Source organism: Scylla paramamosain, chromosome 3 (assembly GCF_035594125.1).
Source record: "Scylla paramamosain isolate STU-SP2022 chromosome 3, ASM3559412v1, whole genome shotgun sequence".
Classification (NCBI taxonomy): Eukaryota; Metazoa; Arthropoda; class Malacostraca; order Decapoda; family Portunidae; genus Scylla; species Scylla paramamosain.
In genome coordinates, this window is record NC_087153.1 from 37,529,514 (window position 1) to 37,670,521 (window position 141,008).

The window sequence follows — 141,008 nt, forward strand, 5'->3', positions numbered from 1 at the left end:
TTCCTTACTTTGAATGCTACTTTAATTTTGCCTATGGATTTATTATTACATATAGGTAGTTTTTCACATTTCTACAAAAAAAAATAAAAAGAAAAAAGTTTTTAATATATGATTGAATAACTTGGTATTATTTTGGGAATTCTGCTACTAGTTTAACATGATATAAACAAGTTATCTATGTCAACAGACTTTAATGAGAAGAGTGATATCAATTTGAGTAATTAAGTTTATACAGAATCCCCCCCACAAAAAAAAAAAAAAAGAGGAAAGCAGTACTTTTAGGGAAATAAGGAGGGGGTTATTTTGCATCACTGGTGTGGAATGCAGACTGTTATCAGAACTGTATAGTTTTTACTGTATTGGCTCTGTTGTGTTGTATGTGTGAGAGTTTGTAGTTGCATAGTTAGGAAGGTTAGTGTTAAGAACTTACTTCATTCCCACAGCTCTGCTCAGGTGAACACATTGGGGCATTGGCCATGTCAGAGCCAGGGTCTGGTAGTGATGTGGTCAGTATGAAGCTCAAGGCTGAAAAGAAAGGTGACTACTATATCCTGAATGGCAACAAGTTCTGGATCACCAATGGACCAGATGCTGATGTCCTGGTGGTAAGCAAGGATGCTAATCTAATGCTGTTGTGACTAGTGGTATTTTTTCACTCCCACCTAGAGTGAAATATATAAGTTTTTTAGATGGGAAATGTATACTTATATATGCATATGAATAATTTTTGTTGGTGGTGTAGATTCTTTGAGCCTCTAAATGTGTTTTATATTAATAGAAATTAATCTGTTGGATGACTATATATGATTTGCCTATTTTGGCATCTTTTCACAGACTATGTATTGATGTACATGCACCTCTTTGGCACTTTAGAGACCTTTCTTAGGGGGTATGAGCAAAGGAGAATTATCTCCATCATCCTTCTGGCAGTTCATTACTGCGTGGTCAAAATATCTTGTGTCATCTCTCTTTTCTTCCAGTACTTGCCACTCTATCCATTTTCTTAGTGCCTTTTACATATGCCATTCAGTTTTATTCATGTACTATATTCTCTTTGCATGTTTACTCATTCTCATGCAGTTCTTAATTTAACTCTATGGCCTGTTTAGCTTCCTTAGCTAACTAGCAGTGCATGGTACTTGCAGGTGTATGCCAAAACAGATATGACAACAGCTAAGCCCCAGCATGGAGTGTCAGCTTTCTTGATAGAGAAGACCTTCGATGGGTTCAGCACTGGCCAGAAGCTGGACAAGTTGGGCATCAGAGGCTCCAACACAGGAGAACTCATCTTTGAAGACTGCAAAGTCCCAGGTATATACATTGTCACTTTGGTTCTTTGAGAGTTGTGTTATTTTGTGAGCTATTTTAATAGATATACAGTATTTTTAGCTTTAAATCTAGATGTATTACCCTGTAGACTTCTTAAGTGAATGTCATGTCTATCATTTTAAATCTTATAGGAATACAAAGAAATTATGATGTCTGTTATATATAGGGAATCTTAGCAGCTACTTTTGTAATTATTATATAGTGGGCCTGCTGTTTAAGTACTTAGTTTTCAGGGATGAGACAGTATAGACAAGCAGTATAAGTTAAATAGTGAAGTAAATGAAAGGGGGGAAGATCTTGATAATTTTTTGGAGCCCTATTGTGATCCAACAAAGCTGCCCAGTGTCAACTGTGTGTACTTTACAGAAGCAAGCTTACCAACATCCTTTGTACATGATTAATTTGCTTGCATTAAGAGACAGGTTCAGGAATTCATTATCATGAAAATTATCCAATTAGAAATGTTGGTATAGAATGGTAAATCCATCATCACCCTTGCTTGTGTGAGATTGGTTGTGTTGCCCATGCACACAAACCCCATCATTGATGTGTGTCCTGAATTAATTCCCATAAATTTCTTTGATCAGCCAAGAATATGCTTGGGAAGGAGAATGGAGGGATCTACGTGCTCTTCTCTGGCCTGGACCTGGAGAGGCTGGTGCTCGCCTCACAGCCTGTTGGGTGAGTGGGATGTCACCTATGTGCTTTTTTTCATTCAAACTTATGTTTTACTTCTGCTTCTATTCTTCCTTGCTCCAACACTTACCACATCATTGCCACACTTTCACTTTTCTGCTTTGTCTATCATGAGCTTGACTTGAAGGGCTCATCAATTGTTAATCTGATCAGTAAATAGGTATTCCAGCATGTTGTTGGTCAAGCAAAGGAACAATTATTCCTTTTCTCATAAGGTCACTTCTTCAATTTTTGCAGATTTATGTTTTGTGCACTTTTTTTTCTACAGAATATATCAAAGATTAAATTAGTGCATCATTAACAAGGCCAGTTTTCTTGTAAGATGTAAAAATTTCTTTCTTCAGAAAGTTTTCTCCTTTGTAATTTGTCATATGTCTCTCCTCAGACTGATGCAAGCTGCTTGTGATGTTGCATTTGAATATGTTCACTTGAGGAAGCAGTTTAATACAAGAATTGGGGAGTTTCAGTTGATGCAGGTCTGTTTACTATTTTATGTATTTTAGCTTTTCTGGATAAGGATTGAGGAAAGAACATGTTACCTATATATAATGTCAAGTGAAGTTGATCAATCAATCAGTCACATGACAATTTCAGTTTTCTGGTTCACAAGCTGTATATTAATTCATTGTGCAGCATCTGTCTTTCTCTGAATTATGCAGCCTCTTCAGATTTTTATTTGTCTTGTAACTTTCATCCTTCTAAATTTAATTTTATCCCATTTATATTGATTGTTAACTACATATAAAAAAGTGGGAGAGTTTCAAAATTGGTTGGTGCTGATCCACAAGGGTTGTATGTTTTGTAGCCTTGGTATGTTTTTTTCATAACTCTTCCCTAAATAAATAAGGTATCTTTGTATTGCTGTTTAGGCACTATATGATGCATGCCAATTTGTATGCTATGGTCACTGACATGTTTTTCTTATTCAATTTTAAAATTTAGTAATTGAATACACTGGCCATGTCCTTTTGATTACTCACTTGCTGAGAGGATGTTTTCAGCATTTTCACTTGTAAATGTATAAACTTCTCATTCTTGTTTCCTTTACTGACAAAGATTGTGACATCCTCAGGGAAAGATTGCGGACATGTACACCACTCTGAGTGCGTGCCGATCATACTTGTACTGTGTGTCACGTGCCTGTGATCAGGGACATGTCAACAGGAAGGACTGTGCTGGTGTCATTCTGTATTGTGCTGAGAAAGCAACTCAAGTTTGTTTGGAAGCCATCCAGTGTCTAGGTAAAGTATATGTCTTCCAGCCACCATTACTATTGTTACCTTGACATTTGTTGCATGGCATGACATCAGCACTACTTTCTTCAATGTCATCATTACTTGTCTGTTAATTATTCATTATTGATAGTCTTGGGATGGTCACTGCTGCTGGATCTTGACCTTGGCTTGGCTTTGAAGAAGGTATCAGTATCATTTAATTTTGTTTTTTCTTGTTAATTGCTTTTAAGAAATCCTTGTCAGCATCAATTCAACTTAATTTTGACAAAAGTTTACATGCTTTATGATTAGAAAAGTTTGTAAAGTATATACATTTGCACTGGAAACAATTACTTATGCTCTCTACACAAAGAGATGGATCTCTAAAATGGAGCCAATAGTTAGTACAGTAAAATCCCTCTTATCCGGCATCAACGGGACCGCCAACATGCCTGATACTTGAATATTGCTGGATACTTGAATAGAAGTGAAATTATGTCCACAATCACCACCCTACACTCATGCATCTTACCATAACAAAGATCAGCTGATCGCCGTGCCACGCGTCGCCATCCGCGCTGCCACCTCACACTCACCAACACACAGTTGTAGCATTGGGCCTGTAATTGTGACTCCTGATCTTTTCAAGCTGAACCACTCGTATAACACTTTGTCCATCATTTCATCACGATGATACTGCAGTGTGTGACAATTTTCCGCTGCCTTTGGGGTGTCGGTGGCTTTCATGTAATCCCGCAACTTTTTCGTTTGGGATTTAATGTCATAAATAGTTGATGAGCCCACACCATATTCCGCCATTAGTTGCTGTCTGCTTTCACCTCTCCTTAATCGTCGACAAATGTCTACCTTCTGCTTAAGTGTAAGCACAACACGCTTCCTCTTTTCTACAACTTTAGGCATGATGAAGGTGTCAGGCGATAAACAGTGCACACGTGGGACTGAGTCACTGAGTAAACACAGTGCAGTGGGCCGCGGGTGGCGTGAAGCAGTGCGCTCTGGTGGTGAGGGGACAAAGTATGCCTCGCACGGAAATTTTAATTGATTTTATGAGTACACATTGATTTTTTATTGATTTTAAGGCTTGGGGAAAAATGTGCTGGATACTTGAAGCTGCCGGATACTCGAATGCTGGATGAGAGGGATTTTACTGTACATGGAAGGTCACCATATTTCTTCCTTAGGTCTTTCTACTTTGCAGAAGTGTAATACCAGAAGCAGCTCTTCTTTGGTCAGTGCAGAGGGCTTACTAAAAAGAATAGACAGGATGCAGAAATATGATGGATTTGGGGATAGAGGAATTAAACATAATAAGCTACAGGGTTAGAGGTTACAAAATGGTCAAGAATGTTGGGTATATTAGTTAGAGAATGGCAATACGTCTTAGGCAGATAATAAAAAATTGTGCCTGCAGGCACAATAGGAAGTTGTATTTTATGAGTGGTATTGTTGAAACTTGTATGACTGCAAGTTTGAATAATCATTAAACATTTAAACATAAACCCTTCATGGGCTCCCCTTCCAGGAGGGAATGGCTATATCAACGACTACCCAACTGGTCGCTTCCTCAGAGATGCCAAGCTTTATGAAATTGGGGCCGGTACCAGTGAAATCCGTCGCCTGGTTATTGGCCGAGCCCTGAATGCAGAGTACAGGTAACTGGTCAGCCTGCACACTTAAGACAGGTATGGGAGGATGACTTGTTTGTCCACTGAACAGGTGTTGCTGTTCTGTAGCTTGTGATATTCTTTTTAGTCCTTATTTCCAGTGATTCTGTGAATAGGTGTTATGGTAGCTTTTACATTTAGTCATGAGAGCATTGATATCTCACAATTGTTATTGGGCTTGTACTCACTGGGTAGCACTACAGCTACTAGGCTCTTTGATGGCCACTTCCTAGTCTGTTGTGTGTTGAAATTTAAATTATAAAAATTGAATCATATTGTTATACTGCATTTTAACAAACTGCGTTGAGGATCAGCATTATACTTACTATAATTGTTTAGTTTAATATTGACAGGTATTGTCAACAGGATATGCACAGCATGTGCTTCCTTGCCTCAGGACATGCAGTATGTAATATATTACAGTTAGCCCATCTGTGAAACTGTTCACTGTTCTATTAAGCAAGCAAGTCATAATGGTAGGCTTAAGGCTTATTTGGTGGAACAAAGAAGGGAAATAAATTTCTTATTAAATTCTGATCTTGTTCTGAAGAATTAGGTATGTAAACACAAGAATTCAAGTCTAAGGATATTGTAGACCCATATTGTTGCACAAAATATTTCTGGTCATCTTCCTCTCCTAGTGAGCAGAATACAGTGGATGAGGTAACAGATGGATATAGTATGTACTTTGAGCTGCATCTGTTTGACCCAGCAGCTACAGAACTTCCAGTTACTAGATGTTGTATCTCAGCTGATGAACAAAAATGTAATCTGAGATGGTGGACATTGATCACCTAAAGACTGGGCACTATTGTTCCAGATGCTACAACAGTGGTAATGCCTGAAAAAAGTGACAGAGTAATTGACACTATCAATGTCATTACAGAAAGCCATTCAGAATTGAAAGGACACTTTCAGGTGAAGGTTGTGCATGGCCATCATTACAGGTCAGGATTGAAAAATTAATGAAAGTGGCTATCCTCTTTAGTGATCAAGAATTTCAGCCATCTATTAATTGAAGAAGAGATGTGTTATGTGAAACCAAGTAAATGTAATGTTATTTTGAGGACTAGTGTTCAGAATCACTGATGTAATGGTAAGGTTTATAGATCATGCAAGTGAATCAGTATTATGAGGAATTAGGATAGATTATGACAGTAAAATTTCATAAAATGCAGCTATATTTCATAGACACTAGGTGTAAAAACCTGTCTTTGATCCGAAGTTTTGAACAATTCTACTTAATACTTTAATTTAGGCAGCTAAACTTTGAAAATTTCACATGCATCCAGACATATTTTATTAAAAAAAAAATATGTCTGGATGCATGTGAAAGTGTTAGTATTAGCAAACTGTTTCATATTCTATCAAAAACATATGAAACAGTTTGCTAGTACTAACACTTTAGATTTGTGATTTCTCTATTTCAAAAGTATTAATAATAGGAAAGGTTACCAGCAAAATAGCTAGACAAATTGACAAATAATATTAGAAATATTTTGTGTCATTCATCCACATTAAACAGGGACAGATGTGGCATAATTTTTATTAATTGTATTAGCTTTATAATTTCAAGCAAGAATTGGGGTCTTCACTCATTAGATAGAAGTTTTCTCCAGAAACCATGGTTTGAGCTGTGTTTGATGATCTGGTTTGTTGGTTTGCTTTAGCATAATTTGTTTATTTCATTATGATGAGTCACCATCAAGAGGGATGTGGATCTTTGAAATTTCCTCTTTACACACACACACACACACACACACTCCTTGGCTGTTACAGAAGTAAGGCTCCCAGACATGTTGTTGCAAATGTTTTAAGTTGTGAGAGTTGCAAGTTAACAGGTATTCAGCCAGGATTTTATCATTATTGTCTGAATTTGGGTATTGTTCCTTACTTAATATTCTACATTGGTGAGAATTATTAGTTTTAAGATATTCATATTTATATTGTGATCTTAAGAAATGGTGACTGTGTTTACATATGTGGAACCTCTATAATATACTTGTCTCAACACTACTTTAACAAGAAATGCAACAACAGAATTTCCCATTAATGCTCAAAAAAAAAAAAATCATAATTATTTACTTGTGTTGATGTGCAATATTACTTTGCTATTCAGGCAAAATCAGTGTTGGGTGTCTGAAGTGGTTAGAGTTGGTTTGTGTACCTTATCATAGAGGTGAATTACTCAGGATTACAGCTTCAAAATTATTTAAGCCTTGCCTGAAGTATCTTCACTCTGGAAAGGAGATGATCACAGCAAGACAACAGAAAATTTTGTAATGGAGCAGAATTTGATTTCACATGCTCCAGGCAAACTTGACAGCCTCAGTCTTTACATTAACTTGAATGCCTCTACATTGGACCACATATTTAAAGGATAGAATTCTTTATGTATAATACTGACGGATATGTGTACAATTATTTTATAGTATATATTATTTTTGTAGTAGTACAAATAATGTACATAACACTATAGTTGGAACAATTTTTGTGAGTTGTTCTTGTACCATTTGAAAGGTGAAATAAACATAAATTCTGTATATATCTATCTATGCATATTTTTGTGCCATTCCTAAGAACTTCCTCAATGGTATGGTCATGGTGGAGTTCCTTAGAATAGAAGCTGACCTTAATTAGCCCAGGATATAGGAACAAGTTTTATTGTGATTATGTTAGCAGCAACTGATGCTCAGTGGCTGGTTGGGGCGAGACATCTCACTGTCCCAAGACCAAAGCCAGCAGTTTTCACATTTTATTGCCGCCTCACACCGCAGTTACCCACATCCAGGTTAATGGGTTTTTCCATTGTCCATGAATATTCATTCCAAAAAAAATCAAAACAAATATAAGTGAGTCACATAATTTAATCTATAAAAAATTACTATTAAAGCATTAAACAGTTGTTGTAGCTTACACCGCAGTTATTTATTAGCTTTATTAACATCCAAAGGCATTAATAGTACAATACAAGCACCTGGTGCATCTACTTTCTAAAGTCATTAATAGTACAGTGCAAACATCTGGTGCATCTATTTGCTTTACTTTTGGAGGCAGTTAGTTATTTTGCAGCAGTGTAGGAGATAGTTAAGAAAGAAAGGAAATTAGAAAATAATTGGTAATAATGTACCATAGCAATATTATATGAATTTCAGTTGCAAACTTACATATGTAATTCAGTCATGCCTACTTATTAGGGGAGGCGTACTGATATTTTAAGGTGATCTTGAAATTCTGTATCAATTTACATGAAACTTTAATGGCTTATAGCTAAGATACCTATTTACGTGTGTAGAAAGTTTGAAGATAACGTGAAAAAAAAAAAAAATCAAAAGAAAAATTAAAAACTATGACATTCTTAAATTTTTTTTTAGTGAACTTTGACTAAGGCTCTAAAACTACTTAACATAATTAGCCTTTACAGTTATCAGTGATGAAATTGATCATTTGTAAATAGAACTGAAGTTTTTTTTTCCCAATATGTTTTTCATGATTCATGAAAAATATAAAAGCAGCAATATTTTTTTATAACTAGAAAAATTTCCATTTGTGTCTGAAAAATCTATCTTACTTAAAAAAAAAAGCATCAGCCTTATAGAAAATTTAATTACAAACAAAATTTAAAAAATGAAGTGAATATGAAAAGTGATGATACAGTAACAAATTTAACAAGAAAAACTTATACATGAGAAATGAGTGGGTTTGTTGACAGTACTGATTACATGGTCAGAATTTCCCAGCAGCATACTCTAGGTCCCTTGTGATCTTCTTATTTCTCATCTTCCTTTGGTATGGAGAGTTGATAGGCACGTCCTTTGTCTGTAGATACTTTTCCAATGACAAAGTGGACTCGATGCCAAGAATACCAGTTAAATTGCTTTCAAAGTAAACTACATTGTAGTTGCACACTGCAGTCACAGATGCAAAGTCTATCATCATCTTTGAGGCTCTTCTGTTTTGGGCATATTCTCCATATTCTTGAATGGGAATGTTCATTTCAATTTTGTGTCATTCCCTGCTGACACCGAGTCATCAATTCGTTTGATGTTAGTTGCTCGTACACAACTTTCACTTGCTGCAGCTCTGCTTGTCCCAACTGGAAATAGACTCCCATCTTTGTGTGGGAGGGTGGTGTTTCCCCATGAGCTATACTCTTATTATAGAAACACAATGAGTTTTTATCCTTGGGACATTTGTCATGCTGTGGGTTTTCATCTGTACACATACAGTGAAAGAAAGTTGACAGGATTTCTTCTCAAATTTGTTCTGCACTTGTGTGTACCTTTCTATTCAGGGTCATCTGGAAGTAATGCTGCAGGAGATCAATGACAGTGTCAGTCAACTTGTGCCTTCCTCCCATTGCTGCTGCTTCCCTTTTGTGTGCGCCACCTCGGGTCTTTTTCAAAGCATGAAGGCCAGTGCCAAGTTTTTATGTGACGTGATTGATGCACTCTGCTTTCACTACCTTACAATCTTTGCCATAGGGACCTGCACCTCCATTCATGTCACAAACTGCATGGTAAGCAGAGCTATCACCATCTGACACAAAAGTTTTGTATATCATCTGATGTTCTTCAGATCTACCCCATATTTCCTTAGCTTATGCTGCCTCCATTCCCCCAGAGGAGCCTTCATAATTAACGTCACAGTCATCATGTTCATCTTGCAACCAAAACATACTTGCTCTCACTAATTTCCTTGTTCACAAAAGCCTTTTCCTTACTTATGCACTTATAACATATTTTAGAGCACACTTCATAATCCAGAATAAGTCCAGTTTCTACATCAACAGCAGTACCAACACCAAAATTAAACTTGAAGCCACGTTTGTGCAATGAGCCGTCAAAAGTTGCGTTGACTTGCAACATATTGTCAACTAGCTCAACATCCTCTTTCTTTGCATAATGCTCATGTACAGCACATCTACTTCTTTCCAGAACATTTTTTGTGTGATTGATAGCATGCTCTGTGATGTACTTGGCATATCGAATATATGTAGTTTTAGTGAAATGTTTCAGACTGAAGAATGAAACAAGTTTGTTGGCACCCACATACTCCACCCCAAGCATCATCATGCAGTACACCAGCAACAAGATCATCGGATGATAGTTTTTTTTCTTTCACTTGTGTAGTTTTCAAAGTATCCACTACTATGTGACCACAGGCACACTTCACACAAATGTACATGTCTATTTGGTGGTGTGTAAACTTCACAGTAACTTTGTCACCAGCACATGAAGGGCACAACATATTTTGCACTATTTCCTCAACTGTCTTTTCACCATTTACAGCTCGTACTTTACCACTTGCTTCAGGCCTTCCGTTCTCTTCAGCTGCAAAGATTTCCTTATTTGAGCAATAGTTGCCTCATGTGAAGTTGAGGTTTCAGCAACAGGTGGATCCAAGGATAATGAGTCGCTGCATCTCATCTCTGTGGCAGTCTCCACCAACACTTTTGTCACAATTTCTGTGCATTTGCAACATAAAGCAACGTTCTTCTTTGGTCTCGGCATATTGCACAATATCCACAAGGCAATATGTAAGTGAATAAAAGCAGGGAGCAAGACACAAAAGCAGAGTGAGAACACATGGGTTATAAACACAGCCACGTGCACCCATCCTCGCAGTCCGCATACCTGGAGGCAAGTTTATCGATTGCCTCAGGCAGGCCAGCCGTCTTTCCCTCAGTGAGAGAATGCCAGATGTCTCATTTTCATGAACTTCAAAATAATGTAAAAAGTCGGGGGGGGAAAAACTATAAAGCAGTAAAACATGAGCTGCCAAGGACAGCACATTTAAAGGGCTCAGTGTAAACAAACTACGCCTCCCAGCCTTTTAAACACATGTAGAATAGACGTATCGCACTATAACTTTCTGAGGATGGTGCCACAAGCTATTGTGATTTTTCAGTGTATTTAACTCCATTTCATATTTTCAGGGATTTTTCGCTCAGAAAACCAGTACTCCTCCCTTAACAGCTATGCATGTCAGCAGAAAATGTGAACTGAGATCAAAAAGAACCAATTACTATTCTCTCTCTCTCTCTCTCTCTCTCTCTCTCTCCCTCTCTCCTCTGTCTCGGTACCAGTAATGTGGAGGCAGGCTAATGTAGTACCCATCTTTAAGAAAGGAGATAAAACTTTAGCGTCTAACTATAGACCAGTCGGCTTAACTTCAGTTGTAGGTAAAATATTAGAGTCAATAATAGCAAGGAACATTAGGGAACATTTAGACAAACATAACTTGATAAATCAGTCACAGCATGGCTTCACGAAGGGGAAGTCTTGCCTGACAAACTCGTTAAGTTTTTACAGTAAAGTGTATGAGGCAGTAGATAATGGTAATAGTTATGATATCTTATATCTGGACTCTAGTAAAGCATTTGACAAGGTACCCCATCAAAGGCTCCTGAGAAAGGTTAGGGCACACAGGATAGATGGGAAGGTGTTAGTCTGGATAAGGTCATGGCTTAGCGACAGGCGATAAAGAGTTGTAATAAACGGCTCAAAATCAAAGTTGGGTCATGTAATTAGTGGGGTGCCACAGGGATCAGTATTAAGGCCATTGTTATTTATAATATATATCAATGACTTGGATAGTGGAATTAGTAGTGATATTAGTAAATTCGCAGATGACACAAAGATAGGTAGATTAATTAAGTCAGAATTGGATGCCATTGCCTTGCAGGCAGATTTAGATAGGATGAATGAATGGACAGACAGATGGCAAATGCAATTTAATATCAATAAATGCAAAGTACTTAGCGTAGGTAGAGGAAACTCACACAGTAGGTACACATTAAACAACCAAACTCTGGTAGGTACAGGGTACAAGAAAGATTTAGGAGTTTTAATTAGCTCTGAACTCCGTCTAGGAAAACAATGCATAGAGGCCACAAACAGGGCAAATAGGGTACTAGGATTCATTTTTAGGAGTGTTAAAAGTAGAGGGCCGGAAGTAATATTGAAGTTATACTTGGCGCTAGTCAGACCTCATCCAGACTATGCTGTGCAGTTCTGGTCCCCACATTACAGGAAAGATATAGGTCTATTAGAATCAGTACAGAGGAGAATGACTAAAAGGATACAGGGGATGAGGAGTATTCCTTACGAGGCGAGATTGAAGTTTTTAAATTTACGTTCTTTAGAGAGATGTAGGTTAAGAGGGGACCTGATAGAAGTCTTTAAGTGGTATAAGGGTTATAACAAGGGGGATGTAAGCAAAATTCTTAGGATCAGCAATCAGGATAGAACAAGAAATAACAGGTTCAAGCTTGAAAAATTTAGGTTTAGGAAGGAGATAAGAAAAAAATTGGTTCTCAAATAGAGTGGTAGATGAGTGGAATGGACTCAGTAATCATGTTGTTAGTGCTAGAACATTAGAGAGCTTTAAGAGAAGATTAGACAGGTTTATGGATGGGGATAATAGATGGAAATAGGTATGTTTCACACAGGGACTGCCATGTGTAAGCCTGGTCACTTCTTGCAGCTTCCCTTATTTCTTATGTTCTTATGTTTTTATGTTCTGTTCACTATTACTTTTTCCTCTTGGTGCTTATGCTCATGTATCTAGCTTGGCCAGGTGCCTGTAAAGAAAGAGGAACTTGCGTCATTAGCTGTGTTACTAAATTGGATGGATACTAATTATCAAGCTGTGCAGTAGTGATTCTCCCAAAGGTTATGTATTTAGTATTGCTCTCTCTCTCTCTCTCTCTCTCTCTCTCTCTCTCTCTCTCTCTCTCTCTCTCTCTCTCTCTCTCTCTCTCTCTCTCTCTCTCCAAATCCCATTGGTGAATTCCATTTTTCATCTAACAAATTTTCATCATGTGTAAGTCACTAATTCACCTTGTATTTTATATCAACAACTGTTCTTACACTCAATTATTCTGTCATACACCAACACTAACACCCTGCTTTATCATTTTTCCCTAGACTGTTCTACCTCCCTACCCCACTTAATGTACGAGTGATCAAAAAGCTCTGAGACTGTTTCCATTGCAAATGAAGGAAACTGGTAACAGTCAAGCCTACAGTCAGGAGAAAGCAGAAATTTTTATGAGTCAACGTGCCATGTGGTATTACATTGGCATTTGTTTCACTTGTTATCAAGACCAAGTTCACATGCACATTCTTACTTACGTGAGGGCTGAACCCCAGTAGGCGAGATTAAAGATGAGGAAAATTATAGGAACGAGGATGCGGCTAAATATCATTATGGTCATGTTATTTTTCTTCTCTGGAGTGGTTGGAGCAAAGGTGGGGATCTCTTGTGCCTCTGCATCCTTGCTGATTACCTAAAACAGATATTCAATAACGTACATGTAAATAGATTTTAGGAAAAGTGTTTTACAGGAACCTAGTATATTACAAAGGAGTGAAATGTTTGTGTCATCATCAGCATTGTAACTTTCCAGACACAGTTAAGTGAAGATTCTGGACTTCAGATAGCCAGAATTGTCTTTATGACAGACTACATTGTGTTATCCATGAATTATTGATGTAAGCTGATAAAAATACATAGCCAAATGTACAAGCTTTGATGGCAAGCTAATAATGTGTTAACAAAATGGTTAGTGAAATGCACACGCCTTGACAGAAACCAGTGCTAACTTGTACTATTGAGGAAGATGAGGATAAGATGGAGGAGGAAGAGATGAAAGGACAGCGAGGGAACTGCATGCCTCCAGCAAAGTCAATGAGAGTTTGCAACATCACCACCACGAAGATGATAACAATGGAGAAGAAGAGCCAAATATCAACCAGCTTGAAATATGATGTCTTGGGCAGTGAATTGGATGTCTGTTGACCAAGAGGAGCAGCAGAAGCAGTAACAGGAAGAAAAGGAAAAAAATACATTACCAATTATATGCTATCTGATTTGCTAAGATTGAATACTTTCATAATAACAACAGTGATCTATAGGCAATTGATTTGATTTATCAGGTGTGTCTGCTGTTGGGTAGTGGCAAAGAAGACAGGACTTGGCAGGACCTGGGTGAAGAGTGAGGCAAGGACAAGCAGGGCTGTCAGTGCCACCACAATGCGGGAGTTGAAATCATCGATCTTGAAGAAGAAAGTTGCATAGGCAATGACCATTAGGAGGGTGGTGGGGATGTAGAGGGTGAGGAGGTAGAAGCCATATCGCCTAATAAATCTCACGTTCACTTGCACTGTTGAAAACTCCCCATCAGAGACTCTTTCCATGTCCAGTCGACCTGAATTAAGAAGAAAATACCATAATGTACAGGATTTAAGAAATGCAGAATGATAGGAAGAAATAGTGCATATATATAATGAATTTACATTATAGGTAGTAACTCCCTTTGTAATCCTTTGTGAAAACATAAGCAACAGTAATGAGAAGATTGTATTGCTTGATTACATTACATATACATGCATCATGTACACCAACAGGAATAAGCTAAAGTATATGTGTAGAGCTTTTCAGCTTCATAATTCAGCTACCAGATTTGGTCCACATTTCACAGTCCTTGCTTTCAGTATCTTGCACTCTTACTTTAGACAGTGTAGCTTATCAGTCTCACAAGAGCCAGTAGGTCTATTTCTGTGTGTTCTTTTGTTGATTGAAGCCCTCTTTATTCTGTACTGACATATGAGTAAGTGTGCCTAAAGCAGGAACTTACCAATGGTGTACTCAATAAGTGCTGGTGGCCCTGAGTAATTGGCAGCAGCAGGCACCAGCTGCATGTAGGTTGCTGCTGCTGACACCAGTGTGAAGCGTAGGAAACACACCTGCAATACCCAGATAGCAACCATAATATCTCATCTGAGGAAATTTGGCTCGGTCAAGTGTTGCAGAGATTGAACTTGTACTGTATTGTTGCTTAATTAGTCAGTTAGAAATATACAAAGACTGCATTAGTGTATATCAGGAAGGTGTAACTGACCTGAGCATCGAAGGGGAACATGATGAGGTTAAAGTCACAGGTGTAGGTGAGGGTGTAGAGCTGACTTGTTTCCAAACTGTTTTCAAGGCCAGAGAAGATATTCACTGCAACACAAGAACATATATGGTCTTGGAAATGTGGAAATAATGGGAAGTTATATTAATCTATGTATAAGGTAGAGATGGATTTATTCTGTGACCACTGTTATGTGCATCTGTTTTCCTAAGATGTGGATGCAGAGTTATCAGAGAGAGAGAGAGAGAGAGAGAGAGAGAAAGTGGATTACTGGGATACACAATAATAGAGCCTCGTGAAGAAATACCCACCCCTCCGTAACAGTTCTGGGCATGTCCAACTTACTTTCATGGGTGAGGTGAGGAGGAGCTGGCTGAGAGCTGCCTTGACGCACTACTTCCACTCGTGCCCCCTGGTCAAGATTGGTGAAGATATTACCCTGAGCATTACTGAAGAACACCCTTGGCGTCCAGATGCTCTCTACGGCCTCTCCAAAGAGTAGGTTGAGGGTGCGGTCATCTTTCAGGTTGAGATAACTGAGACGGACATCTTTCCATCGCAGACTGAGGGACATTGTTGAGACATATGTTAAGTCTTGTGTCACAATGGATGGGAAAGCGATGATGTTAATATAGAACAGGATCTGAAGTGGGCTGCCTTCTTTGGTGGGTGGGGGAGGAATGGTGTTGCGATAACCTTTTGGCAGCTGAACGACAGAGCACTGCGCTTCATCACTCTGGTCTCCACAGTCGATGCGCAGATCACACCGGTTCCCAAGAGGAATACAGGTGCCATCAGAACAAGTGAATTGGTCACTGCGACAGATAGAAAGCGTAAGGTTGACCAATGTGCCGGGCAGCATGTTGCACACTTCTCCAGCCAGCTTCCATGTCTTGGTCCCAAAAGGATAATTGCCCTCCCGCAGGGGCTGCCATAGTGCAGTTGCTCCTTCCACCTTCAACAGTGGAGCAAGGATGACAACAACTTGACAGTTTATATTTATTTCATGCAGAATGCACATTATAAAGAAGGCCTTTTCAAGTAATATTATAAGATAGAAGCTGTACCAATTCTTGATCAAGAAGAAAAACATTTATTTGCATCTCGACAAAACATGCATTTACCTTGCGGGAGCGTATGGCCCAAGACTTGTTGGCTGTGTCCCAATATATGTCGGAGTGGAAGAAGCCATGAAGTGCAGGACGGCCTCCCTCTTCATTCCCCAGCACATACTCCTGATTGAAGGGGGAGTTGGGGCAGACAGCTGGTCCCTTTAAATAGAGGGTAGACAGCTGTGGGAACTCACAAGGGACACAAAACTCATAGGAGTCAAGACAAGCAATATCAGACCACTGTGAGGGGAAAGTGCCACTTAGCATAACCAAGCAGTTCTCTGCTGTGCCACCATTAGGTCCTGAGCCTCGCCATGGCCCCTCCCATGAGACAGGTTCACTTGTCTCCCAGTATTCCCAGAGCCTCTCCTGCTGAGAGTCTGTGGCACCCATCCACAGGTATGAGGACCCCTGCCCCTTGGAACAGTAAATGGCTCTTCCTTGAGACCTTTCGTAAAGTCTCATGTTTTCTTGGTTATCCAGTGGCACCATCACTCTGCCTCCCACTACCTGCAAAAGAAAGATAATGTTGGTTAAGAGTGTATCGTATCATCATGCATAAGGGGCCATATTTGTTAACCCACTGTTACTCATTTCTCTCCCTTCCCTTCAAGCCATGCAGATTCCTTATGAGTGTTTCCCCATCACAAGCATCTACCTTACACAAATGGAGAGAGGCTTTGAGGGAAAATCTGTCAGGGAAGAATGTGACTCTACGACGCTGGCGGCTGCATATGTCTTCCTTCTGCCACACCTTCCATGCCACCTCCCCAGATATGTTCCAGCGCTGTGAGGACCAACTGAGGATATTTCCTTCTTGTTCTTCTTCACACTGTGCTATCTGTGAAACTTCGTACATCACAAGTCTTCCTTTTGTGTCTCTCAAGACCTGCTTAGGCTTAAGTGACTAAGGATGTGGTCTCTCCCTAAGGTCTATGTAGACATTTTCAAGGCCACAAGGATGATCATTACGCACAAACTAATCAGAAGTTTGCTAAACTAATAACAAAATACAATAATAAAACCTTTTGTGTTGGGGTACATACATAAATTCTCTCTCTCTCTCTCTCTCTCTCTCTCTCTCTCTCTCTCTCTCTCTCTCTCTCTCTCTCTCTCTTTCTGTCCTGCTGAAATGTAGAAATCCTCAGCCTGCACCTAATCTAGCCCCAATGATTGCTATGTTAGAAGCTGATTGAGGAAGTTAAATTTCAACAGTTATACTGTGTGTGTGTGTGTGTGTGTGTGTGTGTATGTATGAGAGAGAGAGAGAGAGAGAGAGAGAGAGAGAGAGAGAGAGAGAGAGAGAGAGAGAGAGAGAGAGAGAGAGAGAGAGAGAGAGAGAGAGAGAGAGAGAGAGAGAGAGAGAGGTAAATATGTAGTTGAGATTTTGGGAGCCTTGTACATCACTCATGCATTCATTCACATCCCCATAAAGCAGAAGGGGGTGGATACCTTGCTGATTGTTAATGGGCTAAGCACTGAAGACCAGAAGTTGAGCTGGGTGATCTCTCCACTGAAGCTCTGGTCTCTTTGAAATCCACCCCCAAACTGATCCTGCTCCTGCCCTGTGTTGGGACACACACAAACACACATACATATTTAACTAAATGAGAAGCTTGTATCAGTAAAGACTGTATAAATAAAGATACAGAAATGAGATTATGAGAGTATAGCTCAGACCTTATTAAACGCAACTAAGTAAATACATTCATAAGTGTACTATGTACACAAATACACAATAATAATTTACCAATGACGTAGGCACCTTCAGGGTCGATGTTGCCTGATAGACGCCCTATGTTGCCCTCAGAACGTGACTCTCCATTTACAAAGATGACCCAGTCACCAGATCGATGCTGGAAGGTGAAGCAAAAATGTGTCCACATTCGGAAGGGTGTCTCTAGTGATGTCTCGACCCAAATACTCTTTAGAGACACTTTGTACTCCCCAACGCGATGGTCTGAGACAGTGCAGACATGGCAGGCAGCAGGGAGAAGAGTGCTGTTAGTGCTTTGGATGTCCAGCAGTGGCATGAGACCAGTATTTAACAGTTTCCCAGGACTTTTCTCAGTAAACGCTGTCATATACCTGCCTTAGAAATTATGTTTCTTATATAACTTTTAGAGATAATGAGCATTGAACATTAAATTAGGAGAATCTATTACCTTTAGATAGTCTACTGTCTTATCTGTTCTAATAAGAAGTTAACATTTAGTGAACTCAAAGACAATTATGAGCAGTGTGTGCCTCGCTTGGTCTCACCCATTCTGAGTTCATTGTCACGGTCGTCAGACACAGCATAGGACATTAGCGTGGACTCCTCACGAAACCTGGTGAGCCGCAGCCAGTAGCAGGTGGTGAAAGAGGCCAGCACAGGGAAGGGTGGTGCGGCAAGGCGGGCGTAGCTGAAGGCTGAGGGTGTCCCAGATTCTTGTAAGATAAGCACACGCTCCTCTCCAGGTGACAAAGGTGACAGAGATGAGGGGGCTGCTGGCTCATCTTCCCCTGTAATATGCAGTATCTCTCTCTCTCTCTCTCTCTCTCTCTCTCTCTCTCTCTCTCTCTCTCTCTCCACTGGTTGCAATGAGCCCTGGACTCAGATACATGCGAAAAATTAGAAAATGTGCTGTTTTGAATGTTTAATTCACACCTGTGCTTTCAATTTATTTCTTACTGGTGACTCAATTTGACTTCAAGAAAGATTAATTTGCCACCCTCACATCCTCCATAACACGTGATGCCACATGTACCAATCCTCTTTATGATTCTCAAAGAATGGGAAGGATAAAATCCACATTTCTCGCAACTTTAACTTGAAGATAATGACTCAGAACTAGGCGTACACAACTCATCCCGACTTAAAGGTCTTTTGCTTTACACTTGAAGATATTTTACTTTAATGAAGACTCATGACGGGCAGACTGGTAAATGATTGAAAACACACACACACACACACACACACACACACTGAATAATTATCTGCTAATCATTTGTAGAATTGGATGGAAAACTAAAGATTTCTTAAGATAAATAAAAGACCACGGTAGATTCAGTAACAAAGATTCGAGAGATTCGAGACTCGGTGAACAAAGTAATTGATCTAACCCACATGAGTACCTCCATGACCACAGGAGGTAATTTCGAACTCGTGCTGGAGATAAGCTTTTTGAAACTCACCTGGCTGAGGATCCTGCGCAAAGATGATCCTCACCATCATCACCACCGCCACCTTCAACGCCGGCCTGCACATGCTTCTCCTCCGCTAGGATGAACCTTTGTGGTCTCTCTACATTCAGCAGTGGCTGATGCAGCACGTGACGAGCGTGTATCTCTCATAATAGCCTCCACTCAACAAAGGATGCTCTTACATTTTTAATACCTTCATGCCTGCTGGTCCAAACGTGAAGTAATCGCCTCCACCGTGACGCGATGCCGTCAATGCCTCGTGTCTGCACCAGCCATTGCTACCACCACCACCAGGCCGCGGCACCGAGTCTGTTTCAAGACTTCCATGTGGGTAAGTAGGATTGTAGAAGAGGAAGTGCGTGGAGGAACAGAGAAATGGAACATAAGGGAAGGGATACTGTGAATTAGAATAGGAGGGGAATTTGTACGTAGGTTATTACTGGAAAGGGAAGAGGTTAGTCTTGGGGGTAAAGGATTGATCGATTGAAGAAAAAAAATAGGGAAGGGGAAAGGAAGAGTGTGTGTTAGTATGGGCGGGAAAGGAAGGGATGTTGGTTAGAGAGGAATAAATGTGAGTTATTGGAGGGGAAGGACTGCGGATTAGTAATGGAGGGAATTAAAAGTGTGGGTTAGTATGAGATAGAAAGGAGGGGTGTGGATTAGAGTGGGTCAGAGAAGAAGAAATGTACTTACGTTATGGCAAGGTAAAGAGAAGTGCAGATTAGTATAGAAAAGAAGAAATGTGGGTTTGTTTAGGAGGAGAGGAGTGTATATTGGCATTGGAGGAGAAGAGGGAATTCGGGAGATAGATTATGAGGTCAGTATGGTTGATGGATAGAAATGTCTCCCAGCGGGCAACTGAAGAGCCTCTCAAATAGATTAATGAAGATACTACGAGCAGTAAACGATGTATGTTTCGTTGCGTTAGTATGAACAGTGAATGACATGCACCGCCGTTTCATTTACTGTTGCTTGTGGCATTTTCTGTTTAATCTTGTGAAGACGAGAAGTGATTTTAATCAGTAACAGTATTCTTTTTTGGTGGCGGAAGTGCATGGTGGTGGAGGGGGAGTGATGTCAGTTATTATTATTATTATTATTAGTAGTAGTAGTAGTAGTAGTAGTAGCCGCGTATATTGGCTATTGTACCATCATGTAAATTTATACAAGAATCATCACGATCAACATCTTGAAAAAAAAATAAATAAATAGATAGATAAATAATAACAATATGGATTATAATAACGTCGATACAACAGTGGTAGCACTGATGACAATGACACCATGAAATACTTAATAGTAAGTATCATTTTGTCCGAAGGAGTGCTCAGTCTGGGCCGCCACCAACCATGGACCTCCATCAATCGCACCCGTGTCATCTCGAGGTCACATGGAGGAATATGCTTTCACTCCCTCCTGTTGTCAAATTATTGTATATTCGACCCATCGTACCTCAGTTCAAAATAAGAATCAAGACCGGCCAAAAGAGGTATAATATCGGCTTGGCCTCAGACACACATTGACTGTCTTTCTCTTTAAGATCTTCATTTCCATGGGCCTTGCGTGCAAGAAGTGGATGGTGCACACTCAATCCGTCTTGGCGAGGACAATCTCTCTCTCTCTCTCTCTCTCTCTCTCTCTCTCTCTCTCTCTCTCTCTCTCTCTCTCTCAAAATAATGTTTGTGGTATTTCCGTAGAAATCAGAGAGAAAAAGTGTATTTTAGAATTCGTCTGTCAGTCAGAGATACTATTATCAGCATTTCTTCTGTCCTCGTGTGGGGGTGTAGCTCAGTGGTAGAGCATTCGACTGCAGATCGAGAGGTCCCCGGTTCAAACCCGGGCGCCCCCTACAAATTATTTTGTCTTAATTCTTAATTTCATGTAAAAAGAAGAAAAAAAAAATATACATATCAAGTATGCAATAGATTAATCTGTATGTGGGGGTGTAGCTCAGTGGTAGAGCATTCGACTGCAGATCGAGAGGTCCCCGGTTCAAACCCGGGCGCCCCCTAATTTTTTTCGCTGATGCTGGCATTACTATTACCCCTGTTAGTCACAAGTATATATATTTGTAACTACCACAGAAGTCAAGTTCCTCGGCAATGCAGTGTTCTTGCCACCAGTATAAACAGACCGCACTACTTCATTCAGTAATCCTCCAGAGATATATTTCCAGGGATATGGCCACTGGATTTCAAACATTCTGTCAGAGGACACATCATCCAAGTAAATACGCATCTTAAAGATTGAACTCATGTTGCATGTTGCACAGCATTCCTTTCCATAAGATTAAGGATATCCAACATTTGTGAAGCTGCCAGTTCACTTAGCATTATCACAGAGAGAAATAGACATGTCTTTTTATTTATTTCGCAGCAGTGTTTCGTGACATTTGACAGACAATTGCTTGTACTGCCTGAATCTGACAGGTAAACAGTAAACACACAGAAACAGCTGCCGGGGGTCGTCGGAGGCGCGTTTGGAATCTTGACACCAATTTTATCCTTTATTTCTTGATTTTTATATCAAAATTATGTATCATGACTAGAAATTATGAACTTAGAATTGTAAGACATTAATGAAGTCAGGTTATACCATAATACTTCCTTTGTAGTCACGTTTATGTAGTGTGTGTGTGTGTGTGTGTGTGTCAGCTGAGGGAGGAAAGGAAGGCGGCGGAGACACAGCTGATGGAGGTGGAGTATGTACACTAAGAAGTGTAAGTAGCGTGATTTATGACACGACACTAGTTATGGAAACACCGGTAGTTAAGGGAGCATACTTGAATTATAGAGTGATGGCCTGTTCGTCTCTAATAGGGGATGATTGCCTTTGAATAGATTAAGGGGGGTTTAGGATGTGGTGTTCCTGAAGTGTCCATTACCTCTTAGATTAGTCAATCAGCGTAAATATGGGTAAATCTTAACAATCTCGGGTCCTTATGTATTCTACTGTCTCCCCTATTCAGGACAAGCAAGCTTGGGGATCTTGTGGGAAAACGGGGTTTTAGGGTGGGGAGGCCAAATTTGGGAAATCTCAATTATAAGGAGAAAATACCCTTTTTGAGGGGATGGGAGGAAATCCCTAACAAAATAGTCAACAAACAGGGAATATCCTCCACCCCAGCCTGTCACTACACTATCCTAACTTTTGAAGTCATTAATCTTGCTAATTTGGTGTCTCTGCTGCCCTTATTCCCCGTATGCTATCCTAACCGGTAAAATTGCATTTTAACTTAATACATCCCATCTTCTTTATCTTCTCTATCCCCAACAAGCTTGGTGACATGGTGGGAAAGTGGGGTTTTAGGATGGGGGAAGCCAAATTATGCCAAATTTGGACATATCTTGAAAACTTGGCTTAATTTGGTTGCAGTTATTTAACCTGTCACAGTAGAATATATTTGCAATACTAGTCAAAAGTATGCGACCCTTGATTTCTCACACAGCTTATCAGTGAATACATTGAGGAATTTATGTGAAAGAATGTGTTTAATTTACATTTTAATACTTGGTAGATTGCTTTTCTTCATCTTTATGCTCTCAAGACATCTAGGAAGTGACAGAGCAAGGTTCTTTAGTGTATCAAGTGAGATATTGTACCAGGACTCATGAATGGCTGCCTCAAGCTTGGTTACTGAACTGAAATCCTTCCCCTCTAAATCTGTCTTGATAATGTACCACAGGATTTAAATCTGGATTATTGCCTGGTCAGTCATTCATAAAGGGTACCATGCAGTCCTCGAGCTACAGGGCCATAGATTTTGCTGTGTGGGCAGGGGCACCATCTTGCTGGAAGACGCAGGCCTTGGTGAGCTCAAAATAATTGGGCAGATGGTCACACAGCAGCTCCAGGTAGACATGCTGGTTAACTTTGACATTCTTTAGAAGAATAACAGGTTTCCCCAGACCCATTCCAGTAAAGCAACCCAACACCATGAGTGAGTCTGGGTGTTTTACTGTGTGCTGCACATAGTAGGGGTTGAGGGGATCACTGCCTTTTTGCTGGTACACTTGTCCTCCACGGTTACATGTAACATTAAATGTAGCCTTATCTAACCATAACACTGAGAGCCAGTCCTCACCCCAGGCAAGATATTTCATCCAAAAGGCAACCTTGCAATGTCTCTGTGCTTTTCACAGAAGAGGTCTCTTCCTTGGTGTGTGGCTGTTGTAATTTAACTCCTGCACAATATGTGACATGGTACACATGGAAGTCTCCCCAAACACTTCAGGGTTGCTCTCCTTCAGAGATCTTGTTGGTGTTTGTGAATTTGACTCTAAGGTGCACTTTGTGATGTTCAAAGCCCTTCAAGAAGTTTCCTTAGGATACCCTGTCCTAGGCTTCTGGGATGGTGTCTCCAGCCCTCCTCCCTCCTGAAATCACACCATGTATTTCTTGACTTTGGACTTGGCCACATTCAACAATTTATTGGTTTCTTTAGTTCCATGGCCTGCTTTCTTTAGTCCAGTGATATGGGTAATGACTTCTTTAGTCACTTCCTTTGTAGGCACACAGGTAATGATACAGCCCTTAGGGAAATTAAGAAAACCAGTGTAAAAAAGGCAAGGTCACAAAGAAGGGAATACCTAAGCATCCTCTTCCCACAGTGGCATGGGTGCTTTAGGCTAGGCTATCCCTCCCACTCCACTCTGCTGGCTGATGGTGTAATGGGAGGGGGTTGCCTGTTACTTTGTATGTACACAATTTTACCTCAGAAAACACTATCCCTTTTTTGCCATAAGAATGCCACTCCAAGTGGTAGGGGCCGCATACTTTTGTATATTCAGATAACTTTTCATTTATGTGCGTATATTTTGGGTAGCACTAATAATTGTATCTTTCATAGGTAATTTATATATGGTGAGGACACAAAAAGTTTGAATGAGCCAGACAGTGACCACTCTACTGCATCATGGAAACCAAAGCCAGTGAAGACAAAGCAATAGGATCCAAGCAGCAGGTGAAGGACCTACTGGCACACATGGACCCCATGATATACCTTGCAGGCACTGCTGACAATACCTCAGAAATGCTGATGTACTTAGCAGACATGGATCCATCCTTTCACAAGTTGCACCTGGTCAAAAGCTTAAGGATGGGGATGCGGGAAAGTCTGACCAGTACCATTGAAGAACATGTAGCTCATTATCTCCAGGAGCAAAAAGGAAAGATGCATTCTGAAAATCCAGTTGATTTCTTAGTGGAAAAAATTCTTGATGATTCTAAGTATGGAGACTTTGTCAGAAATACCAAGTTGAGCCTTGAGAACTCCATCCACAACATTTCTGAAAATTTTGATGATGAAATTGTTACTGGAATGTTTGGTAATGATGATGATGATCCCACATATAGTGTTAGTCCAAATGAGTCAAATGAATCCTCCCTAAATTCCTCCCTCAATCAGTCTGGGCTGATGTTCCTGCACCCAGCTCAGTATGACAATATAGCAGAAAGCCTGACAGGCAAGAGAGATTATGAGTCGCGAAATGATTCATTAAATATCCTTATCTCAGTAAGCCCTGGGGAACCAGTGATGCAAGATGGCTGGCCTGACATTCGGAAGGGATTAAGAGACTGCCTTTTTGAAGAATGTGATGAAATATTTGACAAGTCCTTGAAGGTTCATTGCCGGCTGCTTACCTCCCAGGTCCACAATGCTGTCAAGGAAGCATATTTGAACCTTCTAGATGCTGTGGCAGGATTTTATTTCTTCAAGCAACATGTTGCTAAAATTCCTGTTCGAGGAGAAAAGATTCATTTGAAGACCTGTGAAAATTTGATAAGAATCCTAAAAATATTAATTGAATTTCAAAATGAGTTACCTCTCATTTGGATTAGATATCCTGAGAGATATGTTGATGACATGGTAGAGGCCACAATAAGACTCTTGGGATTGCAACCTCCAAGCCGGGATCTGCAGCTGATGACAGTGCTGGACATGTACAGTGTGGTGGACCCTGATGCCTCCTGGCTGAAAAGGTGGCTGCACGGCCAATGGGGCAGGACTAAAACATTTGCTGCCATGAAGAGCAACTCAGTGGTGCTCCTGAACTCTGTGTCTCATTGCATCAAGTACTTGGAGAGTTGCATTCCTATCCCATATTCAGAAGCAAGTGAAGATTTTCTAAGTGCAGGCTTTGTTGCATACTTGCAGTTTATCCACAGTATCAATCTTATTTTGACTGTCTTGAGTTTTCTAGATGGGAGGAAACTTTTCCCAGTTAATGTTCCTTCTAAAGATGAACTGGTGACTGTTCAGGGAATACTCCAGACACTGGTTAAAGCAGTAAACAACAATATATCTAAACTATTAACTTCAAAAATCTGTGATATGCTATGCAGGTTTTGCTCTCAGGATGAAGCAAGGTGTTCTGTTGTTTGTGATGCTGGTATTGTAGAAGCACTACTACAGGGAGTGAGCAGATTTGAAGAAGGGCAAGCCAAACAGGAAGACTCAGAGATAAGAGGTTCTTGCTCTTACATCAGAGCTGTTTTGCTCCTGCTTGATGCTATTACTTCAACCCATTTGGGTCAGAGGTACATACTTTTAGGGAGGAAGAGAAAAGCAAGCTCAAAATCTGGGTTGTCAGGAATTTCAAGCAGTCTAGCCTGTGAGGTGCTGGACTTGATCCTGCTCTTGATGAAGAGCAAGCGTGCTGGCTCAGATCTAAAGCAACTCAGCATAAGTGTCTGCAGTAGCCTGCTTGCCTCCCCAATTGGGATTCATGTGTGCATTGATCACCCTTTCATAGAAGGTTTCCTTGGACACTTGAAGGCAAGAAGTCGAGCAGGATCACAAGCAAGGTTTCCACAAGGTGATGGCTGCAGAACCTATGAGCCACTTGTCCTCAGTGTGCCCCAGTCACTCCCTCTGCTCACTACACTGCTACTGTCCTTTAGGGGAGTATTCCTGCTGGAGGGAGAAGGGGTGCTGCCCCTTGCCCTAAGTCGGGTAATGCCAGAGCTAGTGAGGAAGGGTGGCCTTACCCCAAGGATCCTTGCACACATCTGTTCATCTCAGCAAGGTAACCTCCAAGACATTTATGTTTTTCATACTTCGATTTTACTCAGAAGAGTCAAAGGTGACCAAAGTTCACCTGGGCCTTGATGTTTATCTTGGTTAGACTCATTTTACCTTTAGCAATCTGCCAGCCATTCTCTTTCATGGGCATCTTTTAGACCAATGTCTTTGTTTCTGTAATGCTGCATAATAGTAGAGCTTTCTTCTTCACAACATCAGTATTTATAAACAAAGCTATCTACTAAAAAGAATTGCACCTTAATAACATAGACATTGCTTCAGCAAACATGGTGATGCTACACACCAATTGAGTCTTTTACCCTCATAGTGCACATATAAACAGATGATATGCTGCATACTAACACAACATTCTCCTTCAGGTTGCTCTCTGCTGGGTAGCCTGAATATTGTTCGCCCACTGTGGGACATCTTGAGCCAGGTGGTGAGGGGTGAGGAGCAGGCACAGGGCCGGCCACTCCTGCAAGATGAGAGGGAGGAAGCCATGGCGGAGGCATTAGGCCCACTCCTGACACTCCTGGCCACATTCCAAGGTAATAATTCCCCTGCACTTTTTGTTATATTCACTCATATTTCCTTCTTCCTCCTCTATTACTACCAAAGCATTCCATTTTTCTGCAGATCTCTCCTTTTTTTCTCCTTTTTCCTCTATTAATTGGTTGTAGTTATGGAATATTCTTAGGTATGAGCTGTCCCACATTTTCTCTCATGTTTTATCTCTTTTCTTCTCCCTCCCATATTATTTAACAATGATATATGCTACTGGAATGGTACTAGACCTGTCCATTACGGAGTTCCTTGTACTTATCAGTGCAGTTTTATATTTGTTGGTTTTATTTTGTGGAATCATTATTTTTTAATTTAAGTTGTGTAAATCACTTAAGAATACATGGAAAAAAAGAATCAGTATGAGTGCTTTGACTGTTGGTCACTGAGCACAGTATGTATTGGAAGGATGAAGTTTTCTCTGTCATATCCATAGATATGGGGATGCTTGAAAACAGTGGATTATATCACATTGCCAGTTATTCATATCATGAGCTCCTCAGAAGTATCTTAAGAAATTGACCTGAAGGCAGGATAAATTGACCTTGAGAGGTCATCACTAGTAGCTGAACCCTGGCAAGACACTCAAGGCAAACATGTGAGCCCAACATGTTACCAGTTAGGCCATATGGGTAAGTAATCACTGAGACCTGAAAGGATTTTGATTTGGACTGTCTGTCACTATTCTTATAAGCACATACAGTTGTAACATCCTGTAACCATCTGTGCCCTGCTGCACCACAGGCACTCGTCTGGTCTTCAGCCGAGAGGGTCTGCAGGAGCCGCTCTATGAGGCACTCTTCTCTCCTGGTGAGCTTCAATCTGAACTTCACACCATCACCCAGCAACTTCTGGTCTCTGCCACAGCTGTCCCAGATGCTGTGGCATTCCTCCAAGCTTCCCTGGGATATCAGGTAGTGTGTTTGAATGGTATTGCTGAGTCTTATCTATATTAAGTGTTTGCATAATTACTTCCTGCCAAATATCTGACCTTGATACTGAGGATAAGGCCATGTAAAAAATATAACCAGTTTTGTATTTTCATGTTTGATGAAATCCAATGTAGATTGTTTCATTTGAAGATTTTATGTGAGTGCCAGGGTACTGTGGTTTTGGTGTACATAACAGTACAAGCTACTTCTGAGTTACTTTATTATGCATAATACCATAGCATTTACACCATGTGTCTTGCATGAAATTTCAGGATTTTTACTAAAGACTTTTCTTACTCTTTCAAGATAGTAAAATTTTGTCTCGAACTCATAAGTTTACATTTGTAGGAACAGCTTCTTGCACAACAAATGCAAATGAGGATTGGAGAAGGGGAAGCTATAGCTGTAGATGAGAACTCCATCCTCCGCAACCACATTCTGGTGAAGTCATACTTGCTTGGTGGCAGTGGGGAGAGGTTGCTGCCACCACACACCTTGGACAGCATCACTCCCTTCTGCACAGTGAGTGTTTGAGGCATTGAGGGGCCAGATCTTAAACTTCATCAACACCATGGCTCTCTGGATTATGATGACCACTGTATTCTCAAATGTTTTGGAGCTTTATCTCAACTAATTTTAACATTCAGTAGTGGAAATTATTGAGATCTTTTCATGATTTTGGTTATAGTTAAAGTTTCTGTATTATCAATGGAAAAAATAAATTATGAAGACTTAACATTATAAATGCTCTTGGTTTTGAAAATAATCCTTATGGGAGTCCTAAACTTTTCAAAACACAGACTAAGATTGTTGAATGTTAAAAGATGGAAGATGAAAAGGTGAGATTTAGATGCATACTGTATCCTCTATAATTTTACATATTGGGTTCATGCAGTAAGGATACTTAGCTAGTGTTTGCATTATTTTAGGAATTTCCATGCCATCAGGAAACCAGTTGTGATCTGTATACAGAATCAGTGTAAGATAACTTTTGTTGTGAAATATGTCCTGAACTGGGCAGCAGTGGCCCACTGCCTTGCAAAGAGACTAAGTCACTCATATTCACTTGTAATAGTGGCATTAATGAGTAATACCATTAGGGTTGTGATTCTCTCAACCCCCTTTGTATGGAAAGATTAGTCAAGCATCCAGATTTGAAAATGGAAGCTAAATGAAGTTGATGGCTTTGATTTATTTATTTGTTTATTATTATTTTTTTCATATGTGCATTAGGCCTACTACATTCTTTCTACAGCCTGCACTCTTCAGTCAGTATCCTCCCCCAAGAGATTACATTCCTGAGAAGCCCATCCGCTCCATGCACAAGAAGCAAAATGAAGTGTGGCGCTTCCTGTCAGACACACGCCACGGCCTGCATGATGTGGGCTGGCTGAGTCACTGTCGCAAAGCTGTCTGTTCTGTCTTGAAATCTGGAGAAGAAATTAAGGTAGCATGCATTACAGCACAAACTACATCTTTTATGAGAATTACATTTAGTTTCATTACTTTTGTGGTATATTATTATAAGAAAATCTTTTAAGGGCGACATAAATTAACCATTTCATACCTGTTTAAGGCAATTTTTTTTTTATAGAAACAGAAATTAAAGGCAGGATAAATTAATTGGCCATGATAGGCCATCACTAGAGATCGAATGACTGACAGGATACTCACAATACCACAAGTCTAACACATTACTGATCTAAGTTAATTACCAAGGCTTAAGTGAAGTCTGGCCAGCCCTTACTGATCTGTCACTGCATTTGTATTGATTATCAGCTAATGAGTTTTGTTTTGATTTTCATTTGAAAATGTGTGCATGTAGCAAAAAGACACATGCACCTTATATGCCTTCAAGTTAAGACTATTTATCTCCAGTTTTGTTTATTTTCACCATTTTTACATTGCTGACAATAAATGATCAGGAATGTGCTGAGGAAAAAATATTAAGGAAGCTTTTTATGCACAGATTTAACTTATGAGGCATGAACTCTCACCCTCACTTGACAGAGTTGGCTTGTCATGGACCTCATAGACCGGACAGTTCGTGCTCTCCTCTCATGCCCTGAGGAACTTCTGCCTGGCTTCCAAGTCCCTCAGCCTCCCTCTCCAGGAGCTGCTCTTGGCCTTGCCTCTCCTACTGTTCCCTCTAAGGGATGGAGCTTTTCCTCAGGGTCATCTTCTTCACCTGTTGGGAATGAAAGTCTTCAGAGCCTCTACAGGAGTAAAAGTTCTGACCTGCAAGAACTCCCAGAATATCAATGTCTTGCTTCTGAGCTTGTCCTAAGGTGAATTGTGTATCTTGTGACCACTTCACATAAAAGTGTAGAAACTCAATATAGATTTTTAATGATAAAATATTGTATTGGAATTAGGAAATTATGCATGAATATGATGGAAAGAAAATGGAAATGTATAAAAGAAAAAATAGATAAATAAAAATGGTAGACATTTGTCTGGACGAAAATGTGTTTGGAATTTATGAAGTGACTCTGCTATGAAAACATGTTCAAAGCTGTTATTGACTCCTTGTGCTTATTTTACATGGCCTTTTCTTTCTGAAAATATGTTGGTAGTGTAAGAATCTTCATCTGTGTTTTTATGGAAAGGTGTTAATGCGTATGTTTTTATAGGTATGGAAGTGAACTGCAGCTCCTTATTGCCAGTGGAAGTATCAGAGAGAATCTGATGGATGTACTCAAGTACACACAAACCAGTGTTCTTCGTGGCTTGTGTGACAAGTGTGACTGGTTCACGCTGGCACTCTTCCTGGTGTATGGGGGCAGCTTTGACAGGTGAGCCATTGAGCCAAGTCACTTTTGTGGCATTGACACTGCATAGAGGGTGTGTTTAAGACTGCTTTTTAAGGTATTGCTTTAAGGTATGCTTTAGAACGTCACGGAAACAACATTAATTGTATAGATGAATTAGGTTGAATATTTTAATGGTATTGTTTTATAGCAAGAACATTTATTGTATATTTATGGAAGGATGGGTATAAGCAAGAAACAGTGTTCACCAACTCTTAATAAAGGTATGTATTTCAAATTTACCAAATAAGTCATGCATATGTAATGGCCTTTGTCATATTTTGAATGGGAAAGAATACATACATACATATACATACCATGGTTGTCTCCTCAAAAAAAAAAGGAGGTTAGCTGAGGCAAGGCATGCAACAGAAAGAATACTTTTTGACATAAAAAAGAAAGTTAGGGCATTTTCTGTCAGAGTTTATTCCCAATTAATCCATCATGCACATTTTGAAGTCCTAGGATTCCAACCACTGGTGGTACTCACCTTTGTAGCACAGTCTTACTGATGCTGGTTCCCAGTCTTAGTTTTTTATGGTAAAACTGATCACTTATGCTGTATGTATATATATATATATATATATATATATATATATATATATATATATATATATATATATATATATATATATATATATATATATATATATATATATATATATATATATATATATATATATATATATATATATATATATATATATATATATATATATATATATATATATATATATATATACATCCAATATTGAGGTCACCACACTCATATATCATAATTATGCCACAGTTAGACATCACATGTGTGCTCTGCAGGCAGGATATGAGCACAGAAGCACAGTTCTGATGACAGTGTTGTATGTGGTATATTGCAAATTTGTGTCTGATTGCAAAATATTGTGTGTGGTGTTTTGCAGGTGTGTTGCTGCCCTCACCAGCCTGGGAGGGTTGGTGGCTGGGGCTGTGCTGTGGCCAGCCCTTGCAGACTCCCTCTCACACACCTACAAGATACTGCCTGGAGAGATGGTCCTTGCTGGCATCATTCATAATGTTCAGCTTATTGTCAGCATAGAAATTCCAACAGTGTACATGGCTTTAGAGGTAAGTACTTCTTGTGGGAGGTTCTTAGGAACAGGCATCAGGTAATGTTAGATAATATGCATTAATGAGGTAGCTGTTGGGAAATAGAGAAATGGTCAACTTCACCACAAGAATCAGAACAAACAAGTATCTTTGTAATATCATCTATCAAGTTAAGGCAAACATAAAGTTCATTCTTATCCTGCACACTCAATCTTTCCTTGTCCCTTTGTCATCAGACCACAAACAAGCACTTTTACAGAATCATCAATATCACATGTTCCATGCAGGAGACTCTTAGAATAAAGCAAACAAAAATATACAAAATGGCCTTTTGCCATACACTCAACCTTTCATTGTCTCCTTGTCACCAGGCCAATGACATGTGTCTGTGGAGTGTCCTTGGAGAGTGGGTGCGGTGTGTGTTCCTGGGTGTGCTGCCGTGGGCTGAGGTGTGCCACTACCTGGTATTGGTGCTGCTGCTTGGCCCAGACTATACCATTTATTTCCTGGTGGCACTGGTCAAGCACTTACAGGACACTATTATCAAGCAGGCCAGCAGCAACAAGGCACTGGTTCTTTTGCAGGTAGGTCATGGACTCCTGATAGTACCATTACTACATCAACATTGTTATTATTAATCTATAAGAATTCCACTGCACAGCAAAGGTCTCCTCAAATCCCAGTGGTTGGCAGGCAACAGAGGGTTGAGGAGATACCATGTCATGATAGTCTGAGCATCTAGGTAGGGAACACTCTGGATCTGTGAATACCTTGAAGTATAAATGGCATAGTGACTTTTCAGTTTTTAGGAACATACTTGTAGATGATAGAGGAATGGATGTCCAATGCATGTTGATACCAAGGATTCACTCTGAGACTCTCCATGCAATACTTAATTCTACCATCTTAATTCTTATCTTAAGTTATCATGTTCAATTTTTAAATAAAGATATTTGTAAATCAGTCCTCAGTTAGTTATTTATGGTACTTTTTTAGGGTATTGTTTAGGTAGAGTTAGGTTGCAAGACTCTTTCATGCAATTCGGGTTTTATAAAAAGAAAATAGATGTGTACTGTACTGTGTGTGTTCCGTGCTGCAGACATGTGTGATCAGTGGATGGCGTGCAGGTGAGCAACTGGGCTTCATGGAGGCACTGTGCCGCCGCCACCGCCGCACTGTGCTGCCTGCCCTTATCAAGCCCCTGAACCCCTAGCAGCACCACCACCCTGGGGCACCTCTAGTCCTATTGTGGCACCACATTACATTATACCAAAGCACAAAACATTACTGAAACAAGACAGTCGTTAAGGTAATACATGGTGAGACCTCCTGAGATGCTTGTGCACAATCTGCAAATGTCAAGCTCAAGTAGTTTCATATTCCTAAATATTTTGTTTCATCAGTTGTCGTTTCAGAGGCCACAGAGATGATTAGTTATATTCTCATGGTGTTTTTTCTCATTGCTTTATTAGAATCTTTGTTAAATTATCATTGCAGTTATAAAAACACTCTGAAAAACCTCAATAACTGCTTGTTAAAAGTAAGAGATGAGATTATAAAACATCTCTCCTTAATCTTATGTGAGTCATAATGAAGATTATGAAACTTTCCTGATCAGAGACAAATATTTCCTCCTCTGTATTTGTGTAGGAAGTACCTGTTCCTTATTCCATTCCATCCAATCCGTCCACTTGTACCTTATTCTGTTCTGTCCATTCCGTCCAGTCATGGACGTCTGTCCATTCCGTCCAGGTGTACAAGGAAGATACACAAATAGGTTTACATTCTGTATACCAAGTGTAGACAAGGTGCCACACATTCACGCACATACACATCATTCCCACTCTTAGCCCCATCGACTGCCTAGTGGTAGAGGGTAGTCCTCTGGCCCACCATACTACACCCACATCGTACACCCCATTGTACTATGTGATAAAAAAGAAATAGACCAAATGTTGGGGAATTCTGAGTGCCAGGATTTGAAGATTTCAGTAGATCTGTTTTGCTGGTAAGGAGTGTGTTGTGGTAAAGTAGATATCAGATCATTCCAGTAATTATAAAGAAAAATTGTTGTTCAAGGATTCATGGCCAGCAATTCATTACTTTGCCTGTGGTTTTATTAGTCACTGTTAATATGGTCTAGTCATCACAACTCTAGTCACGCCACAGAAATAAAGTTGCTTTTATACCTGCAGGCGTGTCATTACCCCATGTGTTATGTTATCAAAGTTTTACCAGGGACTGAAATTATAGTTATGCTTTATTTGTAAGGAACAGGTTCATGCATGGAGAAAATGGTACACTTATCCACCACCTCTTGGAATAATGCCTCCATGACTTTTTCTAACACTCAAATTCACTTCCCTTCCTTCTTTTTTCCCCCTTCCTTCTTCCCCTCTCACCATCTTAACTGTTTGTATTAAATTCATTCCATTCAGTCATCTCTTACTGTTGACAGGGCTGAGAGCACAGAAGGAGGTAGAGGAAGTAAAAAAAAAAAAAAAATGAAAGCTAGAGGAGGACATTCAGGAAAAAAAAATCGAAGAAAACAGAGAAGAAAGAGACCTTTAAGAAAATTAAAGAAAAATAATAGAAGTGGAAATGAAAATGCGAGAGGGCATTAAGAAAAATGAAATGCAAAAGGAATCAAGAAAATAAAAGAAAAGAACTTAAAAGTAAAGTGAAGGAAAAAAAGGAAATCAAAGACTAGAAATGGATTGTTAATAAGAAAATGAAGAGGTTAGTCGGGAAAAGAGGATCAGAGCGAAGCAAAAAAGATAAAGAGGGAACTGGCAGACTAAGATAATTAAAACCATTACAGATAAAAGCTAAATCTTGATGCTAATTAAGATCCACAATATTGAGCTGTTCAGATATTATTACCACCAGTGTTTATAATACCTAACTTATACACGTCAAATGTAAGTAAGGAAAGTCTTGTAAGGATGAACTTCCTATAAGAATATTAAAGAAGGAACAACGAAATATATACGAAATTAATATTTAGATTCTTTGTTTTATGCTTCATACTTTCATTACCGGAGAGCTCTTTGGTCATCTGGTTTTAATTAATTAATTATTTATTTATTTTTAATAGTTGTTTAGGCAGAAGGTCAAATTAACTAATATTCTGTCTTTGTCTTAATATTAATTTTCTTCTAAGGATGTCCATGCAAAGAAAAATGTTGCAGCACTATTGACGTTTCCACCCTAGGCCTAAGTAAGGTTGGGTTTAGATTCATCCGGTTCATTATTAATTTTATTGCAAATCCCTTCATTGTGTATAGCACGATAAAGAAAAAAAAGAATATCTTTTTTACCCAGAAATTATTATTATTATTTTTTCACTATTATTAATATTAACAAAAGATAACTATATATAGGAGAGTAAAATGGATTAGGATATACATTAAAAGTGGCCACATATGGGAGTCGGAGCATCGATGAGGTTGACCGAAGCTTTTGAGTGAAGCTAGCAGCAATAAGAGCAATCACTCACAGTCCTCCACCAGCCGTTCAGGAGTGTAGACGTGCGAGTCCCAGTCATTCAACCATATGGCTGTTATTCTCACTAAGATTTGGGAATTACATGGAAGATTGTGTGTATAGTGTTGATTAGTTGGTATATGACATCCTTGGCTCAAAATGTCGAAAATTATACCTCAACCAGCTGCATCCAATTTTAGCTAAGTACCATGTGTGTGTGTGTGTGTGTGTGTGTGGTGGGTCTCTCTCTCTCTCTCTCTCTCTCTCTCTCTCTCTCTCTCTCTCTCTCTCTCTCTCTCTCTCTCTCTCTCTCTCTCTCAATCAGTTCGTTATCTATTAGGAAAGACGTGGTTTGATTGATGGCCTAATTTACGAAGTTGTTTATAGCTGGACAAGGCTAAATTCATCACTAGTTCTCTAAAAGGGTAATTAACACTTTATTTATTTATTTATTTATATGTCTAATGTATTTATTGTTATTTATTAATTTGTGCATGTGAACTTGTGATGAATAGAACTGGCAGGCAGGTGTAAGGGCAGCACGAATGAAAACGAGGGAACTATCAATTAATCATTTATCAGCAAAAAAAAAAAAGATAATAAATAAATTAAATAGAAAGATAAGTAAAATATAAATAAATAATTAAATATAAATAAAAAATAAAAGTAAAAAATAGAGAAAATAAAAGGAAAAAAAAAAAAACATTGTATTCTGCATCTGTAACGAAGAACGAAGAGCTATAATCCGTACCGTAGTTTGCTCAGCTGAGTTTTGTTTACCATCGCCGCAAGACCTTAGCGGCGGGCCCCCAAGAATATTATCCATCAACATCCATGACATCGTGTGACTTCAGGAGGTGTGTTGCCTGTGAAATACTTACAGTAACTCCTTGGCTTTGCATGTAGTTGTGATGGACGGCTTTATAATGATAAGGGAAGGAGAAAAATAGGTGTTAGCGACGGTGTGTCTAGGGCAGCGGGATACGAGCAGGTGGGAAGGTTTGGATGGGATTTGTGGTGTTGAAGAGGATCTAAGGTAGTTTATATTTTATTTCTGAGTGTATAGTGCTTGGTGGATTAGTTGTGTCAACAGGGAAGACACTACAAGACAGTGAGTGTTGTAAAGGAACACAAGATGGGGAAGGATTTCAGGGATACTTAAATTATTTATTGTTTTGGAGAAACTTAAAGTTTGATGTTTATATTAGCTGGGATACTACGACTTCATCATGCACCGCGATCTACATGGCAGACTTTGCTTACAGATTATTTATTTATTTATTTATTTATTTATTTATTTATTTATTTATTTATTTATTTATTTATTTATTGACTCGATCTCAAATCCATTACTATAGAGGTGGTCTTCTGCTATTATTCCAGGAGGGTCTTGGTAGAAAGGACAGGAAAACAAAAGCAACATTGGGGGGGATGAGAATCTGCATTGGCTCCATTATATTACAATACAATGACTTAATTACAGCATGATAGTTTCTCTCTCTCTCTCTCTCTCTCTCTCTCTCTCTCTCTCTCTCTCTCTCTAACCATAATGGTAAACACAGACTGATATGACTAACCTGTTATAAGCCTCCTGTGCTTCAGTCCGTGGGTGCAAGGTGTCAGCAAGTACTGCTGACAGAGATAACCACTGTCTGCTAGGAAGTGACAGCCAGCAGATACTATTCTCCTGTCAAACTACTTTCACTTCACTTTCATTCTAGATATGGGCATCATGGGTAGCCCTGGGCCACTTAGCAACCACATCTAATATTCTGTAGTTAGCATCAAATGCGAATTGTGCATTGATGCTATAACAGTTTTTTTTTCTATTCACATACTCCAGTTCAAATTCCCTCGGAGCAGCAATTCTAATATGTGTACCATCTGTGGCACCCACCACTTCAGGGAAGCTGCCACTTGCCATGAAGGCAGCTTGTTTTTGCTGAATGTCACCTTGACTGGTTGGGAATTTTATAAATCTTCCCACAAAGGCTGGTGTTACAAGGGCATCCAAAGGCTGCCCAATCACTTGACTAATGGCTTGTTGCTGGGATAAGCCAAAGTCATCACCACTGTAGAGCTGCATTTTCCAGATACTGCAGTGTTGTGGCCACCTTCATTCCAACACTTATTGCCTTGCTCCTGTTGGGTCTTGGGTGTGATGCCCTCTCTCACCATATCACACACCAGCAATATTCCCTCACGATCCAGTCTGTACCTTTTCACAAGTTCAGCATCTTCATACACATTTAAATTTTCTTTTCTAGGCTTATAATTTCTTGACCTCCATCTCGTCTCTCCTTGTTGTGGTGCATCTACCTTGATTGTGAATACTCAGATGTTGGATAAGCGAGTTGAGACACCTCATACATAACACTAAACTTTATTGTCTGCTAAGTATACTTAAGCACAGTAAGTGTTTTGGAAGGTAGGACTTAAGCATTCCACCAATACTTGAGTGTAAGATTTGAAAATTTCATCTGTTAAGTGTACTTAACAGTACTAAGTATTCTTCATAGGTATGGCCCCTGATTCCTCTCCTCTGCTTCCTTGCCTTATTCACAAAATCTTCAGGTTGCAGGTGTATTTGTATGCAAACTCTGTACATCTCATACAACTGTTTTACAACCAATCACTCATTGATGACACTGTTTTGGAAGGAGTCCAATAAGATAAACTTGCCAACCTACACAACTCCTTAGGCTTTTATCTAACGAAAGTACAATCAAAGTAAATAAGGATGAATTGAATTATTGATACCTAACTTCCATTTTCTTCAACTGGTGGTTTTCTTTAATGAAGGCTCGGGTGGTCTCTGCTATGCCACATCTGTAACACTGGGGCTCTCCCCTATGAGCCTCTCAAGTCACACACACACAGCTGTGCATCAGTCTCTTGGCTGTGCAAGTCATTTTAACTGTTCCATCATGGGACAATGAAGGGCTTTTCAAAACTAAGTTTAGCCTAATGTTATTGACTCTCTAACTCCTAACCTGGGCTGTGCTTGTTGTCAGACTGAGGCCCTCTCCAACAGTCAATCTTCAGACTTGACATGTCATTATTATTCATTTCTAATAGGAATGTATTCATTGAAGCTTTTCAGTATGTATGAGGTAATTATATCCTGAATTTTATTTCATCTTGTATATCATATACTAAGACTTTATTGTATATGTATTTTACAGATCAACAGAATGAGTTTTGGTTTCAAGAATAAGAGGAGGCACTTTGATAATGATGAAGAATACGGGTGCAGGAGGAACTACCATGATGACAGAGAGAAGAGATCAGGGCCTGGGGGATGGAAGGCCCCTCGGAGAGAAGCTCAGGGGAAGAAGAAGAAGTGGGAGGGAGAATTGATTGAACAGTTTGAAGTTGTGGAGAGCCCAGACAAGCCTCGCAAGTACACGGTGAGCATAGCTGTGCCAGCATCCATCCTTGTGGAGACGTGCATCAAGGACAGCCTCCGCACCTACGTTGTGGGCCAGATAGCACGTGCCGCCAACATATACTCTGTCGATGAAATTGTTGTGTATGATGATAAGTGTTGGAAGAAGGACATCACCAGTAAAGCTGAAATTGAAGACTTTATTGGTAAGTTCAAGTGTACATTATTTTGTTTACCATAATCATTATAGTTAGGGAATCCAATTTCCTGGTCACATGGGTTTTCTTCCTCAGGAGCTCATCACAGGCTTTGTGAGTAGAGCAAGGCAGACATGGTATGCAGTCTTCAAGCAGGTTCCAGTATTGTTGGTTTCAGTCTGTAATATCATGATTTGATTTACATAGCTGTTGGAATTATTATTGTTATTATTATTTATTTATTTATTTATTTATTTATTTTTGTCAGATTGCTCTAGAAAAGTTGACCTGTCATAATTTCACACTTCCATACACTCCCTGCATTACAAAAGATCCCGCATATGGCTGTGGTATTCGTTTGCATTAGTACATGTTATGTTCTCTCAAAGTGATATTGTACCACAGAGATGATGCAGGTGTTGCTGGAGTATCAGGAGTGCCCACAGTATCTGAGGAAGCACATGTTCCAGTTTCATCACCACCTTAAGAATGTTGGAGTCCTCAATGCCCTCAACTCCCCACATCACCTGCGGGTCAACCAGTGGTGTGAATACAGGTGAGGAACAGCAACACCGTGCAATACATATTTTATTGTCAATGATCCAGACTGACAGATGGGTTGTGTTGATACTTGTTCATTTCTAGGGAAGGTGTGGTGCTGGAAAAGAGTAACAAGTCTGTATCGTACGTGGACATTGGTCTTAGTACAGATGTTTCCATCAACCAAGCCCTGCAACCTGGCCTGAGGGTTACAGTCCAGCTGCCACCTGAGGCGCAGGAGATGAAGCGGCCATACGGGAGTGTGGTGTCTCCCAATGAGCCAAGGGAGAAGGCTGGCTATTACTGGGGCTACACAGTCCGGGTAGCAAACTCTCTCTCTGAGGTAGGACATTGGCAGTATTTTATCCCTTCACATTGCTGTTGATTGGACATACTGTGTTAGTGTAATTGAGATGTGAGGTGAAGGAGCCTGAAGATGGCATGAATTAACCTTGTGTCCACCTGCAGAGAAAAGAAGTCATTCATGTGTAGTAGTTACAAGAAAGATCAATTTGGTAATTTTCTAAAATGTCAGTAAATGTCAAAAGTTTATTTATTATTCATTCTCATACATTCAGTGGACTACTTCAACTTTTCATTCAACCCCACTGTTGCCAACTGAATGTCTGATTTTGATCACAAGTAGACAGAAGAGTAAACATCGTTGTTTTACATATTTTATGAAGTCTGGTTGATTTTTCTTGTTCATAATAAATTTAAGATATACTTTCGTATACTAAATTATAAGCAGAAATTCTCTTTACATTTACAATATAATGATGAAACTAATCATAATGCACTAGAAAAAATGAAGAGTTTTTCCAGTTTTTCAGTCTTCCTGTAAAAAATGCTGTGCTTACCATAGATGTCTTCTGTACTGTTCTTGGAGCTAGCAGATCAACAGATAAGCTTACGTATTATGAACCACATTTATAACCATACAGTAAGATGAGTGTATTCTGGCAGCAATCACGCATGCAGGCCCCTTCCTTAGGAAGGCATTCCATCCTTTAATATTTGCCATCCATGGATATTTATCGGCACTTCCAACTATCTGATGTGCAGTCAACAACTGCACACATATTGTGTCATCATTAATATAAAAACAGATTATGGCAAGAATTGCAGTTTGAAGAAGAAGGGTACTCAGGCCTGGTCATGTTTACATCATACTTCTCATGCATCTGGCATTGGGAAGATGGCCCAGAATATGAAATACTTTACTTTTTTGTAGAACAAAAATTTTTCTTGATCAAAGCTATGCATTATAGAGTAGGATACATGGCAACGCACGGTCGTTATAACAAACATCTGCAATAACGCACTAAAATTTTAATTAAAATCTAATCAATAACAAACCAAAACTGGCAAGACAAACTCGCCATTCTTGTGAGCACTGAAATTTTACTAAAATTTAATCAGAATAACAAATTAAAACTCACAAGACTAACTCACCAGCTGTGCGAGCCACTGCTCACCTATCCATTGCCTGTCCCTTCTTTCCTTTTTTCCTTTCCTCTCCCTTCTTTTGTCTTGCCTCATACCTCTCCCTGTCACCTCCCCTTCCCCTTAGCTTAGATGTGACCAATACTTGTGAAAGTAGTATGAAACTTTGGGTGATAATGCATGGAAGTCAGGATTGTAAGAATCTAGGACTAGGCTTGAAACTCAGGAGATACTTTATATATTTCTTATCTTATTTCAAATGTAGTAGTGCAAATGTGCTCATTTTGATGATTTTTTTTGTTTGTTTTTGTATGGAATTTTTTGTTATTTTCTGGTTCCCTGGAACCAATTAATTTTTTTCTCATAAGTTCTTCATTTGCCATAATGCACATTTGCCATAACAAACACTGCATTGGAATCATGTTCGTTGTTGCATATCCTGCTGAACGTAAGATTTTTTTTTTCCTTTCTTCACACTTTTTTTTTTTTTTTTTTCATCATACATATTGTTATTTTCAACCACAGTTCTTTGCTTTATAAATTTCTCCTTCCAGGAAAACAAAGAATTAGAATCATTTAATATCTTTGGGAGAAGATGCAGCTTGAATATACAGCAAAGATGATTTTCAGATACAAAAAATTGGAACTAAATCTTCATGCTTTTCAATACAAGTTTTTCTTTTAACATTTGATTCTCTGAGATACACTAAACAATTTTATGGTCATACATTTTTCCTTCAAGTATTGTAAGATTGGCAAATTTTTCAAAATGTGTACATATATCCACAGTGCTGATACACAGTACGATATGTACTATGTCGTATGTATCTCCTGTTTGACATCTTGCCTGAATTTTACTGTTACTGTCTTTCTGGTAGACAATCAATAAATTCCATATTAAAAAAAAGAAAAAAGACAAAGACAGCAGGAAAAAGCAGTTCATATGTATTAAGAAATCAATTACAAATTCCATCATCAGCACTACATTGCATGACAACCTATAGAATACTGGTAAATTTCAGTAAATGTGTACAGCTTTTGAGGCTTGCGCATGCTGTCTGCAAAAATTAAGCAATCTCCCAGTGGAAACGGAATACAGCATAGAAGTTGAAGGTGCCCATTCATATCAAAATATGTGTAACTGATATTTTATCTTGGGTCCTGCTTCACACTTGACTCCTTGTAGCTGTCTTAGTATTCTGATAACTGAGAAATGCAGTATCTTGACTCAAAAACTAGTTGATGCTGTGGATGCAAGCTTGTATCCTGGGAAGCTGCAATTTATTTTTGGCTAGTAGTTTTCATTTTACCATATCCTGAAATTTGAAAGGAATTTGTAAAGTCATACTGACCTTAAAAGGCAGTCTCAGGGGTTACATTTTGCAGTAACTGATTAGATACACAAAAAAATAGTATGTGATAGGCAATCACTGTGGGATCATGAGTTATTGTTCATTATTATTTTTTCTAAAGGTTGTTGCTGGCAGCAGATTTCCTGATGGCTATGACCTCTTGATTGGAACATCAGACAAAGGAGAGGATGTAAGGAAAGTCACCTTCCCAGAGTTCACACATGCTCTCATTGTCTTTGGAGGTGAGTCTTCCTTTGCTAAAGTTGTATTGCCCCAACATTGAACTTCATTATAATGGCAGGAAAGTCAAGACTGACCAGTATACACTAAAGTTTGGGTGATTATCTTTGCCTGCTTGGTAACGTGAGTGTCAGACCCTTGTTTCTGTGAGTGTCCTGCCATTGATGTCTTGTGTAAGAAACCATTAGTTAAGTTTCTCATTATTATGTTGCTTCTAAAAGGAAGCCTTTACATAGAGTAGACTATTTGAAAGGAAAAGTAAGGAAGAAGCTGATTTTTAGGATGGGAGAAGTAATTGTGAGAGGAGGGGTAAATGAAGGCTTCTGCAATGCCTTGAAGGAATGAGGAATACTTCTGTTTTTCTGATGTGGCTATTACCTAGGTATTATGGATGGCACTTCTAGTATTTGTGATTTTGGTTTAAGCAAATTTATACTTGACCTGGTCATTCCTCTTGACAGTTTGATCAGTAAACTGACACCTTTAGAAACGAAAGGAATAGCAGAGTTGGAGTGATGGAGACAGTTATCATAAGAGAACATAGTGTAGATCAATGATAATCATCCTATGTGCTTGGTGCACCCCAGAGTGCATGAAAATTTTCATAGGATACCTGGGAATCCTGGGGTACACATGGAAGGGTACATGACATGGTCAGTATGCATAAGAAAGCACAATTGGAAAAAAATAAAGAAATAGAAGAAAATTGTAAGTGACATGTAAGAAAACAATTTAGATTTATGGTTAAGTTAAGTATTAGAAATTTGTTTATTATATTAGTATATAACACTCAGATGGCATTTTGTTTCATTATACATTTTAGCACTATATAACAATTATTTATGATCAAGTAGCTATTTCCTATTTAAAAAAAAGACCTAAAACTGTTTATATATATATATATATATATATATATATATATATATATATATATATATATATATATATATATATATATATATATATATATATATATATATATATATATATATATATATTCAATTTTAAAACTAGAGGAAAACATTAAATTCTCATATTTTTTTAGTAATTAATCAGTCTAGGTGCTAGAATACATGAACTTCTTTACACTTTAAAAGCAAATTCTTAAATGTTGACATTCTTACTACACTTAATATTATAGGCATTATCATTAGAACCAAAAATACAAGTCTGATAGTAAGTCATCAATGATAAAAATGTAATTTGATTTATAACAGCAATTCAAAGTGATACATAAATAAATAGGGGAAATAATAGGCTCTCGAAATTCACTCGCTTTCCAAAAGTGTGGGAAAATAGAGACACCTCGGGTATAGCGATGGCTCTGGGGAAGAATAGAGGACAGCAGCGTGCACCGCCACTAGTCTGATGTAGGGTGCTCTCTCTCTCTCTCTCTCTCTCTCTCTCTCTCCCCAATTCTCAGCTTTATGTAAACATCCAAAATTTGTAGTGTCTGCCTTTACAACCCTAATTTTCTCCTCCATTACCACGTTTTCTGTTATGTACAGGGTGGCTTTTATCCGGCCAGTCATGAAGAGTTGCCAGAGGTCTCCTACTTTTAACAAAAACTCGAGTGAGGGTATGGTTATAATATTTGAAGATCTCCTGATGGCATGAATAAGTTGCCAGCAATCACTAGAACACAGCTGAAGTGAAGCCCACTGCAAAAATTCAAAACATACGCTACGAAAATTCATGATTACATAAGCGATTGCCGCATCACAGGACATGAGAGACTTGATTATATAAGTGATCACAGCGGTTTAAGGGTTAAAGGGTTCTGGAAGGGTGCATGAAAGTAGAGAAGGTTGAAGAACACTGTTGTAGACTCTCATAAAGAAACATTTTCTTATGTCATGTAGATAATCATTCTGATCTTCATGGATGTTTGTTTTACATTTGCTGATACAGAATTCTCTTTAAACAACCACAAAAATCATGAAAACACCCTTGAAAATTCCATGAACATCCAATAGAACTTGATGTAAGTATGTAATGTAAGACATGTTAATGCTTGAAAATGGCTTCCTTGATACTGTTGCAGGTGTCGAGGGTTTGGAATCTGCCATTGAAGCTGACACAGACCTTGAAGCAACAGAACCCAGCCACCTCTTTGACTTCTACGTGAACACCTGCCCTCTGCAGCAGACCCGCACAGTACGCACAGAGGAGGCAGTGCTCATCTCCCTTTGTCAGCTGCAGGACAAACTAATTGGTGCACAGTAAGCATTGGTGAGGCTCCTGTTGGTGTGTCTGATTTTGTCCGCTGTGGGTTCTTCTCCTTCCCTTAATAAGGTATTCTTTGTATGAAGGCTAATTCTGAAGTGAACTACACAATGGGGATTGTATTTTAGACCTTATTCACTATAAGCATCAGTGCCTTTAACTCCAGGATAACTTCTCCATGTCCAGCCTCTTAGTTTGTATCAAATCACCCATCATCAGTGTTCCTACTAGGGATCTATTTTCTTCCACATTCAGAGATATCTCATTTTCCCATTTTGCATATTGCTCTTCATTTCCAAACACATTCTTATTCTTCCTTTTTTTTAATTAAGGCCTGGAATATTTGTAACACTTCAGGGCATTTCCACTTTTTATCAAAATTGTTGTAGTGAGCTGGAATTTTTACATACTAAGCTAGGTAATATCACAATATTTGAGGCCAAGTTTGAAGGTGATGGCAACAGAATTTTCCTCATAATATATATATTTTTTTAAATCTGACATGTTTTGGAACATTTTTGATAATGCTACTTTACTATTTACAGTTTTATTTAATTAATGAATTAATTGATTGATTGATTTTTATTTTTTGTTTCTCTAGTAAACTTGATCCCTATACTAAATCCTCATGAGTTTTCATAGATGGCTTCATAATATATATATATATATATATATATATATATATATATATATATATATATATATATATATATATATATATATATATATATATATATTATTTATTTATTTTTTATGTAGGAAGGACACTGGCCAAGGGCAACAAAAATCCAATAAAAAAATATGCCCACTGAAATGCCACTCCCATGAAAGGGTCAAAGCAGTGGTCAAAAACAAGTGTCTTGAAATAAGTGTCTTGAAACCTCCCTCTTGAAGGAATTCAATTCATAGGAAGGTGGAAATACAGAAGCAGGCAGGGAGTTCCAGAGTTTACCAGAGAAAGGGATGAATGATTGAGAATACTGGTTAACTCTTGCGTTAGAGAGGTGGACAGAATAGGGGTGAGAGAAAGAAGAAAGTCTTGTGACCCAGCACCATCAGGGCAGAGTCTATGTTGCTGGTTGTTCTTCTCGGTGAGATGAAAGAAACTTGACCATTTGTTTTTCCTCATCTCTTCCTCACAGTTGTTCTTTTCTAGACTGCCTTGCCGTGATAAGAGAAGAGCTTGTCAGATATATGGTCTGTCAGATTCTTGCTGCCTCCAAGGGCATTCATTGTTTTGCCAGCCTTGTTGGTGATAGTGGTGTAATGCTGCTGCTTCAGCTGGCAAAGACAAGTCCCCATGTGTTTGCAGACATGGCTTACGCACTCCTCCTTTATGTCAGGGTAATCATAAGGACCAGTTCCATTTTGTAGCCTTGTGACGGCGTTGAAGGCAGAGGAATCACCGTAACCAATAAATGTGACATAGAGGAAACCCAGCTGTGTTTACCTCTGCTACATCCTCACAGCTCCCATCATAGTTCTTTTGACACTTGTGTTTGGTGCAGTAATTGCACAGCACCTCGAAGTCCACCACCACCCTGGTGTCAGCTTCAATGACAAATCTGATACCAATGTGCAACTTGTGGTCTCTTGGTATCCAGGTCCCATCATATCAGACATCAGTGTTGATCACACCAGACACCTCCCTACCCTGCTGCCTGTTGTGGTTCTTGATGGTCTGGTGTGCTTCCTCTATGATCTAGTGGTAGTGTGTGTTCATTGTGTAAAATACGTAGTCCACATAACTGTGGTACATCTTGCTCAAGATTGAGGACATTTGCAGCATACCTATATAGTGGTCGAATTCTGTATGTTCCATGGTTTTTGATGAGGGTGTGGTATATAATACTGAGACTGACCTCTGTGAACTCTGGCTTGCTAGGTTACGCTGTAGGGACATGAGTGTGTACGTCACCACAGTTACACTCAATGACCACACTGCTCTCTAAGCCTCCATTCGACACCTTTGCGCTGACATGTGTCCCACAGGTGTTGCAGGCCAGGCGTTGTAAAATACTTACCAAGTCAACGACTTTCAAAAGCATATGCTCTGCTTTCTTGTCCGTAGTGACAGCTCTGGGAATGACAGTTGGTCATGTCAACTTGGCAGCTGGTGGTGTATCACAGCCTAAAGAGCTGCCAGAAACAGGTGGTGGTGTGTCAAGCAATGGAGCACTGCCAGTAACAGGTGTTGGTGTGTCAGGCAATGAAGAGCTGTCAGACAGGAGCAGTGATGGAAGAGATGGTGGAATGGGCCATGGCAGGAGTGACATGTATCAGCTAACTCTACTGCTCTTCCTTGTGTTTCTCTCTTTCTTCTTTCCTGACTCTCATTCAGCTTCTTTATTCTTTTTTTGCATAGCAAGTGATTTCTTTGAAGCCTTCAGCATCACAGATAAAGTGAATGCAAGGTATTGTAGCAGAAAAAAGCGGAAGTATAGCGTCCCACTGCTGATCAACTGTCTTCTGTGAAACTGAAAGCGTTTGTATTTCTTACAACATGGCGACTGCTAAGCTCTGCCCACAGATATAAGATCTCATATTTTATGGAAAAAAAAATGCTTGAAAGATATCTATATGAGTGAAGGTGGCACGCTTGAGCATCGACGACCACGGTGCAAGCTGGCGTGGGGTCCAGTATGGTCAGTTTTTACAGATATGATGAAGTTATGAGAGTATCTTGTTTACCGTAGTATGCCATAGATCCTCAGTGAACCAAAAAGCACTAAAACAGAAAACAAAATTTTTACCCTAAACTAGGGAAAAAAAAAAAATGTGAAAATGCCACTCTTAATTCATCATAGATCTCTAGTTTCTTGCTCTTTATACACACCTCTCAACTGTGTTTTAGTCTTCTTATAATAATGTTAGGAAGATTGTGTCTTCTGCCCGAGTTTGTTGCAAAACATGTCACAACCACATGCCAGTATAGCTAGTAATAAAGTATATATTGTATTTTGCATCTTGCAGCTGCAGATGGTTGTTCACACGCACACACCTTGGACTCCAAACACACACACACACACACACACACACACACACACACACACACACACACACACACACACACACACACACAGAGGACTTAATAAGCACGATTCATTCTTGTAAAAATAGAGTTAAGTAGATACGTATAAATAGAAGATGCTTCATGAGTCCTGTGTTTATTTTTGTATTGTTAACATGTACAAAATAAATAGACTTCATAAAACATGCCTTTTATATCCTGACTTACAATCATCATCATCATTCCACGTCTTCCCCTCTCTGTCAAATTCTCTTACCTTCCCTGCATTCCTGTACCATCCCTATACTGTTGCACTAATTGTTTATCTGTTACATATTCTGTGCATGAAATATTCAACACATGTACACTTCTAATTTGATTACTGTTGAAATGTCTTCAACTATGGTCTCCATAACCCATCATAATCAATGCTATGTTAAGTATTATTCTAATCATTCTTCCGTGGGGCCTTAAGAGATTTTGTAAAGCCACAAGTCTGCAATTAATTTACTTTTCTTTACAGTGTTTTCTGTATTAAAAACACTTAATTCTTCACCTTTCCTCTTTTTGATATGTTCCTGGCCACTTTTTAATTAAAGAGACCATGCTTAACTTTTCTGTCTAACCTTATACATACAGTCATGAACAGAATGTGTGATGTTGCACTGATTCCTTGTTATTTTCAGTGACATAAGGGAGGAAGGTGAAAACTAAAGGTAGAAACTGGGTGACAAGTATAATGTGTGAAAGAAAATGTGTGTAATTGATGCTTGCAGATCATCCAGCTCATGTCAATAGTATGATTTAGTAGGAGTTTGAGTTGTGTAGGAGTAGGAAGTGGGTAGTTCAATATTGCAAAGAAAATAACAATGAGGTTTAATGAATTTGGCAGTGTATGTAGATGATGCCTTGATCTGAATGAAACACTGTAGGATGTAGGAGAGTCTTGTATTTTATATGTACATACGCCCTTTCCTTTTTTTTCAGATTCTGTTTATTTTATTTCACATTAAAGTAAATGCCATACCTCATGTGATAAATGAAAGGGGAACCAACACATCTTTCTCGTGCCAGGAAAAAGGCTGATTTCATTTACTCTCTCTCTCTCTCTCTTTAACTGTGTCTTAAGATCCTGTCACCTTCAACATTCTCTACTTGATATTAGCATTCCTGCCTTGGCTGACCCAGATGACCCAGCTGGTGGCTACACTGATGCTCTTGGTGCCCCCATGAACCAACTGCCTCCACCTTCAATTTGTTTGTTTTTTTCCACTGCTACATTTTCCTCATCCTTTGGTTGGTGAGTGTTGTTTTATTCTTTATTTTTGGAGATCTGCTTTCATCCCATTTGTCTTCTATGATGAGAGAAAAGTTGGTATGCTTAAGGGTTTTAAAAGGGAATGGAATAACTTCCAATAATCTCACATTAAAGTGAACTATGTGCAGAATGAAAGGAAGATTTTGGATTCAAATGGTTTAAATTAATCAATTGAGAATTGCATAAAGTTCCTATGATACATTAATGACACCAGCAATGTTCTTGGTGATGATCCAGTGATTCAGAGATAACACTCATGGAACACAACTTAGTGCTTTTCTATCCACATAGAGCTTAAGGATTATTCATATCAGTCTGTAGAGCTCATTGCTTCATTGCAGTAGGGCTCTAGCATTATTTCATGGGTCTTCATTATATATATATATATATATATATATATATATATATATATATATATATATATATATATATATATATATATATATATATATATATATATATATATAACTATCTATAATTATTATAATGATAATTATAATCATATATATTATATAATTATATATATTATAATTATAGAATTATAGAAGTTTGAGACACAACTTGATATTTGCTCAGTACTTCCCTTTGCAGTTTATTGTGAAATATAAAGAGATATGAACATGGTCACACAATCTATGACTTAGGTCTTGTTCCTGACAGTGTGATGCTGAGAGTACTTTGCTTGTTGGCTCATCAAAATTACTGCTTTCTCCTGCTGTGTTTGTATAACCATGACCCGCTTTATTCATTTGGAACAGAAAATCCCTGAACTTTTTGACTATGTGTCACATAACTATCAGAAATGTTAGGTGCAAGAGAAAGATCCCAAATGGAATGGGAAGACAGTATCAAATATGTAAAGGGAAGTGGAGAAAGGAGTATGATCAGATTAGAGTATGGAAGGAAGGAATGCAGAAACAGGAATAAACTGAGACTTGTATTGTGACCATTCCTAAAAAAAATGTCTTTGGAACAGGCTTTGGATATCAAATTGACAGGTGGGAAATCTGGATTTTTGTGGTGTAGTATCATTATTTGTGGTACTTACTGGGTGGAGAAATGAAAGTCAAGAGGTAGAAATTTAGTATTTACTGTAAAAATAACATCTTTCCTTTGGCTTAAGTGATCTCAAAATAATTACAAGTAGTGCTGCAGTTGAGTTGACCTTGAATTTGTAATACTCCTGGCCAAGTGCAGTTTTCTCCAGGCCATTACTGTGCATTAATTATTTGTGGTGTTCACCAAGTCAAGAAAGTGTTATGTAATACAATTCAAACCTTCTGGACCAGAAAATAGAGGCCATTGTTTTCTTACATACACATGTACATGACATTCACACATACTAATTGATAAAACATACATACATGTATTTTAAAACATTATAAACCCTACATAAACTAAGGTAAAACAAAAAAATACTAATATTTACAGTTTTGCTGTCACATTTCAAAACCAACATCCACTGAGAGAAAATTAAAACACCTGAATATTATGATTTTTAACCCTTATTTATCTTGGATCAGATCCTATTGAATTTGCCTTATTGAAACAAAAGTTAAATTACTCTAATTGCTCTGCAGATACGAGGAACACATTTGTCATCACCTTTCTGTAATTACCTGCACATTTGTACTCCACTGTTGCCTAGATCCTTTATGAAGAGTGAAAATTACTGTCATTCTCTTGAGCATTGGACATGTTTATATTGTATACTTGATGGACCATACTTCAGTAACTGGTGGAGTGAGTGTTATTTATTTTGGAGAGAGGCAAGCATGACTGTTGATGTAGGACAGTGTTGCTCAGTGGATATGTTTGTTGCAATGGTATATTGCCTATATATAATTGTTGTGCAAATGGATGTTTTAAGTACCACATATGTAATACTAATGAATTTAATATTATTTGCTAACCCTACAACACTTGGAGTTTCATCCTCTTTGTAATACATGGGTTAATATCTTTGTAAGCAAAATTTAGACTTTGTGTGCTAAAGGTTTATATTTGCAATTCAGTTCTCAGCATTTAATCTGGTTTCTTATCCCCAAAATAACAAAATTACAGTAGTTTATACTGTATAAATACAAATTTATACAAATTTCCAGACACCATCAACACCATGATCCACACCAAAGAAACACTAGCATGCCTGCCTTGAGGACCAATGAATATGTAAGTGTTGACTTATGTCTTGTCATACTTAAGGTCTGTATTCAGGAAGCTTTTCAGTGCCTTTGCCATGAGTGAATGCTGTGAACACTCATTAAGAATTAGAGATAATTTGTCTTTAAATGTTGATTTTGATAGAGCAAGGAGTGATGAAGGCACAAGTACATTCATAAAAACATATGCACAAGAAAAAATAGTAAAATAAATAATTTTGAATAGAATTGCTATTACAATTTATTTCCAATAAAAAGGGGATTTTTCAATATTGTTCAATTATGTTTTGTTCCGGTATAATTATTACTCAAACTAGATTATTAGCTTCTTATTATCCAGGCTGCTTCATTGAACTTCAAAATTGACAATTATGGCACTATACCAATAAGCAGTGATGATGCTTATCTTGCTGCCACTGTACATTATTTTGTGAATATTTGATGCAAAAACAAGTAATTTGTCTTATGAGCATTTATAATTCAGTGCACAAGAAATGATAAAGAAATATGGGGAAGTGGTTCAAGATATCCCTAATAGTTGTAGTCATTTCATTTAAAATAAATGTTTCTTCTGATAGGCAAGAATACTACACAACACGACTGTATTTGCAAATCGTTGACCGTTGAAATTAGGTTCATGACCTAAAAAATGCACACATACGTGCAATAAACTTGAAAGATGATTTACTAAATGGTTCAAGTACCCACTGCATATTTTTTATTTATTTATTTATTTATTTATTTTTTTTTTTATGGTCATGTTCTTGAATTCTCTTGTGCTTTTCTTGGAATTTTGTGTCAAGTGTTTAAACTCATTTCTTGCCCTAAGAATAATTATTGCAGTGTCACAGTTTTAGCAGAATATAGCAGTCAAATATTGGCATCTCAGCAGTGGCAGTTTTTTCCCATCTCTCAGGTTCACTTCAAGTGCCCTTGATAGTGTTATAGATATACTATGGGCATGTGGTTTACATCAAGGAGACAGACAGGATCCTGTAGATGATTAAAAACTGGTAAAGTCATAGTTACAAACTTAATTTGTAAAAGGCTGTTAGTGATGTCTGGATGAGAAAGTTTTGTTGTAGCCATAAGGAAAAGTATCCTCATAATTTAACTTGCTGATTTTGAGATTGTCATTCAATTCATCAGTCAGAACTAATTTAGCAAAAATTGAATTTCAGTGTTCTGTAAGCCAGAACTTAGTGTGCAAATCTGTAAAAAGTTCAGTAGCCAGTATTTTAGTAAATGCTAGCAAAACTATTGTGGTCAGTCATTGTTACTTTCTTAGCTGTTGTAGTAACATTGAAAGTTGACTCAATCCTATTTTGACCATGATCATTATGGTTCAATGGGGAATGAGTTGTATAACTTTTATGTATTACTACTGTCAGAGTTCAATCCACAACAATTTGCTTCCATTGATAGCCCTCAAGATCAATGTCTGTGCTTCAAAAGGAGTCCTAAGGCTGTGACAGGAGTAACAGTCTCCTCTTAAGATAAATGAGATTTAGAAGAGACAAAGCATATATAGATATATAGGATTTAACCCATAGTCATTCTGAAGATAATGCTAACAAATGTACGATAGGTATAGCCATAGAAAGGAGACATGTAATTAAAGGACATACTTTAGGTCATGTACTTTGAGGCCCATCATGAGCTTGATATCTTGCAGTTCCCTATCATGAATAACCATTTAGTTCTGGTGTAATATGATAGGTTTTTGAAAAGTAAATTATATATTGAATTTATTCACATATTGCAAAATATATCTTTTTTTTTTTACTTTAAAACATACAAATTCAAATTTAAATAAAAATATAACCACTGGTCTTGTACAGGAATGAGCATGGCAAGGGAAGCAATATGTAACAATGGACAGTGGCCTGGCTCTGCTTCAGCTGTCGTGGACTCTGTTGGCCAGCAGTACAACAGTCTTCACCTCCTTTACTGTGTGAAGAAAACATGCTATACATCTGAAGAGTAAGTGCTTGCAAGCAATGGCAATGCTTCCTTTTTTGTAGTATAAAATCAATACTAGAAATTACTTGACCAACCAGAAAATAAGCTTTGGCAGTAGTCATTTACAATGGTTGTTAGGTATTAATGCCCCTTGCAAATGTGTATAGATATTATTTGAGCAGACAAATGCATTTCTTCCCAATGTTACACATTACCTACATAATTGCTCTTAACCTTCCTTTTTATCCATACAATAAAAGATTTTAGGCAAACAGATGTAAAGTGACACCCACAATCAAAGTAAGCATGGTGATAAAAAATGAAATGTCTACATTTTACAATCATCAAGTTCAGTGAATTTCATACTGAATGTACAAACCCTGATGCAGACAGTACCTAGATTTTTGCAATTTGTCAAACTGTAGCAGTCATACAAGTATACCCACAAAGAAAAGCACAACATAAAGCCACATGGCAGCCGGCACACATAATCACAGTGGCCTTAGTCATGCCACAGCCATTGTTCAGTGTATATCTGCACCATACTGTTCTTTTTTGGCTTTCTTATTTATAGCTTCATTATTTATCTAGTTATAATGATCTTTTAAAATAAGCATAACACTCATCTTTACTGCATAACTGATGTGTTAAGTGTTGTGGAGTGGCAACACGGTGTGTTGCCACTCCCCAGCTGAGCAGTTCATGCTCTCTCTGAGGCCTGAAATAAAAACAGCTAGAAGTTTGTTGGGGTGACTGAGCTAGAGGTCTCCTACCTGGCCTTCATCACTTAACTTGCCCCAAACTGATTCTTGTATCATAGATTTTTGCACTTGTATAATGAAAACAGTCCCTAATTTTACTCATCTCTTATCATCAGTTTCCGAATGCTTATATAACGGGATTTCCCTGTATGATTTTATGCACAAAGTCCTGTTGTAAAAATTTAAAAAAGCAATCATCTGGTGTTCAAGAATAGATTAATCCATTTCACATGAATTTCTAAGGGGAAAATTGTTTCAGTTTCCAAACATTTCAGATTTTGAACAACATTCAGGAACAAATTATGTTCAAGAACCTAGGTTCCTGTGTACTGCAGCTTGGAAAAAATAAGATGACAATGTTAGTGGTATGGTCTGGAAAATTCTCTAGAATGTTGCTGCTTGCTTACTTTAGTATCCTGACATGTTGAATAACATTTGCTTTCTTCAAGCATCCAGTATAGACAATATTACTTTGTTTCTGTATCAAGCCTCATAGACAAATTTTCATAGTAATGTGCAATGTATACAGAAAGAAGTACGAGTATCAGGTTACTACTATAAGCTGTAAGAACACAGTGCAGTAATCCCACAGAATGGTGGCTAATATTACAAAGATGCAGGAGTGATGTATAAATTTCAAAAGTTTAAAATGGAAAATGCCCTTTGCACCTTGTGTTTATCTTCAGACACGTCTATTGGTGCAGTAGCTTGTTGCACCCTAGATCCAAGGCTTGATGGGTCTTTGGTAGAACCTACCATCCCCAGTTCTAACAAACCCTTTTCAGTGAACAAATATGCTCACAATGTAACACCTCCATAAACCACACGTATCTGCTACACCCATAGTACTCAGTAGTCAATGCATAATTACCTTCACCAACAGTGGTAAAGACTGACAAATGTCAGTTTACAAAAACTGACTATTGTCATACAACAATACTGTTAGTAGTGAAAAGGTGAATCTAGGACTGATGAAAAGGATTTGGCAACTTTTACCATCACTGTGAAGTTGCTGAAATATAATGACAAATCCAGTGATAGCAAACTGTTGAGTGGATGTGAGTATTAAGAGTACAGTTTTAAAGAACAAGTACAATTAGTAGGTAAATAAATATAAATTTATATATTTTTTTAACAATGTAACTCAGAACTAGCTACACTGAGAAAAAAATGTGACTATGTAAATAAATAAAATACACTCTTCCTTCTTTCACACTTATTACATTTGTCTATACACCAGACTGATATCCCTGCCCAGGAGAAGTAACCAAGGTGCCTGCATCACTCTTTCCTTCCCACATATCCTCAAACTAAATTATAACCCATCCTACACACACACACACACACACACACACACACACACACACACACACACAAAAAAAAAAAAAAAAAAAAAAAAAAAAAAAAAATCCATTACAAACAGCACTTAATCTTTGTCTAAATAAAAATACATTTTTTTAGAACTATCAAATTCAGCAGGAAACAATACAAACCTCTACACCTAGCACATTGTAAGTAAAGTAAGTTCCATAAGTCACAGGTGCCACTTTACTAAATATGGATCTGCTTCTCTCTCAACAACCGACAACAGATACATTAAAGAGCAAATTATCTTTTTAACAGAAGTAATCTCTCTTGGAACATACCAAGCACTTGACTACTGTATAACTTGCTTGCTTTCAATGTGTACATTCTCTCCTCTAATTTGTAGTTCTCATTCTCTTCTTACACTTAAACAAATAAATATATTAGTTTCAATCTTACCCATACAACTCAGAAACCATATCAGTTGTTACAAATATTATTCACCACTTGAAATACTGCTATAAAATTCTGATATAAACTGTATTAATATACACAATGGACTATTTAAATGGATGCCTTAAGTAGTTATCATCCTCTCTTCAGTAAAACGTTCATTAAGAGAGCGTGCCGTGTGACTGGGGATGTGTCTGAACCCCTTCACCCCTGGACCAGGCCCACTATTCAAAGAAACTTCCTTGCCCTGCAACATGGCAATCTCTTTCTGCACCTTGGGATCCAGTATTTGACGATGGGGCTCTGGAACTGGACGAGAATTTTGTTGTGGGTAAACCATCACTGGTGAGGCCACTCCAGCCCTTGTATCTCTAGTTGAGGTAACATTGCGCTTCAGTATTTTTCTGGGTGGTGGAGGAGCTGGGACTGGTGGCTCAGGAGGTATTGCTTGGTCATTCACAACTGTGAACATGGCTGGTGTGTAGCTTGTTGTAGGATGTTGCCTTATTCTGCTTCTGTTTAATTTTGGCCTTGCTCTCATTGAAGAACCTGAATGATAAAGTCAGAATTTGTAATAATCAATGAAATATATTTAATCTCAAAATATTAGATTTTTTTTTTTTCTAACCATCCTTGTAACTACAAGAACAGATCACTAGTAATTTATCTTGTGAGGAGAGCACATTAAAGTGTTGCTCACCCCTTATCACCTGCAGTCTATGCCCTCCATTGGGAAATTCTCTCCCCTAACTACTTTTCTTTTTTCCAGTACCATCACCAACATTTCTGTGACGTTCTCCCTACGGAAAGATTGCAAGTTAGGAGGCTTGGTGTTCTAGCAGCATGCTAGTCACCTCACCATGGAGTGATTTCATACCACAGCATGACCATGCCATCTAACTATAAGATCCTACAAGACCATCCATTCAATGAGTCCTGCACCAAGCAACCATGCTTCAAAGACCTTCATTGTTATTAATTACTAATGGTTTATGTTATATGAATACTGAATGTACAAGTCCTTGAGTGTGAAATTATGTAAGTGAATAGTAAAAATCAGCTGTGGTTTGTAGATAATATTGATCACATAGCTCATTAGAAGCTCATCAATTGACAATGAATGAAAGTGAATGTGAAGGAAAGATGGTAGGAAGTAGTAGTTTTGAATGGTAACTTGCTTCAGGCACTTTAACTATTTCAGTTACATTACTTTGAATGGAGAAATTTATAGTAATGTTGCTGTGGATGGAGAAATTTATAAATATTTATGGAGGTGAAGTTTATAATGAATGAAGGTGCAGTGTTAAAAATTTGATGTTTAGCAGTAGGCTACATCTAAAGCTGTGTCCACAGTATCGGGTAGTGCATGACAGGCAAACTCTGTTACCATATCCTGTTCCAATACACAAGCTGGGAAGGGTGAGTGGCAGGCATGGAGGTGACATCAGAAGCAAGGAAATGATGGGCAAACATGAATGCCCGTGCGTGCAAATGAATGAAACACTAAGGGTTTCTTCAGATCTACGTAATTATCGGTCTCGCATTTAAAGCGTTGTGTGTATACTGCCATCATGTCTAGCTGTCCTTCTACTAATGCAAATGAACCACTTACTGTCTACTGAATAATCTTAACTGTCCAACCAAACCACTTCTCAAGCAGTGTGGAATAGATACTACAGGCAGAGCCTGACTGGTTCTGTCCAAAAGTGAAGGGTTTGCACCTTTACCTCATCTAATAACACTGCTTTGGAAGTGAGAGAAACCCACTCAGCAACCAGTGCCCATCACACTGCATGAAAGTGTGGACATGGCTTTAGCCTCTATGGGTGATGATCAATCTTCACTACACAACCACAGTGGTACTTTGACTTAAGTGTTTAATTCGTTCCGTGACAGAGTTTGTAACTCATTTTGTTCGTACCAAATCAATTTTTCCCACTGAAATTAACTGAAATGTCATTAATCTGTCCCAGCCCCCATAAAAACCACCCTAATTTTTTTGGTTGCATGTTGTTGAATACAGTAAATTGTCCATGTAATGAACCTCTCTACCAAATTTCAGGTATAACAACCACTTTAACCCCTTTGCTCCAGATGCTTAAAAAACCTGCGTTGCTCAAATACGGTGTAGGCCCAAGTTTCTAATATAATTTTCTCTCTCTCTCTCTGAATCAACCCCTCAGTTACTGTAGAAATATGAGGCAGCAGTTGTTTTTTTCTGGGTGTAACTACTATACACACATACACACACTGCATCTTTACCTAGTTGTATTACCTACAACTAGGTAAAACACACACACACACACAGAGAGAGAGAGAGAGAGAGAGAGAGAGAGAGAGAGAGAGAGAGAAGAGGGTAAGAGAGCAATAAATGAACCAGGGAGGGTGGAACTCTACCCTCTGTACAGTCTCCTCTCCCTGGTGGAGGGGTATGGAATCAAGAGAAGGATAGGGGGATATGGAAGATAAGGGAAGGATCATTGGGGGGGAAACTGTGATGTAAGGCTCTGCAATGGGAATTCCTCATTCTGGATAGAGGATGGGGCATGGTGTAGCTCACTTACATGATTAGTGGGAACAGGGATGGAACAGGGATGGTGGGAGGAGCAACAGACCCTCAAGGACAACATACAGAGACTGTAGCTAAGAGCTAAGACAAGGTACAGGACCATTAAACAACTAAAACAATGAAATTATGAAGCCTACACATGCATCATTGTATATTCTACTGGTGCTTCATGATGCCTATGTAGGCGTCATTGTATTGAAGTTCTTAAGGGGACTGAGTGAGTTATTTTCCATCTTCGTTATCTATGATACATTACTCCATTCATTGATCACTGGACTGCCAGGGACTGGCACATGTAGGCCTGATAGTTTCTTGCAGCTTCCATCATTTTCTTGTGTTCTTAAGAATAATAGCAGATCATGAATGTGTTTAATGTTAAAACTGACAATTCATGTTTTAACATAAAACTGACAAAGAATAACTGAGATGCACAAGCTGGTCACATAATAACTATGTTTATACCACCCTGTTCTGCACTTTTTTTTACATGAAATTATTATGATACTGTAAATACAAAGTGATAAGTGATACAGGGAGGTCTGAACATAATAGTGTTATAAAAATTTTGATAAGATGGAAAGAAAAAGGTGGTAAGCAGGTTTTTATCACAATCTGTAGGCACAAGACAACAGTGGTTTGGCACAGAGAGGGCAAATACATGCATGCAGCTTCTGCTGTCTTGGACCAGCAGCTTGAGATAAAAAGCTGCTTACCTCCCTTCTTTCCTGCCTTAGCTAAGATCTGACAAGACAACTGTATTCAGATCTTTTCCTTTCATCTATCACTATTCTTATCTGTTTTGATAATTCCAATTAAAAAGCAGTATGAACTTTTTCAAATTCATTTACAACTTCAACTGACTTTGATTATAAATTGCCAGTTTTAACCTTAAGACATTGTTTTGTAGTGCCATATATTCAGTAATCAAGAAACCATGAACCAGAACGCCTGACTTCTGTTTGTTGGTGACTTGAATTTGTTGGTGACTTGAAAGTGTGTCTTGGACAGAAGCACTGCCCTACCGCTGATTGGTCTGTGCCTCATTCACCCACTGTGCCCAGATGTTGGACTCTGCACACTAAAAGTTTTACTTTTCTCACTTGAATTTCCCTCATTTTGTGTAACTTCGTTTCTTGACTAATGGACAGAAAAATGACAGTAGATTATGAATTGTTAAAGTTAAGAGGTAATACAAGTTGAATTTACGGATAGAATTGAAATTGTCTATACCACTTTCAATTCTACAACAGCAGATTATGAATTGTTAAATGTTGAAGTTAAGAGAGAATGCAAATTGAATTTATGGATAGAATTGAAATTGTCTATACCACTTTCAATTCTATGACACTTTTTTCATGTTATCATCATAATACCACAAATAAGTAGATACAGTAAGTTCTCTCAAACATGAGATTGTGTTACTAAATTTTAAATGGGGCAGAAAGGGATGGTGATAAGCAACTTTTTATCACAAGCTGTAAACAGTGGCAATGGCACTGTGAGAACAAATACATGCACTCTGCTGCTCTTTTCTTGCACCAACAGGTTGAGATAAAAAGCTGCTTAGCACCCTCTTCTGCCTTGCCTAAAATGTTAACACCACTGTGATGTTCAGCTGAACTTCTTCAATCATATACCACTGTTTTTAGTTCATACTACAGAACAGAAAAAAAAATAAATTAAATAAATTAAATAAGAAAACAAATAAATAAATTAAATAAAAATCAATCTAAGTAGTAGAATAAAAATCTCAATTATTCATTTGAACACATCGTTGTCAATTCATTTTAACATGCTTGTAATTTATTATTATTCTGTCCTATGATCAAGAAACCAATTAAGGATTGCATACAATGAGGGAAATAGAGGGAAGAGAATCAGAACACATATGGAAAGGCCAGCATCTGGGCTAAGCAGGAGAAAGGCTGATCGAGCTGACTGACTGACCAAACCAAATGCAAATGTTCATAGAGGCCCTCAACAACTGCTCTCCATGCAGCCTTTTGCATAACTTCCCTAACATATTCCACATTATTCTTAAAATCCAGGCTACCCCCAATGCCCAACCAGTACAGATCTGAATTAAAGAAATTTTCATAACTCATGTTTTTATCCCTTTCAATTTTTTATCCAAAACCCCATATAGAAGACCACAAGGGGAGCTACAAGAAGCCGACAGCTCTACAAATGGTAATCCTCACATAAAACCTACCTACATATATCTATCTATCAACCTTGTGCATTTAGAAAAAAATTAATTTATTAAATTCTTTCACATATACCAAGCTCCTTCTTATAAACACACTACAACTTAATAAATTCAGCTGGAACCATTAGCAGATCTTTCTCTATCTACAATCAATACAGGATTTTTTGTAGGCATTTCAACATGCAGGTACATCCCATTTTTATCATCAAACATCAGTAGGAACTCGACTTAAACCAATTATATCCGATGAAAGTTAACAATACGTACCAGCATACTGAGTCTGATTTGATGCAATGTTGTTCTTGATGCTAACTGTGAGGCCGTGCTGTGAGGAGAGGGACACGACAGAGCTAGCCCCTCGCATGGAGCCTGCTCCACGCACAGGTTTTGTTTGTTCCTCCTGCTAAGAAAAACGGCCATTGGAAAAAGATGCAAGAATGGTAAGGAAGGAAATAATCATAATCTCTTGGATACTTATTGAATGGTCTCTCCTTTCATGTCTTTCTTCCTTATGTCTCTCTCTCTCTCTCTCTCTCTCTCTCTCTCTCTCTCAATTTAGCTACTATCACTGTGATTATGGCTTTTCTATTAGTAAAAAATGTATTTTGGGGAAGGAACCTTGAGGCATATAGGCATATGCAAGAAAAGTAGAGATGAGTGACACATTTTCTAATCACAAAAGACCCATGTGCCACCAATACATATTACCATACTAATCTTAAATGGTTCTATGAAATTTCCATCCATGAAGAGCCTCAATGGGTTACAGTGGGTCATAATTTTAAAATGGGTCCTATGCAATGAAGAGAGAAAGATTGGTGTTTTCAAACATTAGGAAACTAAAATAAAACCAGCTTATTACAAACATCAAGGGTTAAAAAAAGTCTGAGGTATACACCCCATGAAAAAAGAAGGCAGTAGACACCTGCTATGTGCTATACATAACAGAGAGGAGGCCCATAAAAGATACTTGAGCCTTCCATAACAAGAATCTCATGCTCTTTATATTTCTGCCAAGAATCATGCCAAGTCTGTTCACAAACTAGCCAAAAATTCCTTCATTTATAGAAAGTGTCAAAATCTTTCAAGATCTAACTCCCCTCATGATTTCTGGCACCTAGCCAAAACCATCTCCAGTAACTTTGCTTCTTCATCTTTCCCTCCTTTATTTCAACTTGATGACATCATTACCATCTCATCTATTTCTAAAGCTGAACTTTTCGCTCAATCCTTTGCTAAAAACTTTACCTAGGATGATTCAAGGCTTGTTCCTCCCTCTCCTCCACCTTGCAACTACTTCATGCTACCCATTAAGATCATTCATTCACAGTGATGTTTTGCATGCCCTTGCTGGCCTTAACCCTCAGGAGGTTTATGGACCCGATGGGGTTCCTCCTATTGTTCTCCAAAACTGTGTCTCTATGCTTGTACCTTGCCTAGTCAAATTCTTCCAACATGTCTATCAACATCTACCTTTCCTTCTTGCAGGAAGTTTGCCTACATTCAGCCTGTTCCTAAAAAGGCCGATCATTCTAATTCCTCAAACTACTGTCCTATTGCTTTAATTTCCAGCCTCTCTGAAGTTTCTGAATCTATCCTCAACAGGAAGATTCTTAAACATCTGTCACTTCACACCCTTCTATCTGATCCCCAGTATGGGTTCCATCGAAGCCGCTCTTCCGGTGATCTGGCTTTCCTTACTGAGTCTTAGTCATCCTCTTTTAGGGATTTTGGTGAAACTTTTGGTGTTGCCTTAGACATATCAAAAACTTTTGATAGTCTGGCACAAAGCTTTGATTTCCAAACTATCTTCCTACAGCTTCTATCCTTCCCCTGTAACTTCATTTCAAGTTTCCTTTCTGATCATTCTATTGTTGCTGTGGTAGATGGTCAGTGTTCTTCTCCTAAATCTATTAACAATGATCCTCAGGATTCTGCCCTGTCATCCACTATCTTCCTATTATTTATCAATGATCTTCTAAACCAAACATTTTGTCCTATCCACTCCTACGATGATGATATCACCCTGCACTTGTTCACGTCTTTTTGTAGACATCCAGCCGTTCAGGAAGTAAACAGTTCACACAGGGAAGCTGCAGAATGCCTGACTTCTGATCTCTAAAATTTCTGATTGGGGCAGAGTAAACTTAGCATTGTTCAATGCTTCAAAAACTCAATTCCTCCATCTATCAACTCAACACAATCTTCCAGATAACTATTCCCTCTTCTTCAATGACACTCAACCTTCTCCCTCTTCTACAGTGAACATTCCCAGTCTGTCCTTTACTTATAATCTAAACTGGAAACCTTACATCTCATTTCTAGCTAAAACAGCTTCTATGAAGTTAGGTGTTCTGAGTTGTTTCTGCCAGTTTCTGCCAAGCTGTTAACTCTGTACAGGGGCCTTATCCATCCATGTATGGAGATTGCTTCACATGTATGGAGGGGTTCCATTCATACCACTGATGAAAAGCTTTTCATCTTATCAACTCCTCTTCACTAACTGACTGCCTTCAGCCTCTCTCTCATCACCACAATGTTGCACCTCTTGCTGTCTTTCTTCTTTCATGCTCCTCCCACAGCCTTACTGCAGGAGACTTTCTTCTTTCTCTCACCCCCTATTCTGTCTCTAATGCAAGAGTTAACCAATATTCTCAATCACTCATCCCTTTCTTTGGTAAACTCTGGAACTCCCTTCCTACTTTTTTATTTCCTCCTTCCTATGACTTGAACTCTTTCAAGAGGGAGGCTTCAAGACACTTATCCTTTAATTTTTTATGACCACTTTTGACTGTGTTCAGGGACTGGCACCTCAGTGGGCCTTCTTTTCATTATTATTTTGTTGCCCTTGGCCAGTACCCGTCCTACATAAAAATAAATAAATACATAAATAAAAATAAATGAATAAATAAATAATTAAATAAATAAATAAAATTTTTCCTATTTTACTTCCATAGAGTCTCAAGCAAAAAAACAGTTTACCTGGTCACAGATCCCCAGTGTCTATACATGTAGTTCAATAGATCTCATTCCCATTTCTTCTAATTTATCACGAGAAAAATTAGAATTAACTCACCTGTATTCCCCGCATAGCATTGACCATGCCTAGGCGTGTCTTAGCTCTGTTGTTCTGCTGGGACAGGACCAGAGTCTTGCGGGCCTGCTGGATCTTTCTTCTAGCCAGCCACTGCCTGAAGGAAGAGTCCCGTGCTGTGATGTTCTGCTGACTATTCTGAAATATTTGCCTGCATTTTAACTTTTCACAAATCTTATTAAGCTTTCCTGAACCTTATGATAACCTTAGGTATTATGGGGACTACCAGGGTAAGGATGCCTATAGCAGCAGCTAAATACTCTGGAGAACAACTTCAAAAACAAATGAAATAAAGCACCATGATGATGTCCACCAACCCCACCTTCAACTGCAACACTGATGGAGGATGGGGACTGGCATTATCCTCTGCAGGAATTGTTAAAAAAATCCTGACTTGACCATCAAGGCTTTGACCTCACCATACAAACCTCCAAGAAACTGCCTACTAGCACTATAGCCCTCCCAACCTTTATGACAAAAAATAATTCTATGAGAAGTTTGTAATGTTAGCAGGCACATCAAATGTGATAGTTATGATATATCTGGACTTTAGTAAAGCATTTGACAAGTTATCCCATCAAAGGCTCCTGAGAAAGGTTAGGGCACATGGGATAGATGGGAAGGTGTTAGGCTGGATAGGGTCATGGCTTAGCGACAGGGGACAAAGAGTTGTAATAAATGGCTCGAAGTCCGAGTGGGGTCATGTAATTAGTGGGGTGCCACAGGGATCAGTATTAGGGCCATTGTTATTTATAAGATATATCAATGACTTGGATAGTAGAATTAGTAGTGATGTTAGTAAATTTGTGGATGACACAAAGATAGGTAGATTAGTTAGGTCAGAATCAGATGCCATCGCCTTGCAGGCAGATTTAGATAGGATGAATGAATGGACAGACAGATGGCAAATGCAATTTAGTATCAATAAATGCAAAGTACTTAGCGTAGGTAGAGGGAAACCACACAGTAGGTACACATTAAACAACCAAACTCTGGTAGGTACAGGGTACGAGAAAGATTTAGGAGTTATAGTTAGCTTTGAACTCCGTCTAGGAAAACAATGCATAGAGGCCACAAACAGGGCAAATAAGGTACTAGGATTAATTTTTAGGAGTGTTAAAAGTAGAAGGCCGGAAGTAATATTAAAATTATACTTGGCGCTGGTCAGACCTCATCTAGACTACGCTGTGCAGTTCTGGTCCCCACATTACAGGAAAGATATAGGTCTATTAGAATCAGTACAGAGGAGAATGACTAAAAGGATACAGAGGATGAGGAGTATTCCTTACGTGGCGAGATTGAAGTTGTTAAATTTACATTCTTTTAGAGAGACGTAGGTTAAGAGGGGACCTGATAGAAGTCTTTAATTGGTATAAGGGTTATAACAAGGGGGATGTAAGCAAAATTTTTAGGATCAGCAACCAGGATAGAACAAGAAATAACGGGTTCAAACTTGAAAAATTTAGGTTTAGGAAGGAAATAGGAAAAAATTGGTTCTCAAATAGAGTGGTAGATGAGTGGAACGGACTCAGTAATCATGTTGTTAGTATTAGGACATTAGAGAGCTTTAAGAGAAGATTAAACAGGTTTATGGATGGGGATAATAGATGGAAATAGGTAGGTATATTTCATACAGGGACTGCCATGTGTAAGCCTGGTCGCTTCTTGCAGCTTCCCTTATTTCTTATGTTCTTATGTTCTAAATGACTTAGAAAGATTCATAAAACAAACCCTATTTAATTATCTGTCTTGATTCAGTAAATACTTATATATATATATATATATATATATATATATATATATATATATATATATATATATATATATATATATATCACGGATGAAGAAATCAAAAGACAGACACTAAATTTCCTGAACAACATGGCCATGACAGAGTTCAGGAGCACAGCAGTCAACCACTGCAGAGAACAGCTGGAAAAACGTAATTTCAAGATTCATAATTATGAAACCCTTAGATATTGGTAAACTTTTGTCAAGATTGTACTAGTGTGCTTATCATAAAGCCAAATAAGGGGAAGGACATATCCAGAAAAATAAATAAATAAAATCAAAATAAGTAAAAAAAAAAAAAAAAAGGAACTACCCTACAATACAGGTTAATAATAAAAAATACAAGCATTCTTTGACACCAATGTACCTTATACAAAATAAAGCATTCTCACCAAGCAGGCAAGTTGCAATACACTTGAGATGAAGTGGAGGGATCTCATTTAGTGGATAAATTGTAATACACCTTGGATTAAGTGAAGGGAAAGTGAAGGGTTCTCACCTGGCGGACAAGTTGTGGTTGACTTGTGGAGGCTCTTTGTGTGATACCACCACGACCTCTTCTCAGGATAGCAATGCTTCCTCGTCCCCTCAATGACCCTCTGCCTCTTCCTCTTCCTGCTATAGCACCTCTTCCTCTTTGCTCCTGAGAACCTCCTCTTCCACCTCTCCCACCCCGCACACCTCGACTTCTGCCATTCAGGATGCCACCACGGTTTCTGCCCTGCCCTGCCTGGCCTCGTCCCAGCCCAGGGATGCCTCTACTCCGAATTGGTCTGCCCCTTCCCGCTGACCGGATGCCAGCACGTTGCACTGGAAAAAAAACATTATGGCTCTATACATTAATTTACTTCACTCCCAAAAAGCATCCTGAATGTACTAACCAGGTTCTACCCTGAGAGCAAATAACTAGCTGTAATTTTTAACTGATTCAGCTATCATGATGTTACTATACTTACATTCATTTCTTGGACTGGAACCCTCTACTCACCTCTGATTAACACACAGTAAGGGAAAAAGAACTTTGTGGCTTGCTGGGCATGAGTTCTGAGGTAAGATCTTTTGGAAGTTGACAACTAAGTATGCACATTATGGTAAGCTCATGACTTGTAAACATGTGCATGTCACTGTACAACAGGACTGCATCTGGTGAGTTTTTGCTTTCTGATTTCATATTTAGTGAGGTCAAATTAACAATCCTAAGAGTCCACATGAGTATGGTGGGCACAGATGGTGTGAAATCAGGGGTCAGAGAACTAGACAACATACAGAACAAGTGGAACCTTTTCTGACAGTCATTCCTTAGGAAAGAGTTCAGCGGCCTTTTTTTTTTTTATGTAGGAAGGACACTGGCCAAGGGCAACAAAAATCTAATAAAAAAAAAAGGCCCACTGAAATGCCAGTCCAATAAAAGGGTCAAAGCAGTAGTCAAAAATTGGTGGATAAGTGTCTTGAAACCTCCCTCTTGAAGGAATTCAAGTCATAGGAAGGTGGAAATACAGAAGCAGGTAGGGAGTTCCAGAGTTTACCAGAGAAAGGGATGAATGACTGACATTGTTTAACATAAATATTACAATATGGCATGACAAACATCTGCTGGTGATGTGTGGCCAGAAGATGTTTAGTTATTTTGTGCGCTGTGTGAAGGTTTCTGTGCCAGCCTGTTTGATGCTAGTGTTTATAGGAATCTGATTTGCATGCATATGTATTTTGCATACATGTGTTGTTACTCTGGGCCACAGACTGTTCCTAAAAATCTTGCCAGGGTATCACACTGAAAAATTGCCAATCCCTACCCTAGAGGGAGTTTTTATGAACAGTTATTTAATATGGAAAGATAAGTATTTTTTTTTTACTTTACATTGTTTGGTACCCAACCACTGTCTAGCAATAATCTTTTGATATCTTAATGTCAATTTCCACTTCATTACTGGAAGTGTGATATTTACCTGTAAATTTTGGAGATAGAATACGCGAGCCCCTAGCTCGGCCCCGGCCCCAGCCCCGGCCCCGGCCCAGGCCTCGGTTTGAGCGGCTCATCCCACGATCTTGATGGCCTGCTGACTTCTGGCCTCGGCCTCTAATGTTTGAACCACGCTTACGGCCTTTCATCTTGATGATGTCATCTGAAATGTTCAGTGGTTATTAGGTATGTGACAGGGAGCAGGAGATTAAATGAAACTGCTGGATTACAGTTAACATACCTGTACTCAAGTGAAACTACAGATGAGATGTGGGAAAGCTGTACATTTTGTTTTTAATTACATCTAGAAAATTTGTACCTTCAAGGACACCGAACCAGACCAAATGATGAAAGCTATAAAATGTTTAAAGTGACACAAGAGTGAGTGACCGAAAAAATAAGAATCCTTGATAATTATATTTCATCACAAATACATTACGATACAATATCCCAATGAAGTACACAGAGGATAAATACCAAAGAGGAAGACAATTCAATGACAAATGTCTTTATATTCTCCTCTTGAATTATCATTATGATTTAATTTTAACATCCTTATATTCCCTTACAGGACAGGAAAATTAAGTTCTTTGGAACAAAATATGGGCAATACTTCATTCATTATAGAAATGGAGTTATAATTCTTTTAGTTTTACAATATTCAAATCAGACAGGACGGCACACATTAGTAAATAGCATCACAAATGCTTCTTTCATAATTTATAAAATATCCCCATGTATGTAACTAACACTAGTTTACCTCTAAGTTTACCCCACAGGACCTCAAGTGACTTTACTGCCCTCTGTCAGTCTTCAGAGATATGTTTCAAGTGAACCTCAGCTACTCCTGCTCGAGTTGGTCACCACCTTGTTCTTGGTCACTATGTCCATGTCCTCGGAGAAGAATGCCAGTCTGACCAGGTGCTCCACCAGACACAAGAGATGGAGTGCAAAGGCAGTAATGGCGGCATCTGCGACCTCTTTGTCCAGGTATGCTTGAAGGGTTTGAAGGAAGTCCAAGTAGTTGTGGGACGGCCTGTGCTCCATGTGGAGCCTTATTCCAGAATTGGGCATAGATCATGGGGAGGAAAAGTGAGAGTGATCTGACAGCATATAATTCTTTGCCAGTGACACAGAACTGATCTCAGGAAGAGGAAGATCTTCAGGGCATATAATCCCTTCCCCATCCACCATGCATGATACGTTGGGCCTGGGAGCCAAACCTTGGTCCTCTGGTCATCCCCTCCACCCTAGAAGAGGAGGCTCAGGCTGAGGAACACAGCATAGTCTGGTCGCACTTGCAACTTCTTCATAGCCTGCTAGATGTAGGAAACCATGTTGATGCACTGCCCTTCCAGTCTGTGGTCACGGAAATCTTGCTGGGGGCATCTTGAAGATACTGGAGAGGACAATCTCTAAGACATGATGAAGACAAGCCGTCCACAAAAGTTCCTTCCTGAGTTCTTCTTTGATGAGTGTACAGGCTCCTCGTTGGAGACCTGTGTTGGAGGCAGCTGTATCGAAGACCAGGTCTTGAACGTGGACACAAAGTGACCATCAAGAGCCGCCATACATGCCACCACTTGTGCCTCTCCTGTTCCCTTTTCCGTCTTTGGCACAGCCAATAACTCTCAAAAACCACCCAGGCCAGTAACAAGCACAGCCACACAGTCCACTGTCTCCCCTATACCAAATGTAGTCTGGGAGAAGCATAACATCCCAGTGCAGGAGAAGCAGACCTTTAGGAGTGAAGGGTTCTCAATCTTGAGTATCTGCTTAAAGTTGTGCCTACCACCTAGATCGTCAGACTGAGCTTCTGGAGAGGGATAGATTCAAGAGATCATTGCCTGGCATGATTTCTACCATGAACACAATGCTACAGTCCAGCAGGTTGACTTGACTGAGGGCTGATGAAACAGCAGTGAAGGTGAAGATGTTCTTCAGTCACTTGGGAGCCACAGATGCCATTGAGCAACAGGGAGTAAGAGCAAAGTCTTTGTTGTCCTAGGACTTGAGGTTGGAAGAGGATGTGGACAAAAGCTGAGCCGCTGCCACTGTGAATGAAGCTACCCCAGCCTCAGCCTTCATCCTTCTCGCCTTCTCTTGTTCTTCCTGAAGTCACTTCCAACTCTCCCTCCCCACTGTCATGAGATTAGGGACAGACAAGCTGCACGATGTGATGTTCTCGTGTTTTTTTTGGTAAAACCCACGATCTTCTTTGACAATTGTCTGCACCTGGGCATCACTGGCTTCGATGTCAAAGAGGTCACTGAGGGAGTCCTGGAAATTCCTGAATCAACTTCTTCTTGAAGCTTTCCAAGAAAGACAGGTTCTGCTTCAGATGAAAGAATTGGGACATGCAAAATATGTCACCTCACATCAGAAGCCAGGCACTTCAGAAAAACTCCAGGGGACTTCCAAATAACCACCATTCCAGTGAACTTTGTATACTCAGTGCTGAGGATGTCATCAGTAAAACAGAGAAACTGAATATAATGTCTGCACGACCTAAAAATACTCATGAAATTGTCCAAATTTTAGCACACAGTACAGGCGAAAACATTGGAATAAAATAATTTTGCACTTCCTTGAAACTTTTAAAATTAACATGTATTTGTGAACCAAGCTAATGTAGTATGCATGTTCATTAGTAAACCCCGCCAAACAACACTGCAGCAGGGCGCCAGGGGAAGGCTGGATAAACACTGCAGGAGCCAGGAGCGCATGTTTCGTTATAATGAGTCAATATCACACGCCACAACCATCCATCATCTGCCCAATGTCAAGACGCTGACCTACAGGCCTATTGTGTACTTTGTCCGTCTACATAAAAAAAAAATAATAATAATAATAATGAATTAATAAAAAAAAAAAAAGGTAGAAATCCCAAAAATATTACATTTCAGTTTCGTGAGTGAACCGACAAGAGAATCAACAAAAATACCCGTAAGAGCCAATACGAATCTGGTGCAGGAATAACACATTTGAAAATTTCTACAGAAAACAAGAAAGGAAACTGTGACAAGTTTCTTCAGTTACGATGGTTTGGGGAACGTTAACTTGTGTCATATTTACGTTGTTACATGAACAATGGATTATGTGACTCACCCAGGGAGAGGCTGAGCACATCGTGGGAAGCCATGGCGAAGGTCACGATGTATGGGAAGAGCAGGGAAGCCGTGCAGGGAAGACTGACTGACTCAGTGGGCTGCCTGGCGGGTTATTTTGGCCAAGCTACCTCGTCTCTACCAGCGCAGACTGTCTTCACCTTGGGACGGTCACCTTACCTTTGCTAGATTACACATTACAGTATAATGCAATATCATACAACGATTACTTACAGAGCTTGTGAGGGTATAATAATATAAATCATACTTTTTTTTTCAGTGAGTATACCTGATTTAGTGTGTATGCGTGTTTGCCATCTCTATGATCTCATACACTAGTGAAAAAAAAAAAAAAAAACTTTCGTTACTGGTATTTGTAAAGCTCGTGTATACATAAGGACATGATGGACACTGAAAATAGAATATTTACTTGTCTTAGAACAGCCTTCTAATACGTACGACCTTTGAAAAATAATCCCGATGAGAGGACAGCGAAGTTTTACATTTCTTTCCCATAAAAAAAAATTCTAGTAAATCTGAATATAGTTCCTTTTATTTGATCTCATGGCCAACAGTGGAAGAAATTAAAATTGTGCCATTTGTAGTAAACAATGTTTTAGTAAAGTAATTTCTGTGGTGCACCATCTTTCTGCACCAAAACTCTTCCTTGGATGACTCAGAAAAAATATAAGAAAGATTAAGAGTGAAAAAAAAAAAAAAAAAAATTACAAATCAAAATATCCAACTGTCTGTTTTCCACATTCATGAATGTGAATGCAGATGAGAATTGCAAATATAGCAATGCAATCCACATTCCATTGTTCAGTATCAGCAATATATAATTTCTTAAAGTTGTAACTGAATTCTACAAATATATGAGAGGTTTTAGATAAGATACATTTGATTCATAATTCCTTTATTGAAAAGTTTTAAGTATGTTTGGCCATAGAAAACTGAAGATAACTGCAAACTTGGGACCTGCTAGGGGGTTGGAGGTTTCCTTGTCTTCCTTCACTCAGTTCTATTGGCATTGATGCACAGCTACACACATTTCTTACTGTAAATTGCAAACTCTGAAACTTGTTATTTTCTTAAATCATGTTTATCTATCTACTTTTATTAGTTTTGGGAATATATTGGTATATTCACCTAAAACTGCTAGTGGAAATGAAAATGCAAATGTAAAAGCACTGAAGAACACAGTGAACATTCACACCTGTAAATGCAAAAGCAAATATTTCATTGATTTGTAATATCATCATATCAGTGTCTTATGCTCTTATCCAACATCAAGCTTGATGAAGCTCTTCCTAAGCAAAATATCACTGATAAACCAAAGGCTTCTCCTCACAAGGTGCTTTACTCAGTTCACTGGTGCTACTCTGCAAGAGAAATAGAACTTCCAATAGAAATTACCTTCACACAGACTGTACTTGAAAATTTTAAATAAAATCTTGTATTTGAAGTCGCTTGTACTGGACTTACTGGAGGGTGGACTCAGATCACAAGGGACACTGCAAACTGGTTGTTGCTGGTGGTGGTTGACAGTGGTGGCTGGGCCCATTTGAAACTAGGCACTCAAGAGTAAAAATGCAGTGGACAAAAGTGTAATGTAATAAAAATGCAATGCAAGTGATTAGATTCATTACTGAAAACTGTAATGAGACTATTACTACATTACTCAAAAATGTTAGTAATGGAGTGACATAATAATGAACAGGTGCTCATTTCTATGAATAATATTGTACTAAGCATCACATGTGCAAGTGAGGCTTACACAGGTGAGGAATGAAAGACAAAGGTCAGAGCTGGAAATAGTTGAAATCAGTTACTTAAAAAATGCCTGAAGAATGAGAACTGATGGTGGAACTGATGAAAATATGTGCAATAGATTTAGTATGTCAAGTAAAAGTGAAGGAATAAAATGTAGAGTGGTTGAGCAGGTGTGATATCCATGGTGGTTTGCAAAAAAAAAAAAAAAAAAAAAAGATGGCTGAGTGTATATGACTAAATAGTAAAACACAAGATGGCTGAGTGTATATGACTATGCCAGGCAGTGGAAGTAAGACCTCCAATTAAATTAGACACCAGAATGCTTGAGTACAAGAGAAACAGTCAAGAGAGGAACAAAAGATTACAGCATACAATGAGGGAATGCAGGGAGATTTTTCTGTCATGACTATCCCCTGGAAACAGTTCTCAAGAATATGCAAAATTTGCATGGAAAAGATAGTGTCAAGATAGAAAGTCTATAACACCTGACAGGATCTATCCTCTATAAATTATGTTACACTATGAATAGTGCCAAACACTGGAATTCAATAATTGTGTCAAGTGCTTCAAGTGAAAAAAGGGGTCTGGTGGTCAAGACTTCCTTCCCGAGTAAGAAACAGTGAAATTTGAATGTACTGATGAAACATGCTGATCCTTAGTTCCTCCTTCATGCATGATGGTGCTAATGCCACTGGGCTAAATTCACTGAGGGGATTTCTTAACAAAGGGATACAGTTCTTGACAGACCAGGCAATACTACAGATCTTACTCTCATGGAGAACTGGAGTTCTATGAAGAGGAAGCTATGCTCCAAATGATTTCAGCAGGACCACTGAAGAATACAGTTGACGACATTGGGCACAGTTTTTGAAGAACTAGCAAAATCCATGCTAGGGTATCTTCAGTATATCACACATTTGATGGGAGAAATAACTACATATATACACACTCAATTAGCAATAAATTTGTATTGAAAAGCTGTCATACTCTTACATTCTTTGTTCATGTTGCACCTCTTTCTGCTAATACAGACACATTATTTTGATATTTAGCAAGGCATATGCTTAAAGCTTCATGTGTTATTTTTCTTTTAACTACAGCACAATCAGCTATATGGAGCGTTGTTACAGTTTTCAGAAGGTTTTGCCTGGTGGTTGCCAACCTCTGGCATTCACTGGTGGTTGTGGTAATTTATTTCAATGTTTACTTAGCATTGTTCTTGACCAAAACTGAATAAAAGAATAAATTCTATTTCAATGTTTACTTAGCACTGTTCTTGAGTAAAACTGAATAAAAGAATAAATTCTATGTCAAAAAGTTTTGACAAATTAGATTTATGAAGCATTATTGATATGCAAAGTGACAATTTTCTGTCTTATAAATAAAACAAGTTGATCTTTAATGACAATTATATCAATAACAGCATATGAGAAATGAGTCAAGATGGAGAGGTTGTCATAATACAGAATTTTGACCAAAACTCACTGGACAATGTGACAACACTCCATACAGGTGACTATACTACCAAACTGTCTCATCAATCTAATATATATATATATATATATATATATATATATATATATATATATATATATATATATATATATATATATATATATATATATATATATATATATATATACTTAAAGCTTCATGTTTCCTTTTAACTACTGTACCATCAAAACTGTCTCGCCAAACTTCACTAGTACCCTAAACATGTTGCCATAATCTAACAACAATTGTTTTCTAAATTTGAAATCATATCACACAAAGTATGAAGTTTAAAAAACAATCAGTGATGCATAAACATGAAAATATAACAAAATAGTATGAAACATAATATGTAGAGAGCTTGATCATAAAATGTGGACAATGATTACATTATGAGTAAAAAGAAAAATTTATAAGCTTCACAATAAGGCAAGATCATGAGAGTAATGATCAATAAAACATACACTGATTCTATTAAAAATAAAGTAAAATGCACACAATGATGCATCACAGTAACATTTACAGTGTTGATATGAGATTATAAACAATCATCACAGACTAAAAAGCTTCCGATAAATCCTCTACCAATATCCATCACCCAGTCCTCCATGCAAGGCTCAACCACTGTTCTTTCTAATACTTAACCTCACCTCATTGTCATTAGGCTTATTTAGTAAGTAGAAAACAGTACTCTGCAAAAGCAGTGCATCACTATATCTGTTATTTGGTTTCCAATGTTAGAAATATACAAGTTCTAACCCTTCCCACCCGTGCCTAATACCAACCTCCAGCACCAACTAGCCGCCTGTGCCTTAGGATATTCACCAGTGGTCAAGTTCGATTGGTCCGCTGAATGCCTGGAATTGTACCATCTTTTCTGGGCAGGATGTATGCAAATTTCTCCTCTGCAATGTGTCTGAAATGTACATTCATGGCATGAATATTTATAAACAACACAATGGAGGAGGTAACACTAATTTAATACTGTACACATTTCTTAATAAGGTCTTTTAGTATGTTAGGCCCCACAGTAGAAGATACAAAAAATGAAAATAACGTGAAACAGTGATTGACTGTTAGAATAATAGAACTGGATGAAATTAAAGAAATAGGCAATGGCTACTGCTCTATCTGTCTGTCTATGTATATATCTCTCTATTGCCTTGCTCCCTCTGAAAGCATCCCTCAAGGAGGTGAAGACTAGCTGACAATCCTTGGTTTTCTGGATTATCATGCAGTGGTAATTACACCCCAGTCAAACCCCACTGCTTACAATACTGCCACTCATTCTACTTAAAGTACAAGTTGTCACATGCATTCCTGCTGCCTTTGTGTATATCTAAAAGTACAGCAGCACAGAAATCCATAAAACATAGGAAATATATAATGTCTAGTTTGAAAAAATGCAGATAGGGTTTATTTCCTCCAGATGTTATCTTTTTACTGTGTTTAAACCCTGCGGTCAAAGAATATTGATTAATTGAGAGAGTGTAGATGAAGCTTTATGGAATATGGAGCTAAGCTTCCCAGGCTGGAATGCTATGTTAGTAATGAGAAGATAGTGGTGTTGTCATCACCTACTTTGTTGCAGTAACAATAACTTACCTTTTGTTAAAATCACAGACTTCTAAATGATTTGCCATGTGGGTTACATCCTTGAAGCCCCAATGCTGTACATGCTCAAAAGCTTTACTAAAGAAGCGCCGCTGAAAAATAAAATTGAAACAAATCAGCCTGTATATTTTCATGATTCATAATTTTTAAGCATGTTTCATCTATTTATTCCTAGGAACTTACCTCCTGTATCTCTAAGATCAAGAGGTCACATCTTGCATGATTTTTTTTTAATTCAAACTGATCAAAATTTTTCATTCAGTAGTTTTCTTCCACACAAATGACTCACCTTCTTGCCTTCTTTCCATCTGACTTTGCTGTCCTCCACATAGCGCACCCACTCAATGATGACCAGCCCACGCTCATTCAGTAATGAAAGGCAGATATCACGCATCAACCGGCAGCTTTGTGATAGGTTGTTGAGGCTACAAAGATAAATTAATGGCAATTACTACTAAAATAAATGAACAATTCAAAGGAAAACTGGTGCCATACATGTCATATGTACAAATAAGCAACAAAATACTCTTACAGATTAGTCTTCATAAAAGCCTACCAGTTAAAATACTTTCAGAAACATGGCATTTATTTTTGTTTCCTAAATTTATAAGTGTCTTGAAACCTCCCTCTTGAAGGAATTCAAGTCATAGGAATGTGGAAATACAGAAGCAAGCAAGGAGTTCCAGAATTTACCAGAGAAAGGGATGAATGATTGAGAATACTGGTTAACTCTTGTGTTAGAGAGGTGGAAAGAATAGGGGTGAGGAAAAAAGAAAGTCTTGTGCAGCAAGGCCGCGGGAGGAGGGGAGGCATGCAGTTAGCAAGATCAGAAGAGCAGTTAGCATGAAAAGTGGTAGAAGACAGCTAGAGATGCAACATTGTGGCGATGAGAGAGGCTGAAGACAGTCAGTTAGAGGAAAGGAGTTGATGAGACGAAGAGCTTTTGATTCCACCCTGTCTAGAAGAGCAGTATGAGTGGAACCCCACAGACATGTGACGCATACTCCATATATGGACGGATAAGGCCCTTGTACAGAGTTAGCAGCTGGGGGGGTGAGAAAAACTGGTGGAGACGTCTCAGAACGCCTAACTTCATAGAGGCTGTTTTAGCTAGAGATGGGATGTGAAGTTCCCAATTCAGACCATAAGTAAAGAAAGGACAGACCGAGGATGTTCAGTGTAGAGGAGGGGGACAGTTGAATGTCATTGAAGAAGAGGGGATAGTTGTCTGGAAGGTTGTGTCGAGTTGATAGATGAAGGAATTGAGTTTATGAGGCATTGAACAATACCAAGTTTGCTCTGCCCCAATCAGAAATTTTAGAAAGATTAGAAGTCAAGTGTTCTGTGGCTTCCCTGCGTGAAATGTTTACTTCCTGAAGGGCTGGACGCCTATGAAAAGACATGGAAAAGTGCAAGGTGGTATCATCAGTGTAGAAGTGGATAGGACAAGAAGTTTGGTTTAGAAAATCATTAGTGGATAATAAGAAGAGAATGGGTGACGGGACAGAACCCTGAAGAACACCACTGTTAATAGATTTAGGAAAAGAACAGTGACCTTCTACCACAGCAGCAATAGAACGGTCAGAAAGAAAACTTGAGATGAAGTTACAGAGAGAAGGATAGAAGCTGTAGGAGGGTAGTTTGGAAATCAAAGCTTTGTGCCAGACTCTATCAAAAGCTTTTGATATGTCCAAAGCAACAGCAAAAGTTTCACCAAAATCTCTAAAAGAGGATGACCAAGACTCAGTAAGGAAAGCCAGAAGATCACCAGTAGAATGGCCTTGACAGAACCCATACTGGCGATCAGATAGAAGGTTGTGAAGTGATAGATGTTTAAGAATCTTCCTGTTGAGGGTAGATTCAAAAACTTTAGATAGGCAGTAAATTAAAGCAATAGGACGGTAGTCTGAGGGATCAGAACAGTCATCCTTTTTAGGAACAGGCTGAATGTAGGCAAACTTCCAGCAAGAAGGAAAGGTAGATGTCGACAGACAGACCTGAAAGAGTTTGACTTGGCAAGGTGCAAGCACGGAGGCACAGTTTCGAAGAACAATAGGAGGGACCCCTTCAGGTCCATAAGCCTTCCTAGGGTTTAGACTAGTGAGGGCATGGAAAACATCATTGCGAAGAATTTTAATAGGTAGCATGAAGTAGTCAGAGGGTGGAGGAGAGGGAGGAACAAGCCCAGAATCATCCAAGGTAGAGTTTTTAGCAAAGGTTTGAGTGAAGAGTTCAGCTTTAGAAATAGATGTGATAGCAGTGGTACCATCTGGCTGAAATAAAGGAGGGAAAGAAGAAGAAGCAAAGTTATTGGAGATATTTTTGGCTAGATGCCAGAAGTCACGAGGGGAGTTAGATCTTGAAAGGTTTTGACACTTCTTATTAATGAAGGAGCTTTTGGCTAGTTGAAGAACAGACTTGGCATGGTTCCGGGGAGAAATATAAAGTGCATGAGATTCTGGTGATGGAAGGCTTAAGTACCTTTTGTGGGCCACCTCTCTATCATGTATAGCATGAGAACAAGCTGTGTTAAACCAAGGTTTGGAAGGTTTAGGACGAGAAAAAGAGTGAGGAATGTACGCCTCCATGCCAGACACTATCACCTCTGTTATGCGCTCAGCACACAAAGACAGATCTCTGACATGGAAGCAGTAGTCATTCCAAGGAAAATCAGCAAAATACCTCCTCAGGTCCCCCCAACTAGCAGAGGCAAAATGCCAGAGGCACCTTTGCTTAGGGGGACCCTGAGGAGGGATTGGAGCAATAGGACAAGATACAGACATGAGATTGTGATTGGAGAAGCCCAATGGAGAAGAAAGGGTGACAGCATAAGCAGAAGGATTAGAGGTCAGGAAAAGGTCAAGAATGTTGGGTGTATCCCCAAGATGGTGAGGTATACGAGTAGGGTGTTGTACCAATTGCTCTAAGTCGTGGAGGATAGCAAAATTGAAGGCTAGTTCACCAGGATGGTCAGTGAAGGGAGAGGAAAGCCAAAGCTGGTGGTGAACATTGAAGTCTCCAAGAATGGAGATCTCTGCAAAAGGGAAGAGGGTCAGAATGTGCTCCACTTTGGAAGTTAAGTAGTCAAAGAATTTCTTATAGTCAGAGGAGTTAGGTGAGAGGTATACAGAACAGATAAATTTAGTTTGAGAGTGACTCTGTAGTCATAGCCAGATGGTGGAAAACTCGGAAGATTCAAGAGCGTTGGCAAGAGAGCAGGTTAAGTCATTGCGCACATAAATGCAACATCCAGCTTTGGATAAAAAATGAGGATAGAGAAAGTAGGAGGGAACAGAAAAGGGGCTACTGTCAGTTGCCTCAGACACCTGAGTTTCAGTGAGGAAAAGAAGATGAGGTTTAGAAGAGGAGAGGTGGTGTTCTACAGATTGAAAATTAGATCTTAGACCGTGAATGTTGCAGAAGTTAATGAAGAAAAAGTTGAGGGGGTGTCAAGACACTTAGGGTCGTCGACAGAAAGGCAGTCCGACCTGGGGACATTTATGGTCCCCTCCCCAGATGGGGACTCCGAGGCTGGTGTAGGAGTCACCATGATAATTTTGAAATTTTTCAGGGAAGGGTGTGTGTGTTATTAGGTGCTTGTAGTTTTGTGTGGAGGAAGAGTTGTCTTTAGAGGGCAGGCTGTGACTGCCCCCTTATGTTGTGAGACACAAAGGGAACCGTTCAGTGAGGTCACAGCTGGGTTTAATGATAAGTTCACAGCACCTCTTGAACAGTGCTTTGGACCTCACTGGGAGTAATTATCATTTTGGGAGGTGTCTACTGCCTCCTCCTCCTGATTACACTATCAACTCAATTTTGGAATGGCTGGCACTTGTCCCCTCTTCACAGGCAGCCACTTGTACATTGTTATATTGGTAGAGATGATGGCAGGCTGAATGGGGGAGCTGTGAGAAGTGTGATGAGGCCAGCCAGCCTTGATTACTATTTCATAGTTTTTAGTGTGTATATATATATATATATATATATATATATATATATATATATATATATATATATATATATATATATATATATATATATATATATATATATAAGATAAATAGATTGCAAACATGTATAAAGTTTTCTTTATCAATGTAAAGAAATATGTGGTCCAGGAGTGTTTCTAAGCAGACCAGTGGACATCTACTAATATTCAACAACTGCATGTGTCTCTGTTACCTGATCCAGTGGGTATTAAGAGACATATGTACTAACACTGAAGTATTACTCAGTACATTTGGCATTACACTGGTAGATCCATAACATGTTTAAAAAAAATTACCTATATCCATCAAGGTAAACAGCTATCTTCTGGAGCACCTCAACTGGCAGGTATGTTAAATGAATGCTGGATGCAAGATACTGTTCTGTTGCAGTTTCAGAGTTCAGATTTTTGTGCTTTGCTGAGGCTGATCCTGTCTTTCTTGACTTCTGAACAGGAGTGAGGCGCATCTGGCCCAATGCACTGGTGGTTTTCTCTACACTTGGGGAACGAGATCTTGGTAACCCACCTGTTGAAACAACAAAATGTTACACCAATTGAACAAGTTTTCCTCTGTTTATTTTCATCCTTATCTGTAGATGTGTAAAAGTACATAACTTTCTTCTGTGCTTCTGAGAAACATACATAATCATAAAATAAAAAATAAGGTACAGAACAGAGGATTGCATAATAAGCATATGTTCTGTTAGTTTGTACTATAATCACAGCTAAATATGCTTTTAAAATTCTTTAGTTTCCTTCAACATTTCTTTTCTGTTCTGTAGCCTTTTAATTATGGCAATCTGTACTTTTTCATCCCACTGAGGAATCTAATTTGCGATAAAATTAGAATCCAATTAAAACAACCAAGATATATATAATGAATAATGATGTAAGTGTATTGTACTTACCACAAGATGCAGGTTCATAATCAAGCTTAGGACGGACACCAAAAGCCTTGAGACTGTGAGAGTATACCACATCACCATCCTGTGGAGAAATATTGTAATTCAGGGAAAGTTTCCTTCACATCTAGTGGCAGTTTATTAGCCAATGAAATAAATAAATTACCTCTATATATATATATATATATATATATATATATATATATATATATATATATATATATATATATATATATATATATATATATATATATATAAATAAATAAATAAATAAATAAATAAATAAATAAATAAATAAATAAATATATATATATATATATATATATATATATATTCCCAACTATTTTGTTTACGTGTTTTTCTGGTGATAAATTAGCACTGATTGTAATTTCCAAGTCTTTTTCTTCTTTGGTTTTCTTAATTTCCACTTCTCCCATGGTGTAGGAACCTGTCAATCTTCTTTTACTTTTTCCTAATTCCATCACCTTGCATTTCTTTGCATTGAATTCCATTTCCCATTTCTTACTCCATTTATATATCTTATTTAGGTCTTTCTGTAATATTTCACAATCCATATTGTTTTCCACTCTTTTCAATAACTTTGCATCGTCTGCAAACAGACTTATATAACTGTCAACCTCGTCCACCATATTGTTGACATACACCAGGAACATTACGGGGGTTAAGACTGTCCTCTGTGGTACTCCACTTGTAACTCTACACCATTCTGATTTTTCTCCCTTTATTACTGTTCTCATTTCTCTATCCCTCAAGAAGTCTGTAATCCAATTCAATGTGTTTCCTTGCAAACCCCTATATTTTGAATTTTCCATAGCAGTCTCTGGTGTGGTACCTTATCAAATGCTTTTTTTAGGTCTAAATAAACACAGTCTGCCCAACCCTCTCTCTCTTGAATTATATCAATTGCTCTACTATAAAAGCTCACTAAATTTGTGACACAAGATCTTCCACTTCTAAAACCAAATTGTCTGTGTGTGTGTGTGTGTGTGTGTGTGTGTGTGTGTGTGTGTGTGTGTGTGTGTGTGTGTGTGTGTGTACATACATGTATATATAGGTCATCATTGACTTATAACTTATCCAACTTAAAGAATGACTGACTTTATGACCATGACCACAATCAGCTGTTGGCCAGCTGATCATAACAAACAAACAAACAAAACAAAACAAATAAAGTCCTCCTCTTCTTTCTCACTTGTGCCATTACTAAAACTCACTTCAGTGTTTTCCAGCATATAATCCTTGTCACTCTCACTCAACAGTTCATCAAAGTGCCCTAATCATAATATGCACAGTAATTATTGCATAGGCCAACTTGTGACTAAGCTGACTTATGAACTGGCGGTCAGAACTGACCATGGTCATAAGTCAACAATGACACCTCTCTCTCTCTCTCTCTCTCTCTATATATATATATACACACTCACACACACACACACACACACACACACACACACACACACACACACACACACACACACATGCACATAAAATAAAGTTCTAAAAAACCTACCTTTCTTCCAGGATGAAGGCGATCGTTGATAAAGGGACAACCAACAACATGTAGGGGGCAGCGATGAATAAGCCAGCCATCCAGACCTTCCTGTATCTCACTGTGCATGTTCTGGTAATGACTGCTGTATTCTGAGCGGCGCACTTCCTGAAAAGGGAGATTCCTCATTTGTAAAAGTCTAGCAAATAAGGACATCTGCATTAAATTAATTTGAATTATGACACCATTTATCCACTATAATATGACAAGAAATGACAACTAATGTAAGAGCAGAAAAAGTGGCTCAAACGCATTCTATGTACCTCTGTCAACTAGTTAAAGATAATCAAGCATAAAATTCAGAAAAGAGTTAACCAAAGAGTAACCCTGAAAGAAAATGCAAGAGAAATGCAACAGCTATTAATAGTTTCATTCGTATGTTCTCCAGAGACTAAAATAGAGGATGTTGTCATCAGAGATGGTGTTCTCCCCTGACCTATCTAGGTTTCACTTTAATTTTGTTCTCTGTAAAGAGTTACTTCAAGCCAGGGAATCCTGCCCACTCTTAATTGCCTTTTGTTTCATCAAAACCTGCGATAATGGAACCAAGGATATTCGACCCACTACTACATTATAACGTGGGTAACTTTTTTCCCCACCATGTATATCAATTGTATTCCCAATGCAATAGATTTTGTCACTGTACTGTACACATTGCAAGTAAAAGCAGTTACACACTGAAATTACTATGACCCACACATGCTGCATACATGTGATCAAACACCATACCTTGGAACCATTGCACTGCTGTTGCACTTACCAGCTTTGTCTTGCTTACATCTACTGTTATGCATCTGAATTTCATGATCTTTCTCCAGTCCTGACCTTCTTTTTCCAAGCTGTGGTGGTAGTTGGTCTCTTTCAGAAAAGAGAGTTGGTGTTATATACTATACCATGTGTCATCTTTTGTATTCTTTCTTTATCTATTACATATATCTCTTATTCAAGACTAATGATGGACTGGGATCCTCTCATCCTTGTTCATTTTTCTATTTTCCAAATGGTGACGAAAATGCAAAAGTGAAGTGTTTCTAGGTTGAATGACAACTGATATCAAATTTAGCATAACTGTGGATAAGTCCAGTTGTGTAGAGCACTGAAGAGCTGCCTAGGTGGTGGAGGACTTGGGAATGTTAAGGTTTCCACATGACATACATCCCAAGCTTAGCAGAGAATCTCTGAGGCCTGTTGTGGGTGAAGAGGAAATGCTCGACACTATGCCCAGGATGGATCTAGATGTGGTTAGCCATGCAGCCACTCAGCACTGGTCATAGTAAGTAAATATTTCATTTCTGAAGCCAAGCAGCCCTCCTATCACGTTCTGTAAGTTATATCATTGCTCAAAGGTTTCAGTACACCCTCTGGTCACCATGCTTCCAAAATGCTTGAACAACTCTGACCTTTCAGCAACAAATCATCACAGCTTTTGCTTGTCTTCTCAGTTTCTGCATTCCTGGATGGCTGTGATTTTCAAACACGAGTCTCAACTACAAAACTGACAGGAATTCATTTCAAATTGCATAATGCATGACTAAAATTGAAATATAATAAAGGCAAATTCATTAACAAGAAAATCTTTCAAGAAATATCTTGGAGACAGTAATCACACCTCAAAACAAGACATAGTCACAAAATTCTCCACCTCAATTAACTTGAATTCCTTAAGAAACTCAATGGGCTTCAGTGGCTATTACTGTTCAATGATTGAAAAATACTCTGCCACTGCCTGTCCACTGACCCACCTTCGGTAAAAGGATACTCCTTTCCAATGGGATGAGGAACAGGAACATGCCTTCTGATCCCTTCAACAACTTTTGTGTTCAGCCCTTGTTCTGGCTTATCCCAACTTCAAAAAAGAATTTCACATCTTCACTGATGCTTCAGGTGATGGCCTTGGAGCCGTCCTGATGCAAAAAAAATTTCATGGCTAAATTTCACATAATAATGTAAGTTGGTCACATCTTAAATTCAGATGTAAATCATCAAAGCACATGCAAGGAAGCAAAAGCTGTAATGTAGCTAGTACCTATAACACTTTAAAGACATCATTCATGTATACAAAATTCTAGTTAAGATTTGTAATGCTGCTGTGGTTGAACTGTTCAGTTCCATCAAACACATGTTGAAGAAACTTACTTGATTGCAAATTATCATCTACTTGATTGCAAATTGTCATCTGTATCATCTAAGATTTCCAAAGCCACTTCAAACAGCCATGAAAAACAAATAGTAACAGACTCCCTTTCTTGCAACACTACATACATTCTTGTCACCAAGGCATACCCTCAAGGCAGAGCACCAAGACCCCTTCTGCAGTCTTATCATTTATTAGTTTGTCTTGAGATGACACACAACTTCCAAGCTGTCAGTATCCATACCAGAGTTCGAACTCAAGACTATTTCTACGTGATGTAGTTTTTGTATAAAAATTTAAATAGGATTTTTATCTCAACCATTCTCCAGAAAACTCACTTAAATTTAAACTTTTTTTTCAAAAGTTTTAACACAGGTCTGGACCTGTACAAAAAAAAAAAAAAAAAAAAAAAATTACAATCCAATGTTCATCCAATGTTAAAGATGAATAAATTATGAAATGCTGAAGGAAAATACTTATATAAAATGTATATATATCAGTCGAGAAAGTGTGTATTTTACATCTCATAACATTTGTATAAAAATTGAAATGTGATTTTTATCTCAACCACTCTTGAGAAAGTGTGTATTTTACATCTCGTAATATTTGTATAAAAATTGAAATATGATTTTTATCTCAACCATTCTCCAGAAAACTCATAAGAATATTTTACATATGTATAATGGTCCTTTTATAAGTAGAAAACATATCACAGTAATTAGGGAAAAATTCCTTAAATTGAAATTTTTTGAAAAATTTTAACACAGGTCCGGACTTGTACAAAAAACTTTAAAAAAATTTCCAATGAAAATTTTTCATCTACTTTTACAGATGATTAAATTATCAAATGCAGAAAGAGAATACCTATAAAAAATGTACGTATATATCTGTCAAGAAAGTGTGTTGTAAATTTTGTATAAAAATTGAAATATGATTATCTCAACCATTCTCCAGAAAACTTGAAAGATTATACATAAGTATAATGATTCTTTTATAAGTAAAAAACATATCACAATAAGGAAAAATTCCTTAAATTGAAATAAAAAAAATTTTTAACAGGTCCAGATCTGTAAAAAAAAAAAAAAAAAATTTCCAATGAAAATTTTTCACCTAATGTTACAGATGATTAAATTATGAAATGCAGAAGGAGAATTATTATATAAAATGTATAAATCAGTTGAGAAAGTGTGTCTCGTAACTTTTGTATAAAAACTGAAAAATGATTTTTATGTGAACCATTCTCCAAAAAACTCAAATGACTATTTTACATATGTATAATGGTTCTTTTATAAGTAAAAAACATATCACAGTAGTTAGGGAAAAATTCCTTACATTGAAATTTTTTGAAAATTTTTAACACAGGTCAGGGACCTGTACAAAAAACAAAAAAAATTTCCGATTAAAATTTTTCATCTAATGTTACAGATGATTAAATTGTGAAATGCAGGAGAATACTTATATAAACTGTATATATATCAGTCGGAAAATGTGTATCCTACGTCTCGTAATTTTTCTATAAAAATTTATTTTCAAGATGATTAATTTTGCAGATGATTAAATTATGAAATGCAAGTGAATACTTATTTTTCACTCCTAAAAGAACCACTATATATATGTAAAATAGTTTTTAGATTTTTCTGGAGAGTGGTTGAGATAAAAATCGTATTTTAATATTTATACAAAAATTACAACATGTAGAATAGACATTTTTTCCATTCATATATACATTTTACATAAGTATTGCTTTTCTGCATTTAATAATTCAATCATCTGTAACATTAAATAAAAAATTTTCATCTGAAAATTTTCATCTGAAAATTTTTTTCAATTTTTTTGCGTTAAAAATTTTGAAAAAAAAGTTAATTTTAAGAATTTTTCCCTAACTACTGTGATATGTTTTTTACTTATAAAAGAACCATTATACATATGTAAAATAGACTTCTGAGTTTTCTGGAGAAAGGTTGAGATAAAAATTATATTTTAATTTTTACACAAAAATTACGACGTAGAATACACATTTTTTCCATTCATATATACATTTTATATAAGTATTCTTCTTCTGCATTCCAAAATTCAATCATCTGTAACATTAGATAAAAAATTTTCATCGGAAAATTTTTTGAATTTTTTGTACCTGCATTAAAAAGTTTGAAAAAATTTTAATTGTAAGAATTTTTCCCTAACTACTGTGATATGTTTTTCACTTATAAAAGAACCACTATATTTATGTAAAATAGTTTATAGAGCTTTCTGGAGAGTGGTTGAAATAAAAGTCACATTTTAATTTTTACACAAAAATTACGACATGTAGAATACACATTTTTTTCCATTCATATATACATTTTATATAAGTATTCTCCTTCTGCATTTCATAATTCAATGATCTGTAACATTAGATAAAAAATTTTCACCATTAAATCTTTAAGTCTGAATGTGCGTTAAAGATTTTGAAAAAAATTGAATTTTTCAAATTTTTTCCTGACTATTGTGATATGTTTTTCACATATAAAACAACCACTATACATATGTAAAATAGTTTTTAGAGTTTTCTGGAGAGTGGTTGAGATAAAAATTATATTTTAATTTTTATACAAAAATTACAATACGTAGAATACACATTTCTTCCATTCATATATACATTTTATGTAAGTAATCTTCTGCATTTCATAATTCAATGATCTGTAACATAAGATAAAAAATTTTAATTGGAAAATTTTTTTCATTTTTTTGTACAGGTTAAAAATTTTGGAAAAATTTAAATTTTAAGAATTTTTCCCTAACTACTGGGATAAGTTTTTCACTTATAAAAGAACCACTATATATATGTAAAACAATTTTTAGAGTTTTCTGGGGAATGGTTGAGATAGAAATCATATTTTAATTATTTAAAATAAAATTATGACACGTAGAATACACATTTTTTCCATTCGTACATACACTTTATATAAGTATACCTCTTCCGCATTTAATAATTCAATCATCTGTAACATTACATAAAAAATTTTTCATTGGAAAATAAAATAAAATTTTTTGTACAGGTCCGGACCTGCGTTAAAAATTTTGAAAAAAAATAAAAAATAATAATAATAATTTTAAGAATTTATCCATAACTACTGTAATATGTTTTTCACTTATAAAAGAACCACTATACATATGTAAAATAGTTTTTGGAGTTTTCTGGAGAGCGGTTGAAATAAAAATCATATTTAAATTTTTACAAAAATTACGACAAGTAGAATACACATTTTTTCCATTCATATATATGTTTTATGTAAGTATTATTCTTCTGCATTTCATAATTCAATCATCTGTAACATTAGATAAAAAAAATTTTAAATGGAATTTTTTTTTTCAATTTTTTGTACAGGTCCAGGCCTGCATTACAAATTTTGAAAAAATTTTAATTATAAGAATTTTTCCCTAACTACTGTGATATGTTTTTCACTTATAAAAAAATTTAGAGTTTTCTGGAGAGTGTTTGAAATAAAAATAATATTTTAACTTTTATACAAAAATTACGACACGTAGAATACACAGGTTTTCCATTCATATGTACATTTCATATAAGTATTCTTCTTCTGCATTTCGTAATTCCATCTGTAACATTAATCAAAAAATTTTCATAGGAAAATTTTTATCAATTTTTTGTACATTTTTTGTGCATTAAAAATTTTCAAAAAATTTTAATTTTAAGAATCTTCTCTAACTACTTTGATATGTTTTTCACTTATAAAAGAACTATTATACATATGTAAAATAGACTTTTAAGTTTTCTGGAGAACGGTTGAATTAAAAAATCACATTTTAATGTTTATACAAAAATTACTTTTACACATAGAATACACATTTTTCCCATTCATATATACATTTTCATAACTGGTATTTGCCAGTCATATTCTTAACTTTTTAATGAATCCTTTCCAAGCAGGTTATCAGGTAAAGACAGATGTCTCCATCAAGCACACCTTAAGTACTTCTTACCAACAGTGCATCATGACATAAATAATTGCAATGACATCCATCACTCCTGAGCTAAAGCCGATGGTTCCATAGGTAGGTAAGACCAGCATTCCTTCTTACATATTGTACTCACCAACGGGATACAATAATTACTGATTTTAAGCTCCCTCACATGAGTACCTAATAATCTAGAAGAATATTTTCTCTAAATCTTACACTTAAATTTCTCTAGAAAACAAGTCCACAACCTAAATCTGCACTTCAAGTACTCATTGATGAAATTATTCATGACTTTCATATGCTCACAAGTTTTCTTTCTGACAACAGTACTGAATCCAACAATTCCATTCTGGAAATCTGCAAGCATTTAACCATAATCAAGTGATATTATCCTACTTCAAATACCTTTATAGAAAAATAGGAAGATTTAGGAAGATTTGAAGATTATTCAAATTGTTCACTAACTGGTTGGTCTTTAGAGGAATAATTTAAGTTCATAGGAAGAACAGATACCAGAAAATTGATCAATGTATCAATAGTTATTTGTGGAAATAAGTGTAACTACAGTACTAGTAAACTACTAGCAGAAGAGCAAGACAGAGTAGGGCAAAACTTCCCCTAACAGGAAATAGCTGGAAGGGAACATCATATAACCAACAGAAAGCATAGACAAGAAAATTTCTGTATAAAACAATGAAAATAGCTGATACTATACATACTACAATATCACTAGTGATGGTACAATTATTGGTATAATTACTTCAATACTAGGAATCTGGTGTTAACGTTACATTTCTCATGTGAAAGATGAGGATATCAAAAGTTAATTACTACATCTATCTATCTATATTCCAAGCCAGTAGTCCCACAAAGGGCAGCCCAGACAAAGCACCACACATCCATATACACAGTATTAACACTCTTGTCCCCATCAGCCCCTGCTGGAAAGGGATAGTCTTGTGGACCAACCTACTACATCCCACTACATACAAATAAAATAGTAACTTACACAAAAGTAGCCTATGAAAATCCTCAGGTCAAGAGTAAGTGGCTGAGGACTGTCATTACTTCCCTCCATCATTAGTACAGTGGCAAATATGATACAAAATTTTGGTGAGTGGGGAGTATTTTTATTATTATTATTGTTATTATTATTATTATTATTATTTTTTCTTATTTATTTATCAGTCAACAACAGGACACATGAAACCTGACAGAGCAGTCAGTTACAGATTCTGCCTACAAGGAAGCTGGACCAGCACTGGTGTAGGAGGTATCTGAACAGTTACACAAGTGTCTCAGCTGCTGTCAGATGATGATTGTGTTCCAGCACATGGGTGTTGGATACGCAACTCAACTGTATGCACATTTTTTCATGTGTACTTTTCATTTGTGTTTTTTGTTGTATACATTTCTTTTGTGGTAACTGTACTTACATGTTTTTATTTTTCATTTATATCCATTTATTTAATTACTTTTATTTATTTATTTTTCTTTTTGTGTGTGTATGTGTGTGCTTAGTTCTAATAATCCTTTCACCACAGGGTGGGACAGAGGGAAAGACAAGCACACCATATACATACAATGACCATGCATGGAGACAGCTTTGTTTTTTCAGATAATAGTTGATGTAATCCACATGCACTACAAGGATGAGATCTGCTTGTTGTCCTCTGGTAATCATATACTGGATGTTGACTGATTTACCTTAGTATGCCATTATGAACAGGAATAGTTACCTAACCCTTCCTGACTATCTACAGAATTTTACCTGAAGTTATACTGAGTTATACTGTTGATAAAGAAACATGACTCACCTGCATGCACTGGAAGGTGAACATGGCTTTGGGCTTGGTCTGGTGCCTGGAGTAGTGTTTCAAAGTGAGTTCCATTGTCAGGCCCTTGGGAGTAATGGGAGCTGGTGGAGGAGTCTGAAACCTGGGTCTCTTCCCCATGGGGTGGCCCAGCTCATCAAAAATCAGATTCATTTTGTCAAGTGAGTTGTTATCGTCATCGTCTTCATCAGACTCGTCATATCTTTTGTAGGCATACATCCCAAACTGGTTGCGTTTTCTTATCTGACGGAGATGTTACTGGTTATATATTTATTATGTTTAATTATAAGTCATGACTTGATGAAAACATGATATCCTGAACTTTTTTACATTTTTCTTTTTTACTTATGAAGCAGGCCAGACAAGGGCACAAAAAACAAGAGCTGTAAGCTCCTCATAGTGAGGGGGGTTAAGAATCTTCAGTTGAGTATAGACTCATAAATTTTAAGAAAAAGGAAGTCAAAGCTATAGAACACCAGTTTACCATTCTTGAAGACAAATTGAAATTGGGTAAACTTCCAGCAAGGAGAGGCAGATGCTGACAGACAAAAGCAGAAAAGTCAGAACAGGCATGGTGTGACCATAGAAGTAAAGTGTGTCTTCCTTCACACTATGGCCTGTTCACCTATCAGTGAATAAGTATGGAGTGTATGTCAAGGGGTTGTGACTTTGCCTTAACAGCATTTTTTGCTAGGATATGAACCTTACTGTAATGTAAGTGTGAATGTTTGTCTCTCTTCCAAGAGACCAGAAATCATTAATATAACATCCTGTAGGATAAATAGTCAAATTATATAAAAGTATAAGAAAATATCTGGTAAGTCATCTACTATCATTGAGATCTCTCACCTTCTCTACACATGGCTCAACAACCCATCTGAACTCTCCGGGCTTTTTAAGGGTCAGCTGCTCCCGCCACACCTTGCCCATCTTGTAGTCAGGCTCATCAGGGTCATTACGGCAAAAAATGCAGATGTTCTTGATGATCTCGTGAGGGCAGCACATAGCAGCAATGTCATCCTTACACATATTAGATTGGCTGTGTTTCCTCTTGATGTCACCTGTGAGGAGAGAGAGAGAGAGTGAAATGAATTTGCTGATGACATAGTGACTGTCTTGAAAGCCCAAGAATTCCCAGATCGCTTTTATACATAATAACTGCTTGTACATTACTAAAAATGCAATTTTGTAATATTCATTTGAAGAAAGAAAAGAAAAGAAAAGAAAAAAAAATGTAAATATGAAAGTTGAATAAGAGATGAAAAAACGGTTATATCAAAAGCAGTATTCACAATAGAGAAAAGACACATGCACTTTCCTCTTACATCTTTGTGGATCATACACATGAAGGAGAGGTAGTTAGTAGGTGTGAGATTACTGGAAAAGTAAAGTATAATATTCATGTATTATAAACAAATCTTTATACATGCTAAAATATACATTCTATGATGTGGCAAAAAATAATTATATTTTATAAATGAAATTGTGATTGCTAGCTTAAAAGAGACAACTCAAGCTAACATTTAATGCAATATATTGGAACATTCCCTCCCCCCTCTCTGGTGGAAGAATTGCATTTAACTATCCACAAGGTTGAGGCTCTAGTGGCCATATTTGTTACTTGTAACTGCAATAATGATACTGTCATGACTGCAGCAGCAAACCTCATGTTCATATTCCCAGACACAAATGAGTGGCAGAGTTTGCAGCAGGAGATGGGTCTGGAGGCAGGAGTACCAACAGGTGTGGTATTTACTGTTCAAGGAGGAAGTTATATACAAAATAAAGCCTTACACCAGTTTTGAATGAACAAAATCTTTCTATATTTAGAAACTTTGGATGTAGCCATGGTTATTATAGCAATACAGAAGATAATATAGTAATATCTTTCTTTATTATTATTGCATTTTATTTGAATTTGTTATGTCCATGATATGTACATATGCTGGTTTTCCTTTATATTTGTTATCAGTACATTAGTCACAGGAGCCGCGAGGTTGTCACCTTATTTGACAGGAGCAGCCTAGCAAGCCCTATGTGATGAGTTTAATAAAATATATTAATGGCATTAATAGACAATAGCTTCAGGCATCTCCAAGAAGAATAACTGACCATTTAGTTCTGAGAAGTTGGGAAAAAGCCTCTTCTATGGGATATCATATGTTTTACATGGTGATAAATACTTCATGACAGCTACACCAAAGACTTCAATTTGGGTCATACTAATATTTTTTGAGGTAGGTTTACATATAAAGCTTACACGTCAGAACAAGGTACTGAGAGTAAACATTTTTTTTTAGTGTAAGATGTCCACTGCATGGGGAGTTGCATGCAATCAGCATTCACCATCATTCCAATTTGTAAACAAATACCATGAACCATGAATGGGAGTGAATAATCACTTTTTCAACTGCAAACTACTAGGAATATGACTATATCTCTTGGACAAGTGCAGTGAGCTTCAAGAGTTCTTCATAATAGGATGTCATCCTACAATTTTCTCTGCTAAAAGCTTCATGTACAAAGAAGCAAATGAGGAAAAATTGGATGATTCATGAAGGATGAAAATAAATAGGAAAGATGTGGTAATGTCATGAAGGATGAAAATAAATAGGAAAGATGTGGCAATGTTGTATCATAGCACAGTCAACCCTTTGGTATTGTAGGCAACTGGTGGCACTATAACACAGGCAGACTAACAAACAAACAAACAAACAATAAATAAATAAATAAATAAACAAACAAAAAAAAAAACATATATATATATATATATATATATATATATATATATATATATATATATATATATATATATATATATATATATATATATATATATATATATATATATATATATATATAGTTTTTAATAAGTTTTTAAATAGATTTATTTTAAGACTGCAACAAACATCATTTGAGAATTTTAAAGGCTGTCACATACTAGCAAAATATGACAGCAAATGCCACAATAGCAGAGAGTTGAATGGATACATACAGCATCATACACTAGCCTAACAGGCAATGTTAAAGTCACATATCTTGAAGTATACATGGCAAATAACACTTCATTATGTTGTTAAAATGTATAAAATACTTTCAGGTCATCAAGTTTCTTAATTTAGACACTACATAGGAAAGCCTAACACTCAGCAGTTTTACGATATAGTAAATAAATTTTCTTTGTAGCTCTGATGATTCCCTGCAGGAAATAAATAAATAAATAAATAAATAAATAAATAAATAAAATACATGTATATAATATTTCTCAACAGCTTTATTTTTGACATATTAATCGTGCCACAATGCACTTGCACAAAGGAAAAACTCCAAAGTCAAATTCCTCACTGAAGTGAAGCATAATGCTGCCTGGTAGATGACTAACTTGAAAGTTTTAACTGAGAATTTGCACCAAACAAAGTGCTAGAAGACAATTTTTATGCCTGCTGTCTGCAATATCACAAAACATTCCACATTATTGGAAGTTGAGATGAAGCCAAATTATGCAAATGTTTAATGAACTGTGTCATTGCAATTTTTTCCAAAACTCCTCCACAAAATAAATCATCAACAAGAGAAATTTAAAAGACTGAGAGTCAATATTAAGTGATCACCAACATAAAGGAAATTCAGCAGACAGTCACTAACATACAAAGTGAGATCTTAAGTGGCATTATCATGAACGTACTTATTTGATGTTGAAACCTGTAATAACACTTGTAATCCACACATTAATATAATAGTTTCTACTTCACAACATAAAAATCAGATCATAGTGAAACAACCAAGCAGAATTTACACGAACCCAAATGCAGAACACTATGGCAAGGTAGATATTAACCCTGGTTGTGTGTGGTGTGGCTGAGTTCCTCCATGGAGTGTGGGGAAGTGAAGGAAGGAGAGGGTAAAGTAGCACCTCTCAACTCACTGCTTGGACAAGACAACACAGATTTCTTGCCTCGTAAAAGCTCAGTACACACAGACACTGATAAACCTGGGGAGATAAGTGAATGATCCAGAACAAGGTTAATCTTTAACCAAACAAGGTTGTTAAAAGCATCTACATCTTTTCAGCATTTCAGTTCTCATACCAAATACTGCTGCATTGTAATCCCTAGAAATGTTTTTGGTTTTGGTTTGGTTGTGTCAAATATGTATTCACTGATGGACTGAGATGAAGCAGAGTAATATAATAATGAAAATAATTACAGTACCCTCTCGAATTTCATGCTTGCTTTCTTCTGAAGGCATAGTGCTAAACTCAAGGACTGTGAAATTTAGGGTACTGAAAACACTGAAAAAATACTTATTCAATCCAGCCACATGGCCCAGAACTGTGTGAATGTGTTTTGTCTTCACATCCATAGTGAAGCAGTGGTATAGCAGTACAGCACCATAACATCTAAAACTGTGTGTGTGTGTGTGTGTGTGTGTGTGTGTGTGTGTGTGTGTGTGTGTGTGTGTGTGTGTGTGTGTGTGTGTGTGTTCTGTTCTCTTATCTTGTGTAAAGCAGTGTTGCAACCATTCAGCACCACAGCATCTAAAACTGTGTTTATATGTGTAAGTGTGTGTGTGTGTGTGTGTGTGTGTGTGTGTGTTTTGTCCTCACATCTGGTGTGAAGCAGCACTGTAGCCATGCAAAACCTCAGCATCTAAAACTGTGTGTGTTTTGTCTTCACGTCTGGTGTGAAGTAGTGCCATCAACATCCACCACAGCAGTGAGACGCCTCTCATTTATTTGTGTTTTTTTTTTTTGCAATGTGGCAGTGCTGTTATCAGTGTTCTTCTCACCTTACCTTGCATGCAAGGCAACATGACTAATGTTGAAGGATTTGTATGTTCTAGTGTATGAATTGTACACAGGAATATGTATACAATACATATGTATCTATTATTACTATCTGTGATGCCAATGCGTGTCCCATATGTGACAAAAGCACAAAACTAAGAGAAATAATGTGTGAAAGTTGGGATGGTAAGAATTTAGGACTCAGCTCAAAACTCAAGGATCGTGAAACTCAGAAACTGTAGATCATGAATGGGATAGTTAAATAGGGGTAAGCAAGATATGGTAATGGTGACTTTGAGATATGCACAGATGATACAAAAGTAAGTCAAATATGATAATTTGAGAATGATACTGAGTTACAGGTATGGAGAGAACAAACTTTGTTGAAGTTATATATATATATATATATATATATATATATATATATATATATATATATATATATATATATATATATATATATATATATATATATATATATATATATATATATATATATATATATATATATATATATATATATATATATATATATATATATATATATATATATATATATATATATATATATATATATATATATATATATATATATATATATATATATATATATATATATATATATATATATATATATATATATTGTTAAATTGTTCATTGGAAGCTGAACCAAACATGCTGAAGGGCCCCATGTGAATTGGTAAGGCCAACACTGATTGACCACTGCCATATATTCATTCAGAATTCTTTTGAATTATATTTTATATTTTGCAAATAGAACATTTCACTGATTGACTACTGCCATACATTCATTCATAACTCTTTTGAATTATATTTTATATTTTGCAAATAGAACATTTCATTATATTTCATTAATAATTAAAAGGCACTAATGGTCATCAAAAAAGTGCCTAGAGATTGCCAGTGTTTGAGGTCACTGGAGTAAGGACCTGGTGATGAGCCTCAAGTGACTGGGGCTTACCTCCTGTATTTGCTGCAATGCTGGCAGTGCATTCACCAATATATTTTCTTTGCTAATCACTTAAATCTACTGATAAATATTAATGTCATGATTATTAATGATGTTTATTGTTAATGAAATATGATTAAATGCTCTAATTGTAAAATAAAAAAAAACCAGTCAATACAAATCACTGAATTGTGAATATATGATTGTGATCAATCATTGTTGGGCTTAGAAACTCACAGGAACTCCTACAGTTTGCTCAGTTCAGCTTCCAATGAAGAAATTATAATAAAGAAATTTAGTGCTATTTGTTTAAGATAGAAAATGAAGGTTAATGATGATGGTATCTGAGAAGGTACAAATGAAATAAAGTCAGACCTTATTTAATGTCACTATAGTTGATTTCCCTTAACTTTTGCACTGCAAGCAACAGTAAATCTAAATCAATGTACCCAATATATAGGCTGAGATTCCCCTTAAAGGAGAGAGTGAAGATAAAATGGCAAGTCTTCAATCACTGTAGGAGAGAGAGAGAGAGAGAGAGAGAGAGAGAGAGAGAGAGAGAGAGAGAGAGAGAGAGAGAGAGAGAGAGAGAGAGAGAGAGAGAGAGAGAGAGAGAGAGAGAATTTTGAATTCCTTTTCTTTGTCTCTTTCAATAACTTCTTATAATGCATAGGGAATAAGATATGAAGTTTCTCCAGATCTAGTTGCAGAGTGTGCAGCTACGATATTCCCTCATTATCATTATTATTATCATCACTTAATTTCATTTGACCCCTCACATTCTAATGAAAACTTTGCATATCATGAGATTTTTTGGACCAGACATCAATATGACAACTTTGCATAAAAAAAAAAAAGTCTGGATGGTGAAAGTAATAACAGAATGTATAAAAGACATGATATGCCTATCACTGGATAAAGAGTAAGTTGTGGTGTGGTGATAATAAAATTCTGCATCCTTTATCATTTGTTCTGTTTGTTCTTTTTGGGAGAGACAGCCTTGGTATACGTATGCATGTATATATTTGTGGCCAGATTGTTTTTACGCTTATCACAAGTTTTCTATCAGTATTCAGCAGCAGAAGTCACGATGTACCTAGTCTGAATGCATATCTGCTATGACTGAATCTAGATGACATGTCTCGTTATTGCTCATGTGTGTGAGTAAGGATGTGGGTCACCACACATTTATGTACTTGTACATGTATGTATCCAAATAAGAAAGAAACAATGCTTAATTAAAATTTTTCATCCATTCTGATGCAACAATGGTACATTTAATCATGACTAAAGAATCATACTATCAGCATAAGGAAAAGCATCAACCAAGGCACAAAAAGGACATACTTAACAAACTACAGCCCCACATAGCCAACATAAGAATTTCTGCCTCTGAATATAACATACACAAAAAAACCTGAAATGTCTATCTGTCTACATACCAGGCTGATATCTCCCTGAGTGGAGGTAGGCAAGACAAAGCATCTATTCTACATACTACATATATTCACATTCACAAACATCACCTCATAATTAACCTCTAGATCTCTAAGGGAGAAAGAGCTGATCCCCACTGTATACCACACAATATATTTGGCATTTCTGCCTCATAGTCTGACAACAAAACGGATGTCATTAAGAGATTTTATCAAGTTTAGGATGATATCTGTCACCATCATGTGGTTATCATCTGTCACTCATCCAACAGTTATATCTTATTTGCTATATTTTGACTAATAAACTAGCTTTTTGATGAGATGTGAAAGCTGCATAGGTTAAAAGACCTATTCCCCTTCCAACACCTTACCTAGCTGGGCAAGATGTGTGAACATCATTAAACTCCCTGCACTGCTTGCTATCCCTTCTCTATTACAACATCACTTCTCTTTCACACTTCCACATTCCTTTTTTAACCCATACATGTTATTCCACATGTTTCTGTCAGACACATCATCTCCATTACATTACACCCCTGACCCCATATTCCATGTTTCATCCCCAAACACTGTATCCAGTTTCACTTACCCATCACACAACTTTATCAAAGCATTCACTTTAAGCAAGCTACATTTAAACAGTCTTTTACCTACTCAATGAAATGTTCATAAAACAAATATTTAGCAATCTTGTTATCCAGTAACCAACACCTCCCTTCAAACAATCTACTGCATGTTCATCCAAACTTAAAGCTTTTTCTGTTTTCATCTGCCTCCCTTCCTCTTACTGATTGATGTATAGGTTGACACTCTTGGTACATTCATCCTTGCTCCATTTCAGGGACAACAATCTCAAGATGCCTATAATTTTCCAGATTCAATAATCCCTCAAAATACTCTGTCCAACTCTTCCTTACAGTATATTTCTTAATTTGTATCCTAATATTCTCAATACTTATGCTCTCTTCTTTTCCCAACATTCCCTTTGACATCCTCTTCACATTCTAAAACATTTTTTTAATTCTCCTTAAAAATTTCTGCCAATGTCCTACTCTAAATCTTCATCACACAAAATCACTCTTGTGCAATCTCTCCTCTTTATATGTCTCATAAGACACCACACCTTTCCTCAGCAGCCACCACTCACACACACACACACACTCACACTCACACACACACACACACACACACACACACACACACACACACACACACACACCTCTTTTTTTGGGTAAAGACATGGTTTTTCCCCAAACCACTATTCCTTTCCCTTCCTCATCCCATCATCCACTCATTTCACACTATAAACCTTTGTGCACACTTTATCAAAGCACTCTTAAACATATGTCATTATTCCTCCACATTAACATATCTTTGTTCTTTCATTGCATTCCACTCATCTCTCAGTTTCTGATATTCTCACTTTTTCTTCAGTCTGATGCACTCACTTTTAAAAATCCCCTCTCACACTCAACTCATCAAGCTTTCATCCATTCATCCTACTCTCAAATCTGAAATGTAACTAAATGATACATTAGTGTCACACAAAACATTTAATTCCACAAAAAGCAATTTGGATAAAACTGGATAAAACTGTATTCTTTAAGGTAAAAAATGTGATTACTTCAGCTATTGCTGCCACAGCAAAGCAAATTAACTCTAAACACATATATGACTTTTGAGACAAAACTGCTTCATTGTTTGCTATTATGTATTATGCAACTAACACATTTTATAACAAAACTGTAATGCATGGCACACAGTTTTACTCTCCGTTTCATGTGAATCAACAACAAAGACATTGCTTCTAAGAAGCTCTCACAAATACATCTTAAAATGGCTTGTTTCAGACACTACACTGTAAGCCTTTACAGCAGCATCTACTTAACTAATTGCTGATCTCAGATACCTAGTGCTTACCTGGTGTTAGGTCATCCTCCTCCTCCTCTGTTGCTGAATGGGTCAACTTATTGCCTTGATAGTTCTCATTGGATATGTGGTGACGGGATCCTCGTATGGTTAGAGGTAAGCAAGGGAAGCGCCTTGTGATGCCATTGCATAATGTTGTCCGTACTCTCTTTGGCATTTTTTGCATTTCATTAACAAGTTCTTGATCCTGCAGAGCTAAAGCCATATCTGCAGATACAATTAAAGTTCAATAGTGCTTCAGTCTTGACACTTCTGAAGAACCTAATGCTCTGTTAAACAGTTTACCCTTGTAATTCACAAGACTATTATCTAATTAGTATCATACTTGCAGCCACCTCTCTCATTCTAATATTTCTACTGTACTTTTGGACAGCCAATGTTTGGATGAATCTTTTCAGAGGCCAATTTTAGTCCAAGAATCCTGGTCTGAGATGCCTGAATGAGAACAGCATGAAAGTTAAGGCATCATTGGCTGGATTCCATGAGGCTAGTAATTTCCTTGAGATTTGTTGAGACAGATATTCAAGCTATTTCTTAAAAGAAGATATGCCACAGTGAGCTGTCAAGAGACACAAAAATAAATAAAATAAAATAAAATAAAATAAAATAAAATAAAATAAATAAATAAATCTAGAGACTTGCCATGAACTTAAAAATTAATTCCATATAAAAAAGTCTATACAAAAACTGACGGAGATTGCATACTGTTAATGGCCACCTAAGATAATTAGAGTCCATCAACAAGAGGAACAGTATTTACTTATGGAAAGTATTGCTTTGTAATGGCTTGAACATATAAGCCTCACAACACCATTTGTGCATTTATTGCTCCATTGGCTTAAACCAGCAAAGATAACAAGCCTTCAGCTTCTTATGCTTGTGTGGCTGCCTCTCTCCCTGAACCTCATGCTGGAGTTGCCTCTCCTCACTATCTCAGCCCCTGCAGCCTCAAGACCACAAAGTAATACTCATTCAGTCTGCCATGGAAGCCAATGCTCCATGTCAAATAAAGTAAGCTATAAAAATCATGTGAATGCAGCAAATGACAGACTTGTGAATAACCTGACCTAAATCCATAGGGTTGTAGAGAGCAGTTATTCCTTTGGTCATGGCAACTCTCTCCCTTTCCTTAGCTCCTAAAGCCCATCGGTTCCATTCAGCATTGCATATCACCACTGAGGCAGGACAGAAGGGTAAATGCTCTGCAATAAACCTCCGCTGCATCCATAAGGGACATCCATACCCTGCATTGATGCATGGCACCCGTTCATGGCTGCACATGAGACGGTGCTCACTTGTTTTACACATGTGGAACCTGTGGGAAAACAAATATTTGTCAATTATTCATAAGAAAATTTACAAACATAATCATAGGTTAGCATATGACTCTAAAAGGTGTGTCCTTAAACTTTTAAAAGTTCCCTAAGAATGAACTTAATTCATCTTACAACCTAAGCTTCTAAGGGAAGAAAGGACCAATCTTTAATGTCCACACAAAACAATGGTAAGTTGTGCAGCATACGTAGCACTTACACCCATAGGTTGGTAAGGATAGGTAGGAACAGACTTTGTTTAGCATCATGGAAGTTGTCCTCTGTTCATTTAGTCTAGGACACTTCCTTGTTGTTTGTCTGATGAAATATTGCCAACTTGCACTACAGCAAGCACCATCCTGATCACATGGTGCTGATACAAATACAGATGTTATGTCTGTGTCCACTGTATGTTACCCAGTGGCACCTCCTGAGGCAGGATAAAGGGAGGCAGAGAGCTGTATGCTTCGAGGAGGAGTGATGCTTGCTCCTAGTGGCTGCGTCAAGCGAGCCCTAGTGTGCAGTGGAGGACCACATTGAGACTGTTAGCGTGTCTCTCATTGGACTCAGTGCTGTGTGAGTGTGTGCACAAAACTCTAAACAAACTCTAAGAACTAGGTGTTGTGGTGTTGCTGTTTAATTGATAAAAAGACAGTGGCATATTCCTGATGTCTCTCCAGTAACCAGAGATGCAGAGAAACAGTGACCTATTCATAAAATCTCTCCAATAACTGGTGACCTATTCCTAACATCTCTCCAGTAACCAGTAATCTATACCTAACATCTTTCCAGTAACCAGAGATGCAAACCACATAGTGACATATTCCTAAATTCTCTCCAGTAACCAGAGATGCTGAGACACAGTAACCTAATCCTAATTTCTCTCCAGTAACCAGAGACATAGAGCACACAGTATTCCTCACGTCCCTCAAGTAACCAGAGACGCTGAGACACAATGACATATTCCTGACATCTCTCCAGTAACTGTAAATGCAGAGTGCCTCACTTAATAGCATTCAGAAATGCCACGTTACTTTATTTCCTGTAACAGGTGAATTCCCTAACTGTACCTATAAATAGACTTGTTAATAGTGCTTTAATTGAAGCTTTCCCTCAAGCCTGTTAATATAATCCTACCTTAATTGAATAAAGTGTTCTCCCTGTAATGCTTTACATAAGAACTGGTTTATTTTTCTGCACCACTGTAGACCCATCCTCTTTCCCACAGTTGACAGTCCTGATCTAGATGTGTGTAAACCTCCTGCTGAGGCTCTCAAGGATATACCTTTCTTATGCATTCATCTCTATCATGCACAATCATTCTTCAATTTAGCTTCCATGAATATGTTCACACACACACACACATTGATAAAGGAAGGAGACATCAAAGCACACATTTAACAAGGGTAAGACTCATACTAACTTGTGACCACAGCCATTGGGGCAGTAATCAATTTCACATGACCATCCCTGCTTGGGGCGCTCCAAGCACTTGGCCATCTTGATACAGTGTTCACAGTGAAAGTGAATGTTGATATCCACCTCATCCTCAAAGTCCTCTGGTAAAAGTATGGAGTCATCACTCTGATCTTCACTATCAGAGGAGTCTACAGGTGCCTCCATCACTGTAAAAAGTTAATAAGATAAAGCATATTTGTTCTTTGGAATTAATATTTGTATAGCAAATAAGAATGTGAGTTTTAGAATGGTACATGTGATAACATCATGGATTTCTTGTTGTTTCCAGAACATACTCATGAAAATTAAGATAAATCTTCAAAATTTCTTACTGACAATAGTACAGAGTCCTAGTGGATCATGCAAGGCTTAAAAATACTCCAAATAGTGAGATCTAAGACATGGGGGCAGCCATACTTATATGATGTGAATTATTGTACCAAACTTTGGTAATACTGTACCACTAAATCCAACCAAATGTGAGCATATAAGAAACCATGTCTTACCTAAACAGTCAGTGATGACAAACTGGCAGTGTCACAAACAAGGCTCTGGAAAATATGGAACCTGTAGTGGATATTTGTGATTGGTTGAGTGCAGCAAAGATATTATGGGATTAGTTTGTTAAGATCCAATGAACACATCCACAAATCCCTCAAAAGAACTGGAGAACATTGTGTTTATTTAAATCATGCAATGAGATGCAGTCAATCTCTGTGAACAATGTTCAAAATCTGTCACTATTATTTTCCAACAGATAAAACTGGAGTTGGAAACATCCCATATACTCTGTCAATAACATATTCTATCAGGTGAAGACATGAGGGCAGCCATACCAATGTGTTCTTTATTGTACAAAACTAGATACTCTTGACAATCTTGTCTGTGGCTGCCAGGCATTCTGCACCATCCCTGTACCTACACATCATCATACCAACAAACATTTACACACACCCCGAACACTGTACCTATAGAGTACACCTTTCTCTTCTATTACACTCCAGCTACCTTTACCTAATATTATGGGGAAATTTAATTGGGACAATCTAGTAAGCCCCTATTGTACTGTTGTTGTTTGTAACAATTTGTAACATGTTTTTGGTAGCTGGGTGGAGTACAGGGTACGCAGACACCCAGAGCAAGGCCATCACAATACACCGTCAGGTAAGCACTTGAGTATTTTTGGCTGTTAACACTGGCTAATATTTCTGTTACGAAACTTCACGTCTGCTGTGTTGATACACGTCTTCAGAGTAAGATTAATCTGCAAATGAAAATATAATTACGCCTTTATATACCATCAGATACCTGTAAAAATAGTTCCTCACCTGCGCCACCCTCCTCACTCAGCAAGCGGAACTGTGTGTCTCCCTGAGGTGTGGGACTGAGGCTCCCTTAGTGCAGACTTCCTGGCTTTTTCAACTCAAATAAATTATATCACATTACGAATTTCTAGACCCCAATTGGCTATATGTATTATTCTATTTTTTATTTAATTTGTGCAGCTGTAAGTACACATTTCCGCTCTCACAACCGAGCGTAATTGGAGACGGTCCGTCCTCGACCCCGGCCAGCTGACTACCAGGTGTAAACATATTATTGTTTTGTCACAACTGTCAAAATGTGGTGCCTTGGGGAACAAAGAACGTCAGACTTATTGTATGTAAATATCCAAACTGTAAAACAGACTAGTAAGGTGTTGTTAGCATCGTTATCACGAATGCATGCAGTAACCTGATCTGCCTCACCTCTCTTGACTCTCATCCATCAAAGTCAAGAGGGAGATGAGAGCCATGCATCCTCACATTTCACGACGTTAAGTAACATTTAGTCCGTACTATTACCATTGAGATGTGACGTTATGAAGAAAACCTAATATGTATTGGGTGTTTCACAATTATAGAAACAAAGCGATCAAGAACAAATCAAGCACAAAAGTGTCTTCAGTTCTCCGAGGCGCCTAGATTTAACCCGTCGGAACTCCGCGCTTTGACCACTGAAGCAGTCCATGAAAAAAAAAAAAAAAAAAAAAAAAGGGTCTGGTCACACGCATGTAGTCGTGACGTAGCATGGATGCAACAATATTTGAACATCAACTATTTTGAATTGTCAGCACTTTTGTATGTGATTATTTTCTGCTTTTATGTCACATTACTTCCGATCATTTTATGGGCAGACAGTATGTTTTTGAAAGCTTCAAGAGAAACTGATGTTCACGAGATATTCATGAAAAACTGATAAGAAAAGTGATAAGTTTATGAAAGGATAAAAAATTGGTTTACGGTAGTTCAGCGCTTGATGAAGGGTTTATTTCGTAACTGTGACGCAGTGTAAGACGGGGAGAGAGAGAGAGAGAGAGAGAGAGAGAGACTTACATCCACTTATTTATCACAGAACTGGATATCATTAACTTGTGGAAGAACTGAGAGCAATGGGTGAGGGCAGGTATAGATATCGGTACAGGTTTCTGAGAGGAGAGCACGGTAGTGAGCAGGTAATTGTGAAAGAGCATATATTGGCTAATGATTATTAATAGTGACACATACCAGCACCACAGCTCGGTAACAATTTTGTCTGGGGAGCTATTGACTCTGACTATGGGAAGCTGTTGGCATTGGACAGCAGAATCTGAAAACGAAAAGGTAATGCAAAAAAAAAAAAAGTAAATAAATAAATAAAAATAAATAAATAAAAGAAAATGAAAAATAAAATAAATAAAATATATAAATAAATAAAATAAATAAATGAAATAAATAAATAAATAAATAAAAATAAATAAATAAATGAATAAATAAAATAGATAAATATTTTCCATATATATATATATATATATATATATATATATATATATATATATATATATATATATATATATATATATATATATATATATATATATATATATATATATATAAAAAATTAGTGGTTGTAGTTCATAATTTTCCTGGATTATTTTGACCGTTTTTGACTCTTCTCTTTTCCTTTTGTGGGGAACCAACGAATAGTTCCTCTCACAGCAACTATTGTGCCTAAAAAATGCCTTTATCATTTTCATTAGCAAGTAGTTCCTTCAGCACAGAAAACAGGAGGAAATGAGGGCTAAATAAACATGAGACTTCTTTTGCAAGAGGCCACAAGGATCCCTCATAAATAGAGTACATTACAGCACTGTTCTGAAGAAAAGCAATAATTTAAAATGTACAGTACGGACTGCACTGACCAAAAAATATTGGCAACAACTGGCTTATGATTAGTAGTAACACCACACCTGTAATAATTATATCTGGATTGTTGCTGATTAGTTGTGACACAGAACCACAGCTTAGTAACAATTCCTAGGGTTTATTTCAATATATTCCAATATTTGCACCCCCTTTGTCCTGCATATGCCGTACTACTCACATTTTTCTGTTATAAACTTTTTTGACTCCTCCTGTGTTGTGCATACACATACTTAGCTGCAAGAGTCAATTATATGCAGTTCCTGAAAAGTCAACTGTTTCTTCACACTGCTTTACACATGCAAGAGTACTGATTTAACAACCAAAAAGATATCATGCTGATTGTAATGGCACACCTGGCACCCAATTCAGAACAGTACTTCCAAAAATGTTTCCACTGCAGGAACTGATGTGTGTGAAGTCAAAATGACAGCAAAGTTAAAACCCTGCAAGTAAACCAATTTTTGTCCCTTTGCTTGGGCTCAGATACTTCCTTATTATTACTCCACCCCCTAATGGTAATGCAATATAAAGGAGTAATAACTGCTTCCTTCTTGGATTCTTCTATATGTATTTTATTTACTTTTTTTACATGTCCTAAAATAATAATAATAATAATAATAACTACTCCAAGTAAATGCACATATGTATGTATAAATTGTAATTCAATATTATGGCCTCATTTCTTATAGGTGAATACATAATGCAGGTTGTAAGAAAATAAAAAATTCAAAGACCATAAGCGCTTTCAAGAGACACCCTGTTACTGGAAGTTTTCTGAGAGAACAGCAAACATCTTGAAAGAATCTTTTCAGGCTTCAGCATACCATAAATATCTTGATTTTACTTTTCCAAAATAAAATACATCTTATATTAGACTATACCATCTTTATAAACTATATAATGTTCCTATTTTAGTTGGTCTAATACAATATCACATAGGTCATCTAGTCCAACATTATCTAAAGTAGAAATAACATTAATATATTGATAACTCTTAGAAGGTACATTTCTGTGGCATCACATATCTTCCAGAGAAGTTGATAGTAGACAATCACTACTCTCATCTGTAAAGAAATATTGCAAATTGCACCAAGAGAAAAGCATAAGTAATTTATTTGTGAAGGTATATTTTTAAAATGGTAATTTGTTTGTGAAGGTATTTTCAAAAGTGATTTGTTTGAGAAATAATTATTTGATCAAATATCAGGAAATAAATCATAATTATTGCTATTCTTTTCTTATTATCATCACTGGTTTCATAATACCCATAGTAATTATTGGTAATATTAAAATTTTGGATAAATAGCAATTTTCTCAATCCATTTTTTTTTTTTCAAAATCTCTGCAAAATCATTTTAACATTCTGTTCAACTTTTTTACTTGAGGTGATGGCCTCCTCTGCAGTAATATCAGGAGAGAACACTTTATTTTAGAGGTAAAAGAATGTATAAAACATTACATTGTTAGAAATAAGGTGTTTGAAAATGGTCATAAGAGCTGAATAGGATAAGTGAGGAACTCGGTCACTACTGACTTACGAGGAGCATTATCAAGCAAGTGAAGAAATGCCATTAACAATTACTGTAACTGGCAGCAATCACCAGCCAAATGTTTTAGACATCAATACCTAAACCCTCTCCAGCAGCCACAGGAAGAAGTGTAGAACAACAAGAAAAGTGCAAAACTGCTCACTCTGCAAAAGTGCCACAAAAGTCGTAAATGACTGTGGCCCATGTCTCTTGAATCTAACTACCATGTTAACACCTCAAGATCTTTAATGATAAATAAATCATCAAGCTTATGTGTTTCCATATAATTATTTCCTTACCAAAAATGCCTGAGCAGTCTTCTGAGAGGAAACTTGGAGATCCTAATGGGTGTTTAGTGGATTCCAAACTAAGTCTCCTCATGTTGGCAACTGATTGTCGACGTGAAGATAAACTCTCTGAAAATTAAGGCAAACACTAGTCAGTAATGCAGTCACTCAGCAGCACAATATTCAGAATATGAGCTTAAACATGGTATACTGCCTCTTAATGAGCATATCTCTACATACTCCAAGGAAGTATTTTTTATTTTATCTTAAGCAGAAGATAAAATTGCTCAAGTCCCATCAGTAAAAAAAAAGTACTGCTTATAATACAGCTAATGACTGATGCCTGGTTAGTTACTATTATGATACAATGCTTTCAGGCCATATAAATATTTTGTTAAGTGAAGTCTGGGTGGAATTGTTTTTGTGATTCTTGAGAGGAGGTAAAAAAAACCTGGTGTTTTGAGAGAGTTGGCTGGATGTGTGTTAAAATGGTTTGGCTTGTAGAGAATGGATGACAGAAAACTAGTAAAGAAATCAATGAAATCAGATGTGTGTGGTGAAAGATTGAGAGGAAGGCCATGCTTCAAGTGAAGTGTGTGAAGAGATCACTGAATGAGAGGAATGACTGTGTAGCAATCAAGAACAAGTGGGCATGACAGAGGTGAATGGAAAGCAACAATGGTGAGAGCATGATTATGACTTGGTCTCATATCTGGTGGGACCCTGTGGTGGATGAACCAAGTTAGGATGCAGGAAATACCCTGCATCTACTGTGTCTAAGAATTGGAGTAGATGCAGGATAGGGAAAGGTCTCATTATGAAGGGGCAGGGGTAAACCAGTGTATGCTGTCAGGCCTTGCTACAGAAATATGTGGCCAGCTGTGCTATGCCTAAGCTCCTGGGGTATAGCAAGGTGGTCTACAAGACTATTCCTTCCCACCCGAGGCCAACAAGACTAAGAATATACATGATGAGTGCATGACTGTATGAGTGTGTGGTACTTTGTCTGGACCCTGTGTGGGATTGCTGTCCTGGTAAATATATACACAGGTAGAGGCTTTTATTGAGGATGCATCAAATATGAGCAGGAATTTACCACATGCAGATGTCTGTGTCTCCTAACTCGTATGAATATGGAGAGAAGAATATAAATGAATATGGAGAGAAGAATATAAAGTGTGTAGTTTAACTCTCTTACCTCTTCGTATCTGTTTACTGACATTCTTGTCAGTAAGCAGAGCCACATCCATTTCCCCACTAAGGATGGAGTCTGTGAGAGTATCAAACACAGAAGCCTCCGGTAAGAGGGATGATGATTGTCTTCTTTGAGTCTCAAACTGCTGGCTAGCATCCTCTGCACTTACAAATAATTCATCTTGTTGAAGCCAGTCTTTGACATGCTGAAAAAATCATACAAGTGCTGTGGAAGTTTTTTTTTAATATTTTTTTTATAGTATATCTTAAATCACTGAGTGATTTTTCATGTCTATGGATTTGAAGAGCCCTTAGCCAGATCTGTCTAAGCACCAAAATCATTATTTCCTAATAACTGAACTCAAACATTGTAATTTCCTAAATAACATCAATTTTATAGTAATTAAGCAGTCATTCCCATTGATTTATCTCTATAAATTGTTACTACTCACTAAATATTGAGAACCAAGATATAGTTTTTCACCTGTAGTGTTGAATCCTTTCTGTTAAACCTGTAGTACACATTTGATCTACCTTCTGTTGGATAAGTATGCAAAACATTTCTCAAGATGAATGAGTATAGCTGAAGCCTCAACATAACTTAAAAGCCATCACTAACACCACAAATTCTTACCTTGGAATTATTGACATCAATGATAGTATCTTCATCAAGATCTAGTAAACTCTGCATTCTGGAAAAGTTATCATAATACTCCTTGCTCACAGTTTCAGTGGGCCAGCCATTGGAGTACATATCTGGAACTTTATATTCAGTATTGCTGCTACATGATATATTTTGGTTATTGTTTCTTTCTGTTTTACTTTTTTCTTCTGATGAAATAGCTTTCTGTGATTTTCTGAGATTTTCAACATAAGATATAAAGCTTGGTTTTGATGTAGTTACTTGTGGATTTTCCTGTGACAACAAAGTATCATATTTCTGTGAAGAGTTCTGCAATTTAAGCAAAAAATCTAACTTTGCTTTGGAATGATACCAGAGTTCACCTTGATTCCTGTTTTCACAGGAAATATCACTAGGTATACTTGGAACAAAACAATTACTTTGTGGAGATACATCAAGGCCATCAAATCTGGAAGGTATTTTGGTTCCAACAGGGGACCAATTCCCTTTGTCAGGTGTCTGAGTTACAAAATGAAGTCTCTCTTGAAGATTTGGTGTTGAATCTTGCCACCTCCTTTCAAATCTAAGGACTGATCCTTTCCTTTCTTCTGATGTTACACAAGGTCTTTGGTCACTAAATGGTGAATGTTCAGCTACCTTTTCATGACCAATAAAAAGAGTTTTTGGAGCATTGCTTGTGTTTCTTTCTAAAGAATTATTGACCTCCAAAATTTTGGGGATTAAAATTACATCAGCAAGCTGGGTTTGGTGCTCTGAAAGTGGGCCATTTTGTTTTTTTGGTGTACCTAGAGGGAGTGGATATTTGTGGTTTCTGCTCTGGAACTGGACATCAGCCTGCCTGAAATCTATTTGAAAAGCTATATTTGGAGGACAATCTTTACTTTTGTCCAATTTTTCAAATTTCTTTATAATATTCATATCCTGTATAGCATCTGATAAGGCATCAGAATCTTTTGACATTCCTGCACACACTGAAAAAAAGAAAGCAACAAAATTAATGAATATCACTAATTACATTTGATGGAAATAACAGCCCACAAGTAAAAGCATTACAAGAAAGGATTTTAAACTGCTGATTTAAACAAATGTTGGTGGAATATTGTTATTAATGGATATAAAATGTTAGAAAAGAACATTAATTCAGATAGTAATAGAGAATTACTGTTCTATTGTATGTCAGAAAAGGCATACAATTCAATGAAGTATTTATGGAACAGCAATATCGTGAGTTGATAAATACTGGTGAAAGTTGTACAAGATTTTATATTGATTTTTTCAATATACAGATAGGATTGACAATGATAATTTAATGATAATTTAGTGTAACTGATGCAGATCAAGAAAAAAAAAAATAAAATAAATAAATAAAAAATGAAATAAAATAAAAAAAATAAATAAAAAATAAATAATCCTGGGAGATTTTATTCTGCCAAATATTAACTGAGGAATCTACACAACAGTAAGAATAAATATTCTGGAATATAAATTTATCGAGATGACAAAGGATTGCTTCTTGACTCAGCATCTAAATGAAATTGCAAGATTTAGAGGGGAGAGTAAAGGGAATGCCACAGACTTAATGTTCAATAGTGAGGAAATAACTGATGATGTTCAAGTTGAGAGTCACATTAGGCAAAGTGATTATGCATACATTGACAAAGAAGCAAAAGAGAAGACATTTATTAAAAAAGTATATTTGTACGAAGCAGATTACATATAACATGATGAGGCAGAAACTGGATATTGACTGGGGAGCATACCAACAGGAAGGTGACATTGAAGAAAAGTGGAAAAAAATTCACAACCAAGTTTGAAAAGGTAATCCAAAATGTGTACCAGTGAGAGAATTCAAAGATAAGTCTACATTGAGGAAATAATACTATAAAGAACTACCGATGAACAAGAAGTTGCTGACAAAGATAAGATTGAAGAATATAAAGTTGAAAGATGATGTCAACAATAGTGATTAAAAATTGGATAGAATATACACAGATCAACAATGAAGCGAGAAGCGAAATCAGAAAAAAAAAAAAAAAAAATCCAAGGATAATTTGTAAATTTGCCCAAAAGTTAACAAGAAAATCTGATGAAAAAAAAAAAAAAATACCTGATTTCAGTGTAGAATCTTTGCTGCCTGTTTCATTCCACGAATTGAGTACTTCTTTGCTTCCAAAGCCATCACACTTAGTTAATTCTTCAGCAATACCATTTGCTAGCTGTGGAACAAAATTACATTTAATGTTTCTAGTCTATCATAATTCATTCAGACATTACAAATAAAGAACAGAATTGATCTGACCATGTGGCCATGTCAGTGACTAATTTCATACCTATCAATAAAGCTAGTATACATTGTACCCACTGATTCATCAAATCTATAATTTATATTACTACTACTACTACTAACTTTAATTTCTTTTATTCCATAAAACAGTTTTGTGTAGTATTTGATATCATTTTTATAAATGTTTTCATGCTTTCAGGTATGATAAAAAACATGTACATTTTATTGAAATCAATAAAAATAAATAAATAAATAAATAAATAAATAAATAAAAAAAAAAATAATAATAATAACAAATAATAAAATAAATAAAAAATCTATATCACTTACCTTATCAATTAATGTATCATCAGGAGACTCAACTGCATCCACGCTGCATTTCATATTTTGTGTCTTTTCTGGTTTCTCTTGTTCCTTCATATCTTGATGCATTGGTGCAGCCAATAATTTCATGGGTGTTTTGACTTGTTTTTCAACATAATTTTCAGCAAAACATCTCTTGGGCAAAGAATGACCAATACCTAAAAGGAAACATTACATTATGATAATAATAATACATGCATACATTGTAACTTATGTAATTCCTCAGACCTCACATTACACCAATCTCTCTAAATGTGGCTCCAGAATATGCAGAGGTGAGCATGTGACTACTTCTATGTGCAATAAAATTATTATGTCCTTCCTGACAAGGGCATCTTCCAATTACTACCCAAGGATTTAAGCACTTTACTATCAATCTACAAAACTGCTTGGCCTGTAATCTCTGGACTGACCTCAGAACTACAAAACAATTTGTACAAGTTCTTAATAATTCCCTATTTTTTCACAATGTATCCAGTGACTGTTAATTTATCACTTTTGTATATCACAGTACACTAACATTGTAAATTAATAGTCATAAAGTACCATTATATTATCCACCACTAAACTCATCTGACACAGACTGGACTCTGTGTTTTCAAATTTGTAAAGTCATTGAAAAAAAAAAAAAAAAAAATGTAGGTGATATAAAAGTCTTACCTCTTTGTTTCTGGTAAGTTCTCTGATCACTTAAAAGCAGGGTTTGCTCTTTCTTCTGTTGATAATGGCCCCGTAAATCAGCGGTTAGCATTTCCAAGCTCAGACCTTGCTCTGAGGTATCTTCTTGGATGTTTTCAATCACCTTGATCTAGAGTTCAAATACATGTTATTGAAAATAATGATTGGTAGTGATCACTTTGTTATCCTTGTACACAGCATTAATCTAACATTCCTTTCAAAGAGAGAGAGAGAGAGAGAGAGAGAGAGAGAGAGAGAGAGAGAGAGAGAGAGAGAGAGAGAGAGAGAGAGAGAGAGAGAGAGAGAGAGAGAGAGAGAGAGAGAGAGAGAGAGAGAGAGAGAGAGAGAGAGAGAGAGAGACTTGCTAAAGAAAAATAACACTCAAAATACCACATACAGAGTCATCCTTGTGAGTGATGGCAGAATACATAACATTTGCCTTAGGGGACTTCCTGCTAGCATAGATCATCCCCATGTCACACAGGAGCCTCCTTGGAGTTGTATTAAAGCCATCCTTGACATGTCTTGGTGGAAGTTGTTGCACACCTGTTAAATAAAGAAACACTCAATTAAATAAAACCCTTTTCTTGTATGCACGCAACCCTATATACATAGATAATTATGGATGTTGTAATTAGAAATATGAGAGAGAGAGAGAGAGAGAGAGAGAGAGAGAGAGAGAGAGAGAGAGAGAGAGAGAGAGAGAGAGAGAGAGAGAGAGAGAGAGAGAGAGAGAGAGAGAGAGAGAGAGAGAGAGAGAGAGAGAGAGAGAGAGAGAGAGAGAGAGATAAGGGGGTAAGTCTGATTTAGACCTTACAGGAACCAGGAAATTTCAAGGCTCTTCATGGAAATCAAGCACCATTTAAATCTTCATTTCTCCACAATACATTAATTCAATATTTTCCTGTTTAAAGGCCACATACTTAAATTTAAAAAAATTCAGTTACCTAAACACCAGAAATTATTAGAGTAAAAAATGTTACTTATCATTCTTAACTTTCCTATACCAAGAACAGACACCTAATTTGACCAGTCTTTGAGGAACCTTACTTGGAGTGAGCTGGAGTGGAACATGGGTTGTACTCATGGGTAGAGGCTTGTTTAATAAGGTGAAAGGTGGTGTTGGAGGGCAGAGTTGTGGTTTTCCTGTTGGTATAACACAATATTAATATAACAGCAGATAAACAGTTTATCTCTATGTGCTTCAAGTCAACTTTCCCCCAACACTACATTATATAGCAGATGCACTATACTAAAGACAAATATATCATATAGAAATTAGAGTACAATATGGAAATGTCATTTTGCTGCACTTTTGTTTTCCTTTCCTTAACTGCTAGCCATGGAACAGGTTATGCAGCTATTAACTTGGAACACAGTTACAATACTGTTCTAAGGACTCAACAGCTTTTCTATGCAATGCTGTTAACTATTGCCCATCATAAAAGTTAGGTTAGTGAGTTACTGAAATTTTATTTGCATAAGCAAAGCAAATTTCATGCTTGGCAAAGTTAAATTTCAATGCACAGTATTATCACTGTGGATGTGCAGAATGAAGGAAGACAAAGGTATATTAGTCCCAGTGTAACATCACTCTTGGTGGACAAAGAGGAAGAGAAAAGTTAAATGCATATAGTAAAGGAACTTCAGTTAGTTGATGGATCATCTTAATACTTAAAATGGATGCTTTATGTTAAATATTCTGGCAACAGAGTATTTTCAACAGTTATGCATTTCAGCCCATACTAACATTATCAAATCAAATCTTAAAAACCAGAGCTAACCATACTAACCTAATCCAATCCTTTCCAAAGTAGGTAAGCTTGATGTACTGAGAAAACTGGATGAAAAGGACTGGTTGATTGAAGGCAGCAGTGCATTAAGACTGTCAGTGAGCTGGTTCACAGTCTCCTCAAGGCTTGTCACTTGCCCTGACTGAGCTCTTATTTTATCAAGTGATTCTGGAAAGAATGCAAAAGTTGCCATTTAACTCTTATAACTTAGTTGTTAAATACAAATAAAAATGTTCAATGTTATATCACCTGAGTATAAAAAATTTTAAATTGTTTTACTAAATTTTGTTATAAAGACAAAACCTACTGCATCTGCACATGATAATTAGCATCTCTTCCATCATTTTTATATAATAGAAGAATGCTCACATTTTGAAATGCAATTCTGCAGAACTGACTGCTCAGAGAAGTGGAGCATGCAACCTTTGCTATTTTAGAAAGAAATTATAATCAAATGAATATGAGAAGGCAATAGGAATCCACATTGGTCTATTTTCAATAAACTACATGCAAACTTCAAGAGTTGTAAAATATCTTTTATTTAGTTAGCATGAATCTTTGAAGAATATGGTATTTTGTTTTATGAAATATTGCACATATCCTGGTGATTAACATACGGTAAACAACCATACACAGTTACAATTTAATACAGCCAAATTAGACCAATTCATATCTAGTCTATTGTAAATGACAGTAACTTAAAAAAAAAAAAAAAAAAAAAAAAAAAAAAAAAAAAAAAAAAAATCAAGACTATCAAGAAAATTTAGCTCTACTCACATTTCACATGTGAATAGAGTGGAAGTAATACCACACCATGAGAATGATATGAATGCCTGAAAACTGGCAAACCTACCTGTATGAGTATGGCTGTGGGTGTTGTGGAAGGTATCTAGAAGAGAAGTGAGTGCCAGAGTGGAGTACTGCACAAGACTTAAAAGATCTAGTTTTCCTTCATGGTACAAGCCTTGGAGCTTCAGCTGGAAACAGTAATCTTTCATTATCAATTTCCTACACCTAATTCAAAGATGGAAGCAAGCAAGCAAGTGTGTGTGTGTGTGTGTGTGTGTGTGTGTGTGTGTGTGTGTGTGTGTGTGTGTGTGTGTGTGTGTGTGTGTGTGAGTGTGTGTGTGTGTGAACACATCTGTATACACAAATATATTTGTATACTAAAGGGATGGAGCATCTGTAGTTATGATACTAATCACAAGGGAAAGAAACAGTCAAGCTCAGTAGCTCAATCATAAAACTGTGTGTGTATATATATATATATATATATATATATATATATTATATATATATATATATATATATATATATATATATATATATATATATATATATATATATATATATATATATATATATATATATATATATATATATATATATATATATATATATATATATATATATATATATATATATATATATATATATATATATATATATATATACCAGGCCAGCAGTCACACACAGGATGACCCAAACAAGGCACCAAATTCACACTATTATATATTTTCTTAACATACAGACAAGGAAATATATATGAAAATACTACTACTGCTACTACTACTACAACTAATAATAATAATAATAATAAATAAATAAACAAATAAAATATATAATATATAAAATAAATATACAAATAAAAATAAATGAAAGTAACAATTCATTCAATTTATTTCTTTTAGCTATAAGCCAATTGGCCTAGCTTATATGAATCTTACCTTGTTTATTGCATTAGCATGAGTCTTATATACCATCTCAGGAACCTGAGGTGAATATACAGAGCCATTGATGTGAGTGAGGGAGGTGGAACCATCTAACAGAGGGCACAGCACCTTCCATGCAGACTCTTCAACTTGTTGGAAGTGATCAACCTTGTCCCACAATTTGCTAATAGAGTCATTCATACTTGAAATGTCTCCTAAAACAGCTGAAAAAAAAAAAAAAAAAAAACTATGAGTACAGTGTGGTAGATATGAAGGGCAAAAATGTTTTATACATGAATCTTTCAGTTTTATCAAAATTTAAAATGTATACGAGTATATGTCATGTGTTATTAAAAGGGCTCAGTTTGTCTACATGTCATAAGCCAGTTTGACTCCATGGAGATTAAATTTGAGCAAAGCACTAATTTGTCATGAACTGATGATCTGGTACCTCTTCTAGCGCAGATAATATTAGAAAAATGCTTGAAATTTCTATGACTGCCAAACTACGCCACAAGCACCATTGTTCTATTTAGCGATGCTAGCACATCAATACCTTGTTAACTGGGCTATATTACATGTCTTAAGCATAATTACAACACTAATATGAAAATACATGAAATTAAAGATCTTTCACACAACATAAAAAAAAAAAAAAAAAAAAAAAAAAAAAATGAACTAATAACTACAACATATAAATGATAAATATAAGAAAAGAGTACACATAAATAACAGGGAGTGCTATTACACAAATAAAATGCCTAAATAGGTGATGGTAAGTCATATCAATAAGATGCAAACATTACTGTATTACTAAAAATGCACATTAGAAGCTTACATGGAAGCTCCACATCTGTCATACATAATATATATATATATATATATATATATATATATATATATATATATATATATATATATATATATATATATATATATATATATATATATATATATATATATAAATGATTACCAAAACATATGCAAACAACCTTTTTGTATTGCTGCTGGAGAGGCTGAAGCAAATAGCTCCTTCTGATGATGGGCAAGTCTCGAATTGTTGTTTAGCACTTCATTAAACTCCAGAGAAGCTGCTTCTCCTTCTTTGCACAATCTTCGGTAATTACTACACAGTTCTCTGTTACAAATAGAAATAAAATCAACCTCAATGAGATCTTACTAAATCAGAAATCAATGCAGTTTCTTTACTGCACTGTGGCTTCATGATATATGGAGTGGTACCTTGTGATTTGAACTTAGCTGGTTCTTTTGAGCTGTTTGAATTTGAAAGCAATTTATCATTCAAATTAATATAAAAAATTATATAATCTATTCCAGGTCCCAAAACTGAAGGATGTCTGAATCACAAGGTATGACTGTAACTCCATTACAATACATTGTTTGCCATGCCCTGTTAAAAAAAAATTATAAAAAGATCACAGGTTGGGCATTTTGTGTCTTCCATGCAAGAATTATTACTCTCTGTTGAGTTGGTCATCAACTAAAAGACAGTGAGAAACACAGTAATCAGCATGAAAACTATCAAAAACTGCAAACTGTGAACTTTCACCATGTGAATTAATTTTAATTTCTTTCTCTCTAAAACTTTACTTTAAAAATACAAACAGTGTTACCTTGCTTTGTTTTTTAGGGTGACTAAGACATTTTCACGAATTCTTTGTTGCATAATGTAATTCTGAGCATGAGCAACTTTAAAGGCCTGGAGTATCCGCAAGGTCTGCCAGTTCTGCTCTCGATTACGACAGTGAGTTGGGGCATTGAGGAGTGTGCGGCTTGGACCTGAAACATGAACATAACAATGCTTAAATTATTAAATGACATAAAAATGCTTAAGTAGAATGCTTATTTATAGTATATAAAAACATCCAACAGCAAGACATCATCATCTACTTGCTCCTTGTTGAAAAAGCATAGTGTTGTCACAATATAAGGAAGTATTTTCTCAGTCTTTCTTACAGGGGCAACTAAACAAAAGAAGTATCTATTTACTTCTGATGATTTATTCTTAAACCACAATCATCAAACTATGAGTCTGTCTTGCATATGTTACATACCTTGCATGTTACTCTATGATGGATGCAAATAAAAGCACAAAAGAAATAGATTGTTATAAATCAGATATTAAACCTGTTAAATGTAAATTACTTATTAACTGTGTACATAGGGATTACAAATTAGGTAATATAACTGATTTAAGTAAATTATTTATCAATTGTGCTTATGCTCAACTAAGTAATTCTTATGTAATTATCAAAAGCTATAAGAGGAAGGACTGGATACAATTGTATGATATAATGAAAACAGCCATTAGGGAAACTCAATTATGACTATAATGTTCTTATTAGGAAAAAACTTTATAGCATTCCTGAATAAATAACAAAATAGGATTAAGTTAAGTAATAATTAAGAATACCCTTACACCAGATTGTAATTAATCCATACAGCACCACCAAAATGATGCCTCAATGTTACAACCAGTGTCATCAAAATTTGCATTCTCTTGTTGGTTATTTAATGCTTTTATATGCTGTTCCTTAACTTGTCAATTTCAAACTTAATGTAAAATACCACAGAATAATAAAGTCTGTGTACACAGTGGAAGGAAGAATAGAACATTTCACATTTCAATAAATCCTCCTCTTAAATAAATCAATGTTAATGGGATGGCTTTACCTCTTTTATTCATCCAAGTATGGAGAGCTATTCGGGCAAGGGTCACAAGTGTTGAGGTGAACCTGGGGCCACCTGGTTCCATGAAGGTCTTGGTCATGACGGTTGGAACAGGCTGCTTGTAACTCTGAAAGAAGCACGTCACTTGTGCTTATGCTTATATACATAATTATATATGCATAAATAAAATGATAAACAAATGAATTGACAGTGCATCCAAACTTACCATCTGCAAATACCATTTGGTAATACAGAAACCAGTAAACAAGATCAAAGCATGAAATAATCAAATTCATGTGCTTAAAAAAAAAAAAAAAAAAAAAAAAAATGTTTGAAAAGTGAAAATCCTTCAGATTTTGATATGATTTAATGTGTGTATTCTTGCTTTCACTTCCAATTTCTCCCTACATTTAGTAATAAATCCTATACTAATAGACTAATGTGTTTACCTGCTGCAAGGTCTTGTACCATTCAAATGCAGATTTATAGAATTGTGATTCACGTTTCTTGTCCAGCACTGGCCAACAGTCACGGAAAATCTTCCCAGCTTTCTCACGGTCCAGACTAACATATATAAAGTGGAGGATGGCATCTCCAAGTTTTCTATTTATCCGAGAAAAACACTTCTGCAACAGGAACAATTAATTTTAAAAAATAAAATACTCTCAATAGTTGAATATATGGCATTATTTCTTTTGCTCACTAATTTATAAACATCTGTATTTACCTGATTTACTGGAGTTTTCAGTTTGTGTTCCAGACCAACAGGATCAAGGCCAAGGATCAGTAGAGAGACATACAGCAAGTGATCTGGGTCCTGAAGACCATCTAAACGAATGCGCTGTTTTGACATAATGACCTGAAAAAATCATTGAAGATCATGAAATATATCCCACTGAGAATTGCACAGGACTTTTAGTCGAGTGGAGGAGGAAGTAGACACCTGTCAAAACAATAATTACTCCCAGTGAGGTCTCAAGCACTGAATTATTGAATGATGTGAAGTTTCCGATGTCCCAGCTGTGACCTCACTGAATGTTTCCGTCTATGTCTCACAACACAAGGGGGCAGTCACAGCCTACCCTCTAAAGACAACTCTCTTCTTTCACACAACTCTACATGCACTTAACATAGGCACACCCTTTACTTAAAATTCAAAATTTTATGGCGACTCCCGCACCAGCCTCAGTCTCCATCTGGAAAGGGAACCGTAAATATCCCGAGGTCAGACTGCTCTTCTTCTGGTATTGATCCTAAGTGTCTTGATGCTTGACACTTTTCTTTTTCTCTAATGCAAGAGTTAACCAGTATTCTCAACCATTTAACCCTTTTTGTGATAAACTCTGAAACTCCCTGAACTCTTTCAAGAGGGAGGTTTCAAGACACTTTTCCTTTGGCATTTGGTGATTGTTTCTATCTTTTCTTTGGGGATTGAAGCCTCAGTGTTTTTTTTTTTTTTTGCCCTTGGCCAGTGCCCCTATTACATAGAAAAATGAAATAAATAGATGGTATTATTTTACATTTGCAACATCATACTCTACAACATTGGGAATGTGATTTTTGCATACCTTACTGGATTCTAAGAAACTTTATCTCTCTTGAGTTTCTGTGGGAAATCCATAGTTTTCAAAATAGACACAGGCACTTCCCCAAAAAAATTCCCTAGACCCAATCCTGTAGGATAGGTTAGGTTAGATAAGTATCCCTAAGTGGGGGGGTTGAGGAAGGCACAAGCCCTTGACTAAGTTAGGTTAGATTGACATCTGTGGAGGGAGCCAGGGCAGTGCAGCCCCCACAGCTAGGTTAAGGGGATAGGAGGATTATAATATAAATCAAAAAAATTTCCCAAATAAACAAATAAATGAAAATAAAAAAAAAGGTGAGCTTGTGCATACAAAACTTATAAAACATAAGTTTAGTATCATTGCAAGTGCAAGAAAATCTATATAGGTAGAAAATACAAGTACTGCAAGACAATCTGAACAATTTGAACTATCAATATCTTTATGGCCAAGCTGAAAATAACCATTAAAGAAAAGAAGAAATAATATCACTAAAGCCATACATGAATGGGTGGTGGCACAGCAGCAACTCATCAGATATACCACACTACTTGATTGTCATAAGGAACAAAACATACAGAAATGTTTAATCCATCTCCATTATTTGGAACTTAATATCTTTGTTGAAAGAAGTTAACATTTTCTGAGCTGAATACTGCATAACAATTAATGAAAAAATTGTATTGGGTTAGCTTTTTAAAGAGACTCAGAATATATATTTTTTTTAATTACTTAGGAAAGCTGTTAAGGAATAAATTTATTGAGTAGCTATACCACGAAAGATGTATAAAAGCATAAAACAAATGGTTTTAATTCCCTCACTGTTATGGTAGTGCTTTGCTAAAAGAACGCTATATAATAACACCTGCATACGCAAAGGAATGAAATTAACTTAGGCTTTAAAACTATCCAAGACAATGCGGTACGAAAATGAATGCCTAACATATTACAGGTGATAATGGGGAACATTGTCAAGCAGTGGAGCACTGGAGAGATTTACGGCCACTGGTGGGAGGGCAAGGTACGAGTCAACCTACGCCTCTTGCTCCATACCACCGCTCGTGGAGTGACTCCGGCTCCATGGCAAGCTACGGCGATTAGGGTTTCCGTAAAATTAAGCAAGAACAACCACCTGCGATGACCATACGTCACCTAATAGTTGAGCAGCGGCACACACAGGCAGGGAGGCTACATCGTGTCTGCTGGCTTCATGTTTGTGTTCCACACTGGATTTAAACCTCTGCAGTAGCTTCTTTATTTACAGCCAGCTTTTAATCCCAGCTTTTCTTTCCTCCTCTTACCCACACGGCACCTTGCACAGGACAATCACGGAGTACCACACACCCTGACAGCCACACAATCCCACCCGCCAAAAACTTGAGCGGTTTTCTCAACAAAAACTTATATCGGGGTTGTGTTGTGGAGAAAAGGGTTGCGTCGTGTGGAATGTTCTTGTATTTATGGTGCTGGATGCAGTTGATTTGATATTCTCATCGCTGTAGTTAAATGTTCAATGAGGAGAATGGTATATGTAGGCCATTCTCCCCAAGTCAACGTACTGTACAGAGGAACATTATTCAAAGTTTGATTTTAATGACAATAATAATAATCATCATCAGCGGCAGCAGGCGACGGTAGCATCACTGCCGTGCTATTTCCTCCTGCAGTTGGTTGTCATGGTTCGCTAGCTTTCTCTTTTTCTCGCTTTTCTGCTTCGTGCATATGATATTCAACAATATTTTCTTGTAATCGAGTACACCAAACCTATAAAGTCATCCATATATCTCCTACACCGGTAACCTTTCATTGAACTATGAAGGGTCACCTGAAGATGAGAGATGTCTCTCGTCCTTGGACCTTAGGGTCACCTGTGCACGGGTAAAGAAAGTGAAGTCAAATATTTCATCAATCATGATAGGCGTCTTCGGTTCTCCGAGGCAATTAAGACCTTGAGGGGTGAAGGATGGGGCCAAGAGACCACAGATCAGTATACTTTGTTGTAATATCAATAACTGAATTGCATTTGAACTCACAGCAGCTCAAGACGCAGTGTGTGTACAATACATCGCTGATGTACTGTACGCAGCCTATTAGGTAGTGTAGCACACCAAGGACTCCATATACTATAATAATATACGGAGTCCTTGACCACACGCATGCCTTGCGTGCTATTTCAGATAATCATGGTGCGGGCAAATGACATTATGACATATAGTGAAAAGGATGTAATAAGACACTATGGTATAACTTTTTGTACTGAGGGTTTAGGTGTGGCCCCTTGGGATCCGAGGATTCGGCTTTCCGCTGTCCTGTCAAATCTATCTCCTCTGCGCCTATGGTGATCTGAAAATATTGTCACTTTCCATTGAAGGTTCTCCATTCTTCGTTTCTTCTGAAAAGTGTGTGTGTGTGTGTGTGTGTGTGTGTGTGTGTGTGTGTGTGTGTGTGTATATATATATATATATATATATATATATATATATATATATATATATATATATATATATATATATATATATATATATATATATATATATATATATATATATATATATATATATATATATATATATATATATATATATATATATATATAATTTTTTTTCGGTGTAAACTTTTTTTATTTTTATTATTATTATTATTATTATTATTATTATTATTATTATTATTATTATTATTATTATTATTATTATTATTATTATTTATTTATTTATTTTTTTACTGTGAAGCACATGCGAGTGCGTGGCAGGCGCGGAACTGGAAATTTTCATTGTAGATGATTGTAACCTCTGTCACCTGCCTCTACCTGACCTGTGGTGCATGGCAGTGGCCGGTCATTGTATGACCTTGACAACATCACACAATCATATACACTAAAATCATTGCCATCTTCCTTTTAAAAGAAGCGAAGCGTTCATAACATTTGTATCCTTATTAAATAAATTAATGTATTCAAATTAATCTCGAAGCAGTAAATAGTTAAAGTATTAGACAGAAAGATAAGTATTGTGACTAACGTAGCAGTGATGGGCAGGAGAATCCTTGTGTGGGCAACGCCTAAAAGCTCAGCAGTACAATTTAGATTTACCATATACTATATAGACCAGTGGTTCTCAAAATGGGTGTGGCTCCGCCCTCCCCCCTCCCCGCCACACCTCTGGGCTTTCGGGCAGATATCAATATAGGTGTTCTTCCGTGGGGACTCTGGTCAGGTCGAAGTTAGACCGTACCCGGAGCTTTAGGGGAGTCTTGAGACAGTGATATAGACGTAAATTTGAAATACTACATTTCCATCTGCACTTGGCGCCTGGCACACGTACATTGTGTGATCTGAGAATCGCTGTCTGACCTTTATAACAATAAAACTTGTTGTCTATGTTCATCACGTCACGAGAACACTATAATGAATATTACTTATTTTTCCATATAACATCCTTCATCGTGTTATCCTAGCAGTTTAAAACAAATATTTATATATACAACAAATATATGTTATTTCTTCATCATTTGAGTGTAATATATTAATTATGGGACAAAAAAAAAAAATCCATGAGAAGATAATAATGAAAAGAAAAGAAAAATATTTACATAACATCTTTTATTAAAATAAGTCACCGAACTTATACATTAATATTAGAATATAATGCCCAAACTTTTGTAGCTCCTGTGAGTTTGCACCACTATAGCTGATTATTTCCTTCCTGACATTTTCTTTTCATCACAACCTGTATATTGACGCAGCTATGATATGGGTCGTCAGTCACTCAGTGCAGTCCGCCAGCATGGCGCTGCAATGCCAACGGGTTTATATTCCTCCTCTACTCACCGGGTCTGCTTGGAGGATAGAAGCACTACTGGATTGGTCTCAAGCAGAAGAACGATGGTCTGGCTGCGGTAAGAGTTACAACCAGAAAGAACGGCCCAGCGACCACCATTGGAAGCTACGGCATCAGTCCCTGGCCTGTACCATCCACTCCATCCGCTGGATCCATGGCTCCAGTTTAGGAGACACTTCACTGGAAGGTCCTTTAATTACACAATGAAAACTCTATTTATTATCTAGGGTGGTAGGATACAGTCTCGCATGACATGGAATCTTCTCTTTTCTTTATACCACCTCTTGTTCCCCCCCTTTATCCCCACCAAAAAAAAAAAAAAAATGTTGAGTGCAGCAAGCTGGCGATGGTCGATGGATGTCCTGTACACCCCGTGGCACTCCTGCAGTACTGGGGGGCACTCATAATTCTTTCAGTGTTCACTGCAACATTCCTTATGCTAGTGTAATGCTTCACGACTGTAAATTTCTGAAGAATAGACTGACGTTCTCTTTAATGGGGGATTTTTATGATTGCATGATGTATTTCAAATCAAGTTTATGAGCCGACAAGGTAGATTATGTTAAATGGGCGGGATTATCGCACATAGATATATTGTATTGCATGGTGCCGCACTTTTCAGGAACAGTCGTGGCGTCATATATCATAAAAGCAGATAGTAACAGCAACTAATTAAATATATGTATATATATATATATATATATATATATATATATATATATATATATATATATATATATATATATATATATATATATATATATATATATATATATATATATATATATATATATATATATATATTATCTGTTTTTACGTGCAGACTGTTACCATTGTCTTTCCACCATTAATTTTTTCTTAGTGGTTCTTAGGTGTAATATTGATGAAAACAATATATAAAATTCTATTGTTTATGTTTTAATATTTATAATTGCATCAAGGAGAGAGTTACATCTATCAGTCACATGTTATCAACAACAATCAAAGAACGCTGACACAAAAGTGAAACTAACGGAGAAAGCGAATGTAAGAAAGCGAATGTAACAGAGTAAATAACACAGGGTTTGAGTAATAGGAAGGAAAAGCAATATTACTATCAATGTTGTATGTATAACCGTATTATATCGTTAGGAAATGGAGAACTTGTCTACCGCCGTGATACTGTGGTGGTGGTCCGTCAAGAACACATCTTCCGATACCCCGCTAGTGGTAAGTAAAAGAAAGAAATAAACAACAACAACAACAACAATAATAACAACAACAACAACAACAACAACAACAACAACAACAACAACAACAACAACAACAACAACAATAACAAAAGTAATAATAATAATAATAATAATAATAATAATAATAATAATAATAATAATAATAATAATAATAATAATAATAATAAAAAAATAATAATAACAACAACAATAATAATAATAATAATAATGTTAAGATATTTTGACAAGTTGGGGGTGGAGGTGTAAAGCTACACAGGTGTAATGGGGAAGCTGCAAAAGCGAAACTAGTCGGGAATAAACTCGCCCCATAACATCTGTATATCTTTACACCTCCACGTCTAATGCTACTACTACTAATAATGATAACAATAATAATAATAATAATAATAATAATAATAATAATAATAATAATAATAATAATAATAATAATGATAATAATAATAATAATAGTAATAACAATAATAATAATAACAACAACAACAACAACAACAACAACAACAACAACAACAACAACAACAACAACAGCAGCAGCAACAACAACAACAACAACAACAACAACAACAACAACACTCTCACTCTCTAAATGCTATATTGCGTATGTATATACATACGTATGTGCATAAAATAATATAGTTATGTATTCTTAGAAACTACAAGTGAATGTTACTGGTAATGATGACTTTGAATCAGTTCCTATTGCACATTTCCACAATAGCGTGACCCACACATTTAAAATTTCAACTCCCGCTAAGTAAATCACAACTGTGCGTGCAAAGTACTGGCATGCACAAGCGTTGTAATACTGATCACAACACTCGTGTGCTAGCTGACCTACGGCGCCTTAACATGCCAAGTCAAGGCCGCATCCTTCCTTTACTGATGCATTCTTACATAATTACACTTCTTGCACACTCCTTACACTGTTGCACCTACGGACACACTCGTGCGATCACATCGACCCTCCACACCCCCACAAGAGTGAATCCTCAATACTTGTCCCTTTCTTCGCCACACATATCCATTTTCTAACCCTCTTCACAGTCACGTTTTCTGAACATTCTCATAAAACGGTCTTTTCACACCTGCACACGCGTCTACACCTTGTCACATGGTTCTGGCCATTCTCCATGCACGCTCTCAAACGGTCATATGATCCTTACACACTTTCACACGCCCAGTTTCCCTGCAGGCTCTCACATGACTGTGTTCCCTGTGCATCATGACCACTATTTTTTATTTATTTATTTTTTTCTAACTGTACTATTAGGAGTTACAGAATTGCAAGTTTTATCTATAATGTAAAGGATTAGACACTGCAGAGCGTGTGCTAGGCATCGGGATCAAAAACTAAACAAAAACAGTCAGCATTTCATGGTCTAGGCACTTCTTATTTTTGTTTGGTTGGAAGCAGGCATATGCATGGTGCATTGCATAACACTGATGCATATCAGTGTTATGCAATGCATAACACTGATATGCATATCTCATATACTCTATTTTCATACCCCACAGAGACGGGTTTCTTTTCATTAACGTTACAAAATCCTTGTTAAACTATCAGTAGAATCATGAATAAAGGAAGGAGAAGTACTTCCATTAAAGCCTGTTGAAAGTTTTAAGATAAAACACCGAGATATTTGAGAATGCGGGCCCGTTTTAACTCGCACCTTTGTACATGCTTGCAAATTCGATAGACACTTCTGGAAGTTCTAGTCCCCATGGCAATTTCGTGCAAGCTCTTATAGATAAGGTGAATATCCGGTAATTCTGTCAAGCTGGTATAGACAAAGTGAGACCTTGATTGGTGTTTGATGGCGTGTTATGCAATGTATCCACGCACCTACCATCGAAGAGAACAGCGGATATTCAGACTGCGCAGTGCTGACTCTTCTGCTTACGTATTTCTAAGTCTCAGGAATGTGTGATAACCCTCTTGATCACGTACCGATATCTGGCGGGATTCATATGGATATTTTTAACAAATCTCGTGTTATACAAGGTAGACAACTGTAGGATTCCATGACTAACAGTAACCTGGCTCTACTCATGCGATACCTCCTCACCCTCGCACGGATACATTGTTTCTGCATGCCTTCTCATAGTATAACGTAACCACACCCTAACTCCTTTTCTTTCCTGCACATCCAAGCTAGTCACGCCCAAGAGGCCCTGACCTTCCTGCACCTTCCTGGGAAATCTTCATCAGTCACACCTTCCTTATTGATCTTAGCCAACTATACCCTGCTCCCTAACGCTGGCGTTCATACTCTCACTTTCCTTTACACAGAATTTGTCACACTACCGCTCTGCATTAAAGACGAGGGACTGACGGCCCTTCCAGGTAGAGGATTGATCCGCCCGTCATATTCCCAGCCGCACCAGTCAAGGTCAGACAGGTGGACAGACAAACTATAAAACGCATATTTTGACCCCCGCTCCCCCACACACACATGCACCAACCCAGACACACGTAAATAGTTTTATAAATGTTTTTTTTTTTTAAACTTGCCAATACCGAACTGTCCTCTTTTCTCTTTCATTTGTGTTTTTAAGCTTCATGGCTACCATTATGAATGGAACGTTCATCATCATCATCATCATCATTACCATTATCAATTATTATTATTATTATTATTATTATTATTATTATTATTATTATTATTATTATTGTTGTTGTTGTTGTTGTTGTTGTTGTTGTTGTTGTTGTTGTTGTTGTTGTTGTTGTTGTTGTTGTTGTTGTTATCATTATTATTATTATTATTATTATTATTATTATTATTATTATTATTATTATTATTATTGTTGTTGTTGTTGTTGTTATTACTATTTTTTAAACACACACACACACACTACCTTCCGTGACCTACTTTCTCCAAGAGGGAACCACTCGTTCCAGTTTCCCTCAGGACCTTGAATGTTATATAATGCCGTGTTCTAATTTTGCCTAGTATTTTTTTTTTTTCCATTCACTTCTGGAAACTGTGTATTCAGTATTTTTTTTTTCTTTTTATGTAGGAGGAACACTGGCCAAGGACAATAAAAATCCAATAGAAAAAAATAAATAAATAAAAAGCCCACTGAGATGCTAGTCCCAGAAAAGGGTCCAAAGAAGTAGTAAAAAATTGAAGGATAAGTGTCTTGAAACCTCCCTCTTGAAGGAATTCAAGTGATATGAAGGTGGAAATGCAGAAGCAGGCAAGGAGTTCCAGAGTTTACCAGAGAAATGGATGAATGATTGAGAATACTGGGTAACTCTTGCATTAGAGAGGTGGACAGAATAGGGATGAGAGAAAGAAGAAAGTCTTGTGCAGCGAGGCCGCGGGAGGAGGGGAGGCATGCAGTTAGCAAGATCAGAAGAGCAGTTAGCATGAAAATAGCGGTAGAAGACAGCTAGAGATGCAACATTGCGGCGATGAGAGAGAGACTGAAGACAGTCAGTTAGAGGAGAGGAGTTGATGAGACGAAAAGCTTTTGATTCCACCCTGTCTAGAAGAGCGGTATGAGTGGAACCCCCGGACATGTGAAGCATACTCCATACATGGACGGATAAGGCTCTTATACAGAGTTAGCAGCGGGGCGGGGGGTGAGAAAAACTGGCGGAGACGTCTCAGAACACCTAACTTCATAGAAGTTGTTTTAGCTAGAGATGAGATGTGAAGTTTCCAGTTCAGATTATAAGTAAAGGACAGACCGGAAATGTTCAGTGTAGAAGAAAAGGACAGTTGAGTGTCATTGAAGAAGACGGGGTAGTTGTCTGGAAGGTTGTGTCGAGTTGATAGATGGAGGAATTGAGTTTTTGAGGCATTGAACAAGGTGGCATCGTGTTTGCCGATGAGATACGCGATTGAAAAATAAACTTTCCGAATAATCCACAGCAACACTGGCAAGCTTCCAGACACTGGCTGCATCCTGTCTTGATTTACTGAAATTTGCATAATGATAATAACAAAAAAACTTTTACCGTGCTACACTACTGGTATCATAAGAAACTTCTTACGGAAACACAGTAAATATGCGATCTTTCAACAAAGGATGCATTTTGGTTGATTACGATACCTTCAGATAGAATAGAAATCCACATTTGTAGGGTGAGGTGACATTTATAATATATCCTTGACAGGTCTACTAGCACGTCGGTCATGTTAGAGGATGTCAGCTTCATAGCGAGGCCGTGTGGTGATGTGCTGGCTGAGCTCCAACCGAGGATCGACCGTCTTCCCTGACCTTGGCGGCAGACAAAATACTCGACGCATGTACCACTGGATCTCCTTTTGTTTGGGTATCTAGGACGCACCTGGTATATACATACACATACGTACCCATTTTCTATCTAGTAGTTTTCTTGCCATCAATCCGTCTGCCTAATATATATTTGTTATTTATCGGTTTGTTGCTGCATTGCACTTCCCCCCCCCGTTTCTTTTTTTCCCTTATCAAATACATTCACGCGTGAACGAAGACCATTGCAGGAGAGAGAGAGAGAGAGAGAGAGAGAGAGAGAGAGAGAGAGAGAGAGAGAGAGAGAGAGAGAGAGAGAGAGAGAGAGAGAGAGAGAGAGAGAGAGAGAGAGATATGGATCGTTGCAAATTTGTGATAGCGATTTGCTGCTTGCTGACGTAGAACTTTTAATCATATATTTGTATGGGGTATAGTCTTGGGTTTAAATGGAATACTTATCCATTGCACTTGTGTATATATTTTAATTTTCAGGAATTATGAAATAACAGCACGTAACTGTTGGTGGAGGCCAAATGAATACATACCGTGCTGCAGAGATTGTGGAGACCAATTTTGGAGTTTTAGGAAAGATACATTGCAAAGGTATTCTTCGGATGGAAGGAGAAAAAGTGTTTTGCTTGACATTGAAATTTTCATCCAATAAAAACTAGCTCTGTCTTCATCGATAGCGGCCTGTGGTGGAACCCTCCCGCTGTGGAGTGGAGCGTGTCTCCTTGGAATTTCTTGATTGATTTGCTTGCATATATATTTCTTTTCTTTTATTATTTTTTTTTTTCAACAGCAAGAAAGATCGTAGCCATGCAGAAAAAAAAAATGACATTGGCAAGAGTCTCAACATGTCTGAGTAAACACCGGCAGCAGTTTACGGACCCTCGCCACGACGGTGGATTCAAATTTCAGTCACCGATGATGAGTGTCACTTCACTTGGTTGACTTGGGAAACCCACCTCCTCTTTCCCTCCTCCACCACCCGTGAGCCCCTTCACCACAAAGACGTCCTTGACCGTTGGTGCATCGGGGCTCCCTCGTGCAGCCACGCTCGATTGTCTGAGTTGGTGCAGTTGCAATGACCTTGCTGTGCCTACTAATTTCCAGTGTTAAATCCTTCATGGAAGCAGAAAAAAGATAATCCATAACACAGGAGATCAATACCGTACTGTTAAGACCATTACCATCACCATCTTGCTTTTGGGTTCTCACAACAACTATTTCTTACCATGGCGATGATTTGTCGGGTTTCCATGGGTGTTTTTCCCCATTGATAGTGTGGAATCCTTGTTAAACTATTAATAGATCAAGAAAATACATCTGAAAACCCTAATAGCTTTGGCCATTGTGGCACCAAAACACCATGGTCAGTCAGTCAATCCATCACTCGCACACCCATTAGGCCCAACATTCCATTCCTGAGATGCAGTACACTCAGAATGTCAATATGTTTCCACACCTTTCTGATCATCTTGTGGTTCCTGCAGGTCTCTCTATCTCTCTCTCTCTCTCTCTCTCTCTCTCTCTCTCTCTCTCTCTCTCTCTCTCTCTCTCTCTAAGGCCATAAAGATAATTAGTAGGATTCTCATGGGGGTTTTCTCTTCTGATAATGCATTTTTTTTTTTTTTTACTTTCACTAAAAACATACAAACACTCTTGAAAATCTGACTGGGGTCTGTTGAAAGCCGTCAAGGTACAGCGCCGAAAAGTTGGAGAACACGGGTCTCTGGGAGCTATACACTACGTAGGAGTCTAGAAACGTCAGTCCTGTAATTTGAAATGTTCATACAGACGATACTACTTAGTCAAAAAATAGAATAGAAAAGACATGGTATGAACGGATAAATAAAAGAATGAAAGAAAAAAAGAGAGAAAGAAAGAATAAAAAAAGTTAATATGAGTATAATCGTCTAATGACATCTAAAATTATCTAAAATCAAACTGGTGCTGTGGTCCTGAAGGAGTTACTGTAAATTCACTGAAGCTGACTGTAGGAAATCTAATAACCATCACATTGTATATGGAAACGAGCTTCATATCCCTCTAATGACTCCAATGGTATAGTTTTATTGCTGGCAGCCTCTTAAAGTATATATTTACATGATTATTAATTTACTCGTTCATTTACCATTTTTGCATTCTAGTTTTGGCAGTCAGCAAGTCATGCAAGCATCATGAATCAGAGGCCCCAATGACGGAGGCTGCAGTTTCTCCCAAAGGTAAGGAAACAAATAAGGTCTCGTATTCTGAAACACTTAATTCTCTTATAAGGACTATTCTTATACTTGCCCAACATATGACGATCTTCGCAGATACAGACAAACACAAGATACACACACACACACACACACACACACACACACGCCAATTACCTATTAGCATGCTTGTGGCGCCTGATTTATTCAGATGGTAATGATATAATGCTGCCACTGACTAAAAACAGAAAAAAAAGTCATAAAAAAAGAATAGAAAATGAATGGAAGAATATTAGAATAGCAAAAGAAATAAGAAAAGGAAAATTAGGTTTCATTCCCGTTCAATTTTCTTCCATTCCTCACATCACCTAGCCAACCTTTCTCAATCCCCCGAAGTCCTCCTCGGCTCCCTCCTCACTCATCCCAGGATACCTTGCGTCATAGCTCCCCCTTCACCCCAGCTCGGTGATCTCTTGGATATGACAACAAAATTGCTCCTTCAAACACAGATTACATTTACTTGACGGACCAGCTTTCCGCACCAAGGCAATAGTGGATTGTATGCGTGGCTGAAGAGACGGGAGAAGAACCTTAAGGCTCACTCTCACTCTCGCCACTTGAGCCACGCATATGAGAAGACAAGCGGGAAAATAAGGTAAGTGGTCGTGATCTGGGGTAGTGAATCTGCCAAGAACATTCTAACCAGTTCAGGCGAGACACGACGAGTTTTCCGTCTCATAGACCATGTAGATGAAGGTCACTCTTATTGAATTTATTCCGTTGCCTTAGCACGGCCACAGGCCACCCCAAGAACCACGTGGATAAAGGCTGCACTTACGTCGTTGTCTCGGCGCTACCAAAACGCCACGCTGGCCAGGGGCTGCACCCTCAAACATTCCAGTCTGCTGAGCTCGATGACAGGCTCTAGTGGAAGTTATCTGGGTTCTCAGGGGTGTTTTCGTGATTCTGAGGATAGTTTAACAAGGATGCTGTATCGTTAATCTAATAAACAAGTATATAAATAAGCAAGTCAATAAGTAAATAAATAAATACGTAAATAAATGAATGAATGATGAGAACTCGACTGATCATTACTCTGGTCTTTGAAAATACGTAGTTCTTATGAGACTCCAAAACATTTCAAAGTATTACGTAACTTCTACTGCAAAACACACACACACACACACATACACACACACACACACACACACACATAAAAGCTCTTTTGAAATCAATGCGATGAATTATTTCTGTTCATTGATCTCGAGCTTCCAGAGAGTCATTGTTCTTCCATTTCTCCCCTACACACCTCCACGGTACACTCCTGCTACTCTCATCCTCACTCCCAAGATCCTGCTCACTCCCCTCTACACCTGCTACAGTAAACTCCTGCTCTCATCCTTCACTCCTAACTCTGCTTCTGAAGTTACGTTATATTGCCTTTCCTAACTTCTTTTACATCATTACCGCTGCTCAGGTCTTGCGGTCCTTTTTTCCTCGACTTCTAAACTTTTTTCTTCTAAGATACATCATGTTAAATTTCTTCCCTGGTTTTTTCTGTTCAGATGAAAAGAAAAAAAAAAAATCGCATCATTGTATTCATCCAACTTTTTAAAATTTTTTTATTCTTTTTAGTTACCGATCATTTCTATTCATTTCCACTACTCCCTTTTTTTTTTCTCTCTTTACTGTCATCATCCTCATCCATTTTCCGTCCTCATAACTATTCATTCACCTCCTCACGACTTTCTCCTTTAAGAGCGTGACGTCACGAGACAAGCAACGTGACGTCAACGCTTGTGGGGTTCAGGATTGGTCAGTGCCCGCCCACGCCTCCACTACGTATAGTATGAGTTGTGTCGCCTTTTGGTTTGTTGTTTCTTCCCAGTGTGCCAGTACTTCCTGACCCCCACAGCAATGTAAAGAGGATAGGTAGGTAGGTAGCTAGGTGCGCTGATATATGCGTAGATAGGCGGACAGGCACACAGACAGACACATAGGTATATATATTGATAGATAGATAGATAGATAGATAGATAGACATATAGATAGACAGATAGATAGATAGATAGATAGGTTTCTAGGTAGATAGATAGATAGACAGATAGATAGATAGGTTTCTAGGTAGATAGATAGATAGATAGACAGATATATAGATTAATAGATAAGTGGCTGCATAGATAAACAGACAGGTAGATAAAAGATAGATATACTTATAGATAGATAGATAGACAGACAGTTAGCTAGGTAGCTAGATAGATAGATAAAGTACTTACAAACCGTAATTTTTTTTTGTTACTTTATATAATTCAGATTAATGTGTTACTTTGATCTCAAACATTTCTTTTGTTCATGTTCCGTTCTCATGCCAACATGAATCACGTAGGTAGCACGGTGTAGAAATGAGGCTGTGTACTCAATAGAGGTTATGATAGGAGAAATTTAGAAAGAAATTATATGCAATGTATATAGCTGTTTATTGTAAGACATCATCTTTACCTCTATCAGAAATGCTTCATTTAACGACCCCAGCCATGTTTATTACATGGCTACAGCTACAGATGTATTCATACTTGGCTAATAAACTAATTGAATTGAATTTAATTGAATTGATAGACAAATAAATAAGTAAATAAATAAATAGATAAAAAAAATAGATAATAAAGTAGGTAGGTAGGTGGGTAAGAGAGAGAGAGAGAGAGAGAGAGAGAGAGAGAGAGAGAGAGAGAGAGAGAGAGAGAGAGAGATATGAAGTGTCTTTCCTTTATCCTCAATGAGAGCCTCTCCAGCAGCCAACCAGCCAGGTAGAGGAGGGCAGGCGGAAGGTCAGGACACGACGCAGTTGGCAGAACCACAGGATCGATAGCGCCCTCGCCGCGCCGACACAGTTCCCGCCACCTGACCTCCAGTAGAATTGTATAATGCCTATTACACTTACTGGAGGAACGTGTATAAACAAGAGCAGCAACAGTTTTCCACATATATACAACGTAGGACTAAGGCCCGTATTCTGAAACCCTTCGCTCCCCCACCACGACTATTTTCAAAGCCCACAGAGATTGTTATCCGGTTTCTCAAGAGTGTTTCTCCTGTCACTAATGCAGAAATCTTGTTAATCTGTCACCACAACCATGAAAAAAGCATTAAAAATCTCGTGTGACTTCAATAAGAGCCTTTGGAACGTAGTCTGGGTGCGACGTAGACGTGCTTCAGAATATGGTCCTGAGTCTCAGTCACTCATAATATGATTTCCCGAATATTTACGTCGTTCTTGCACTGACATTTAAGTAAAATAAGTGGCATTGTCTTCAAAGAATTAGTGTTTAATTGATTACGGTGTATCGCAGCAATTCTCTGCAACATGTTTACTTATTAACTCCCAAACTTGAAATGTGAGGGATTAATTGTGGCCCATTGACCTAAAATTCCTAAATGGTTGTGTTGGTTTAACAGTAAGCCAGCCATATTCTCATACATTTCGTCGTCTCATCTAGATTACTTTTAACAGACGCCAGTGGAAATCTTTATAGGTTTTCGTGAGTGCTGTCGTGATTCTAGCTACAGTTTAACAAATACTTCACTGTCGTCTTATCTTGACAGCTTTCAACAGACGCCAGTGAGTCATTGGGATTTTCAAGGGTGTTTTTATGATTACATGATTGTTTGCCAAAGACTTGCGCTATCGTCTTATCCTGACAGGCGCCAATGGAAGTATGTAAGTGTTTAAATATTACTAATGATAACGTCTCGAGAACTCAAAATATCCATGAAAATCCGACTAATCTCTTTAAAAGTAGCTCTTACAAGATCCCACAGGGCTCGGAAATCTGACAACAGGACTTTTTTCTGAGGAACATTAGAGCCTTACTTTACTCCTGTCACTGCGGATTTGTGCCAGTACTGGGAACGTCCTCACGTGTCATTTACAAGAACTTAGAAAAATGATAGACACATCATAATAACAAATAAATATAATTAACAACCTCTTAAATAGCGCATTCCCCCGAAATAGTTCTTGCAACTGATGCAAACTTTTTTGTATTACATAAATACACAAATTTGCGGTGCATAAATATGTCAATATAAGCTGAAAGTTTACAGAGGAGTCCTTATAGGATGCACAAGTGCATACAAGTGTGTGAAAACACTATTTTGTGTGAACAAAACCCAAACATTATTTGCCTCTAAAAACGGTGACTTATTGAATTCACATGATTATCCCGTAGGTTATAATCAAACCACTTAAAAGACACTTCTACAGGATATTGTAAGGTTTGATGGTGAGTGTTGGCAGTACACTGCAACAAATAACCTCGCATCACTGACAACTACAGCGTTACCAAAATTTTAAAGAAAACATGCATTATTGTAGCTCTGGCCAGAAATAGTCTTACTAAGTGTCCTTTATATCTGTGTGATGCTATAAATAGGATCCCCGTTTTTCCTTCTTTTGTTTTTGCTACTTACGGCGAGTGTAAAATGTAAGATTGGGAAGCTTATGTCTTGAAGACAAATTAAATTATTGATTTCATTGGGCATCATAAACGTAAGACGTGTTTTACTGCGGCATATCTGACCCATCACAACTCAAAGGTTACGCGCCCTCCAGTCCCGGTAAAGGTGACTCAGCCTGGACAGTTGTGTATTCACTGTTTTATTGGCTTAGTTCGTGAACGAAACATAAATTGCGTTTTTGTAAGCAAATCTGAGCCGCTAAATTGCCTACATGTATCTTCGCAGCCCTCTGCGGAATTTTTTCATCATATACCTTAATTCCTGACTGCTCTTGGGTTGCGGCAGGTGCACAAACTGTTCCGCGCTGCCTGAATGATAAAGGGGAACAGCCTGGGAAGGCGTGGTCAGTTTTGACCGGTCGCGACCGGTCAAAAGTGGTACAGCACAAGCTGAAGACGATGAGGTTGGTTGTGACGGGTCCAGTTGTTACCGTCAAACAATCCTATTATCAACACTTGTCTTCACTATACTCTATGTTGATATCCAGTGGAATTTAGTATTCTTTCATCAAACTCGTATTATATACTGTTCTAGGCGCCTCTTTGTGGCAATGGTGCTTAAGCTGTGGCGACAAGTCAGCGGTAGTAAAAAAAACAAAAAAACCCAGCATCAGCAGCAGCTGGTGGTGGTGGTGGCACGGGCAGTGGTGATAGCAGACATCTATTTTACATTTTCATATTCAGCGTGCTGTGAGCTCCGTGCTCTGTGCACCTCACACGCTGGCTTCTGTGAGTATGAGTGAACGTGAGGCCGAGGTGACCACAAAGCCCCACGTCGCGGTGCCAAGGCGCGCCCATTGCCAGACCACTATTGTCTTTTTTTTTTTTTTTTTTTTTTTTTTGAAAGCTTTTTCATACAATCTCAGTTTTTTTTTTTTTTTTTTTTTTTTTTTCAATTTCGTTACTTTTCAGTACAAGTTCTCGACCGACGTTGAATGAAGTTGGTTTATATGAAAAATGCCTAAATAAATCAGGATACCTAACTTCACCTCCTTCATTCCGATAAGAACATTTCGTTGTCATGTTGTTGTACTGATAAAAATGATCTTATGTATGAAAACTCCAAATTCTACATGCAGGTGCAAGCAGTAATTCAGAGGAAGAAGAAGAAGAAGAAGAAGAAGAAGAAGAAGAAGAAGAAGAAGAAGAAGAAGAAGAAGAAGGAGAATTAGAAGAAGAAAAAGAAGAATTAAAAGAAGAAGAAGAAGAAGAAGAAGAAGAAGAAGAAGAATTAAAAGAAGAGCAAGAAAAAGAAGGAGGAGGAGGAGGAGGAGGAAAGGAGAATTAGAAGAAAAAGAAGAATTAAAAGAAGAAGAAGAAGAAGAAGAAGAAGAAGAAGAAGAAGAAGAAGAATTAAAAAAAAAAGAGGAAGGAAAAGAAGGAGGAGGATCAAGAGAGAGAAAAAAAAAAAAATAAATAAATAAAAAAAAAAAAAAATATATATATATATATATATATATATATATATATATATATATATATATATATATATATATATATATATATATATATATATATATATATATATATATATATATATATATATATATATATAATAATATGAGCTCATGATGAAATAGCGGTGACAATTCCCTGAGCTTTGGACTTTGATTGCAGCAAAGAAACTAGTACTTGAAACAGCTACCATGGTCTCATAATCATAACATACACATTTTTTCTTTATTTTGTTGACACCTTCACTTTTTTTCTTTTTTTTTTTTTGTATTATCATGTCACATTCAGCATCCCTTTCCCTCCTTCCCTTGTCAAAATTCTGGGTGCAAACTTTTCAGTTAAGGAAAACCAAAGCTGTTGCTCTGTGTTCACTTTGCTTCACCTAAATATTACCATTGGCACGTATTCTGAAACAAAAAAAAAAAAAATAAATAAATAAATAAAAATAAAAATAAAACATAAAATAAAATAAATAAATATATAAATAAGTAAATAAATAAAATAAAATAAAATAAATAATAAACAAATAAAATAAATAAATAAAAAGACTTGTGATCTCAGAAGGACTATTTTCAAAGGTCGTAAAGATGACCACTCGAGTGTTTTCAGCATTGCTGATGCAGGATTCTTGTTACACCATCACTAGAAACATGAAAATACGATTGAAAACCCCGATAATGTTCACCAAACTTGTCAAAGGTAATAGATCAATGACGTATGAAAGTTTGAAATACGGTTCCTTGTTAATACTAAGAGCAATTTCCTTCTACTTTCATTAGATAGGAAATCACAAATAAGGAACTAAATAATAATGATCTTTCAGTGTATCGGCGTTAATGTAAGTTCAATAATTTTTTTTTTTTCTGCGATCAAGAGACTTGCTATAAAAATGCATCGCAGGGATAGGCCGCTTGTAGCTTGCTGGCTGAAGGGAAAGCTATCGTGCTCTAAGTGTGCTTCCATAATTCTACGTACGTTATCAATACGGAAAAAAAAAACACCCATGGCAACCCGACTAATCATCTCCGTAGCTTTTGAAAACAGTCCTTACGTGAAAGATGCATACGTTTTAAGAATGTGAGCTCAGAACCAGACTACAAGAGAAATTTGGGGACATCCATGCAGAAGCTTCCAGCAGGTGTGTGACGGGTCGCTGGGCCACTGACCTGAAAATATCCCCTAATTAACTATCTTACTGTCATGCAAGAAGCTCCTTGTCAAACCAGCAGCACACACAACTGATGTAATTAATAGACTTTGTAGCAAAAATGTAAGAGATAACCATAATTGTTTTGCCCTGAAGACCAAACTAGGTTGTTCAACATCTTGTAACACAGCAGCGTTTTCCCTTATAAAAGAGAGAAAAAAAAGACTCCTACCTACCTTCTATTTTTCTTTAAGTTGCATTAAAGTCTTAGAAACGTACCTTTTTTTTTCTTGGTATGTCAGCATCTCTTACCGAAAAGAAAAAAAAAAAAAAAATGGAAAAAAAATTGCTATATATTTCGTCACGTAAGATTCATAGCAAAAAACTTCATGTGGTTGAACTGGGCTTGTTTCTGCCGCCAACCCGCCGCTACACACTAGTAGGCGGTGAGGAGGGATCATTCAAGACCTACCTGCAAACAACAAGGTTAGTTGGACGCAATAATCACCATACCCACCTTCAGTACAACAGGGGCAGCGAGGGTCATGGGGACAGAAGCTGGCAGTGAGTGGCTGCCCGTCTCAAATGTAAACAATAATAACAACCAGGTGTCGTGCCAAATCTTTCCCGGGTGACGCCACTTGGGGTGAGGACTGTGTGTATTACTTGAATTTAATGCCACAAGACATTCTAATATATTAAAGATTAATTCGTCTCCAAGATTTAAATGTAATTGGAAAATTTTTACAGCCCAGGTGGAACTGTTTTAATTTATTTTTTTTTCACTTATTTTTTGATAAGAGAAAAAATTGTGTTGCAACATGTTGAAAAATATGACTTGGTTTTCGAGGATCAGAGCAACTAAATTTTTCTACGAAATTTGTTGAATGTTGAGAACACCAGTTGTGTGTGCTTGATACCCTGACGAGGACCTTGCACGGACGTAGAAGTCAAGATAGTGACGGGCTCTTTCCAAGCCTGTGACGCAGTACAGCGGCGCCGCGCAATGAAAGAGAGCTTCCAAAGTCTCCCACTGAGTCCTAACTGTCTGTGGTTCATTATGCCATTTTGGATGTCACTAGTGTCTGAGATGGAAAATATATACGTTTTATGTTAACACAGTAAATATAGTGTCTCTAATTTGTGAAAGAAAATGTTACGGTTCATCATCATGGTGATCTCTAACATCCCGAGTCAGAGCTGCCGGTCATGCCTCTCAGTGACGCGCAGCGTGGCTTTACTAGGGCTTCCGTACCTAAGTGATTTATTACATCACCGCATATGCCTGCCAGTGCTTCATTGATGGCGTGTAAGGACTAACTATGAAGCCACATAAGAAAGTGACGGGATGCAATGTCAACAACTAAAAGTAAGCAGATGACGTCGAATTCACTTGAGACTCACGAGAGAAACTTCAGAAGCTTGTTAGAGAAGTTAACGAGTCACGTAAAGAAGACGAAAAAAAAAATAAATAAAATAAAATAAATAAATAAATAAGTAAAATGATTAAATAAGATAAAATAGAATAAATAAAATAAATAAATAAATAAGAAAACATCTAGAAAATTAGATAGACTGAAAATCAGGTGACTCATCAAAGTCTATCACGGACATTCGTAATCAATGTCTCCTGGGCATCGATCGGAACCTTACCGCCACGGTAAATGGATGGTGGAAGATTTATATACGACTGAAATTTATATGAGCACTGCGACGGCGGGATGACGTTTTAAATCTAACGGCAGCTGAGTTGAACAAAATTTGCATTAAGTAGAAATAAAAACAAAAACAAACACACACACACACAAAAAAAAAAAAAAAGAGAAAAAAAAAAAGACTGTTGGTATAAACTAGATAGGCGAAAAGATCTAAATGTATTAAATCCTTCTGGTTCAGTTGTTCCCAGACTGTCTTACATGGCCTCTGGCTCTTTTTTCGCTTGTAGGAGACCTTTCCGCCCTTCCTCCCAACCATCCAGCCCACTTTACTGAGTCAGCGGGTCGGAGTGTTGCGGCGAGTCACTCAGCAGTGTCGGTGGGGTGGTATTGGTGACGTATTCAAAACATGAGGAGAGCTGAATTGATAGAAAGCAAGAATCGGAGTAACTGATGGAATTACACCTTGTATGGTTGTAAAGACCGATACTTGTTAAAAAGAAATTAAAGAAAACACATAAGGGAAGCTGCAAGAAGCCATTAGGGTTATATGTGGCAGAAATTTAATCTTAGTATTTCGGAAGAATTATTTTTCCAACAAATTTTCACCTGGTGTAACTTGTCAGATGATTCATGACAATCTAAATGTATACAGATAACTTTCACTAGTAAAGTTCAGCTCAAGTATCTTGTAAGTTTATTTATTTATGGAGTACAGTTAATGTATGTGTTGCAGTTTATATTTTATTGTAAACATATGCTTAACATGGTTGATTAAGATGTATGTGAAATATAAGCTGTTGTCAATAAAACTATCTATCCATCTATCTATCTATCTATCTATAATACGAGTACATACCCATTTATCTCTACCCTTCATTCCATTAATTGTTTTTGAAGTAATTTTATGGTATATCTTTTAAAACGATTTTTGGGCTCAGTTCCTCAGTTTAGGAGCCACTGTTCTAGTCTATAAATGCACTCGACTACACAACTGTTACGCAAACCTTTGAATGGAAACAAGGCCAATGGATCAGACCTTGAGTGCAGCGTGACTCGACGAACAAAAACAGCTGTCGCTCTTCACTAAAGCATAATCTGGAGAGGTTGATTATTACTGACAGCATCATGAAAACACGCAACGCCCATGAACAGATGTCTAGAGTAAATGCTTTTCTTTCACACACACACACACACACACACACACACACACACACACACACACACACAAACCAAAACGAACAGGAAAACCAGTAACCAGCTTTCTGAAACTGGCTCAGGCTGGAATATTCTGTCCCCCCCCCCCTACCGTGAGTGTGTGTGTGTGTGTGTGTGTGTGTGTGTGTGTGTGTGTGTGTGTGTATTGATCTACCCGCCTACCTACATTTTGCATCCCGCTCGTTGTTCCTCTCCGGCCGTTCCTCTTCTAGATCTCTTAATTGACTTTTATTTTCCCTTCTTTACTCCCATCAATATGAATTCAAGTAATGATGAC

General features: G+C 37.2%; 7 protein-coding genes and 2 non-coding genes across 18 annotated transcripts in view; 5 read left to right on the top strand and 4 right to left on the bottom strand.

Annotated features, from left to right (window-relative positions):
• Positions 1 to 7,475, top strand: part of LOC135116160 (isovaleryl-CoA dehydrogenase, mitochondrial-like) — a 9,640-nt gene extending 2,165 nt beyond the window's left edge. The window contains exons 4-9 of the mRNA XM_064033417.1: positions 444 to 605; positions 1,146 to 1,311; positions 1,917 to 2,010; positions 2,411 to 2,501; positions 3,098 to 3,266; positions 4,783 to 7,475. Of these exons, the coding sequence (XP_063889487.1) occupies positions 444 to 605; positions 1,146 to 1,311; positions 1,917 to 2,010; positions 2,411 to 2,501; positions 3,098 to 3,266; positions 4,783 to 4,916 (816 nt within the window). The 3' untranslated portion in view covers positions 4,917 to 7,475. The remainder of the gene's footprint in view (positions 1 to 443; positions 606 to 1,145; positions 1,312 to 1,916; positions 2,011 to 2,410; positions 2,502 to 3,097; positions 3,267 to 4,782) is intronic.
• Positions 7,476 to 11,646: 4,171 nt separating this feature from the next.
• LOC135116084 (uncharacterized) lies at positions 11,647 to 18,507 on the bottom strand. Of its 3 annotated transcripts, XM_064033312.1 has the most exons (11): positions 18,221 to 18,507; positions 17,709 to 17,814; positions 17,411 to 17,523; positions 16,617 to 16,799; positions 15,971 to 16,468; positions 15,192 to 15,801; positions 14,832 to 14,935; positions 14,568 to 14,676; positions 13,915 to 14,138; positions 13,063 to 13,217; positions 11,647 to 12,509 (listed from the first exon to the last, which is right to left on the bottom strand). In XM_064033312.1, exons 1-11 carry the CDS (start codon positions 18,257 to 18,259, stop codon positions 12,485 to 12,487), a joined length of 2,166 nt encoding a protein of 721 aa, XP_063889382.1. In that variant the 5' UTR covers positions 18,260 to 18,507; the 3' UTR covers positions 11,647 to 12,484. The 3 variants fall into 3 exon arrangements, with proteins under 3 accessions (XP_063889382.1, XP_063889367.1, XP_063889374.1); XM_064033297.1 differs by lacking the exon at positions 18,221 to 18,507 and having other exon boundaries at positions 17,709 to 18,127; XM_064033304.1 differs by lacking the exons at positions 16,617 to 16,799; positions 18,221 to 18,507 and having other exon boundaries at positions 17,709 to 18,127.
• A 631-nt stretch (positions 18,508 to 19,138) lies between these two features.
• Positions 19,139 to 33,745, top strand: LOC135116061 (protein broad-minded-like). 3 transcript variants are annotated; one of them, XM_064033288.1, is made up of 11 exons: positions 19,139 to 19,475; positions 23,994 to 26,172; positions 26,549 to 26,719; positions 27,477 to 27,646; positions 28,013 to 28,186; positions 28,920 to 29,111; positions 29,675 to 29,952; positions 30,298 to 30,459; positions 31,392 to 31,575; positions 31,929 to 32,141; positions 32,657 to 33,745. In XM_064033288.1, the coding sequence occupies exons 2-11, from the start codon at positions 24,060 to 24,062 to the stop codon at positions 32,768 to 32,770; spliced, it is 3,771 nt and encodes a 1,256-aa protein (XP_063889358.1). In that variant the 5' UTR covers positions 19,139 to 19,475; positions 23,994 to 24,059; the 3' UTR covers positions 32,771 to 33,745. The 3 variants fall into 3 exon arrangements, with proteins under 3 accessions (XP_063889358.1, XP_063889344.1, XP_063889351.1); XM_064033274.1 differs by lacking the exon at positions 19,139 to 19,475 and adding an exon at positions 21,593 to 21,863; XM_064033281.1 differs by lacking the exon at positions 19,139 to 19,475 and adding an exon at positions 21,593 to 21,845.
• Trnac-gca (transfer RNA cysteine (anticodon GCA)) lies at positions 20,922 to 20,993 on the top strand. The gene has a single exon. It is a non-coding gene; the product is annotated as a tRNA-Cys (tRNA).
• Positions 21,084 to 21,155, top strand: Trnac-gca (transfer RNA cysteine (anticodon GCA)). Its single transcript has one exon. It is a non-coding gene; the product is annotated as a tRNA-Cys (tRNA).
• Positions 33,746 to 35,068: 1,323 nt separating the features above from the next.
• On the top strand, positions 35,069 to 47,646 carry LOC135116185 (putative methyltransferase C9orf114). Of its 2 annotated transcripts, none has more exons than XM_064033502.1 (6): positions 35,069 to 35,156; positions 38,229 to 38,637; positions 39,034 to 39,184; positions 39,274 to 39,511; positions 42,088 to 42,208; positions 44,251 to 47,646. In XM_064033502.1, the coding sequence occupies exons 2-6, from the start codon at positions 38,238 to 38,240 to the stop codon at positions 44,430 to 44,432; spliced, it is 1,092 nt and encodes a 363-aa protein (XP_063889572.1). In that variant the 5' UTR covers positions 35,069 to 35,156; positions 38,229 to 38,237; the 3' UTR covers positions 44,433 to 47,646. The 2 variants fall into 2 exon arrangements, with proteins under 2 accessions (XP_063889572.1, XP_063889562.1); XM_064033492.1 differs by lacking the exon at positions 35,069 to 35,156 and adding an exon at positions 35,745 to 35,900.
• A 5,011-nt stretch (positions 47,647 to 52,657) lies between these two features.
• LOC135116177 (uncharacterized) lies at positions 52,658 to 70,294 on the bottom strand. Of its 2 annotated transcripts, none has more exons than XM_064033483.1 (6): positions 70,135 to 70,294; positions 67,013 to 67,189; positions 65,566 to 65,876; positions 63,258 to 63,413; positions 60,449 to 60,581; positions 52,658 to 55,952 (listed from the first exon to the last, which is right to left on the bottom strand). In XM_064033483.1, exons 1-6 carry the CDS (start codon positions 70,166 to 70,168, stop codon positions 55,528 to 55,530), a joined length of 1,236 nt encoding a protein of 411 aa, XP_063889553.1. In that variant the 5' UTR covers positions 70,169 to 70,294; the 3' UTR covers positions 52,658 to 55,527. The 2 variants fall into 2 exon arrangements, with proteins under 2 accessions (XP_063889553.1, XP_063889543.1); XM_064033473.1 differs by having other exon boundaries at positions 60,449 to 60,584.
• A 2,564-nt stretch (positions 70,295 to 72,858) lies between these two features.
• Positions 72,859 to 102,891, bottom strand: LOC135116191 (F-box only protein 30-like). 4 transcript variants are annotated; one of them, XM_064033514.1, is made up of 14 exons: positions 102,621 to 102,888; positions 101,799 to 101,843; positions 101,258 to 101,459; positions 99,589 to 99,836; positions 98,513 to 98,728; positions 93,239 to 93,391; positions 90,250 to 90,461; positions 89,383 to 89,643; positions 81,433 to 81,579; positions 79,908 to 79,986; positions 79,297 to 79,525; positions 75,301 to 75,436; positions 75,003 to 75,103; positions 72,859 to 74,313 (listed from the first exon to the last, which is right to left on the bottom strand). In XM_064033514.1, the coding sequence occupies exons 3-14, from the start codon at positions 101,455 to 101,457 to the stop codon at positions 74,229 to 74,231; spliced, it is 2,067 nt and encodes a 688-aa protein (XP_063889584.1). In that variant the 5' UTR covers positions 101,458 to 101,459; positions 101,799 to 101,843; positions 102,621 to 102,888; the 3' UTR covers positions 72,859 to 74,228. The 4 variants fall into 4 exon arrangements, with proteins under 4 accessions (XP_063889584.1, XP_063889594.1, XP_063889603.1 ...); XM_064033524.1 differs by having other exon boundaries at positions 102,601 to 102,888; XM_064033533.1 differs by lacking the exon at positions 101,799 to 101,843 and having other exon boundaries at positions 102,621 to 102,891.
• Positions 102,892 to 105,072: 2,181 nt separating this feature from the next.
• On the bottom strand, positions 105,073 to 120,589 carry LOC135094950 (uncharacterized). The gene is made up of 18 exons (XM_063995488.1): positions 120,405 to 120,589; positions 118,418 to 118,549; positions 118,140 to 118,316; positions 117,694 to 117,817; positions 116,634 to 116,799; positions 115,992 to 116,137; positions 115,015 to 115,223; positions 114,141 to 114,264; positions 113,288 to 113,455; positions 112,545 to 112,640; positions 111,892 to 112,040; positions 111,477 to 111,624; positions 110,784 to 110,974; positions 110,277 to 110,385; positions 108,161 to 109,140; positions 107,531 to 107,732; positions 106,345 to 106,461; positions 105,073 to 105,580 (listed from the first exon to the last, which is right to left on the bottom strand). The coding sequence occupies exons 2-18, from the start codon at positions 118,541 to 118,543 to the stop codon at positions 105,534 to 105,536; spliced, it is 3,279 nt and encodes a 1,092-aa protein (XP_063851558.1). The 5' UTR covers positions 118,544 to 118,549; positions 120,405 to 120,589; the 3' UTR covers positions 105,073 to 105,533.
• Between the last annotated feature and the right edge of the window lie 20,419 nt (positions 120,590 to 141,008).

Coding starts and splice junctions, on each gene's coding strand:
- LOC135094950 (XM_063995488.1), bottom strand. CDS start 118,543: ATGTCAAAACAGCGCATTCGTTTAGATGGTCTTCAGGACCCAGATCAC. Junction 116,138..116,633: donor ACCCTAAAAAACAAAGCAAG/GTAACACTGTTT, acceptor TATTTGTAACAG/AGAACTGTGTAGTAATTACC. Junction 109,141..110,276: donor AGATTCTACACTGAAATCAG/GTATTTTTTTTT, acceptor TCTTTTTTTCAG/TGTGTGCAGGAATGTCAAAA.
- LOC135116084 (XM_064033297.1), bottom strand. CDS start 18,042: ATGACAGCGTTTACTGAGAAAAGTCCTGGGAAACTGTTAAATACTGGT. Junction 15,802..15,970: donor GGGCCATACGCTCCCGCAAG/GTAAATGCATGT, acceptor CCACTGTTGAAG/GTGGAAGGAGCAACTGCACT. Junction 13,218..13,914: donor TTGCCTCACTCTTCACCCAG/GTCCTGCCAAGT, acceptor TATCTGTTTTAG/GTAATCAGCAAGGATGCAGA.
- LOC135116185 (XM_064033502.1), top strand. CDS start 38,238: ATGAGTTTTGGTTTCAAGAATAAGAGGAGGCACTTTGATAATGATGAA. Junction 39,185..39,273: donor AACCAGTGGTGTGAATACAG/GTGAGGAACAGC, acceptor GTTCATTTCTAG/GGAAGGTGTGGTGCTGGAAA. Junction 42,209..44,250: donor TGCTCTCATTGTCTTTGGAG/GTGAGTCTTCCT, acceptor ATACTGTTGCAG/GTGTCGAGGGTTTGGAATCT.
- LOC135116177 (XM_064033473.1), bottom strand. CDS start 70,168: ATGGCTTCCCACGATGTGCTCAGCCTCTCCCTGG. Junction 63,414..65,565: donor AACCACAACTTGTCCGCCAG/GTGAGAACCCTT, acceptor CAAATATTTCAG/AATAGTCAGCAGAACATCAC. Junction 60,585..63,257: donor ATGCTATGCGGGGAATACAG/GTGAGTTAATTC, acceptor CGTTTTTCTTAG/CAGGAGGAACAAACAAAACC.
- LOC135116061 (XM_064033288.1), top strand. CDS start 24,060: ATGGAAACCAAAGCCAGTGAAGACAAAGCAATAGGATCCAAGCAGCAG. Junction 28,187..28,919: donor GCATCACTCCCTTCTGCACA/GTGAGTGTTTGA, acceptor TTCTTTCTACAG/CCTGCACTCTTCAGTCAGTA. Junction 32,142..32,656: donor AGGCACTGGTTCTTTTGCAG/GTAGGTCATGGA, acceptor TCCGTGCTGCAG/ACATGTGTGATCAGTGGATG.
- LOC135116191 (XM_064033533.1), bottom strand. CDS start 101,457: ATGGAGGCACCTGTAGACTCCTCTGATAGTGAAGATCAGAGTGATGAC. Junction 89,644..90,249: donor TTGAGCCATGTGTAGAGAAG/GTGAGAGATCTC, acceptor CATCTCCGTCAG/ATAAGAAAACGCAACCAGTT. Junction 75,104..75,300: donor GATGGAAAGAAGGCAAGAAG/GTGAGTCATTTG, acceptor TTTATTTTTCAG/CGGCGCTTCTTTAGTAAAGC.